Below are 144179 nucleotides of genomic sequence, written 5' to 3'. Positions count from 1 at the left end.
CCGAAAAGGACGGCTCCGTGGAAGGAGTCATCCTCTCCGCCACCCTGACTCCCGATCAGCGCCGAGATTGTCAAGGACTGCTGCATCGCTTCGCTGCTCTCTTCTCCCTCACTCCCGGCGTCACCCGATGGTGCGTCCATGACGTCGACACCGGGGACAGCCCCCCCGTGCGACACCGAGCCTACCGGGTCCCCGAGCGAGTGCGGGCCTGCATCCACGCCGAGGTCGCCAAGATGGTGGCCCTGGGGGTCATCGAACCCTCCGACAGTCCCTGGGCCAGCCCTGTGGTCCTGGTGCCGCAGGCTGCCGCCCCCGGCACCACCCCGGAGCTCCGGTTTTGCGTGGACTATCGGGGATTGAATGCCGTCAGCAAAACCGATGCCCATCCCATTCCTCGGGCAGATGAACTGATCGACCGCCTAGGAGCAGCCCGCTACCTTAGCACCTTCGACCTCACCGCCGGATACTGGCAGATCGGGCTCACCCCCGGCGCCCAAGAGCGTTCCGCTTTCTCCACCCCCGATGGCCATTACCACTTCTGCGTGATGCCCTTCGGCATGAAGAATGCCCCGGCGACCTTCCAGAGGCTGGTAAATAAGGTACTGGTCGGCCTAGAAGCGTTCAGCGCCGCCTACGTGGATGATATTGCGGTGTTCAGCAGCCACTGGGTCGAGCACCTGAGGCACCTCAGGGAGGTCCTGACCGCCCTCCAAAGGGCTGGACTTACCGTAAAAGCCAGCAAGTGTCAGATAGGCCAAGGATCAGTAACCTATCTGGGACATCAAGTGGGGAGCGGCCATGTGGCTCCCCTCCAGCCCAAGATCGACGCCATCGTGGCCTGGGAGCCCCCAACCACCCAAGCCGCTGTGAGGGCCTTCCTGGGACTCACGGGCTATTACAGGCGGTTCATTCAGAACTATGGAAGCATTGTGGGGCCCCTCACGGAGCTCACATCAAAGAAGCAGCCCAAGAAGGTGCACTGGACGCCCCGCTGCCAGGCGGCCTTCGAGGCCCTCAAGACAGCGATGTGTACCGCTCCCGTGCTACAAGCCCCCGACTACAGCAAGGAGTTCGTGGTGCAGACGGATGCCTCGGAGTACAGAATCGGGGCTGTCTTGTCCCAAGTGAACTCTGAGGGGGTTGACCACCCGGTGGCCTTCATCAGCCGGCGCCTGCGGCCCCGGGAGCTGAGATGGAGCACCATTGAACGGGAGGCCTTCGCCGTAGTGTGGGCCCTCAAGAAGCTCCGACCCTACCTCTTTGGCACCCACTTTCGGGTCCAAACCGACCACCGACCCTTGCGGTGGTTGATGCAGATGAGAGGCGAGAACCCGAAGTTGATGCGATGGTCCATCTCTCTGCAGGGGATGGACTTCACTGTAGATCATCGGCCCGGCAACGGCCACGCCAACGCCAATGGCCTGTCCCGCTTCTTCCGCCTCGGTAAAGGAGAACCCCCAAGACGATGGGTGACTCTCCCTGCCTTCAGCTGGGGGGGACGCCTGTTGGACCCGGCCTCATAGCGTGGTCCCGAACCCTCCTACCCGACCCGACGGGGGCAGCCCCCACCCTTCTGGGTCCCTCGGGATTGTACTTTGCTACCCGCACCAGCCTACGCGACACGACTCACCCCGGCCTTGGCCCCAGCGAAGCACCAAGATCCGGCCAGGGGGCCCCAAGTGGCCACTCCACCGATCCCGGAGGAGGGAAGTTTCGATGGGACCCCCAACACCTGGTTTCGATCGCCCTCTGGCCTTCCTGGGCGCTGGCGCCTCTCCCGCTGGGAGTTTGGCCTCTCCCATCCCGGCCCCTCCGCCCCCCAGGCGCAAGGTTCCGGACATCAAAGGGTTCCAGACCTATATCTGGGGAAGCCTCAAACCAGGACAGCAGTTGTATCCTGGATTCGAGAGCCCTGCTGATCGGATCGCGGCTGACCCTACGGAGAGAGACTCATTACTTGGAACTTGGAACTCTGAGCCCTGCTGACTGCGTCGCGGCTCCCCCCCTTTTGCTGAGAAGAAGACCCTCACGGAACATCGGAGCCCTGCTGACCTCGTCGCGGCTCGACCTCGCAGAAGTAAACCATCGGAGCCCTGCTGACCTCGTCGTGGCTCGACCTCACTGCAGCAATCCCCCGAGCGTGCCCCGGTCGCTCACAACCTCCCGGGGGAAACCTACTCTAGAGAAGATTCCCATCAAGGCCCGGCCCACCACGGGGGCCGTCACTGTTCGGAGAGGGATGGCCTCGGGGTATCGGGTGGCATGATCAACCAGGACGAGGATGAAGCGATGTCCTTGGGTGGTTCGGGGGTCCAGGGGCGCCACAATGTCGATCCCCACTCGCTCGAACGGGGTGTTTACTATTGGAAAGGGCTGGAGAGGGGCTTTGACTCTTCCCCCACTCTTCCCGCTGGCTTGGCAAGTCGGGCAGGTTCGGTAATGATTGTCCACGTCCTTCCGAATTCGAGGCCAGTAGAAGTGAGTCACCAGGCGGCTGTATGTTTTGTCTTGTCCCAGGTGCCCGGCGAGGGGCACATCATGCGCCAGATTGAGGAGGAAGTCCCGGAATCGGAGGGGGACCACCAGCACACGGCTGGCTCCCAATTCTGCGGTCTTCTGCTCGCTGTAGAGGAGGTCATTGTCCCAATAGACCCAGTGGGTCCCCGTCTGATCTCCGGCAGCGTGGGCGGCTGCTTGCTGTCGGGTCCCTTCGAGGGCGGGGCAGGTCTTCTGTTCTTGGCGGAACTGCTCCCTTGTGGGGGTCACCTTCTTGGTGCCATTGGGCAAGTTCGGGTAGGTCACCGAGCGCGGCGACCTCGTCCAGGGTGAGTTCTGGCGGCCCGGACTCGGCATTGGTTTCTTCTTTGACAGAGGGAGGTGGTGGCTCGGGCCATTCCGGTTCTTCTGGGGGAGCAGCTACGCTTCGTTGGATGGCCCGGGCGGTCGTGGACCGGGTGGTTGCTCAGGCCCACTCGGGCACTCCCAGCATCCCCAGATGCTCGCGGCGCTCGACGTGGGCCCAGGGGGAACTTTCCAGGTCGTTCCCAAGGAGGCAGTCTATGGGGGCGTCGTCGCGGACGGTCACCTTCAGCATGCCCGACACTCCCCCCCACTCGAAGGGGATCCGGGCCATCTGGCACAAGCTCTCGGTGTTGTCTGCCGACCGGACGGGGCACAGTACGTTAGGCATGATCTGTTCGGGGGTCACCAAGTGGCAGCGGACGGCTGTCACGCTGGCTCCGGTGTCGCGGAGGGCTTCAGCCCGGCGTCCATTAATGATGACCCACTGTTGGTTCTTCTTGGTGTTGCTCAGGATGGGTGCCCGGGGCACCATGTCCCGGCTGCCCAGGCATACCAAGGTCATGGCGGCGGGTTCCCACTCGGTTGGCCCGGCGTCGTAGTTCTCTTCCTCTTCTCCCCCTTCCCCCAGGGCAGCGGCCGCCAACTGGCGGGGGTGTGGCCCGGTGGTCCCAGCTCGTCGGTTCACGGGGCAGGTTGGGTCACTGGCATAGTGCCCTGGCTGTTGGCAGTTGTAGCACGTTACCGTCGGTCGAGGTCCTGGTCGGGCTAGGGGGGCCCCTCTTTGGGCGAGGGTCGGGGACGTGCGGTTCGGGGGCGGTCCCCGGGGAGGACTCCGGGGCGGCCCTGCTGGGATGTCTCTGTTCCTGTTCGATCCCCCTTCTCCGCCACGCTGGCGGGGGGGCCCCGTGGTGTTCCGTTGGTACCCCCCCATCGAGTTCCGAGGGACGCGGGTGTTCACCCATCGATCGGCCTCGGCGGCGAGCTTCCGCGGCTCGGTCAGCTTGCTGTCGAGGAGGTGCTGTCTCAGCTTGATGAAGCAGTTGTTGGAGAGGTGTTCCCATACAATGAGGTCGAACAGCTGTTCGTAGGAGGTGACCTTGCTGCCCTTGATCCAGCCTTCCAGGGCTCTGCTGAAAAAGTCTACGTATTCCACCCAGGGGGTACCGGGGAGCTTCTGGCAGTCCCGGAAGTGCTGGCGGTACATCTCTGAGGTGAGACCATAGCGGGTGAGCAGGGCCCCCTTCATATGGTCATAAGATGTCATCACGGCGTCTGGGAGCTGTAGCAGGGTGTCTCTGCCTTCGCTGAGGAACCGTCCCCATAGGCCGGCACCCCAATCTTTTCGGGGTACCCGATGGGCGTTGAACCATTGTTGGATGTCGTCGTTCTTGTAGTACTCTTTGACGACATCCTTGGGGATATGTACTTTCGCCTCGGCCGGCGGGTGGGTGTCCCTGTTTCCGGGGGTGCCGGTCTCCCCATTCTTGGATTTAATTTCAAGTTCTTTAAGGCCCCTCTCATGCTCGAGGGTTAGCCTCCTCTCTTCCAGTTCTCGGTGCTGCTTTTTCTCCTCTATTTCTTCTTGCAGCCGCAGTTGTTCTAGGGCCAATTTCTTTTCGGCTAGTAGGAGTTCGCCGTCCAGGTGCACGTTAGGCACCGGGTTTTCTTCGGTTTGGGGGGAGGCCGCATCGGACTCTACCCAGGCCTTTAGGGCTTTTTGCAGGTCCTCTTTTGTGTTTAATCCGGTGGTCGCGATGCCTTTGTCTTTACAAAACTGTTTTAGCTCCTTATGGATATATTCCTCCAACCGTTCTTGTTGGAACTCCGCGGTTGGGTTGGTCTCTTGGTTGCTCATGGTCACTCTGTGTCTGGGTCGGTAGTGGGTGAGTTACTCGCTGTACGATTTGCGTCGGGCTCGGATCCCACCGTTGCCACCAATGTTAGAAGGGCGCTCTCCGGGGAGTCAGAGGGTGTCGGACGGACCACCCCGAGAGCCACCGTTCCGTAGGAAAGTAGCCGAGCGCCGCTGAGAAGCCTCCTGGGCGAGGTCCTTCCCCTATGATCGTGCCAGCCAAGCACCCCCACAACCACAAAGGGACACAACAAGGGTATCAATTCTCACAAATCTTTATCGGTAGTAAAAGGCAGGTTTCTGTGGCAGTCTTTACAGGCGGATCGAGGGATCCCAAAGAGTCTCGGGGTCGTTCAGGGACAGGGTAGCGGGACTGTCTCAGTACCAGCCTGGTACGGGAACACACTGCGCTCAGCTCTCAATCCTCGAGCTGGGGGGGTTCCGGGAGCCGGTACGTCGTCCGCAGGCTCGGATGGTTACTTCTGCGACGTCGAGCCGCGACGAGGTCAGCAGGGCTCCGATGGTTACTTCTGCGAGGTCGAGCCGCGACGAGGTCAGCAGGGCTCCGATGGTTACTTCTGCGAGGTCGAGCCGCAACGAGGTCGGCAGGGCTCCGATGGTTACTTCTTCGAGGTCGAGCCGCGACGAGGTCAGCAGGGCTCCGATGGTTCCGTGAGGGTCTTCTTCTCGGCAAGGGGGAGCCGCGATGCAGTCAGCAGGGCTCGAGTTCCAAGTTCCAGGCAATGAGTCTCTCTCCGTAGGGTCGGCCGCGATCCGATCAGCAGGGCTCTCAATTCCAGGATACAACTGACGTCCTGGTTTTGGGCTGCCCCAGATATAGGTCTGGAGCCCTTTGATGTCCGGACCCTCGCGCCTGGGGAGGTCGGAGGGGCCGGGAAAAGAGCGCCCAGACACCCAGTGGGGGGTGAAGCCAGCGCCCAGGCAGGCCGGAGGGCGTTCGCAACCAGGTGTCGGGCGACGGGCGGAGGCCCCATCGAAACTCCCCTCTTCCGGAATCTGTGGAGTGGCCACTCGACCCCCTCTGGTCAGGTCTTGGCGCCTTGAGGTCAGGGCTTCGCGGGGACCGGGGGCGGGTCGCGTCGCGATGGCTGGAGGGTAGCGGGGTACAATCCAGGGGGACCCCGAAGGGTTCGGGTAACCCCCGGTTAGTCTGGTAGGAGGGTTCGGGACCACGCCACGAGGCCGGGTCCAACAGTACGATGCGCATAACTGCCAAAAACACGACCGACACGTAGGCTGTGAATCAAGCCCCATTCTCCGTCCGAGCCGTACCGCCTAAAGAGAAACTGAGTCGTCCGGAAGCAGTATCCATAGCAGTTTCCGGCATGGCAAGTACAATGCGTATGTCCTACGCGCCGGATGGGTCGTCACGTACGGCACGTCACAACATCCGGAAAACAAGCAAATTAGCTACGATTCGCTCCACAAATCAATACACGGCTATGAGACGGACCAACTTGCAGCGAGTACGAGATGGAGCAACAAGCAGCGTATACGACACAAACACATCTTGAATCCCATCGCGCAGGTCATACTAGTACTCTACACCTATGACCGGATCAGGGACCGACGCCGACGGCGCAGATGGTAAGTCAGACAACTACAACACAAACAAATGACACGTACACACAAAATGGCACACACACACAGGGGATCCACATCCTGGCCACTAACAACAGCCCACCATAGGGGTTGCATGGCCAGCACCACAAACACCCCCACCCGTAGGGGGCCTGTTGCCCATCACCACTGCCACCAACACCCATAGTGTTTATGTTGCCCATCACCCCTGCCACCCCCACTCACAGGGGACCTGTTGCCCATCACCCCTGCCACCCCCACTCACAGGGGACCTGTTGCCTATCACCCCTGCCACCCCCACTCACAGGGGACCTGTTGCCCATCACCCCTGCCACCCCAGCCATAGGGCTTATGTTGCCCAGCACTACTGCCAACCCCACTCACAGGGCTTATGTTGCCCATCACCCCTGCCACCCCCACTCACAGGGGACCTGTTGCACATCACCCCTGCCACCCCCACAAACAGGGCTTATGTTGCCCATCACCCCTGCCACCACCAGCCATAGGGCTTATGTTGCTCATCACCACCACCACACACACCCATAACGGACCTGTTGCCCATCACCCCTGCCACCCCCACTCACAGAGGACCTGTTGCCCATCACCCCTGCCAACCCAACTGATGGGGCTTATGTTGCCCATCACCCCTGCCACCCCCACTCACAGGGCTTATGTTGCCCATCACCCCTGCCACCCCCAGCCATAGGGCTTATGTTGCCCATCACCCCTGCCACCCACACCCATAGGGGACCTGTTGCCCATCGCTACTGCCACCCCCACCCCTAGTGCTTATGTTGCCCATCACCCCTCCCACCCCCACTCACAGGGGTCCTGTTGCCCATCACCCCTGCCACCCCTACTCACAGGGGACCTGTTGCCATCACCCCTGCCACCCCCATTCACAGGGGACCTGTTGCCCATCACTACTGCCACCCCCACCCATAGGGACTATGTTGCCCATCACCCCTGCCACCTACACCCATAGTGCTTATGTTGCCCATCACCCCTGCCACCCCCACTCACAGGGGACCTGCTGCCCATTACCCCTGCCACCCCCACTCACAGGGGACCTGTTGCCCATCACCCCTGCCACCCCCACTCACAGGGGTCCTTTTGCCCATCACCCCTGCCACCCCCAGCCATAGGGCTTATGTTGACCAGCACTACTGCCACCCACACCCATAGGGGACCTTTTGCCCATCACTACTGCCACCCCCACCCCTAGTGCTTATGTTGCCCATCACCCCTGCCACCCCACACTCACAGGGGACCTGTTGCCCATCACCCCTGCCACCCCCACTCACAGGGGACTTGTTGCCCATCACTACTGCCACCCCCACCCATATGGACTATGTTGCCCATCACCCCTGCCACCCACACCCATAGTGCTTATGTTGCCCATCACCCCTGCAATCCCCACTCACAGGGGACCTGTTACCGATCACCCTTGCCACCCCCACTCACAGGGCTTATGTTGCCCATCACCCCTACCACACCCACTCACAGGGCTTATGTTGCCCATCACCCCTGCCACCCACACCCCTAGTGCTTATGTTGCCCATCACCCCTGCCATCCCCACTCACAGGGGACCTGTTGCCCATCACCCCTGCCACCCCCACTCACAGGGGACCTGTTGCCCATCACCCCTGCCACCCCCACTCACAGGGGTCCTTTTGCCCATCACCCCTGCCACCCCCAGCCATAGGGCTTATGTTGACCAGCACTACTGCCACCCCCACTCACAGGGCTTATATTGCCCATCACCCCTGCCACCCCCACTCACAGGGGACCTGTTGCACATCACCCCTGCCACCCCCCCTCACAGGGCTTATTTTGCCCATCACCCCTGTCACCCCCAGCCAGAGGACTTATGTTGCCCAACACCCCTGCCACTCACACCCATAGGAGACCTGTTGCCCATCACCCCTGCCACCCCCACTCCCAGGGGACCTGTAGCCCATCACCTCTGCCACCCCCACTCACAGGGGACCTGTTGCCCATCACCCCTGCCACCCCCACTCACTGGGCTTATGTTGCCAATCACCCCTGCCACCCCCAGCCATGGGGCTTATGTTGCCCAGCACTACTGACACCCCCACTCACAGGGCTTATGTTGCCCTTCACCCCTGCCACCCCCACTCACAGGGGACCTGTTGCACATCACCCCTGCCACCCCCACTCATAGGGCTTATGTTGCTCATCACCCCTGCCATCCCCCAGCCATAGGGTTTATGTTGGCCATCACCCCTGCCACCCACACCCATAGGGGACCTGTTGCCCATCACCCCTGCCACCCCCACTCACAGGGGACCTTTTGCCCATCACCCCTGCCACCCCCACTCACAGGGGTCCTCTTGCCCATCACCCCTGCCACCCCCAGCCACAGGGCTTATGTTGACCAGCACTACTGCCACCCCCACTCACAGGACCTATATTGCCCATCACCCCTGCCACCCCCACTCACAGGGGACCTGTTGCACATCACCCCTGCCACCCCCCTCACAGGGATTTTTTTGCCCATCACCCCTGTCACCCCCAGCCAGAGGGCTTATGTTGCCCAACACCCCTGCCACTCACACCCATAGGAGACTTGTTGCCCATCACCCCTGCCACCCCCACTCACAGAGGACCTGTTGCCCATCACCCCTTCCACCCCCACTCCCAGGGGACCTGTAGCCCATCACCCCTGCCACCCCCACTCACAGGGGACCTGTTGCCCATCACCCCTGCCACCCCCACTCACTGGGCTTATGTTGCCAATCACCCCTGCCACCCCCAGCCATGGGGCTTATGTTGCCCAGCACTACTGCCACCCCCACTCACAGGGCTTATGTTGCCCATCACCCCTGCCACCCCCACTCACAGGGGACCTGCTTCACATCACCCCTGCCACCCCCACTCATAGGGCTTATGTTGCTCATCACCCCTGCCATTCCCCAGCCATAGGGTTTATGTTGGCCATCACCCCTGCCACCCACACCCATAGGGGACCTGTTGCCCATCACCCCTGCCACCCCCAGCCATAGGGCTCATGTTGCCCAGCACTACCGCCACCCCCACTCACAGGTCTTATGTTGCCCATCACCCCTGCCACCCCCACTCACAGGGGACCTGTTGCACATAACCCCGCCACCCCCACCCACAGGGCGTATGTTGCCCATCACCCCTGCCACCCCCAGCCATAGGGCTTATGTGACCCATCACCCCTGCCACCCACTCCCATAGAGGACCTGTTGCCCATCACCATTGCCACCACCACCCATACGGACTTTGTTGCCCATCACCCCTGCCACCCACACCCCTAGTGCTTATGTTGCCCAGTTGCAACAGTAGTGTCTGGTTGAATGATTGAGTACATGGGTAGTGTTTGAGGAAATGGATGAGTTCAGTGGTACTGCCTGGCTGATTACATGAGTGCAGATGTAGTGCCTGGGTGATCAGAAGAGTGCATGGGTAGTGCCTGAGTGCATGGGTAGTGTCAGAGGGAATGAATGAGTACAGAGATATTGCCTGGGTGGTTGGAGGAGTGCATGGGTAGGGCGTGAGTACATGTGTGAGTGCATAGGTAGTGTTTGAGGGAATTGATGAGTGCAACAGTAGAGCCTGAGTATTTAGAAGAGTGCATGGGTAGTACCTGGGTGATTGCATGAGTGCAGGGGTACTACTTGGGTGATTGGAGGGGTGCAAGGGTAGTGCCTGAGTGAATGGGCAGATGCAAGGATAATTCCTGAGTGAATGGATGACTGTATGGGAAGTGCATGGCTGATTTCATGACTGCAGGGGTACTGCCTGGGTGATTGGAGGAGTGTGTAAGTAGTACCAGAGTGCATGGATGAGTGCATGGATACTGTTTGGGGAAAGGATGAGTGCAACAGTAGTGTCTGAGTGAATGCTTGAGTGCATGAGTAGTGTTTGAGAGAATGGATAAGTGCATGGGCAGTGTTTGAGGGAATGTTTGAGTATAACAGTAATGCCAGAGTGATTGCATAAGTGCATGGATAGTGCCTGGCTGATTGCATGAGTGCAGGGGTACTGCCTGGGTGATTGGAGGAGAGCATGGGTAGTGCCAGAGTATATGGATAAGTGCATGGGTAGTGTTTGAGGGAATGGATGAGAGCAACAGTAGTTCCTGAGTGATTGCATCACTGCATGAGTAGTGCTAGCTGATTGAATGAGTGCAGGGGTACTGCCTGGGTGATTGGAGGAGTGCCTAGGTAGTGCCTGAGTGCATGGATGAGTGCATGGGTAGTGTTTGAGGGAATGTCTGAGTGCAACAGTACTGCCTGAGTGATTGTATAAGTGCATGGGTAGTGCCTGGCTCATTGCATGAGTGCAGGGGTACTGCCTGTGTGATTGGAGGAGAGCATGGGTAGTGCGAGAGTGCCTGGATGAGTGCATGGATAGCGTTTGAGGGAATGGATGAGAGCAACAGTAGTCCCTGAGTGATTGCATCACTGCATGAGTAGTGCCTAGTTGATTGAATGAGTGCAGGGGTACTGCCTGGGTGATTGGAGGAGTGCATGGTTAGTGCCTGAGTGCATGGATAAGTGCATGGGTAGTGTGTAAGGGAATGTTTGAGTGCAACAGTACTTCCTGATTGATTGCATGAGTGCATGGGTAGGGCCTGGCTGATTGCATGAGTGCAGGGGTACTTCCTGGATGATTGGAGGAGTGTGTGGGAAGTGCCTGAGTGCATGGATGAGTGCATGGGCAGTATTTGAGGGAATGGATGAGTGCAACAGTAGTGCCTGAGGGATTGCATGAATGCATGGGTAGTGCCTGCATGATAGTATGAATGCAAGAGTACTGCCTGGGGGATTGGAGGAGTGCATGGGTAGTACGAAAGTACATGCATGAGTGTATGGGTAGTGCTTGGGTGATTGCATGAGTGCAGGGGTACTGCTTGCATGATGGGGGGGTGCAAGGGTAGTGCCTGAGTGAATGGAAAAGTGCATGGGAAGTGCTTGGCAGATTGAATGACTGCATGTGTCCTGCCTGGGTGATTAGAGGAGTGCAAAAGTAGTACTAGAGTGCATGGATGAGTGCATCGGTACTGTTTGAGGGAATGGATGAGTGCAACAGTAGTGCCTGATTGAATGCTTGAGTACATGGGTAGTGTTTGAGGAAATGGATGAGTGCAGTGGTACTGCCTGGGTGATCAGAAGAGTGCATGGGTAGTGCCTAAGTGCATGGATGAGTGCATGGGTAGCGTCGGAGGGAATGAATGAGTGCAGAGGTATAGCCTGGGTGATTGGAGGAGTGCATGGGTAGTGCGTGAGTACATGGGTGAGTGCATAGGTAGTGTTTGAGGGAATTCATTAGTGCAACAGTAGAGCCTGAGCATTTAGAAGAGTTCATGGGTAGTACCTGGGTGATTGTATGAGTGCATGGCTACTGCCTGGGTGATTGGAGCAGTACATGGGTACTATCAGAATGCACAGATGAGTGTATAGGTACTGTTTGAGGGATTGAATGAGTACAACAGTAGTGTGTGAGTGATGTTATGAGTGCATGGATAGCGCTTGGCTGATTTTATGACTGCAGGGGTACTGCCTGGGTGATTGGAGGACTACGTGGGTAGTGCTTTGGTGATTGGATGACTGCAGGGAGAGTGTCTTGGTTATTGTATGAGTGCATGGGTTTTGACTCTGCAAAAGGAAAAATGCAAAGATAAGGTTTGAGTTATCCTATTAGTGCAAAGGTTAATCTACAGAGATTCCATTGCAGCATGGATATTGTTTGTGTGAAAGGATCACTAAATGGCTGAAAGCTGCTATACAGTATAGTATTAACATCATTTTTATTAGAAATAAATAGCATTAAAATGAACTTTAAACATTGTTCCACGTTATTATGCATATTATGTTATGTGTTCTTACTTTTTTAGTAATTTAGAGACGTAACTATATGGAACTATTTTAGAGTAGTATTGTGATGATCAGCAATAAAACTCTTTTCAAACTTCACCATTACTTACTGTACAAAATAAGAAGAAAAACTGTTATTTAATGTATTGTATTATTCAAAATATAATATTATATTTTTAAGAACACAACATAATTTCAGAATTTCATAACATTTTCAGATTTCCTTTTTTGCTGTTCTCAGATTCTACTGAACATCACCATGCTCAGTGAATTCAAGGTAGTATCATGAATGAACAGCGGGGAAAAAACAATCAACAAGATTGTAAAAAAAAAAAAAAATCAGCGCAGAGAATTATTGTCAATATGTGTAGCTATGTGTCTATCTATCTACAGTTTCTTAATTATGTCCTTCTTGTACATTAACTCGAAAATTGTTCTCAAGTACATTAACTGAAATGTACACTCTCATTTATATCTGGTACAATATAGACAATAAATATATAAACTATTTACTTTGAAACACAATTTTCCAAATGCAATATCAATTAGCACAAATATTAATCCAAAGTCTAACAATAAATAGTAATTATTTCAATGTTGGTCATTTTCTGTGCACATCTTCTCAATATGCCTAATAATGTATTCAAAACTTTCGCTTCAAAAATATCCAATATGAATTTGTTATTTTGTGGTCACGTCTTCCCAATACGCCAAATAATGTATTCAAAACATTGACTTAAAAAATATTAAATGTAAATTTGGTAATTCAAAAGGCAATCTAGGTTTGAATTCCAAGTGTGCATTATCACAGCAATGTGTCCATTCTTTATTACACTTTAAATACACAGTATAGTGTCCAGATGTGGTAGTAGGTCCAGCATGGAAAATAATAGCCACTGAAATAAAAGTTCTTCTTGAAATAGATATTTGACTTGCAACAAAAATTGTAATTTTTGTTTCCAATTTTCTTCCATTTGCTCTACAACGTTGTAGCATTAAAATTAGATATTTTCCATATCTTTCTACATGTAATGTAGACAACATCTCTGATCTACAATGTGAACATTTCATGCCCTGATTGGATGTTTTAATCAATTTGTTAAAAGGTACTGATTCACAGTCTGGTATTGTTAGGTATATGAATTGTTTTATTTGTAAATCAGTGATAGTAGTAAAAGAACACTCTTCACGTTTATGATCCCATCTGTAACGTAACCCAAATAAGTTTTCAATCAGAATTCCTTCATGTTCTAACACTGCAAGCATAACCTTTAAAAATGTGTGTGCATCATATTGTACATTAAGAGCAAATGTCAGTGAATCACTACATATATCTAAAGGATGACAAACTCCAAAAGCAGTATGGATTTTAGTTCTGTCAGTTACCAACTGTTTAATACATGATGTGATAAAGAACAAAATCTTTTTTCATGATTTCCCATGATTTCACAATGCAGCTCTTCCAGATAAAACACAACATTCAGAATCAAATTAGCACAGCAGTTGATACCTGAACTATTTTCTAACTGATATCCTACAATGTCATCAACAGTTTCCATTTTCTTTTTCTTTATGCCTTCAAGTTGCTCTTCATTTCTTTTCATTTTTTAAACCTCAATTCCATCTTTGACATATTTCCGTTTTGGACAGACTATATTTGTTTCTCATATATGGACTAGTCAGCTAAATCAAGAGCATAAAGTATTCTTAAACGATTATACTCTCTTACACAATTTGCATCAGCACTAATCTTTTTGTCATCAAAATCTATCAAATACGAACCAGACAATGTTTTTACTTAAGATAATGCAACATATGCCATTCCCTCTTTGAACACTGTACTTCCAATATTTACAAAAGCACTGTCTATGCTTAAACCTTGAGATTTATGAATAGTTACTGCATATGCTAAAGCCAGAGGAAAATGTTTCCTTCAAACGTACAAGTCTTCTACAAGCAAAAACGTACAACACAACACCCAATCTGTGTTACCTCTTTAATCTGATCAAATTTTATCTTCAAAAATGATGTTCCATCTCTGTTTACATCGTAAAATTACTCGACAGTTTATTCATACATGTACAGTGCTTCCTAAGCCTGCTTCTTTAAATAGACTTCTCCCAAGAATGCAATTTAGACTGTAATTTGTCTGTGAGACGGATAGTCACTCCCTGGTGTTCAATTTTATCAATGGCTTTCATTTTAACTTTAACTATTTCCTGTTTTTCCAGTTTCAAAAGTTCTTGATTAAATGTAGCACACTCTTGTGATTCTGTAGTTTTGAGCAGATAACTAGTCAAAACTTTAATTAAGAAGCTTTTTCCTATTCGAGCTTGCCACTGATGTACATTAAAATAGGTTTAAATGATGAACACTGGTATTCTTTTTTGAGGCAGCAGACCTTGTTGCATCTGTTGTGTCACTTGTTTATATATTTCTTTGTGTTCAATGTTTAGTTGTTCTTCTAAATTGTCTAAATGAATAAAATCGTGTTGAGCTTGTTGCATTGTAGTTTCTACTTCATTCATGGCAATTGCTGCTTCATTTTCGATAATTGGTTGTCCTAGTGGATCTTGGCTTAGTGTAGCCGTACTTTGACAATCTTGAGAACTGTCTCTGGCTATTTCACCTGCAATAGTAGTTTTTTGTTCAATCTCATCATTTAACATTCGTAGATAAGTTGGGAAAATTGTGCATTTAAGGCTATCTTTACAGGCATTGAAAGAATCTTTATAGCAGTCAAAATCTCCAAGTAATTCCGTTTTACTACGCCAAGGTTTGAATAGTTGCAGAAGTGCTAAATAGAAAAATTCCCTCTTATCTGGACTTTCACAACTGAGTTTTCTGTGGTTAATAAGATTTCCTTTGGCATGTTTTACCAAACACCCATTACAACCAATTACTGCATATTTTTCTTCATTTATATTTTCTGTAATATTTCACTTAAAGCTGTACTTTTGAAGTATTTCATAGAGACATAGGATTTCCAGATGTGGACTCCTTTTGGGATAGTATATATCCAACAATATCTGTACTTTCTGGTTCATTCAATGCTAAGTATTCAATTTCTTGTAGAGATTTCAATACTCTATTCTATGTGACAGCAAGACCTAGACTTACCCAAATGATTCCTCTTGACTTTGAATATAAACTGGCAGAGGTCAATCAATCTGAACATTCGTAGGATCCAATCTCTCGATGGGAAAGCATCTTCAAACTAAAGCTGTACAATTTATGACTAAGAGTCTTCTCTTGTGAAATTTCTTCCCGCATTTCTTTCAGCTCGGTCTTTTCAGATTCGGTTAGATAAGACATAAAATAGCGAGCAACACCAATTGAATTATATGTAACATACTGGATATCCATGTTTGCATTCCACATTGTCAAAATCACTGGAATGTAGTCATTAATATACTTTGAATCTTCGGTTCTTTTTAAGTTGTGTGTATTCTTCTGAGATTTTTGAGTTATTGTATGCCTTACTGCTGACATAAAAGTATTTACTCTTCCTATAGAAATTATTGGACATGGGAACCCAAAACAACATTTTGTTTAAAAATTTCACTTTGATTTGTATTGTTGTTGACAATATTTTCCACATTGATGACTTTGAAAACGTAAAACTTGTTTTCTCAAGCTTCATTCTCCTCCTTCTTTTGGAATGGCACAGGTAACATACTCTTCGATATGAAAGACAAAACACTTTCATCAGTATCAGTTCCAAATTTTAGTGCATTCTAAATCCATAATAGCATGTGCAAATGCAGAACACCTCTAGCTTGGTACTTCTTTAACCAAAATAAATTAGTAACTTCTCCAAGATGTGGATTAGTTTTATTGCAGATAAAAGGCATCATAGCTTTAAACCTATGATTAAAATATCTGCACACATTTACAGTATCCAAGGAACAGAGTTCTCCAGCTGTCTTCAATTCAATATTTTTTACATTTGAATTTACTTCTCATAGAAATTCAAGTAAACTGTCCCATACATATTCAGCACAGCTAATAGTTACAAACCACATAGGGGTACCTACGTTTCTTAACATACATTTAAGTTCTCCGTGACGACAATACCAATACTCATTGGTACCACGTTGACACACCATCAAATTAATTAACTGAGTTTCTAAATGATCATCTCTTTGTTGAAAATTTTCCATGAATTCCTTTGCAGAAACATGTGGAAGATGAGCTTCTGTTTTTAATACATGGTTCACTGCATATGAAAGTGTAGACAAGTCACTTTCAAACACAAGATGAAATATACATGGAATGCACAGTTGAAATCTTGGATCTTCTGAGTACAATCTTGTGAGTGGTATTCTGAAGCTGGAATCTGTACTGCTTGTTCATCATATTGTCCACCTTCTCCAGTGGGGAACAGCTGTGGAAAATGATCTTCTAAACGTTCTTCCCATACACTCATGGGAGTTCCCTTTGCTTTCTTCCTTTGAAATAATTCAATACTGTTTCCCATCACTTCTTTTGAATGTAGAGAATGTATACTGTAATGTTTGTAAATCTCTTCACTCCTGGAATTGTCCACTTTTTCTATTTGTCCCCTTCGAATTTCTGTTTCATCTTCTAAACATATTTCTTGTTCTTCCACATACCCAGTTTTATAATAAATACTGTTCTGTACAAGATATAAGGTAGCCTTATGAAGTTTGGTAACATCTACTAACTCTTGTCATATTTTTCACCATTGACTAGAATAACTACAGGCTCACATTCCTCTCTCTGTATACCAACAGTTTCAATATTTTTCTTAAAATCTAAAGGTAAGTACACAATTCTTCCTTTCAGACCTCTTTGTAAATCTGTTGGAGGAAGCCTACCTGTTTTAGGCTCCATACGAACCATAGCCTGAAACGGGTGCACAGATTGAATAAGAATTGACTCATATGCATTTAAATCTGTCAGTTCCGGAGGTATAGCTACCAAAGTTATATACAGCTCTAGCTGTCATTTTGTTCTCTTCTACCTTGTAACAATATTGTTAGAAATGAGGGGGCTCTGGTTGACGCAGGTGTGAACCCACAACAAGCAGGGACCCTTTACTTCTTGTCAGGGCGAAGGATGACTCCCCAGAATAACCCCTGCTCACCCTCTAGGTGCGTGGCGCGAGCAGTCTAGGCTAAGTCTCAGGCGTACACGGTTAAGCAAATGCAATTACACATACAGTAAACCCCCTGCATGCACCACAAATGGACACCAATCCGGTAGTATATAAAAATAAGCTTTTATGTAGTTTCAGCAGAGTTAAATACAAGGCCCAGTAACGTTGAACTGATGGGGCCACAATTCTTAGGAATACGGTAAAGTTCTCTTTGTACGAAAAGTTCCTTAGGCGGGCACAAGGTGACTGTAGGCCTCAGCACACTCCGGCTGAAGCGGCGACCGGGAAGCCCACGGCAGATGACAGGGAAATCAGAACGTTGCGGACCCTGGATCCGATGTGAGTTCGTGGTCGGAGTTGTAAGTACAGTACCTTGTCTCTTGACGCAAAGGTGGGTGCGGGATTTCAGCGGCTCTTCGGCAGAAGAGCGAGGCGGCGTCCGGGGCTCCCACACTTCACGATGGGGGTCTGATCTTCAGGCTCACGACCAGAGCGGGTGTTGCAGGTGGCGGGTGAACAAAGCGGGGCAGCCGGGCACGCAGATGCGTCCGGGCCGTCCGAGGCTTGGAGATGCTCACAAACGCCGATTCCGGCGGGAGGGTGAAGGTGCACAGCGAGCCTCCAGCGAGCGAGGTGACAGGGCAGCCCAACACAGCGTAGGGGGAGCGGCTCCGATCGAGCGAGGCTCTTCCCAAGGCGGGGGCGGCTAAGCAGTCCTGGTCACGGCTCAGGGAGGGACTGCGGCACGAGGGTCACAGCTCCGGCGAGGGAAAGGACACCACGGTCTAGCAGCAGGCGAGTGAAGATCAGGTAGAGCCCAATGGTCCTGGGGCTCCGTTCAGGGGGCAAGCTCAGTTTCCAAGCCCTTGGAGATCGTTTTGGAAAAGCACAAGTCTTGAAAGTAAAAATAAAGCAAAGTCTTCAGCAACAGTTTCTCTTCTCCCCTTCGGCAGCGAGGTCACCACTGCAGGCCAATCCCCCAGGATAGGGACAGTCTTCCTCCTACAGCTTTCCCGGTGCCTCCTCCTCAGGCAGAGATTCTTCTTGGTCAAAAGCGGATCTAGTTTCTTAGGAGCAGGGCTCCTCCATTTATACCACAAATCTTTTGTTCTCCCAGGCCAGGGGGGCCCTTGCCTAGTTCAGTCCGGTTTCTGAGCACTTTGTTTACGTGATGTAGGCTTCTTCTTTCAGAGTGCAGGGCAGAGTCATCAGACGCTCCACAGGGGGTGGAGCCAGCCTCGAGGTAGCGGAGCACTATCCTATTCAAAACCTAGGAGCACTCCTCCCACCCATCTACCTGTCGATCGTCCTATTCATACCAGGCTACCTAGCCCTGCCCATCTGGGTTCCCCCAGCCCTGTCACTCACACCAGCCAGACATCAGATACACATCACGCAGAGGCGGCTGAAATGGTTAGGCAAGCAAAGGCCAACTTTCTAAAAGTGACATTTGCAAACCCGGAATATTAAAATAAACCTTGCGAAAAGATGTACCTTAGCATTCCGAGTTCAGGCACACTAAACTCGATCTCCTACCATGTTCCCTGGGTCGGTTAGGATCATAGGGTGTAATAATCCAGGCCGCCCATACTGGCCTATGGGAACAGGGTAGCCTTACAGTAGTGAACAGCAAAATGGCGGCCGTTCACTACCAGGACAGGCCACGCATCTAGGCTTGTCCTACCTCAGGCTTACAATGCACCCTGCCCGTGGGCCTACCAGAGGGGTGACTAATATGCAGCTAAGGGAAGGTTTCGGGGACCGGCAAGTGTGGGCACTTGTCGGTCGGCGTGTCAGTACCAGACTGCACGCAGGTTCTGCGGTGGCAGACCTTAGACGTATTTTACCGGCCGCTTCTGTGGGTGGCACAACCCGTGCTGCAGGCCCACCAACGGCGTTTGCCTTTACATGCCCTGGCGCTCCTGGCGCACTTTTACTGGGGTCTGATAGTAAATCAAACAATCCAATCATGGAATCCAACCAACACATATAATTTACAAAGGGAGCACTCGCACCGTGACACTGGTTGGCAGTGGCACAGCGCGCTGAGCGGCCAACACCATAAACATCACATGAGGCACAGCGACAAAAAGAGGGAGGGAGACTCACGCCAAGGTGCCAGGTCTAACACGTGTCCCCTCCAGCTGAAAGGTGGGGAGAACTACCCTACCCCAGGGAGTTCCTCACCACTAAGGCGGAAAAATCTGGACAGACCGTCAGCATTGGCGTGATCTGTACCAGGGCGATGTTCCACCGTGAAATCCATCCCCTGTAGGGAAATGGACCACCTCAACAGCTTTGGATTCTCACCCCTCATATGCATCAACCATCTGAGGGGCCTGTGGTCCGTCTGAACCCGGAAGTGAGACCCAAACAAGTAGGGTCTTAGCTTCTTCAGCGCCCAGACCACAGCAAATGCCTCACGCTCAATAGCACTCCATCTCTGTTCCCGTGGGAGTAACCTCCTGCTAATAAAGGCTACGGGTTGATCTAGGCCCTCCTCATTAATCTGTGAAAGAACAGCCCCCACACCATGCTCTGAAGCGTCTGTCTGAACGATAAACTCTTTGGAGAAGTTGGGAGCCAAGAGCACGGGCGCCGTGCACATAGCAGTTTTCAAGGCCTCAAAAGCTCTCTGACAGGTGTCAGTCCAGATCACCTTCCGGGGCTGCTTCTTCGAAGTCAGCGCTGTCAAGGGGGCAACCATGTTGCCATACCCCTTGACAAACCTCCTGTAGTACCCGGTGAGACCTAGGAAGGCTCTCACCTCCGTCTGGGTTTTGGGCGCCTCCCAATTCAGGATGGTTTCTATCTTGGGCTGAAGGGGTGCCACATGGCCACTCCCAACTTGGTGTCCCAAGTACACCACAGAACCCTGCCCGATCTGGCACTTACTCGCCTTGATCGTGAGGCCTGCCTTCCGCAGCGCCATCAACACTTCCCAGAGGTGTCGCAAGTGTTCCTCCCACGTGGAGCTGAACACGGCGATGTCATCCAGGTAGGCTGCACTGAACGAATCCAGCCCAGCCAACACCTGGTTGACCAATCTCTGGAAGGTGGCAGGGGCATTCTTCATCCCAAATGGCATAACCCGGAACTGGTAGTGCCCATCTGGGGTGGAAAATGCTGACCTCTCTTTGGCCCCCTCGGTCAACGCGATCTGCCAATACCCAGACGTTAGATCAAACGTGCTGAGGTAGTTGGCAGCCCCTAGCCGATCGATGAGCTCATCAGCTCGGGGGATGGGGTGTGCGTCAGTCCTAGTGACTGAATTGAGTCCTCTGTAGTCCACACAGAACCGGAGTTCGGGTGTGGCTCCCGGCGCGGCAGCCTTTGGGACCAAGACCACGGGGCTGGCCCAAGGACTGCTGGAAGACTCAATGACCCCGAGTGCAAACATCTTGGAGACCTCCTCCTTGATGCATGTCCTCACCCTGTCAGTCACCCTGTAGGCCTTGTGCCGTACAGGAGGGCTATCCCCAGTGTCCACATCATGGACGCACCAATCAGTGATACCAGGGACCAGGGAAAACAGGTCAGAAAATTGTCCCAGCAACTGGCGACAATCATTCTGTTGCTCAGGGGTCAGGGTGGAAGAGAGGATGACACCATCCACTGACCCATCGTACTCCTTGGCTGACAGGAGGTCCGGAAGAGGTTCTGTCTCCTCTTCCATCCCCGCATCTGTGGCCAAGAGCATGCCCACTTGGGACCTCTCCAAGTGGGGCTTGAGGCGGTTGACATGTAGGACCCGTAAGGGGTTCCTGGGAGTCTTCAGGTCCACCACGTAGGTAACAGGACTCTTTCGCTCCACCACCTCAAAGGGACCGGTCCACTTATCCTGGAGCGCACACGGCTCCACGGGGGCCAAGACCCATACTTTCTGCCCAGGCTGAAGCTCTACCAGAGTGGCATTCTGGTCGTACCACCGCTTCATCTCCTCCTGGCTGGCTTCCAGATTTGCCTCAGCAAGTTGCCTGAAACGCCTAGTCTGATTCCTGAAGGCCAGCATGTAGCTATATACATTCTGGGGAGGTTTCCTGGGAGATTGCTCCCAGCCTTCCTTGACCAGACTTAGAGGTCCTCTGACGGGGTGACCATACAGAAGCTCAAAGGGACTGAACCCCAGAGACTTCTGTGGCACCTCACGGTAAGCGAAGAGAAGGCATGGTAAGAGGACGTCCCACTTGCGCCTCATGGGTCCTTCCAGGCCCATTATCATGCCTTTGAGGGTTCGGTTGAATCTCTCAACCAACCCGTTTCCTTGGGGGTGGTAAGGTGTGGTGAACTTGTAGGTTACACCACACTCTTGCCAAAGAGATTTCATGTACTTGGACATGAAATTGGTACCTCGGTCAGACACCACCTCTAGAGGGAATCCCACTCGGGAGAAAATTCCCATCAGTGCACGTCCCACCACGGGGGCCGTCACTGTCCTCAGAGGAATGGCTTCCGGGTACCGGGTGGCATGGTCCACCAGGACCAGGATGAACCTATTGCCCATCGCTGTCTTGGGGTCCAGTGGCCCTACAATGTCAATCCCCACTCGCTGGAATGGAGTACCGACCACAGGGAATGGCTGGAGTGGAGCCTTCTGCTTCCTCCCACTCTTTCCACTTGCCTGGCAAGTCTGGCATGTCCTGCAGTGAGTATCCGAACTCCTGCGCATTTGAGGCCAATAAAAGTGGGTGACAAGCCTTTCAAAGGTCTTGTCCTGCCCCAAATGCCCTGCCAATGGCACATCGTGAGCCAGCCCCAGTAGGAAGGCTCTGAAGTCCTGGGGTACCACCAGCGCACGGGCTGACCCAGGCTCAGCAACCTTAGGCTCTGTATATAGGAGGTCGTTCTCCCAGTAAATGAAATGTGATCCTGACTGATCACCTGCGGCCTGGGCTGCAGCCTGCTGCCGCATACCCACGAGAGAAGGGCACTCCTTCTGTGCCTTACAAAAGTCCTCCCTGGTGGGACCCCCTTCCTGCTGCCAATGGGTCAGCTCCGGTAGGTCTCCCAGTTCAGCTATCTGTTCCCCTGTAGGCTCCAGGGCATCCCCCTCAAGGTCTGCTTCCTCCTGGACCGTGGGAACTTCAGGGGCCGGCTTCCCGCGCCCCTTTCTCCTTCTCTCTGAGGCCGGTTCCTGGGCCTCCCTCTCAGGCTCCAGGACCTCTCGAGTACCTTTACTGGCTGCCATGGACCGTGTGGTGACACACGCCCAATCCGGCATACCCAACATCTCCAGGTGAGCACTCCGCTCCACCTGAGCCCAAGGTGAGCTCTCCAAATCGTTCCCTAACAAACAGTCTACAGGCATGGCGGGCCTCACAGCTACCTGAAGAGTACCAGAGACCCCCCCCCACTCGAAGGGAACCTGAGCCACCTTGCAGTGTCTCTCTGTGTTGTCAGCGGCAACAACGGGATAGAATGCATTGGGGACCACCTGCTCCTGAGACACCAGGTGACACCTGACAGCTGTCACACTGGCTCCTGTATCTCTAAGAGCTTCCACCCTATGGCCATTTATGGTCACCCACTGCCTGTACTTCTTAGTGTTCTCAGGCAGCTGGGTTGGAGGGACCACTTCACGGTCTCCTAGCGAGACCAGGGACATCTCTGCGGGACCCCACCCACCTTGGACATCCCTCTCCTCCCCCAAGGCTACACTAGTCACCTGCCGGGGTGGAGCACCAGTGGGTGCTGGTTTACCATACATCGGACACTTCACATCAGAGGCAAAGTGCCCCAAATTGTTACACCTGTAACATCTCACGGGCCCCTTCTGAACAGGAGGACCTGTCGGGGCCCCGGTCGGTTTCTGGGGTGGGGGAGGCTGAGAACCCTTCCCTTGGTTCCCTTGGGGATTATTTTGGGGCCCTTTCTGGAACTGCTTCTGTTTACCCCTGTCCCCCCCACTCTTCTGCTGGGGACCCTGCCCACCTTTGGCGGAATCTCCCACGGTACCCTTGTGGACCCTGGTACTGACCCAGCGGTCCGCCTCCTCAGCAAGCTTCCTCGGGTTAGTCAGCTTACTATCGATCAGGTGCTGGCGCAGCTCAGGAAAACAATTACTGGACAAGTGCTCCCATGCCATTAGATCAAGAAGCCCTTGATAATCATTCACCTTACTACCCTTCACCCAACCATCCAGCGCTCTGCAAAAGAAAGTCACATACTCCACATACGTACTATTGGGAATCTTAGTGCAACCCCTGAACCTCTGTCTATATAACTCAGGGGTCAACCCATACCTAGTCATCAATGCTTCCTTCATATGGGGATAGGAATTACGAACATCAACAGGTAAGTCTAACAGTGTGTCCCGCCCCTCACTCAGGAACCTTCCCCACAACCCCGCTCCCCAATCTTTCTCAGGGACCCGGTGGGAAGACATGGCTACCTCGTAGGCTCTGAACCACTGCCCGATGTCGTCATTCCTGAAGAACTCCTTCACTACATCCTTAGGAATATAAACTCTTGGTTCCGCCGATCCTGGCGGTGTGCTGCCACCAGAGGGATTAAGCTCCAAACTTTTGGCTTTCAGCTCCAGCTCCCTCAGCTTCATGTCATGCTCTAATTGTAGTTTCTTTTCTTCCATGGCTAATCTTTGTTTTTCCATATCCATCTGCCCATGAAGTTTCGCCATTTCCACCTCGTGTGCCCGGGTTGCTGCCCTGTCCGCCAACTCCTCTGGCGACAGGCATCTGCCGAACTCATGGACACTTTCTGGGGGAATCACTTCCACCTGATTCTCCGGTGCCTTTGACTCATACCAGGCCCTCAGCGCCTTTACGAATTGCTCCTTCCTTTTCAATCCAGTTTGGCCAATCCTGAACTTGGAGCAAAGACCTTTCAAGTCTTCATTGGTACGATCCGTAAGTGCGCCTTCTTCCCAATCTACGTCCTCAAATCCAGAGATTACGGAAGCCGCCCTTCCGGCGGAAAGTGAACCAGGCATGGCTCTAACAACGGAGATTCTTGGCAAAACAAAAACAATGCTAGCCTTGTGGCTGTGTTACTGGTCTGCTCTCACTACGTGGCGATCAGTGATTCACTATACGCAAACCACAAATGCAAATCCGTAAATCCTCACCGCTGCCACCAATGTTAGAAATGAGGGGGCTCTGGTTGACGCAGGTGTGAACCCACAACAAGCAGGGACCCTTTACTTCTTGTCAGGGCGAAGGATGACTCCCCAGAATAACCCCTGCTCACCCTCTAGGTGCGTGGCGCGAGCAGTCTAGGCTAAGTCTCAGGCGTACACGGTTAAGCAAATGCAATTACACATACAGTAAACCCCCTGCATGCACCACAAATGGACACCAATCCGGTAGTATATAAAAATAAGCTTTTATGTAGTTTCAGCAGAGTTAAATACAAGGCCCAGTAACGTTGAACTGATGGGGCCACAATTCTTAGGAATACGGTAAAGTTCTCTTTGTACGAAAAGTTCCTTAGGCGGGCACAAGGTGACTGTAGGCCTCAGCACACTCCGGCTGAAGCGGCGACCGGGAAGCCCACGGCAGATGACAGGGAAATCAGAACGTTGCGGACCCTGGATCCGATGTGAGTTCGTGGTCGGAGTTGTAAGTACAGTACCTTGTCTCTTGACGCAAAGGTGGGTGCGGGATTTCAGCGGCTCTTCGGCAGAAGAGCGAGGCGGCGTCCGGGGCTCCCACACTTCACGATGGGGGTCTGATCTTCAGGCTCACGACCAGAGCGGGTGTTGCAGGTGGCGGGAGAACAAAGCGGGGCAGCCGGGCACGCAGATGCGTCCGGGCCGTCCGAGGCTTGGAGATGCTCTCAAACGCCGATTCCGGCGGGAGGGTGAAGGTGCACAGCGAGCCTCCAGCGAGCGAGGTGACAGGGCAGCCCAACACAGCGTAGGGGGAGCGGCTCCGATCGAGCGAGGCTCTTCCCAAGGCGGGGGCGGCTAAGCAGTCCTGGTCACGGCTCAGGGAGGGACTGCGGCACGAGGGTCACAGCTCCGGCGAGGGAAAGGACACCACGGTCTAGCAGCAGGCGAGTGAAGATCAGGTAGAGCCCAATGGTCCTGGGGCTCCGTTCAGGGGGCAAGCTCAGTTTCCAAGCCCTTGGAGATCGTTTTGGAAAAGCACAAGTCTTGAAAGTAAAAATAAAGCAAAGTCTTCAGCAACAGTTTCTCTTCTCCCCTTCGGCAGCGAGGTCACCACTGCAGGCCAATCCCCCAGGATAGGGACAGTCTTCCTCCTACAGCTTTCCCGGTGCCTCCTCCTCAGGCAGAGATTCTTCTTGGTCAAAAGCGGATCTAGTTTCTTAGGAGCAGGGCTCCTCCATTTATACCACAAATCTTTTGTTCTCCCAGGCCAGGGGGGCCCTTGCCTAGTTCAGTCCGGTTTCTGAGCACTTTGTTTACGTGATGTAGGCTTCTTCTTTCAGAGTGCAGGGCAGAGTCATCAGACGCTCCACAGGGGGTGGAGCCAGCCTCGAGGTAGCGGAGCACTATCCTATTCAAAACCTAGGAGCACTCCTCCCACCCATCTACCTGTCGATCGTCCTATTCATACCAGGCTACCTAGCCCTGCCCATCTGGGTTCCCCCAGCCCTGTCACTCACACCAGCCAGACATCAGATACACATCACGCAGAGGCGGCTGAAATGGTTAGGCAAGCAAAGGCCAACTTTCTAAAAGTGACATTTGCAAACCCGGAATATTAAAATAAACCTTGCGAAAAGATGTACCTTAGCATTCCGAGTTCAGGCACACTAAACTCGATCTCCTACCATGTTCCCTGGGTCGGTTAGGATCATAGGGTGTAATAATCCAGGCCGCCCATACTGGCCTATGGGAACAGGGTAGCCTTACAGTAGTGAACAGCAAAATGGCGGCCGTTCACTACCAGGACAGGCCACGCATCTAGGCTTGTCCTACCTCAGGCTTACAATGCACCCTGCCCGTGGGCCTACCAGAGGGGTGACTAATATGCAGCTAAGGGAAGGTTTCGGGGACCGGCAAGTGTGGGCACTTGTCGGTCGGCGTGTCAGTACCAGACTGCACGCAGGTTCTGCGGTGGCAGACCTTAGACGTATTTTACCGGCCGCTTCTGTGGGTGGCACAACCCGTGCTGCAGGCCCACCAACGGCGTTTGCCTTTACATGCCCTGGCGCTCCTGGCGCACTTTTACTGGGGTCTGATAGTAAATCAAACAATCCAATCATGGAATCCAACCAACACATATAATTTACAAAGGGAGCACTCGCACCGTGACACTGGTTGGCAGTGGCACAGCGCGCTGAGCGGCCAACACCATAAACATCACATGAGGCACAGCGACAAAAAGAGGGAGGGAGACTCACGCCAAGGTGCCAGGTCTAACAAATATTTACAAATATGTTGATCAGTACCCAACTCAAAACGACCTTCCACCATCAAATAAGCACTTATCATTGTTTTCCTTTTCACCTTTTCACCTTTTAAATATACATCAACATTCCTAGTATGACTTCTATAGTGAGTACATCGACAACAAATACAAACAGAGGGGCCGATTACAATGACGGTGAAACCGCCATGGGCAGGCTGCCAGTGGTGGTTTCACTGCCAACCTGCCCGCCATATTATGATGGCGGGTGGTGTGCTGGTGGATGCAAACTCCACCCACCACGGGTCTGCCACAGGCAATCATTCCGATTGTCTGGCGGACCCGGTCAGAATATGTAAAATGGTGGCAGTGCCTAGCAGGCACTGTCCGCCAAATTATGATGCTGATAAAAGCCAGCCTTTCCATGGCAGTGAAACTGCCATGGAAAGGCTGGTGAGGATTTGGATTCAGGGGCCCTTGCGGACCCTCCTTTTGTTGGGGGAGGTGGTTGTACACTGGGGGTACCCATGGTATCCCCTACATTTCCCTGTACCAGGTGGCAGCATCACGTGGTGCCTGCCATGTAGTGCAGGGAAATGCACAACATGGTTGTTTAGCAGTGCTGAGGGTGCTGCAGCCAGCAGCACCCACCACAATGTTAAAGGGGCTGTATGTAAACCCCCATAGTGGCTGTTGCATTGTGATCCGGGGAGCAGGAACGGTGCCTTACAGGCGGGCGGTCCCAGTCCCCGCATCGATGGTGGGCGGACACAAGTCCACCCTCCATCGTAATCCGCCCCATACTTTGTAATTTCTTCTGCAAACGTGTCAGTACTAATATCTTCCACCTGTTCTTCAACATCTACACTTATCAAGCTGTCACTTTCTCTAAACTGCTCCTGTGAACCAAAGAAGTGAAATGCTATATCATCACAAATGGAATTTTACATTTGACACTGAACCATGCAAAAGAGCTTCATTCATTTCACTTAAAGATAATGCAGGACTTTTTACGTAGTACAATCTTCTTACTAGCTTCCGCATTTCTGAGTGGTATACTGCTAACATTCTTAAATGATGAAATGTACTTTTAGACACTTTTCTAGAAAGATAAGGCAGAGAATGACCCTGCAACTTAGTATATTATCTTACTTTACATGGATCTAGTCCGTGCAACATCTTAATCTTCTGTTAAACACTTTTTTTAGTATATTCTCGTAAGAAAACTCGTAATATATCAATAGATTCCTGGTGAATACTACAAATACTACTACAACCCCACTTATACACTGGGGCTTGTGCACGTCTCCCTTGAACTTCTTCAGCTATTAATTCTTCCACATTTCTAGGAACCATCTTTTCTTTTTCAATTGGACAACCATCTTTCATCTCATAACAACGACCACTGGTATCAAATGCATGAACTAATGTATTTTGTTGAAAATAGCTTTCTTTGTTAAAGAAAGGCTCAGTACTAGAAGTATGATTCCATTGACCAGAAAACGTTTTGTAAAAGTTACTTCTATTAACTATTTTCTTTTACTTTTCTCCTTCATAAAGTGCATTGCTTTATTCAATGTTTTCATTCTCTTCATTACCAATATAAATAATTTGTGTTTCAATTCAAAAGCTTTTCTACTACACTTTCTGTCTGTTGCTTTTTTTTATAAGCTACGGATCTTTTTTCAATATTTTTTACAATCATTCAATAAAGTTTGTAATACTCTACTTCTATACATTCTCTTCCTTATGTCTTTATATCCTTTCATCCTTCTTTCAACATGGATTGTTTTCCCATAACATGATTTTCTAAAAATATGTATTTTATTCATTTACTTCAGATTGGTTGTACAACTTTCAATTTCTTTTCCACATTTTCAAAATTCTTTACATTCTTTAAAAGTCCTTTAACAAACTCTTTAGTTCTCATACTAGAAGTATTTTTCTTCAATGTAACATTTTGAACTTCATCTAATTTCTGCTTTTCTCTTTCCTTTAAATGGTACTGTTTTCTTTCTTGTCTTTTTTTAAAAAAATCTTTTCTTGCCATACTCAATCTTTCTTACTAATAATGGTGAATATCTAGAAAAAAATTTATCATTTCTAAAAATAATTTTATATTATTAAAATAATTATACACAAATATTCTCATCTATAAATAAACAAATACTTACAATTGCATTGCAAATGTCTCTATAACACATAAATATTTACAATATTATACTTGACATATTATCAAAATTAAATTAAGAACCAAGGGGCTTATTTATGAGCCCTTGCGTCACTTTTGCGCTGCCGGTGCGTCACTTTTTGTGACACACCAGCAGGGTAAAAAATGCACCATGTTGCGTCATACTTACAAAGTGATGCATCTAGGTAGATGCATCACTTTATAAACCCCTGTGCCACATTATACCTTCGCCAGGTATATTGTATGCAGGGTGGGCGTTCTGACACAAGTAAGCCTCGTAGAAGTGATGCAATGAAATCTATGAGATTTCACTGTGTCACTTCTAGGATGCAAATGTGTCAATATCTTATGCCTGCCTCACAGCAGGCGTAAGACTGACGCAGGCACATTTGAAATGAGACTTGCCCATGTGAAATGACCCATTGATAGAGTTGCGTCACTTACGTGACGCACTCCAGCAATGTGCCATTTTTACTCCTACAGATACATCAGAAATACTGACGTATCTGTAACTCCTTGCGACATGATGCTTCATACTGTAAATATGACACATTCAGCATGTCGCAAGGAGGGCACAATGAAAAGTCACTCATCGCTGTTTTCATGCAGCCATGCATCACTTTTCATAAATGAGGTCCCAAATGATTAAACAGTAACATCTCTGAGCACATACATTTTAACTTTGAGTAAAAAAAGTGTATGTATTAATTTCTACTCATAAAATATGGCAGCTGAGTATTGAACAATCTATTATCAGACACTGCACAATTCCTTCATTTGGAAGACATTACAACCTCTGCAGCAGAATGATAGAGCATAACTAAAGGATTTTTCTACTACTACCCAAACAATCCAGGTTCAGATGTATAATACATCAGACAATAGATGTAGAAGTAGACACATACGTCTTTCACAACACCATAAAGTCCCTTAAACTTCACAGACTGGTGTTCCCATTTCAAAATAACACCTAGAGTGTTGAGCTTACCCAAATATGAAGCAGCAATCCTTCACATGGCTCTCTTGTAAGTCTCACCATATTCCTGAAAGCATGCATGCATGTGTCTGCACCTTTTGCTAGGGACACCATATATAAAAGAAACATACAAATAGTTATATACCTGTGTTTTTCCACAGAATCATACAAAGTAGCTTAATCACTAATCCCTCTGCCAACTTGTCTTCAATCTTAGTTCTGTGCTGCAGCTTCACCATTCTGCGACTACTCAGGGTGTTGGGCCTACCCAAATATAAAGCAGCAATCATTCTCATGAGTCAGTTGTACGTCTCACTATATTCCTGAAAGCATGCATGCATGTGTCTGTACCTTTTACTAGTGCCATCATATATAAAAGAAACATACAAATAGAGGCAAACCTCTATTTTATACATCTAGCATCTTTAGATGCAGAACACATATAAGAATATATGTGCAAGTAGAGACCTACCTAAGTCACAACACCTTGCAGACCTTAAAACTTGACAGACTGCACTTTACTTTTGAAACACACACCTACATTTATGCGGCATACTTCAAGTGTACCTTTCCCCAGACTCACACAAAGTAGCCTAATCACTAATCCCTCTGCCAACATATCCTAAACCTCACTTTTGTGCTGCAGTTTGACTATTCTGCGACTTCTCAGGATGTTGGGCCTTGCCAAATATAAAACAGCAACCCTTTCCATATCTTTGCTGTAAGTCTCACCATATTCCTGAAAGTATGCAAGCATGTGTCTCTTCCTTTTGCTAGGAGCATCATATATAAAAGAAATATACGAATAGATGTATACCTGTCTTTTATACGTCTACCAACTTCAGATGCATAACACATATGAGAATACATGTGCTAGTAGAGACATACCTAAGTCACAAGACTGTGCAGACCTTAAACTTTGACAGACTGCACTTCACAGTTCAAGCACACACTGAAGATTATGCAGTACCTTTGAAGTGTAATTTTCCACAGACTCGGACAAAGTAGCCTAATCACTATTCCCTCTGCCAACATGTCTTAAACCTCACTTTTTTTCTGCAGCTTCACCATTATATGACTATTTAGGGTGTTGGGCCTAACAAAATAAGAAGCAGCAACCCTTCGCATATCTCTGCTATAAGTCTCACCATATTGCTGAAAGTATGCATGCATGTGTCTGTTCCTTTTGCTAGTGGCATCATATATAAAAGAAATATACAAATAGATGTATGCCTGTCTTTTATACGTCTAATAGCTTCAGATGAATAACAACATATGTGAATACATGTGCAAGTAGAGACATACCCCAGTCACAAGACCATGCAGACCATAACTTTTTATGCGGCATACTTCAAGTGTACCTTTCCCCAGACTCATACAAAGTAGCCTAATCACTAATCCCTCTGCTAACATTTCTTAAACCTCACTTCTGTACTGCAGCTTCACCATTACACTATTACTCACAGTTCTGTGCCTACTCAAATATAAATCAGCAACCCTTTGCATATCTCTGTTGGAGGTCTCAGCATATTTGGGAAAGTATGCATGCATGTGTCTGTTCCTTTTGCCAGTGACATAATGTATTAAAGAAACATACAAACAGATCTATACCTGTGTTTTAAACATCTAGCATATACAGATACATAACACGTATCAGAATACATCTGCAATTAGACATACCTCAGTCACAAGACCATGCAGACCTTAAAATTTGACAGACTGCACTTCACATTTCAAGCACACACTGAAACTTACGCGGTATATTTAAAGTGTACCTTTCCAAAGACACATACAGAGTAGCCTAATCACTAATCCCTCTTCCAACATGTCTTAACCTCACTTTTGTTCTGCAGCTTCGCCATTCTATGACTATTTAGGGTGTTGGGCCTAAACAAATGTAAAATAGCAACCCTTCGCATATCTCTGCTATAAGTCTCACCATATTCTTGAAAGTATGCATGCATGTATCTGTTCTTTTTGCTAGTGGCATCATATATAAAAGAAATATACACATAGATGTATGCCAGTCTTTTATACCTCTAGCGTCTTCAGATGCATAACACATATCACAATAAATGTGCAAGTAGAGACATGCCTCAGTCACAATACCATGCACATCTTAAAACTTGACAGACTGCACTTCACATTTTAAGCAGACTCTGAAAATTATATGGTGTGTTTGAAGTGTACCTTTCCACAGACACATACAAAGCAGCCTAATGCCAGAATGTCTTAAAGCAGCAACCCTTTGCATATCTCTGCTGTAAGTCTCACCATATTCCTCAAAGCATATATGCATATGTCTGTACCTTTGCTAGTAGCATCATATATAAAAGAAACATACAAACATATGTATACCTGTGTTGTATAAGTCTACAATCTTCAGATGCATAACACAAATCACAATACATGTGCAAGTAGAGACAAACCTCAGTCACATCACCATGAAAACCTTAAAACTTGACAGACTGCACTTCACATTTCAATCATACACCTAGATTTAAGCAGCGTACTTCAAGTGAACCTTTCCACGATCAAAGTACAATAATCACTCATTCATAAGCCAACATATTTTAAACCTCACTTTTCTGCTGCTGCTTCACCATTCTACTACTACTCAGTTGAACAGAGTCACAAGAAAAAAGGTAAAAAAAAGAAAGAAAGGGGGCAGGGTAAAAACACCCTGACCGCCTAGGTCTGCTCAAGGGGTTCCACAGGGACCCCGAGGGCCCAAATTGGTGGGATTTGCATAGGGTCCACGAATCCTATTAAAAATTTGAAATGTTGGAGGGAGGAGCCAAGATGGCGACCGGAGCAGACTCTTGAGCGCCCGGCTCCGTCGGCCCTTGGCCTCAGACTATTATCCTGGTTTCTATCCTTGCCGATTTTCGAGGTGCACCGTGTGTGACGACGCGCTGACTGCACCGCCGCTCTCCCGGAGTCTTAGCTCGCCCGGACGCCGGAGTTCCTGGTGCCTTCGTTCCCGTGCGGGACCTCTGCTCCACTGTGGTCGCGGCCGGCCCCCTGGAAGCGTCGCAGTTGCCGGACCCGCTGGTACAATTCTGAGCCCCCGCGGTCCCGATCCAGCCTCACGCCACGGACTGTCGCCAGAAGAGCCTGGGGAGAGACGCCCGGACACCTCTTGCACCCTGTACCTGGAGCTGGAGGGTAGGCCCCGGCGTGGCGGGTCTCCTACCCCGCTCCGTTGACCACGCTGGGGAAGGCTGCAGACCCCCTTCTTCTATGGCCTAGTCGGCCGCAGCGAGAGCCCGAGGGAGGGGAATCGACTGTTGGCTTTCACCTGTTGCGGCGCGGACCCAGTGGGAACTGCCTCCTGGCCACGACCCCCCCCCTGATCACGGTACCGTTCAGCGGTACACCATGGCGCTGTTTGCTTGCTCGCTGCTGGGGGGTCACGCTTCGGTCTCGCCCGCTGCCCGCTTCGCCCTCCCTCTACCAGGCTCCAGCTCCCCAGAGCCGTCCCGGATTGCTGCCGCTGGGGGGGCGCAGCCTCCGCTGACATACGGCTCCGTTCTGGCTGCCCTGCGGGACTTTCGGCTGCAATTGTGTGCCGGCTTGCAAACGCTAAGTGAGCGGTTCGACACCATGCTGTCTGCTGCGGGTCGTGTGCGCCCCGTTTGTGATCAACGAGAGGTGAGTCTGCCGGTGCTTTGGTCCTCCTGCGGGGAAGCGACGACTGGGTATAACGGTGCTACATTGGTGTCTGCATTTGGCTTTCCCGGCACCCAGGATCACTCGCCCCCCTGTTCAGTGGCGGATACTTTGTTTCCCCGGTTGTTGCCGCCTGCTTTGTTGTTGCCTGCCTCACCGTGCCCGCAGGAGTCTCCAGCTGAGCTACACCTGACGTCCACGAAGAAACGTGCACGGTGGCCTACGGCTCCTTTTATATGGAACTCATGTACTTTACAAGCCAGGTCTGGATTTCATATGGTGTGCAAGGGGACTTCATTAGAGGATCGGCGGCCATTTTGTGACTTTACTTCTCCTTCTTCTTCCACGCGGCCATATTGTCTTTGTTTGTTTGGGATGCGGGGCCTCCACGAGGGGGCGGGTCTACTTGTAAGCCCGCGAACGGGCCAGGGCTAGACTACTTGATATCATCATGGTTTCACGGACGGGCTGGACTGGGACTGGAATTGTTTGCACATGTTGTACGCATTGGTTGTGATCTGTCTGCCTTCATTTCCTCATTATCACATGCCATCTTCATGCTACCGCCTTTGGGGGTAATGGGGTTTCAGTGTGTGTAGGCTTGGTTGGCCGGTGGTGTCGGGCGCTCCGAGATTATGTGGGCTCCTCCCCGTCTTCTTCCTCCTTTCTTCCCTTAGTTTCTTTACTCTATTCCTACTCTCTCTCTCGTCTATATTTCGGGTTCATTGGGCGACAGGCACTATGCTGGGGGGGGGGGCAGGCCGTAGCCTCCGCATTGGTGTAGGGTGGGGGGGTAATTTACGGTTTTTTCTTTAGTTCTATGGGCCTCTTTCTTCATCTCTCTGCGCTATACTTGTTTCGATTCGGGGTCCGGGTGTGGGGTGGATTGAGAGGGGGCGGCGTCTAGGGGGTGTGTATTCACTGATGTTATGATCCTGTTCTCTAACTACATCGCCTTACTGTATGTGATTTCTATGGCTGTTTTTCGATGCTGCTGCTTTCCAGTGTATGAAGATATCCCGTGGACTCGAATCTCCTTTTTTCTATCCTTTCCTGACTTTGTTCTCAAAATTTTTGAAAACCTTAAAATTAACCTGCACTTCTCCTGCCCCTGGTGTCAAGGATCCCTCCAGTGTAATCCTGATTTGTTGCTAACCTTGACCATTGATACAAAGGGGATGTACCGATTGTTTCCGTGCTCCACGTATTGTGGCCGGCCTGATGGTTGTAGGCCCGTATTTGTTCCTTTACTGTGCACAAATAAAGGTTTTTAAAAAAAAAAAAAAAAAAAATTTGAAATGTTAAGCCTCCGGGTGGGCCAGGTCCCCGGTGCAATGGTTAATTATTATATGGGGGCCCCCACAGCCCTGGAGACACCACCTCCCAGGGGTTTTGTTAATAATATGCGGGGCACGCGGCCCCCCGCAGCCCTGGGGACCGCCACCTCCACAGGGCTTTTAATTAAAAATGCATGGGGGCTCCTGTCCCCCATGCTGCCCTGGGGCTTGCCACCTCCCCAGGGCATTACCTTTATTATGTGTGGGGTGTGTCACAGCCTCCCCAAGCCCCAGGGACTTCAATAATTTAAATAAAGTGTGGGGGGCTCCTGCCCCTCCACACTGCCCCAGGGACCACCAGCTCCCCAGGGCATTAAGTAAATAAAATACGGGAGATCACAGTGGGCTCCCAGCCCTGGGGACCACCACCTCCCCGGGGCTTTAATGCTGTTGGGAGGGGAGGCCGCGCTGACCCCCTCCCTTGAAAGAAATTAAAAGCGGATTGCCCATGCCCCAGGGGATGGGGTCCCCCTCCAATTTTGTTTTTTTTAAAGGGCAGGCCCCGGGGGATGGGATCCTGGGGCCAAAAATGGCCCATGAAAGGGGGACCACACGGCCCTTCCTTCCTTAAAATAAATATATATTTTTTTTTTGAAAGGCCAGGCCCCAGGGGGTGGCATCCCCGGTCCCAGATCCAGCCACATTTTGAGACTTTGAAGTTTTACAACATCATCTGAGTGATCATAATCCATTAACTGCTTCATTTTATTGGGATAATAAAGCAGTGAGCTATACACCCGCTTATCAGGCATCCACCACACTGGCTGATCAGGGCTGAAGGATAAAGTGGCCCAGCATTGTCCCATCGGCCTTTATTCAGAACTTGATTGGCTCGTGTCATTATGATTTTCAAACCTGTCTGTCAAATGCAGAGCCATCACAGAGGATCCTGGTCTTATTTACTAATATTTGCAGGTTTATAAAATCGGCACTCCTTAAAATAGTTGTTTCACCGTCCACCTGTGTGGTTAGATGGTTTGACAGACAATGCTCCAGAGCCCATAAGGACCTCTGGAATCTCTTGTATTCTAAGCCCCGCTGTCAGAAAAAGGTTAGGAATGCCAGGGCGGCCTTTAAGAGAGCCTGTAAATATCGTACAGCCCAAATCAAGCCAGAGACCAAAGACAAGATGGTGATAGCTAGTCAGCAGCGTAATAGTGCAGCCTTCTGGGGTGTCATCAACTCGCCCCTTTTTCATGAAGACCATCTGACCAAGCAGGCATGTACCATCCCATCTTAGGCCTGGGTGGATTATTTTAGGGCCATTTATAGCCTTGAAGGAGAGCCGGAGCCTGTAGATGGCCCCCAGACAGAGTGTAACTTAACTTTTAGCCTCTCAGTGGTCAGAGGATCTATTAAATCGCCTCATGGATTGGGCTGAGGTGAGAGGCTTTTTGTCTGACCTCCAGTACGGGTTTCACCCTGGTCGGGGAACAATAGATCAGACCTTGTCTCTCTATCTTTTACCCTGCAAGTATACAAAGGCCAAGAATGGGGCCATCCATCTGGCCTTCATGGACCTCAGCTCGGCCTTTGATAGAGATAACCACTGTAAACCCTGGTCGATGATGGAACAGATGGATGTTGATATAGTTTTAATTAATTTTTTGCGTGATTTGCACAACAGCCGCTCTGCCGGCGTTAGATTTGGCCCAATGAGGAATGCACTGAGCACTTTAAACTTCAGCGAGGGGTACGACAGGGTTGCATTTTAGCTCCTTTTTCATTTAAATTTTATATCAACAGCTTAGAGCAGGTCCACACTGTCATGGGTGTTGATGTCTCCAGAGTAGGTGGTCGTCCCATTTCTGTCTTACTGTATGCGGAAAACACAGTACTAATGGCCTGTACTGCTAAAAGCCTGAACAAGCTTATTTCTCTTTTTATTAATTTTATGAATAACCTTGACCTATCCACTAATTTTTCTAAATCACATGTCATGAATTTTGGCCCATCGAAAATAAAAACAATAAAATATGTAACTGATGGCCAACACATTAGAAGGGTGATAAGTTCAAGTACCTGGTGATTCAACTGGATTCTGAGCTCAATTGGCACTCACTCATTAATCAAAATGTTCCCTCTTTTAGCAGGGCAAAATTTGATGTCAGGGATTTTTCCCGTGGATTGTGGGGCACTCATATCCAATCCGTTCTGGAGATTTACAGGGCTAAATGTATCACCTTAGTGTGTTATGGCAGCGGAATCTGGGGTTGACGGCCAGATTGCTCCATGCCAAGTCGCAGAAAATGCGTTTTTAAAGAGTCTCCTGGGCATTTGCCAAAGCACACCTTATGAAATCGTACACGAAGAACTAGGTATGGATTACTTAGCTGATCGGCTTTGCCTAATGCAATAAAACTTTGGAACTCGATCTGGACAAAGGAGGAGTTGAGTTTTAGTAGACTGATCTTGCTAGACAGCTTACAATTAGACAAGCCCCTACAGATTCCATGGCTGGCATATGTGGTACTTAGCTTGCTGTTTATAGGGAGGCCGGCTATGTTACACCACAAGCATAACTTGCACAAATTGAAAGTGGGTGGAATCTGCACTTATGGACAAGCTCAGGTCAGCTCGCGAAGATGCTGCTCTAACAAAATATTCTATGCGTGACGCGCTGTTGGTGAAAACAGTTAGTAATATTGAACCTTATCTGACCTGGGATGTATATCACCATCCATGTCGATTGTTGACCTAATATTTATTTCACCGTCTAGTCCCTTTTAACCGGGGTTGTTTTCAAAACTCAGATCTGCCCCTCTGAAACTGCGATAATATTTCGATTAACAACACATTACATGTGGTTATGTTCTGCCCTAAATATAGTTACCTGCATCACAATTTTATACGCCCAATTTTTTTACTGCTTAAATTTAACCAAGTTAGCTAGCCTTACTTTTCTTACAGCTGCTGAATTCACCTTTACCTGCTTTTCTCTTGTATGCTTTCAGGGGGGAGTTTTAAAATATGAATGACTATGATACTGATATTCTGTATGTTGTTTTTAAATGACCTGTCTTTAGTAATTTAATCTATAAAATTGAATAAAGATTATTATGAGATTATTATGATGATGGTGCTTATTCATTTTGTCCTCTTTTGTTTTCCAATGTGATATTGGTATCTGTGACCTGTTACATAACAAGCATTTGTATTTGCAATGCAATCGGTCTCGCCTTTGGGACCTTATATGTATTTAGCTCTGCAGCACATGAACCTGGGTGCTGAAACATCTACTGTTCTTTAACATGGAGAAAAGTAAGCACCAAACTACGTGACACACCAGGTATGGGAACACATGGAGCGAAATATTGCCTTTCAGCGGGAAATAGTATAGTCCAAAGCTCTGTTTTTAATATAAAATCAGGGCCTTATTACTGAAAGTACAAGATTTGAAAAAAAAAATTATTGTCTACGGGTGCTCATGGAAGACAATTTCTATGGACTGGAATCTAGAGGATGCTAAAGTGATTCTCGTATTTTACTGACCTCTCCTGGTCGTTTTCTATCAAGGAAGTTAAATAGAGGCAGTTGAGAAGAAACCAAAGTCTCTAAGCGGATGCAGACAATTCCTAGGACTGATCTTAAGAGCCCACAAAGTACATACACATATAAGTATATAATAAGTATATACTAAAGTATATACAAGAGGTCTCGAATGCTCGACCTATAAAACGATATAGCTATGTTATGTCTTCTCTTACGCTATGATGTGGCTTTCTAGAGGGTAGGGCGTCACTATAGGTTACAGAATGTTTAATGCTTCAGACTGCCAATCTTTGAGGTAGTTGCTGCCAGGATCCGTTGCTGACTACAACCGTTGTGCCCATGCTGTGGGGTGTTTTTAAAGGGCTTACATTTCAACTTTCTGCAGTCCTCATTTTGACAGTGTGCCACAAAGGCACATAATTCCAGGTTCCAAGAAGCTATATTCGTCACATAAATGTGGGATGACACTGTTCAACGACCAATGTGCGCCCTCAGGAACGCTAATACAGACATGGAGGGTACCACAGACAACACCAAAAATGGTCAACAATGAGGGGAATCTAACATCCTCCCTGAATTTGGTGCAGCTATTATGTTCGCACACTGCTCCCTAGAAAAACGGAGTGAAACTAAACATATTTTTCTGCTACAGTCTATGGAAACAGTGTTGCAACTCCGAGGTTAGTGGCCTACAGAATTTAGCTAGAAAGGCTGGAAGCGGAATTTGTTTTACCTAAATATTACGCAAGGGCTAGATCTGTGTTGCTATTTCCCCATATTTAGTAAATGTTTTCAATAAATAAATACAGAACATATACAGGATGACAAGGTCTTTCACCTATGTGCACCATTGCTCAATAAGAGAAATACATGTTGGGTCGAAACACAGGAACCTTTAGGCACTGATCACAATGAATACAATCCCAAGAAAAGCCTTTGATGTCAAATCAAACTGAAAAGACATCAGAGGCTTCATTGTAATTCCTTATTAGAAAATAATTGCTTTTTTTAACTATGTGTGGCCTGAGGGAAGAGGAACATCAGGCAGTGTCATGGCTGTGTTTTGCAACAGCCGAAAGGCACTGATGGTAAACATGTGAATATTAGACATTATCACATAGGCCTGTACAACGTGGTTGCAATTGTTTTACCATATTGCGCTTTAACACACAAAACGGCACGAAAGTCCTGAGTATATGCTCTTTCTGCATGCTCCTTCAGGAAGGAGCAATGACTGTTTCTCTGCCACCGGCCGTGCAGTTAGGGAAACAGATATTTGCTCCCACCTGGCAGGAGCATGTCTAAATCTCCCAAAGGATGAAAGCAGACATGGTTTCCCTGTACTCACTGCTAAACATTTTAAAATGCCCCCACACCCCCCGAGGCGCGAGCAAACAAATATTTGCCTGCAGATACTAGTGCGGGGAGGAAAACTACTCTGTCCCAAGGGTCAGTCACCCGGGACAAAATATTGAGCAGGCCCCGGGGGCCTTTTATGGCTCAGGGAGGGGATGCCTTAAAAATTGTTTTAGGACACTGTGGCTTGCAAAGGATCAGGGAGGCAGGCCGCATGACCCTTCCTGTTTTCACCCCGAGGCATGGGGTCACCGGGCCTTTAGAGGCTCAGGGAGGATGGCCGTGCAACCCCACTCTCTTTTATAAGAAATCATCTCCAGGGGATGTGGTCTGTGTCGACTACAAAGGCAGAGAGGAAGTTCAGTTTCCCCCTTGCTTACTTAATGTACTTCACCACAGGGGATGGGGTTCCTCAGGCCAAACGTGAGATAGGGGAGGGGCCCCTGCTGACGTCCCACTCCCAAAATATTTATTTTAACACAGCAGGCCGCCACATTACTTGCTGTGTTTTTTTTGCCACACTCCCACGTGAGTCTTGCTGGATTGCGCCGACGACTGTATTTTCTTTAGGCCCGGGGGCAACCACAGAGTCTCCCCCACAGGGCCAAGTGTGGCAGGGTATCCTTTTCTTGTCCCCTTATACTATTTTCTAAAACACATTGGATAACTGGGGACATTGGGGCATATCAACAACAACCGGCGATAATTATCTCTAAGCGCACTTAGCGCTAGGATAATTATCGCCGGCTAGCGTGAATTTTTATCGCTGAGATAGCGTGCTATTAGCAACGCTTATCTCAATAGCGATAAAAATCCTCACGCTAACAGGCTAACGTGAGATTATCGCTGGAAACCCAGCGATAATCTCATGTTACCTTGTTGATAGGGACAGGCAAACTTAGCCATGATATCCTCCTTCCATAGGATATCATGGCTAAGTCAGAAAAATACCAGACGTAAAAAAGCAGCGTTAACCGCGGTTAGCGCTGCTTTTTTTGTCTCTAACAGGGTTAGCGACAATCTTGATAATAGGAAAAATGTCGCTTAGCGACATTTGTCCTATTATTTTACTCTGGAACGCCCCCTTTGCATCTCATTAGAGATGCAAGGGGAAGCGTAGAGTAAAAGGGTGCTAACATGCAAATTTGCATGTTAGCACCCTGTTGTTGATAGGGCGCTAGTTTTATCTCTCCTTTTTTGGCTTTTAAAGCCAAAAAAGCAGAGATAAAGCCCTTGTTGATATGCCCCTAAGTGTCAGGGTTTACTCATGTCTCCGCCGGAATGCCAGACAATTGATGCAAGATCCTGTTATATTTCCATTTACACATTGCATTCACTTGTTATCATTTCTTCTTGGTTCTGGTTCCATTAGAACGCTCTTGGTAGAATGTTCCGCTCCAAGCAGTCAGTTGCACTGATGGCCCTGGAGTACTGATCTGGTTGTTGCTGTGCTGCAATGCTTTTACAATAAACTACTTATATTACTTCATATTTGTTGGCATCTTATAGATCAGCTACTACTCCTCTGATCACCAACCGGACCCAACCAAGTCTATGTACCGAATGGTAACCTTGGGAAGAAGGGAGAAAACAAGGAGGGAAGAGACAAGGTCCCATGCTGAACTCCACTCAAGGACGAAATTCGAAACAGCCAAGGAAGGTTTCTGTTAAGAATTAGGACAAATAATAAGTAAATATGCTAAGTATTGCTATCTCAAATGTGACTTCATCTATGCGGGATTTATGTGTGATGTATATATCTACCTGAATTGTTCCCTTCTTCCAGAACATCTGGTAAGTGGTGTTAGGGGAATAGATGATGTGTGTCTATAGAGAAAAAAGGTTGGCGCAATAAAGTTAATAGTCTTTTGAAGAAATAAAGAAAATAATGTGTGTACAACAAATTAGAACTGAAAGATCACCAAAAAAAGAATGTTGTGATTGCCTTTATTACTGATGCTATTCAGGTAGTTCTTGATTCAATCTGAAGCATTTAGATAAATACTCCACTTTAACTTCAGGGGAGTTTAACAACATTCCTTATCTTTTCAGGAGTAAAAGAAAAAGCAGATCTTCACAAATCACGAAGTCCATGTCAGATACGTAACTTAAAAATAAGTGTAATAATTAATATATTCAGCACCCAGGGGCTGTTACCCAAAATTGAATTATGTGGCGTTGTATTTTTTCCTTCTGTTCGGGTACAGTGCCGAAAGAGAGGGAAGATGGTGCTATGATGAGACGTTGCTTTCAGAGGAAGAACGTCGGCACATAGTACAACAGGAGACTGTGAGGCGAAGCGTAGCGCGCTGAAGGAGAGCGGAGGCTGGAAACGAAGAGCTGCTCCAACGATAGGAACGCCGATGTGGGGACACAGAAGGTCAGGTAAAAACAGGAAGTGCTATACTCCTTCCTGAAGCAGGAACTCATAGTGTCTCTGCTCGGGATTCAGGAGGATTTGTGCTCTGTGGCTGGCTCCCTCACATGCGTGTTTGCGGGAGTCAGTCATTGTAGATCGCCGGTCACGTACGACACTAAGTCCCTGAGTCCTGTAATGACTGCCAGCTAACCTTTTCTCATGTTGCTGGCAGCCAATCAGGGTGCTCTGTCTTGCAGGAGTCTTACACCTATCTAAGCGAATTAGCCCAAGGGAAACCCCCCCATGGGGCAATCGAATGGCTTTATGTTTTATGGAACAAATCTTTTAATTCATTGTATGAACAACCTGTCACTATTACACATCTGTGTGCCTACAACCACCTTGGCTGGCAGCATGGGATAGATGCGTGAATCAAATATACACAGCTTCAGTGCCTACAACCCAGAGGCTGGCAGCGTTGACTAGATTGCATGAGTATATATAGAAAAACTGGTATCGGTACAAGGAAGAAGAAATTGACAACAAGCCCCCTCCCCACAAAAGGGAAAAAAAAAGAATAATAAAAGAAGGGATTCTACACCTGACCGTACTAGATCGATAAGGCTCGACTCGCCCTCATCTGTTTACTCAACCTTAGGCCCTGCGCCATTACTTAGGTGATGCACTCGATTCCTGCGCCCCCGGGATCTAGTGCAGAATTTGAAGGTATTTGGGGCATGTGATTTCCCTAAATTCTTTTGATAGTAAATGTATAAGGATAGTCCATAGTTCTGCATAGGTTTCACCCTTGTGGTCTTGCACTAGAGAGAGGCGTTCCATTGCGAGCGTCAACCAGAGTCTGTGCAGCCAGGCCAAGTGGTCCGGCACTGTTGAAGAGCTCCAGTTTGCTAGAATCGTTTGTCGCACTGCCAGTAATGCCAACGCCATTTGCCTACCCCGTAAGGAGTGCAGGGGGGAATGTCAGCGCGTTTGAAAGCCCCAGTAGTGTGTAAGCCGGCAAGCATGGGATCTCAGGGGCTCATTAGGATGGCAGGCGGAGAAACAACCGCGTTGCAGGCGGTAGTGGAAAATGACCTCTTACTATTGGCAAACATAGCCCATTGACCGTCCGCTGTGGAGTCACATGAACTGCCAGATTTTTTAGCCTGCCACCACGGCAAAGGGAGACAATCAAGACACACCGCCATGCGGAATGATGTCCGTCTGCCGTACAAATAACGATGCCGCAAACAGCCCATCACACCGCAGCGGAGAATCCACCCACCCGAAGACGGCGGAAGCATGACAGCGGAGTGCGAAACCAGACTCCCGGTCCCCTCCACCCAGTCCTTACCGCAATGAATCCAGCTCTTCAAGCCTTTCCGCTGCTGTACCTCATCCACTACCAGCAAATAATGCACCGTCGCAGGCAAAGCCACAGGTACGCTAATACACAACTCAGCACACAACACACAACTCCTGTGCTGACATACGGAACATATCCCCCCGTGTACCCATACGTGTCATACCTGTCAGAAACTCACCCCTCCACATCCAGGTCACCCATCAACCACAAAATCACTGCAATGACCCGATCACGTCACCGCAGCGGTGAAGACGTGGGAAAACCTGCGCACAATGTAGTAGGCAGGGCCTGCGCCAGGCATGGGCAGTCCGCCAAGATTCACAGGGCTCCGCCTTCACCATTCCCACACCATGCGTCCTACACCCATTTGAGAACATGCTGTCTGCTCCTCCTATGCCCCCCCTGCACAATAAATCTGCCAGGTCTAGCCAGACCTTGCACCTCACACATCAAATGACAAGGGAGATTGACTGGGAAGGGGGGTGAAGAGTAATACACTTCACAGAAGCTCAGGGTCTGGACAACCCTCCTCCTCACACCAACCTTCCACTCATGTGAAGCAAACTGAGTATGAATACCAAATGAAGACTCACACTGCATATTAACATCCACTGAACTGTTCACAATGCCTGTCAAGTCACTCACAAACACCCAACACTGACACACAGCCACATACGCATACCATAGCTCAGCAGCAAAGGAGGACAATGAATGGGTCAGCCAAAAGTGAAGTGGACAGTGCTGGAAAACCATGGAGCAAGCTACATAGCATCTGCACATCACATGCAAGAGAAGGAACACATCACACCACCCTTAGGCCATCAAATCAGACATGGATGGCACAGTGAGTGAAATTAAACCTAAGTGAACTCTGTGCAATAACTCAGGGATACATCAAGGCAAGCCATGCATAGGCACAGGAATGATAGGAAGTGTCTGAAGTCACACAGTGACCAGCCACACATCTGTGTCAACTTACTTGACTTGTGTATGTCATCAGTAAAACACACATGGCCCATTGTCACACTCCTTGACTGTCAAACACAAGTAGGACCTTCACACAAACCCCCTCCTCTACCCACCTCACATCTGCAACACTCAACACCTGCGAGAAACCCACATAATGGTAAGTTCAATGACAACCTATCACACTCCCTGTGGTGCATCCACAAACATCACACTCACACTCAGGGATGCCTGAACCAATGCTGACACAGAAACAATAGCCAAACACAAAGCTCACAAACAACATACACAGAAGTCCAACAAGCCCACACATGTGCAGCCAAACAGTGGAAAGGCAATGTGACCATAGACAGAACAGGAGTACGCAACATTGTCACTAAGGGCCAATGCACAGACACCATACCTCAACACAAACAAGAAGTGCATCCTCAAAAATCAATCATGAACAATAACTGGTATCAATGGGACAATCATCTAACACAGACAGACACACCACACCACTCATAAAGTGAACAAGGTGCCATAGTGTCCCACAAGCATGCACATGCACAATCCTGACAAGTGACAGGTCAAAAATAGGAGGACAAACCACCAATGTTCACTGAAAACAAGCCCAGTAACAAGAATCCACCTTGCTGCATGTGACAGACACACTAGTAATGCACACTACACCTGCAACACAATCTGAATGTATTACACTGCATCAACACTCACACACAATGTCATGCAACTAGAACATCACACACACATAGCATCTGTCAGTAGAAAGAGCCAACACAGGCCAAACACTGCATACATCCACAACAAAAACACAACAGATGCACATACCATTCCATCACATTGCAAACTCAGCTGGACATCAGGGGGATGCACACCAAGCAAGTACAAGGCAACATACACTGACAACACTGCATGCACACCAGGCAGTGTGTGCGCACCAACCAAATCAGTAGCACACACATCTGAGTGACACACCATGAACTCTCACAACACAAATCATCACAGCACACAGAGAACATCACATTCAGGAAGGGTAGCAGTACCTCAGCAAACACACATACAGCTTACCCATCACCCACAGATGCACAACTAAGGGAAACCCAGGGCAAACAGCCAGACTAGAGGACTGTGCTGCCCAAACATATGCACTGCACATAAGCAACCATGACAGCAAATCAGTAGAAGAAAATAACACATAACTAATTGGGAAACTGTCCTGAGTGGCACATTGGTCCTGTACACAGTTCAGCATCACAAAGCATAGTGTCACACTATGAAGTGGTGGGGAGGCTCACACACTGGCAAGCCATGGGGTGGAAGACATGAGATTGAAGTGGTGTGTACATCAGTAGTGGACAGGTGATGAGTGTACAGTACACAAACACATAGAGGAGTCAGTCACAATGTGTAGGCATCAGAAGCATCTATAGGGGATGGCATGACTCCACATACCACATACCATACTGGAGCCAAAAATGGGTACAATGACAGCAATGCATGAGAAAACTCACAAATAATGTTAGTGTGGCTGAGCAGGTCTGCACAGTGAGCACAAACAGAAACAAGACACATGGCTGAGCAACAAAACACAACACAGACTTGGCAGTCACACACTCTGCATACTCACAACTGGCAGCAGCAACAAGTAGGTGTCCACCAGGGGTGCAAGGACACACCAACACACTGCACCTACCAACTCCTATATGTGCCCACAATCTGAAGCACATGGCAGACAATTGAAACAAACAGGCACACATTGCATGGTTCACACGTGTGCAGTTGGCATTGCAGGGGCACACACACATCAACACTACTCACAATGACAGCCCATTCACATGGTATGACCACTCAAATTCACATATCCTAATGTACCCATGTTTTAGTGGCATAGAGAGTAACAGACTTGCTATTACACACGAAGTCTGGTTCGCCTATGGACCCCTGCCCCCCGTACATTTTGCATCTGGCCGCGGGGGAAATTAGTGCCCAATTAACTCCCCTTCTAAATGAGGTCATTAGCTCAGGGGTCTTTCCACAGTATTGGAAAAAGGCCTGCATCAGGCCTACCCTAAAGAAAGCCACTCTGGACACTACGGATGTGAAACACTAGCGCCCAATATCATGTCTTCCTCTTCCAACGACAATTTTGGAAAAAGCCATGAATATGGAACTTACTGAGTACCTAGTTTGTAACAATATTCTAGATCCCACCCAACATGGCTTTAGATCTCGACATCCCACCAAGTCAGCCTTGATTATGGCCTCAGAAGAGATCCGGAAGGTGATGGATTGGGGGGGGGGGGGGGGGGTAGAGCCGTCCTCATCCTGCTTGACCTGTCAGCAGCATTTGATACTGTGAACCATGCGGTATTGTTGTAGCGGCTGAGGGCAGCAGGTATTATAGAGACGGCTCTAACCCTATTACATTGTTTCTGTCATCCAGGGAACAGTTAATACATTGGGAGGGTCTTAAGTCAGGAAACTTATGCCACAGGGGTCAGCTTTGTCACCAACGCTGTTTAACATATATGTCACCCCGCTGGCAAGAATAATAAAAGATCATGGTTTCACCCTAGTCTCTTATTCGGCGTTACCCAGATAGTGGTATCAGTTACGCAAGGATGTACGCCACTGCTGCCAGGTTCCGAAACTGTCTAAATGCAGTTATGGGTTGGATGAAAACAAACTTTCTAAAACTCAATACCGGAAAGACAGAAGTCATCGAGTTTGGGCATAACCCTTCTGTATGGAGCCAACTAAGGTGGCCCTCAGAAGCCGGGAACTGTCCGGTCCCTGTGACCAAGGCTAGGAACCTCGGATTCATCTTCGACAACAAACTTGAGCTGGCAAAACAAATTAGTCAGGTATCTTCCACCTTTTTCTGTACCCTGACAGTGTTGTGCAAAGTCCTGCCGTTTATCCCATTAAACCTCAGGAAAACGGTTGTTGGAGCTCTTGTCCTTTCAAGAAATGATTATGCAACACCTTATATCTGGGAACAGATAAAGGCCAGATCGCCAAACTGTAGTCCTTACAGAATGCGGCAGCTCGTGTGCTGCTAGATCTCCCTAAACATCACCCCATGTCTGCCAGTATCAAACAGCTCCATTGGCTTCCAGTCCGGCAGCGAGTGGACTTTAAAGCCCTCTGTCTAATACATAAGACTTTATTTACATGGGGGGGGAGCCACGGACACTCAACACTTGATTTCCTGGTACACACTGCAACGTAGTCTCATGTCAGCCAACACAGGACTGATACTGGTCCCTAAGATAATAAAAAGCCAGATGGGGTGGCAAGAGCTTCTGCCACCGAGCAGCCAAACTCTGGAATTCCCTCACGATTTCGACTAGGCTACAACCAAATAGATCTCTTTTTAGGAAACCGATAAAGACCTGACTTTTTCCCCTAAACGATTAAGTTGGCGAGCCTGGGCATCTGTATCTACTCACTTCAGCCCCAAGACGCCTCGGCAATCGCACGCTTTACAAGTTTATCAGTCAATCAGTCAGTCATGTGACTAGTAATACAGGCCTACACAAGATGACCACACACTGCTGTATACACATCAAGAAATATCACACAGATTTGATGGACCCTGGCCACCACGCAAGTAATCCTGTGGATAGAAGTCACCTCTGTTGTGTCATTCCATCATAACATGACATGTGTACAATTTAGCAAACATGACCATGGGATGAGTAGGATAACAGTAGATCATCACAAACAACCATCATTGCACCCTCAAGCCTCAGAGTCAAGAAGAGCTAAAGTGCTTGTCAACTCTGGCAAACTCTGAAAAAGTAAAAAAATTGGCAATGTTAAAGTGGCATACAGAGCATTTTTCACATGCAACCATACCCATACAGAAAACATTTTATTTAGCAAGGACACTGACAAAGCAGACAACAGGAGTAACTGTCTTTATTACATATTACCCAGATAGGCATCAAAAGTAGAAAACACCAAGGCCATTAGCCAGTCCATAATTCAGAGTATGTACATGTGCGCATGATAACCTGTACAGGGGACGGGCATCCAAAGTGACAAACAGAAAGGCCATTGGCAAGTCCATATTTCAAAGTATGTACATTTGTGCATGAGAACCTGCACAGGGAATGGGCATCCAAAGGGACAAACAGCAAGGTCATTGGCCAGTCCATAGTTTAAAGTATGTACATGTGTTCATGAGAACCTGCACAGGGAATGGGCATCCAAAGTGACAAACAACAATGCCATTGGCCAGTACATAGTTCAAAGTATGTACATGTGTGCATGAGAACCTGCACAGGGAATGGGCATCCAAAGTGACAAACAGCAGGGCCATTGGCCAATCCATAGTTCAAATTATGTACATGTGTGCATGAGAACCTGCACAGGGAATGGGCATCCAAAGTGACAAACAGCAAAGCCATTGGCCAGTCCATAGTTCAAAGTATGTACCTGTGTGCATGAGAACCTGGGCAGGGAATGGGCATCCAAAGTGACAAACAGCAAGGCCATTAGCCAGTCCATAGTTCAAGGTACTTATGTGTGCATGAGAACCTCCAGAGGGAATGGGCATCCAAAGTGACAAACAGCAAGGCCATTGGCCAGTCCATAGTTCAAAGTTTGTACATGTGTGCATGAGAACCTGCACAGGGAATGGGTAATACCATACACTGCCATGGGAATTGCCACAGCTCTGGGGATACAAATGTGCAGTCCAGGCACCGCTGTGGGAGAGATGGGTTTGGGGGGGACTTTGCCTCAGACTTGGCTGTCAGTTGAACTGGTAGGTGGCTAATTGTCGGGGCCAGTTGGAGGACTGGACCTGGGAGAGAGAGATCCAGCTGAGGTAGAGTCAACAGTGGCTTTGTGAGCCGGAGGGCTGCTTGGACCGGGTGGCATGGTGGCATGGGGAGGTGCAGACATGCTGCCGTGAGACACAGTGTGTGAGGTGGATGTGGAGGGCTGCCTCTCCACTTCTTGGGGATTCGATAGCCAAGAATTGTCTTGGTAGGAGTGGGAAGTGGGGCAGGCACAACAGCCTTACTCTCCACCAAAGGTGCATCGGGTGTAGGTGGTGGACCTCCCTGTAGGGATTTGCTGGATCTGGTGGTATGCTTGGCCTGGCCTTGCCTTTTCCCCTCCATCCCCTCTTGACCAGGTGAACCCCCCACATTGCTCTCCTGTCCCAGCTTCACAGGGGTGTGGGTGGGAGTTAAGGTTGTGGGTGAATCTGCCTTAGAGAACTGTTTCTGTGGACTCTTTGCGGGCACCAGCTTCAAAGCAGGCAGGGCAACTGTTTGTTTGTCTTTGGGAGCAGGTTTGGGGATGGGTGTGTCCTTGGATGGGGCTGATTTGAATGCATGTGAGCCTGAGGCCTGCTTCTTGGCCTGATGCCCCTGAGTGTCACCTAAAGGGCTTTTGCCTTTTCGCTCCTGTGTGCCTGTTTTTGGTTTTGGGGATGGTGTCTGCACTCTGGGCCGCTTGGAGTGCTGCTGTTGTGTGCTGCTTGTTGAGTACTTGGAGCCTGAGGGCTGTGGTGTGTGGTCACTCTCGTCAGAGGTTGCCACTGGCAGGGGGGTTGCTGAAGGGACTGGAGCTTGACTCTCAGCCTGTGACAGCTGAATGGCTGCCGTCACTGTGGAGGAGAAAGACTGGACAGTTCTGTGTATCCCACCGACATCAGAATGAATCCCCTCCGTGAAGGCAACTACCTGTGCCAACTTCTTGTCATGATCATGGAAGGCATTCAGGAGAGCAGTCTGACCCACACACAGCTGGCGCAAAAGGGTTGACAGGCACAGGGGCAGTGGTGCCTGGGGAAAGGACACTACCCTTCTTACTGCTGCAGGCACGGGCAGCACTAGTGGTAGTAGCCGGGAGGGTGGGCACTAGACGATGTGTGGTGGAAGAAGAGTAGATTTCCCACGCCCTGTGCCCACCAACATCAAGAAGTTACCGCTGGAGTCAGATGACGTTGAGGTTGGTGTTTCTGGGCGTGATTCTTCAAGGGCACTCCTGTCCCCCTCCGAGGCGCTGGTCACATTAGTGTCAGTGAGCTCATGTGTAGCGTCCCCTGTCTTTCTGTGCCCTCGGTAGATGTTGCAATAGACAGAGACATAGGTTCAGTATAGTGCCATACTCACAAACATCATATGCAAGCAAAGCACAAAACTAGATTATGATTAGGGCTCCTGGTTTTATGGTATTTTTTTTGTTGCTATTTCCGTCTGTATTTATCCATATTTATTTTTTGCCCATTTTATCTGTATTTATCCACATTTATTTTTCCCACAAGTAAAAGACGACGCTGCAGCTAGTATTTTTCCACATTTATTTATATTGACAATGTACACATGCACTTGTTTGTTATTGGTCAACACAATACATTCATCTGAAAACCTTGCCATTCGCAGAATATGCCAAATATGACTAAAAGTGCTATCAAAAGCCATTTGTCTCAGAGCCTTGCAGTTTCTGTCACCGGCACAGAGTGCCACATCCTCTCCCACACTGAACACCATACTGCCCCACTGAGAGAACCTCACACTGCCTTTAGCTACAACCCAATTGTGCCCCACTATAAACACCTAGAAGCAAATCATTTCAAATTATGCACTAGGTAAGAGTAATATGCTATTGACCACAAGAAGCTGCTCCTAGTGTGATGTGACCTTACTACAGTTGTGAGTTGAGTGTGGACATCTCACAAAAAGTGACGGACTGGCCTCACACACCACCTGATGTCAGGTGGTGTGTGAGGCCAGTCGCTCCTAGCACCCCGTGCCTCCTGTTCCCCCTCTCCACACTTTGTGGAGTTCTTCTAGTGATTGCTAAGAGTAATATGCTGCCTGAAAAAGCATGTCTGTCTGTGCCCAACACTGCTTTCTAAACTTCATGTTATCATTTTTGAATTGGGAAAAATATCGGGATTTTCCATACCCTAACTGACACATATTGCACAGTGAGAGTGGCTTACACTTTACTGTTTCCTTATAATACCAGGGTTATTAATATTTTAGTTTTTGCCATTGTCAGCTTGAGATCCTGACCGCAATTATGGCCGGACACACAGGGGCAAGGGATGCACTAAGAGAAAAAAGAAACCCCATTTTAACAGTACAGGGTTTGACGGAACTCTGTTCACAGTTCAGTATAAATCGGCACCAGGGGTGGGCTTCTAAGCAAAAATTTTAAGCCCTCCATTTATTTTACAAAAGATTTTAGACCCCTTTAAGACAAGTGTTTGTGGATTGTCCTAATTATTGAAGGGTTAACGCATGATCCAGAAATAATAATTTTCTTGGAGTGTGTTTTTCATTTAATAATTTAACATATATGATACAAAGCTGGAACCCAGTAAAAATTACTTAAGTGCAGGCACTTTCTTGAAGCGAGTTAAGGTACGGTGCCACTAGCAGGAGGCAGCATAGGAAACAATGTCACAGCTGGGGACTATAAATATTACCCTTTTGTCAGGAGTGCGGAATGATACGTATTTGCCTGGGACTTTATAAATCCTTACACCGTTTCATTTAATGTGCAAACACTGCCTGCACAGTTCAATACTTTTTCACATTTACTGTTTGTCTTCTGGTTTGCTAAGGTATGTAGGGCCCAGTTTAAAAAGATAGCAGTACATCTAAGCTTGGAGATTTACAGCTATGTCCGAGAGGAGATTTAGGTGCAAGTTTCTTTGTGTATTTCTGGGAAGGTAGTGTGACATTCGCATAGGGTCCTATTCCTATTTTGTAAACGTAAATTGAAACTTGTATAGCGCACTACTCACCGGCAAGGGTCTCAAGGTGCTTGTACGAATACCGCTGTGGAACCCATCCTGGCTTTACCTGTTTGGTGTCCACTCCTGGGCACCCCCAAGGTGGAGGCCAGGTATCCTTAGCGTTGTGGGGGCTGTTGTGGAGATAGAGCAAGTTATTGCCCAGAGTTGCAGAGTGGGACTCCATGATTGGAATAGGCACCGAGGTGGGAATTGTCAGGTCCGTGGAATTTTGAGCCCAAGACCCGCCGAGGCGGGGACTTGAACCCTGGTCCCGGGCCAGACCTCTGCATCAGGGTCTGCCGCTCTAACCATTGAGCCACACTTCTCCACATTTTGCAGAGTTCTTCATAGTGGAGAACTTTGCACATGGGAAATAGTACCCTGCTCAAGCGCAATCTTTTTTTTCCTCTAGAGAGAAAATATTTTTCCACATGGATAACCTCCTTTCTCTAAACGATCATAAAAAAAATGAGGGCGATCAATTCCGTTGTTCGTTCTGAAAATGGATTTGCTCAAGTCCTTCTGAAGGGAAATGCGATCTTTTCCAGGCGGGAAAGGGGAAGGGAGTAGTTTGTGAATGCTGTCAAACACCGGTATCCATTGGCGTTGGGTTTCATATACTTCAAGGCTAATCACACTTTAAAAGACTCATATTTCCACCCTGTGCCCAGCTCTACACTGTTGGTAGAGTTTTCGCACATAGAAATAAATGGGAAAACACCTGCTAGGAACAACTTTCTGAATTTCTAGCTGGCTTAAGTATGGTAAATTACATCGTAAACATAGCTTTAGGAGTGATTTATGCCTGAATTTGCCTTTGTGAATAGGCAAACGTAGGTGTGTTAAACAAATAAATCCACTTTACAACGTGTAGCACGTTATTCAATCAACCTGTTTGACAACTTTAGTTAACATTTAAACTTAGCAATCGTGTGTGTCAGCCGGTGCTGAGACAGCTTCCCGGGGGGGGGGGGCACACAGTTTTTGAGCTGCCAGCCGCACCCGAGTACTTCACAGGTCTTTAAAAGACCATTCACTTGCTAACGAGGCTTTGTTGTAAATACTGATAACACCAGAGGTGATACTTACTCTGTGAGCAATCACCACACCATCCTGTTTTGCAACTCTCTGCTGGAGCACAGCAGCGCCACAAAATGTGCTAGTATTTTACCGTTTTTACATATAAATACAGACAAAGGAAAACTTGTTTTCCGTCTGTATTTATATGTATAAATCCGTTTAAACGGAAAACCGGGAGCCCTAATTATGATACCCCCATGTTTCACACCACCCTGTGCATTCTGCATGTGAAACCTTAATGCAGAACTCAAAAGATGCATGGAAACATGCATACTTGGCATTAATGACCCATTTGACGTTCACACAGCCAAATAGTTTGCCCGTGCCTCCATGTAACCTGACATACAGAGTTCTGTAAGCATACGTACGTGCCTGTAGGTGAGATAGATGTACATCTCAACATGTTGTCACAGTCACATACGGAGTCACTTTAAGGGGACAACACAGATACTGACTCCAGAATGTCCTTATACTATTGCCATGAGCTACTGATGTCCACCATGTTGTGCTTTGAAGCACGACGACCCCTGCACATTGGTGTCAGATGTGTAGATCTCATAATTTCGAGGCCAGGCACTGCACACATCGACGAAAGCACACTATGATGAGGCACACTGCTGTTCACTGCCCAGTGATGTCCATGACACCCATAATGCAGCCGATGCCATAAGGCCACATCTCATCTTGCAATGTCAAGGGCCATTATATTAAACACATAAGAAAGTACATGTAGCGTAAATGCATGACAGCTGCACTCAACACAGAGGCCACTTACAAGCCATTGCATCACACTAGAAACATCCCAGAGCTATGCACTGGCTCATGGTTGGAATACATGCAGTCACTCACACCCAAAGTCACCCTTCGCAGAATACTCACCCCAACTTGCTGCTGATGGGCCCTCAAACGTCCATCCAGCTCTGGCTGTGTCACTGCCAAGATGAGGGCCATTAGTGGTGTCATGCTCCTGCGTGCCAATCTGCCAGTCCAAGGGAGCAGCGCCAGCGTCATCTCTTCCACGTTTTTGCTCAGCCGGCAGATGTCATTCCACCTCTTGTGACAGCGTGACAGTGTATGTGCCGTCGGTTGGAGACACTCAGAGCCCTCACCACACACACTGAGGGCTCTGGGTGTCTCTAATCATCGGCACACACACTGTCACAAGAGGTGGGATGACATCTGCTGGCCGAGCAAAAACATGGCAGAGATGACGCTTGGGATTTTGCCTCGGACTCCATAAGGCCTTACGCTGGCAGACTTTAGGCTGCAGGCATGGGAGACAAGAAGAGGACGTTTCAGTGACACTGGGTTATGTACCACTGGGTCTCAGTACAGGAGCATGCACAAACAGCACAGCTATACAGATATGTTTAGCAGAGGCCAAACAACATGACACATAGTACATTAGCATCAGATAATTGTATAGAAATGCATGCAGGTATGAGGATGGACACATTCCCTGGCCATCTCATACACATGCAGAATGCCAGCACAGAAAGCAATGTGAAGAAGGCCCTCATCTGCGATGCAGTATGTGAGGCAGCAAGACATACATCACATTTGAAATGATGTGTCGGGGCAGACTCACTGTGACCAACACTAAACACCCCTCAATGTCCTTGGCCTGTGAATGGCTCACTGTGTCATGGAGGTCATATTCAGGGACATGATCTTACATTCTCACACCCTTCTCACAAGGTCTGCCTTGTGCTATCCACAGGCCTAAGGTAGCTTATTAATGAATAGGGTGGCAGACAACACGTATGTCTCACTCTGTTCATTCATATATGGGGCACTGTCAAATTGGGCAGTAACTGTGCAGGCCAGGGGGGCTCACACTAAGGTTAAACGTGGGCCATCTGAACAGTCACATGTATGTATAATATGAGAGGGCTAACAGTGCCTACACATGTGTGTCAGTACACGTAATGAAAAAAATGGAAGTTGGATGTATCAGAAGTACAACTATCTGCTGTGCCATTGGTGAATTTCCACCAAGAGTGTCACCTTCAGGCATTTCAATCTTGTGTATAATGCTTACATATCCATGGTGGCAATATGAAAGTTAAACACACTTCCTTCAGTACCCTCTGGCCGAAAAACTTTTTTAATGTCACAAATGAGCATGTGAAAACCTCATGGACTCTGACATCCATTGGCACAGGCAATGGTTGATCTGACTTCCACTTTCCAAACCAGCAGTATCACAGTATGGCTGCAAAAACATTGCATGTCCCTCCCATCCTGAAATGCAGCCATAGATCTGTGGAAATTAGGCTACAAACGACAGTTACCTGAAGTCAGCATGCTAGGCAGTGTATCACACAAACTTGCACTCACAGGCACATGCTACAGCAAAACAAATTCCTATGTGCACTCTTTGCAATCTCCTACTTTCACTCTGAAACACTTCCCATGACATCAGGAGCACCATATAGCCTCCCATACTGTGAGAGCACATTATCCACAGGACCTCCATCTCCTCTGTGGCTAAGGGACGGGCCCTGATGTTCTCAGTTCTCGCCATCACTGGGTCCAGGAGACAGGAACAGCAGCATTTGGTGGTGAAGAGTGTCAGTCAGCAGTGTCTGGATGCAGTGGAAATGTATGTCTGTCTCCCAGACATATATAGCCCCTTGGGGTTGTTTCAGTGGTACTCAGCTGCTGCGATTGGTGTTCCCAGGTCAGCTTTTTTTTAATGTGACCAATGACCGGGCCCGCGGTAGCGGAGCACGCCTACCGCGATTTTCAAAAGTGCATTTCACTACCGCAATTGCGGTTCCTATTGACTGTAGGTGCATGGGCATTGGCAGTGCCTCACCGCAGGGGCCAGGTGGTCGCTACCGCAATTTGGCATCTTTACATTGTTGCCAATGGCAGGCCCTGCGGTAGCGGAGCACGCATACCGCAATTTTAAAAAGGGCATTTCACTACCGCGATTACGGTTCCCATTGGCTGTAGGGGCATGGGCATTGGCGGTGCCACACCGCAGGGGCCAGGAGGTCGCTATCACGATTTGGCACCTTTACATTGGTGCAAATGGCCAGCCCCGCGGTAGCGGAGCCCGCCTACCGCGATTTTCAAAAGTGCATTTCACTACTGCGATTGGGGTTCCCATTGGCTGTAGGGGCATGGTCATTGGCGGTGCCACACCGCAGGGGCTAGGCGGCCGATACCACAATTTGCCATCTTTCAATTGGTGCCAATGGCTCTGATTGCAGTGGTGGTGCACCCTTACTAGGCCTGGGCTAAATTTCCGTTCCGCTCGCGGAACTTGCGATAATTTGACATTTTCGCATTCCGCAGCTTAGCGATAATTTGTTTCTTGCTCGCGCTGTAAAATAATACATTCTTGCCCGCGCGCGATTGCCTTACCTGAATCCCCGCGTTCGCCGACAAGTTTTCCCGATCCGGTCGCGTTCTCCACGAGATGTTGGATTGTTGGTAGCCATTTGCGCTGTCTCGCGACAGTTTGCGCCCGCAGTAATGTCCTGATGAACTTATAATGGTCCCACGAATGAGATACATTTTATCCTAAAGAGACATCCGTAGAAGTAACAAATTAGTTATGGACTCTATTCTATTCATTATTCGAGACTATCAATACGTGAGAAAATCTATTGTTGTATCCCAATGTACCATGACAACATATTTTCCGCCATTCAACTGTTTTGTAAGATATGATTGCAACATTTGGAATGTAAATTTGGTATAAATATTAGTAGACTAGAGAGGTCTAGGGCCACTTCTTCCCGAACCAATGATCAGAGGTCCCGATGCTGACGGAGAGGACGGTGACTCTACATGACGGCTAGAAACTTTAACTATTTTGCTGAGGACCGGTTCTGACTTAGAAAACGACTTTTAGCCAGAATAGGTAAATATGAGAGAAATGAACTTGCATTTAATTGGCTTTTCTTACAATTTTAGATAAACAATATTCTGTTTGAATTATTGTGTCGGGTGGTTATTTTATTGTCATGTTTATTGAATATATAGAGTGTTATGATGTTTCACCAAATCTATAGCAACTAGTTGATGCCATTGACCTCAAGGTATATGCAGATTGGTTAGGTACGGAAAAGTGTTTCCCCTTATACAGGGCACGGATAGAGTGGTAGGATGAATGTTGGTGTTATGGGCCCCACCAGCGTGTGATGTGTGTGTGCGTGTGTGACTGTGAAATCACTCCGTCCGTGGAAGTAGAGGGGATTCGGAAGCTCCGATCTGCACCAGTTTCTTGGTAGCAGAATGATGGTTAACTATTGTCTTGATCTGGTGAATTTGCGTGTATATAAGCTTATTGATTATTGATTGATATCGATATTTGTACTAACACTGTATGTTGAAGTCGTATTGAGTTTTATGTGGTGTGTACGGCTTCTGGGACGTAGGAAGTCGGTGACAGTTCCGTAGTAGGGCAGAGGGAGTGCTGCTCTCGGAAAAGGCGGGATTGTTAGCCCTGTATGTAGACAGGGGAAAACGTGTGACAATTGAAGTTGCGCGTTGCATTGTCTGGGTTTGATGAGGTAGCATCGCCGTGTGTTGCCATTAGAAACGTATTTTCTGTGTGAGAGAAGTGTATATGATAGCGAAGGTTATCTGTGAAGTTCTGGTCTTAGGTATCAGGGATCCTTATGGCATTCCGATAACGATTATCACTAGAAAGGTAATAGGTATTCTCTGAGCTCGTTAGAAGGACAGAGCAGAGGTAAGCGCTGCTTTGTTAACGTGTGATATAATTCTGTAGTAGGACAGACTGTTCGCTGTTCTCGGGAAAGACAGAATTCTGTGTGAGTGTACTACATTTTCTGGTGTGAAAGTGCGTGAATGAGAAGGCATTCTGGTAAATTGTGAAGCTCTTAGGAGCATTCCGGAGAAAACAGTTAATTGGTGCTTGTTAGAAGGGTAGAGTAGAGGGATGTGCTACTTTATCAACGGAAGTAATGATTCCGTAGTAGGGCAGAGGTAAGCGCTGCTCTCGGGAAAGGCGGAATTCTCATGGGAAAGGTCTTTTGCTGTTCTGTGGTTAGCGAAGCAGACAATGGAGATGTTTGTATGTTGTAACTAACAGACTCGTAGAAATTGAAACAAAGTCTACTGAGTAGTTTTGTAAAGGAGGGGTAGACGAGAGAGACAGGAGACAGGAGCAGAAGCTGCTGCAGCGACTGCTGACGTCAGGAAGACCGCGCTGTGATTGGACAGTGGGCTAGAACGGTGGAAGCACGGTGATTGGTGTGCTAGTGTACGCCGCGCAAGGATTGGGAGACGTACAGGATGACGTAGATGCTCCAGGATTGGTGCGTTGGTGTGAGTCGCGCTGGGATTTGTGGACTGAGTCAGTGACGTAGACGCTCCAGGATTGGTGCGTTAGTGTGAGTCGCGCTGCAATTGGACAGAAGATCGTACAGTTGTAGAAAAGACAAAAGGGTTGCGGAAAATAAGAAAATGTATTACCACGCTGAGGAAAAAAAAAAGAAATCCTTGTTTAGTAAGGTTAAGAACTGGTTTGACAAGGATAAGGATATTGTGACTAGGGAAGGACAGTTACTTCCTCCGATAAGAACCCCCGCATCCTTCATGGTTGCGAAGTATGGGTATCATACCTGTATTTGGTTAGACAACTGGGTGAAGTATACTAAAGAGGATGGAGTTTTAGCTTTCCCGGAACATGGCTCATTTAATCTGGCCATACTAAGGAACTTACGGGAGCGGATGATGAGTCTAGAGCCTCGGCCTAGGCCAACGCAGTTTGAGGCATTGACTGAATGGGAAGATGAAATGCATGAGCGAGAAAAGCAGAGGAGTGGAGGAAATTACAGGTATATGTTCGGGCGAAAGTATGATCGCGAAACTCATCATGACCGGATGTGAAGATGGCGAGATGCCAGTATGACTGAGGGATTATATCCTGTAAGAACGGCAGAAGAGACAGAAGGGAAAAAGTGAACAGAGAAAGAACATAATGTAGAAACAAGGAGGTATGGCGCAAATGAGTCTGATGATGATGTCTTAGATGACATGTTCTACAAAAGACCACCCCCGTATAGACGAGAACCAGAGGTAAGAACATCAGTTACCCCAATGAGAGACACCCTGCGGATTATAAAGACAGAAGTCATGACTCCTGAGTTGAAAAGCAGTAATTCTCTTGCAGAGAGAAAGAGAGAGAGAGAAAGGGAGAATGAAATTGAGGATGAAAAGACCAGAGAACTAGCAAGAACCACATTTGAATTGACAGAGAAAATCAGAGAACTGACCAAAAAACTTGAAGCAGTTACAGTGCCTGTAACAATAGGTCCGGTTATGCCTGTGTTCGAAAAGCAGAGGGTTGGTGAAAATGGTTTGACAGTTCCATATGTAGGCAACAGATTGATTGTTCCTCCAGAGCAGACAGAAATGAGAACGGGAGAAAATCAGTGGAGATCAGGAGAAAATCAGTGGAGACATACCATATGTGGAGGAGAGTTGAATGTGCAGACTAACTCAGGTTTGAACTCTGGTTATGTGGAAGGGAACAGAGGATCGATCTTAGAACCACAAAGAGTGACAGAACCAGGGGGTGCAGAAAAATCCATGGGGATAACTGCTGAAGATTTGAATGATTGGCTGAAGGCTTTGCAGAGGAAAGAAAAAGAGTCCCAGGGAATTGATGTAGCTAGACTACGTATGGAAATGGAGGAGCTGATTGTAGGAACAATCCCTACAGAAACGCTGAAAAATTATCAGGAGGGGGAAATTCTGTTCCTGTGTAAAAGTATCACATGGAGAGCAAAGAACATACATGATAGGTTGAAAGGAATAGCCAGTGAAATGGGAATCGACATGGAGAAGGTAAAAGCTTTACAGAAGCCTTACCGAGTGGATTTTACAGATAAGGACATTGAGAATCTGAATAATGCAGGCCGGACAGGGCAGATTAAGGAGATGATTGCTTTGCTGAGAAAATGGGGAGATGTGGAGAGATGGAAAGATAGATGGTATAGAAAACGAGAGGATGCAGCAGACAGAACTTACTCAACATTCCCTATGAAAGAAAAGGAGAAAGCAGTGACAGCTTATCCCATGAGGGAGATTCCAGGAGGAGGGTACGTACATGTCCCATGGACCAGACAAGATATTTTGTCATTTACAAATGATTTCCCTCGACTAAGAGAGAAGCCCGTCGAGTGGTATAGACAGGTTGACAGATTTGTGAAGTTGTCAAAAGTGCTGTGGATCGACCTGAATAGTCTGTTTGATATAATTGTACCAGCAGACTTGTGGGCAGAATGTAAGATAGTCATCGACTGGCCCACTAAAGAATACCCAAGAGATCCAAAGACAGGAGCTCCAGACCCGGAGGTCATGAAAAAGTATGAGCAGGTTATGGCTTTCCTGAAAAATAAGGTACCCCCGAAGGAAACAGACTGGGTTAAAATAGATCGAACACATCAAGAAGTGAAGGAATCAGTCCATGCTTACTATGAAAGACTAATACTGGCTTTCAAACAGTTCAGTGGAGATGAACATCTGGGTGACAAGGATCTGAGCCATTTTGTATATAGATTTGTGTATGGCTTGCGACCTGAAATCAGTGAAATGATAAGGCAGCATACCGTAGATTGGCAGAGCAAAAAGATTGATGAGATCTTGAGATATGCAAAATATTTCAGTGATGAGAGTGAGGCAAAGCAAAGGAAACTTAAAGAAAAGGCAATGTGGGCACAGGTGAAAGTTGCAGAAAGACAGGAAGCTCAGTTGGTTGAACAAGCAAATAACCCAGGAAATAAACCCAGGTTTGGCCCAGGAAAAGGGAAAGGCAATATTGAGGAAGCAAAGAAGAAGTTTGCCTGCCACAACTGTGGAAAATTAGGGCACTGGAAATCCGAGTGTAAGAATCCACCGTCTACTAATGATGACAATCCATCATTGAATTCACAGGTGCAGAGTGAGGGGTGTGGTCAGCATCAACAACAGCAGAAGGCTGTTAAGCAGCAGAATCAGGTGCCAAAACCACCCTTGCCACAAAGAAGAGCATCCCAGAAGTACAGCCAGGATTCGGGGTTCTACGATGAAGAACAGGTAAACAAGCCAAAACGCGCAAGCGCTGTGTCACAATATTGGCTAAGGAATGAGGGAAGTGATTCTGAAGGAGACTTCTGACGGTGCCGAAGAGAGGAGGAAGAGTGCGTACTTGGCGCAACTCTAGAAATAGACCAGGCAGGACCTTTTGTAGATGGAAAAATAAATGGTGAAAGTGTTACTTTTCTAGTTGACACAGGAGCTACGAGATCAACTGTCAGGTCAGCTGATATAAAGAATCTTCCTCTCTCGGATGAAGCAATCCAAGTAGTTGGTGTGTCTAACACACAGATCAAAACTCATCTTACTGAACCAGTAAGGGTTAGAATAGGGAAATTCTCAGACATGCACCGATTCGTGGTGTGTGACACTAGTCCTGTGAACTTGCTAGGCAGGGATCTGCTGTGCAAGATGAATTGCACTATTTTCTGTACTCCAGATGGAAAAACCTTTGAAACACCAGATGAGGATGTCCTATACAGAATGACCCTAGATAATAGGGAAAGTGAGGCTATGGGGACATATGCTGTGTTTAATCCGGATGCATTACCCCCAGAATTGAAACAGACAGTAAAAGCAGCAGTTTGGGATTTTACTGGAGAAGATGTGGGCCTGATGAAAAATGTAGATCCAGTAAAAATTACTGTAAAAGAAGGAGTGGTTTACCCAAACATCCCACAATGCAGACTGACACCTGAAATAATTGAAGGAATAACACCCATAACTGAGAAAATGATGCAGCAGGGGGTGTTAAGAGAAATATTGAGCAGCCCATGTAATTCACCAATAATGGGACTGAAGATACCCAATGGGAAGTTCAGAATAGTACAGGATTTGAGAAAAATTAACAAGATTGTTGTGTCATGCTGTCCCATTGTGCCAAATCCATCAGTGATTTTGTATCAGATTCCCCATGATGCAGAATGGTACACAGTAATTGATTTGTGCCATGCTTTCTTTTCAATCCCGTTGCATCACGACAGCCAGCCAATTTTTGCATTTAGATTTGGAGAGCGAATTTGGGCATGGTGCCGAATTCCACAGGGGTATACAGAGAGCTCTTCGATATTTAATCAATTGCTGAAGAAATCTCTGGAGAGTTTAACAATGCCTGAAAATTCGGTTTTGGTCCAATACATTGATGACCTGCTTGTGGCATCAAAAACACGTGAAGCCTGTGAAGTAGACACCATTGCTTTACTGAATCACTTGGCAGATGGAGGATTAAAAGTATCTCCAGCCAAAATGCAATTCTGCAAAAAAGAAGTCCATTATCTGGGACATAATATTGAGAAAGGCCTGAGAAAAGTGACCATTGACAGGATTAAAATCATCAGAGGGTTGAGAGCCCCAATGACACAAAGAGAAGTAAGAATGTTCCTGGGAATGGTTGGTTATTGTCGTCAGTGGATAAGTAACTTTTCCTTGATTGCCAAGCCACTGATTAAATTGACAAAAAGTGAGGTGAAAGACCCATTGGAATTAAACCCAGAAGAAATGGCAGCATTTAAAGAGTTAAAGAACAGGCTAGGTGAAGCTCCTGCTCTAGGAATGCCAGATTACGAAAAAGAATTTGAGCTGTACTGTAGTGAGAGAAATGGATGTGCACTTTCAGTGTTAATCCAGAAACATGGACGTCTGAGGAGGCCAATTGCATACTTCTCATCAACACTTGACCCAGTAGCTGTGGGTTTACCAGGTTGCCTGAAAGCAGTAGCTGCTACATGCAGAAGTCTGGAACAAAGTGAGGGAATTATAATGGGATACCCTGTACGGGTATTCGTACCTCATGATGTGGCAATCCTTTTAACAAGGAGCCGGACACAGTTCATGTCTCATAGTCGGCTGACTAAATATGAGAAAGTCATTCTTGGTGCAACAAATGTGAGCCTTGAGAGATGTGTGAATGTGAATCCAGCAACACTGTTGCCTGATGCTGAAAGTGTGGGAGTGAGAGATGAAGTTGATCATGATTGCCTGGATGTGCTTGATTACTGTACAAAACCAAGACCAGACATAACAGATCTGCCACTGCCTGAGAGTGATCATGTGTTGTTTGTGGATGGATCTTGTCTGAGAACGGATGAAGGAACACTGAGTGCCGTATATGCTGTGTGGACAGTTTCAGGAGTTGTGGAAGCATCACCTTTGAAAGGAGTTAAATCCGCTCAGGTGGCAGAATTGGTGGCACTAATGAAAGCTTGCAAGTTTGGAAGAAATGTGAGAGTGACTGTAATGACTGACAGCCAGTATGGCTTCGGAGTTGTCCATGATTTTGGCCAGTTATGGCTACAAAGAGGTTTCCTGACCTCAAGTGGAAGTCCCATAAAGAATGCTAAAGTGGTTGGAAAATTGCTAGAGGCGATACAGCTGCCTAAAGAACTAGCAGTTGTAAAATGTGCTGCTCATGGTCAAGGTGATGATTTCGTCACAATTTGCCAATGACATAGCACAATATTGTGCAAGGAATAATAATTCCATTAACCGGAGTAAAGAAAGAGAAATGTCTTCTTGTTCCTTAATGTTTACTAATGTGGTGGGAACATGGGAGGAAGTGAAGCAGTTGCAGGATGAGGCAGGAGATGAGGAAATGAAAGATTGGGTGAAAGCAGGTTGTGCACCAAGGGAAAAAGACCACGTGTGGGTCTATAGGGATGGAAGACCAGTCATGCCCAATAGCATGTTGTCAACAATGGCAAGGATGTATCATGGCCAAGGACACCTGTGAAGGGATGCTATTATAAGGGCCTTTAAGCAGACCTGGTATAATGCAAAATTCAGGCTGATAGCAGAAAGTCTCTGTCAGAGATGCCTGATATGTCAGCAATTCAATCCTGGGAAGAGAACAGTGGTGAGCCTAGGTACAATAGGCAGGGAGGGAGGACCCTTCACAAGAATGCAGATAGATTTCATCGAAATGCCCCAAGTCAACAGATTGAGGTATGTCCTGGTGGTGGTCTGTTTGTTCTCCAGGTGGGTGGAGGCATTTCCAACCAGAAGAAATGATGGGATAACAGTGGCCAAGCTACTGTTAAGAGAATTCATCCCAAGGTATGGGTTCCCAGTGACCATTGAATCAGACAGAGGAGGACACTTTTATAATGAAATCATGGGTTTGATCTGTGAAGCATTAAGTGTACAGCAGAAGCTACATTGTGCTTACCGACCAGAGGCTTCAGGTGTGGTTGAACAATTGAATGGTACCATCAAAACCAGAATTGGCAAAATGTGCCTGGCCACAGGAATGAAATGGCCTGATGTCTTGCCTCTAGTCCTGATGACGATTAGGTCTACTCCAGACAGAACAACAGGTTTGAGTCCACATGAAATTATCATGGGACGTGCTATGAGACATGCGTTTGTGCCAGTCAACAAGCTGATGACTATAACTGATGACATGATTTTGGATTACTGTAAAGGCCTGGCTGACGCAGTTCATTCTGTGTTTCACCAGGTTGGAGAAGACGCCACCACCCTTGAAAAGAAACCAGCCCATGATCTGAGCCCAGGGGACTGGGTAAGGATAAAAGTCCACAGAAGAAGGAATTGCCTGGTTCCAAGGTGGGGAAGGCCAAGACAAGTCATTCTGACCACAACGACTGCTGTGAAGTGTGCTGGAGTGAAAAATTGGATACATGCAAGTCACACTCTGAGAGTTCCAAATCCAAGTGACGGCACTGGAAAAGAATACTTTGAGGAATCAGATTCCAGTGATGATGCAGACAGTGAGGGAGTAAAAAGGAAAAAGAATCCTGAAAGGGGGGAAAGTGAGTCAAGAGAAACTTTCGTCCCACCAGAAGAAATTCTGAAAAGAACATTGCAAACTTCAGAGACAAGTCCAGATTCTGAAGAAGTGCCTGAAATTCCAACTAACAGTGACGAACACAAAAAGAGAGAAAGAAAAGAAAAGAACATTCTAACAGAGGTGACACCTGAATCAAATGAGATAATTGGACAAGTTCCACCTGAGATAATTCTTGAAGAAAAAGGGACAGAAAAAGAAAGAGAGGGACAGATTGCGGAAAAACCCCGAGGAGGTGTAGGGAACATCGACAATAAGCTAGGTGAAGGGACAAGTAGACAGCAAGAAGATTGCGTGTCGGAGACCCGAGGAGGGACAGAAGAAGGGAAATCTCAATTGGTGGAAAAAGAGACTGTTGGAGAAAAAGGAAGTTGTTGAAGAAGGAAAGATTGTTGATGAACAAGAGGCAACTGAGACAGAATCTGATGAAAGTGAAAATGAGATACATGGAGGACGAGTTCTGAGAAAGAGAACTTGGATTGGAGAGAGAAACAATAAAGAGGGAAAACAAAAGAGAAAAGCTAAAGGAGATCTTTGGCCCAACAAGATAAAGAGACTGAGATATCGACTGACACGAGTTAACTCTTCGAAAGCTGAACAGGTGAACGAAGTGTCAAGTCAAAACCAAACGAAAGAAGAGGAAACAGAGATATCTGAAGGAACTAAAAGAATCAGAAAACCAAACCAGAAGTATAAGTCACCAAAATGGACGTATGTGGCACTGCCTGAACAAGGTGAAGAGGCAGACAGTCAAGGAAGTCCAGAGGAGGCTTTACTGAAAGTGGTTGAAGAAGAAGAAGCAGTGGGAATCCTGAGAGTTATCTTGTCCGACATTGGAGAAGAGACGGATGTTCAGGACCTAATACAGTTTGATGATGATGAGGAAACAGTGAAAAGTGATGAAAATCCAAATTGAATAAATCCAAAGAAATCATTTGGAGAAGAAAGAAAAAGAAGTAAAATTAAAACTAATAGATTGTAATAATCTGTTGGGTACTTGCTGCCCTAAAGTTCGGTAGTGGAGTAGAAGAGGCTAAGTCAAAAGACACGGTCAAATTAACAAGATGGCTAACACTGAGAGTAATCAAAGTAGATGTACCTTCATGAAAAGATGGTGCAAGATGTGCTGCTGCTGTACAGGATTATTAATGCTGCTTTGGAGCGTGCTTGCTCTACTGATCTCTTTTAGAGTAACTATAGACACTTTAGAAGGACATACTGAGAACAGGACTAATATAGGGAAGAGTTCACAGAAGATAGTTCCAACTAGATTTAGCAATGTATATATACATAAGGATAGGTCTATTAATGATTTTTCTAGCAATGTGTTTTCAAAATTATTGTATGAATATGTAAAGATGGTGGATGTAAGGGATTGCTACGTCTGTATGCAATTACCTGCCTCTGTTTCGGAAGGTTTGACTTATCATCATCTTCCGGCTACGTATGGAATTTCATGTAGTGTGTTGATTAGTATATTTTATCAATTAGGGAAATTAGATTATAATATGTCTAATGTAGATAATATTCTTGGGCATCTGCCTATGAATAAAGAACTGAATCCTGCTAAAGAAGCTAACACTTTAGGTGAGATTGTTTTAGAAACCAGAGAATTAACCTTAGAATATGTTTTTAGAAATAATTTAACCTGCAGTTTAAAGGAAGAAGAGAAAACTTTCCTAGACATGGTTGAGAGAAGAAGGTTGAACATGCACAAGAAAGCAGAAGGACATAAAATGAGTGAAACAATGTGGGATATTGAGAAAGAAAAAGAGTTGAAAAATGGAGCCAGTCCAACTATGGCTATAGATGCACCACAGAAAGGCAAGCTATGCATTACCAGGAAGAGATCCCAGTATGATTATTATTTCATAGGGACTAGTGAGTGCCATGATACATACTTTATTGCAACCGGATGGGTATTTAGAGGAGGAGAAGATCCAGTTTTTCCGGGAGTGTATTATATTTGTGGGAACAAGGCTTATTACTGTTTGCCTGACCATTGGTTTGGCACATGTTATGTTGGCCTGGTCTTTCCAAAGATTTTTCAAATGGATAGAGTAGAAAATGCTGAACATACTAATCCATTAACACGCTATAGAAGAGAAACATGGACAGAAATTGTAGGAGATATTTTTGGAGCTTCAATACCAGCAGTGGGAATTTCATTGAATGCATATGGCATTCGGAAGCTGTCAACAGTGGTGGATCGCTTGTCAACAAGCACCGCTGGAGGCTTTCTTTTGGTAAATACTGAAATGGTTGCTTTACGCGCTATGGCGATGCAAAATCGACTTGCCCTTGATATTCTTTTGGCAAAAGAGGGCGGAGTCTGTGGAATGCTGAAAGTTCAACATTGTTGCACTTACATTCCTGACGAAAGCAAAGATCTAAAGGTCTATATCAAAAATATTACTGATTTGCATGAAGAATTAGTACCACTGGAAGCTGAAAGTATCTGGACTAAAATGGCTAATAAAATGATTGCTATTAAGAATTTTGTAGCTAAAATAGGTAGTACCATTTTTGGTAAAATATTATTTCCATTAACGTGTGTAATTGTTGCATTATTAATTCTTAGATTAGGGTGTATGTGTTGTAGATACAGAAGAAATAAAAAGAAAATAACACGAGAAAATGTTAAAAAGAGACAAAAGAAACCAGAAAGAGATCCACAAGAAATAGAATTAGAAGAATTGAGGGAAAGCATGTATATAGAAACTAAAAGAGAAGATGATATGGAAGCAAGGGTTTGAAAAAATGAACAAGAAGATATTTTGAATTTCTTCAAAAGGGGAAATTAAATTGATTTTTGGGTTTTGATTTTTGTGGTGACAAGATATCACCAAAGGGGGGATTGATGGAGCAGGGATTTTACTTTTAAACCAATTACCTGTTTCATTTTCGTATGTCATTATTTAAAGTACTACTGATTAATTAGTAATTACTAAAGAGTTGTCGAGTCTTGTCTAACCAACCTTATTAACAGAAGAATTACACGAGGGAATGCTATTGCATGGCTACAATAATAAGTGAACTAAGTTGGTGAGCAAATTGACAGAATAAATGTTGCTTATGTGATGTTATTGTGTTTTGCCCTTATAATTAATATGCATTAATGGCTTTTGATGTCGCAAATGGCTAGATAAATACATACACATAAGGGTATTAGCAGGGGAATAACACTGTATAATCATTTCCATGCAGTAATTATGTTTTGTGTTTCCTTTACTTAAGTTGACCATTGTGGCCTGCTATTAAATGGCTACCACCCGCAGCCTGCATTCGAGTAGATGGAAAATTTGAAAGGAGGCTTTGCGCTGACTGCGACCTTGTCCTCTCATTGAACTGAAAAGCCATGATCATGACGACAAATCTGGGAGAGATGCCAGATGCCCCTGAACGTGAAGACTGTTGCCAATCCGAATACCGACCTGATGAACTTATAATGATCCCACGAATGAGATACATTTTATCCTAAAGAGACATCCGTAGAAGTAACGAATTAGTTATGGACTCCTAATTTCTATTCATTATTCGAGACTATCAATACGTGAGAAAATCTATTGTTGTATCCCAATGTACCAAGACGACATAATTTCCGCCATTCGACTGTTTTGTAAGATATGATTGCAACATTTGGAATGTAAATTTGGTATAAATATTAGTAGACTAGAGAGGTCTAGGGCCACTTCTTCCCGAACCAATGATCAGAGGTCCCGATGCTGACGGAGAGGATGGTGACTCTACATGACGGCTAGAAACTTTAACTATTTTGCTGAGGACCCGTTCTGACTTAGAAAACGACTTTTAGCCAGAATAGGTAAATATGAAAGAAATAAACTTGCATTCAATTGGCTTTTCTTACAATTTTAGATAAACAATATTCTGCTTGAATTACTGTGTCGGGTGGTTATTTTATTGTCATGTTTATTGAATATATAGAGTGTTATGATGTTTCACCAAATCTATAGCAACTAGTTGATGCCATTGACCTCAAGGTATATGCAGATTGGTTAGGTACGGAAAAGTGTTTCCCCTTATACAGGGCACGGATAGAGTGGTAGGATGAATGTTGGTGTTATGGGCCCCACCAGCGTGTGATGTGTGTGTGCGTGTGTGACTGTGAAATCACTCCGTCCGTGGAAGTAGAGGGGATTCGGAAGCTCCGATCTGCACCACGATCACGTCTTTCTTCTCGCGATCATGCACCGCGGAAGAGTGAAAACAAGATGGCCGCGCCCGTGAGCAACCGCATGGGTAAGTTGGCGAGCTGCGACCACGCAGAAAATACCGCGAATGGGCGGGAAAAAAACTTCTGCATCTTCGCGATATTTCCGCGTGTTTGCGGAGATTTTTAACATTTTCGCGATAATTTGCGAAAGTCACTTTTGCAAATTCCGCCCACCCCTAACCCTTACAGAACATATGGACACATCATTCTATGGCTATGGCAATGGCCAGTTCTCAGCATTGAACAGTAGACACTTACTATAAATCATGCCACCAGATAGTGTAATCAATTTCTAGTGTGACATTTAACTCACTGATGCCTACACGTGCCATGTCAGTACACAGGATTACATGCATTGGCATGTACTCCCTCACATGTGACTTATGATGTTGTGCATGTACACAGATCTGTTGTGTGAGTGACTCTCAAATATGTCCACATGTCAATGTGTGAGATGGCTAAGCAACCCACAGTAATGATGGACTGTTAGACCTGGTATCATTGGCATGATTACCTTCTCTGTTTTTGATCTGTTTGCGGGTTTTAGATGCTTTGGGCATTTTGCCACTGCTATTCAGTGCCCCGTGCAAGTGCTCCCTAAAATTGATGTATTGATTAGTGACTCCATGATTGGGTTATTTGATTTACTTGTCAGACCCTAGAATAGTGTGCCATGTGTGCCCAGGACTTGTAAATCAAATGCTGCTGTTGGGCTTGCAGCACTGGTTGTGCCACCCACAGAAGCAGCCTGTAAAGTGTGTCTCAGGCTTGCCATTGCAGAGCCTGTGTGCAGTCTAGTACTGCCATGCTGACTGGGTAAGTGCACCCACTTGCCAGTCCCTAAACCTTCTCTTTTCTTCATGTCAGACACCCCTAAGGTAGGCCCAAAGGCAGGGTGCATTGTAAGTATAAGGTAGGACATGCCCTGGTGTGTGTGCGTCATGACCTAATAGTGAATTGCAGCCATTTTCGTGTTTCACTATTGCAAGGCTACCAGTCCCCATAGGCCAGAATGGGCAGTTTGATTATAACACCTTATAATCCTAACTGATCCAGGGAACATGGTGGAAATTCGAGTTTAGTATGCCTGAAATAATGATAAAATACATCTTTTAGTGAAGCTGGTTTTAACATTCTGTGTTTGAAAATACCACTTTTAGAAAGTAGGCATTTTCTCACCTAACCATCCAGCCTGCCTCAGCTGGCTTGTGTATTGTGTGTCTGGTTTTGTGAGAGACAGGGGCTGGGGGATTCCAGGAGACAGGGTGAGTCAGCACAAGGCTGAATAGAACTATCTGCATGTAGAGTGGTGGGAGACAGCAGGCACCTGGGTCTGAATAGGGCTGTGCCTGACTTTCACAATGCTGGCTTTACCTCTTATGGTGCGTCTGATGTCCCTGGCACACACAGTCAAAGGAAAGAAGGAGTCCTGTCAACAAAGTGCTCCAGGACTGTATATTAAGTGGTTTGGGCTAGGTACAGGCCCCCCTGCCTCCCGGGGACAAAGCATTTAGTAGTATAAATATGGGGACCCAGATCCCAAGATTTTAGATCACTTCTGGAACAACAAGACAAATCTCTGCCAAGGAGAAGAACCAAGGAAGCTGTAGGAGTTAGACTGCCCCCTGCCAGTGTGCTGTGTTGCTGGGTTGGCCTGCAGTTGTGTTGCCATGGAGAGGAGAAGGAATTTTTAAAAAACTTTCTTCTTCTTGCAGAATATTACTCCAAGGGCTTGATTTAAGCGTGCCTCCTGAAAGAAGTCTCAGGGACACCAGACTTCACTCTTTCTGTTTGCCTGCATCTGGAACTTGCTGTTCTAGGGCTACAGAAGGAATCTGCAACACCTTCGCCGGTGAACAACGCCGTAATCTGCAACAAAGCCTTGAGCGCTGCTCCGACTTGCAACGTAGACATGACGTTGGCCACCGTGCCACATCGACGCCAGCGAACAACATCGTAAGCTTGCCATAGCCGGCAGCGCTGCTCCGACTTGCGACACCGGTCTGATGCCTGCTGCTGTGCTGCATCGACTCGCGGAGCCGATCGTCGAAGTGGGTGGTCGAGAATCCATCGACATCGTGACATCGTATGGAACTGTGGTTTCGGCGCCATCGTGACATCACCTCCTCTCCGGTCAGGAACCGACGCCTCCCCTGCCTGCAGAAGCATCCAGGTCCCGACGCATCATCTCCCCCAAAGCAAGGAACCGACGTGGCAACTCTCCAATGACGCCACATCTCCCCGATGCGGTGAGCTGTTTTTGTTTTTGCTTTTCCAAGGTACTGTTCTTTCTTTGTGGGTCTGTTTTGACTCCGGGCCCGACGCCGCACACCTCGCGGTCGGCGCCGTACTTTGGGATTTCTTTCACCTCGACATTGTGATAATTCCAGTTGGGATTATTTGTTGCTAAAGACTGTTTTTAAGTGGATAACCTATTTTTTAACTGTCTCTACAATCTTGAAGAATTATTATTGAGTACAGTATTGTGGATTTTTGTCGTTTATGGTCTTGTGATAAGTTTATATAAAGAATACTTATTTTTATAAAACCTGTGTGGTGTCCATCTGTAATGTTGTCACTGTATTGCTGTATATGTTCACAAATGCTTAACACACTGCCTCTGAGATAAGCCTGTCTGCTCGTGCCAAGCTACCAAGGGGGTGAGCAGGGGTTATCCAGTAGTGTAATCCCCTTTCCCTGGCTTAGAAGCAAGGGTCCCAACTAGATTCCCACAGTTATAACATCGACTTACTCCATAATGTGTCTATTTCACTGTGCAGGTTGCTGGACTCATGTCATTTCTTGATATTTATGCACGCACTGTGCTCATTGTGTTGGTATTGGGTGCCCTGTCTGAATCACACAAGAAGGTGTCGCAGGTACAGCAGCTACGTAGCAGCTGTGTTGCTGTTTCACACATGTACTGTGTCAATTACTCTCAGGGCTGGTGACACAGGATTTTGGAATGTACCATTTGGCATTCACAAAGTCTGATTCTGTTTTGCGGGTACTCACTATGTGCTTACTGGACATGGGTACAAATACTTCGGATCAAGGTGTCTCTACATGTGACTGGTGATGTAAGTTGTTGTTTCTGGCCAGTCATTGTTGGCGCTGTGTCAGTCAAAACGTAAGATGGTTAACACATGTCATAGGAGGATTGAATTGACATGTGTCCCCTTTCATTACCTAGGAGATGACTAAATGTGCATCGTCCATTCCCATTGCTTGCGTACATGGAGGATGAGGACATCATATGTAAATTCGATATGGACCAACTTACCCTTCAAGACCTAGGTGCTCAGTTGGAGCCCCATCTGAGGCCTCGCAGAACATATCCGACTGCTTTGACACCAACATGTAAGGTGATGACAGACCTGCATTTCTTTGCAACTGGTTCATTCCAGTACACGGTGTCCAGCGCAGGTGGGATGTCTCAACCAATGTTCAGCATGATGCTACGTGATGTCCTGTACGCTATGATGACCTAAAAGGACACCTACATCCATTTTCCCAGGAGATATGAATTGACAACTGTGAGGGTGAATTTTATGACCTTGCCTACATCCCCAATATTGTTGGTGCCATTGACTGCACACATGTTGCCCTGGTTCCACCAAAGGCACGAGAGCACATCTACAGGAACAGGAAGCATTTCCATTCCATCAATGAGCAAGTGGTATGCCAAGCGGATATGATAATCTCCCAGGTCTGTGCCAAATTTCCAGGATCAGCACATGACTCCTACATACTGCGTAACAGCATTGTGCCATAGCTGATTTCAAATCTGCATCCAGAGCGAGCGTGGATTGTGGGTGAGTACGCAGAGTCAAGTAGCATGCTGTATGTGTGACATGCTGTCCTCTGCCACAGCTATATTACAAAATTGGTTTGTGTATTTCACACCCAGGTGACTCTGCATATCCCAACCACCCTTGGTTGCTGAGCCCACTGAGGAATCCCAGGACCCCGGGTGAAGTCCTCTACAATGAGACCCATGGGAGGACATGTCGTGTGGTGGAGCATACCTTTGGTCTTCTGAAGTCTAGATTCCGGTGTATGGACAAGAGCAGAGGTGCACTACTCTCCCCGGAAGGTGTGTCAGATCGTAGTTGCATGTTCCAAAACCTAGCCTTGCACAAAGAGATCCCCCTGCTCCTGGACGATGATGAGCAGCAGATGCCCCTGCCTGCAAACCTACACATGTCCAGTGACGAGGATAGTGGAGAGGGGGAAGGTGTCGACCTGCGTCAATAGCTTATCAACTGCTACTTCCCTTGAGTGTGAGTGACATTGTACAACAGTGACATTGTCTGCTATCTTTGATTGTTGTGCAGAGGCCTAGGGGAGCTTTCTGACTGCTGCCTGTTGTTGGCTCTCTGCTGATGGCTGATGCTTGTGGCACAGTGTAGTCATGACCAGCCACATGATGTATATGTTGATATTGTTTCCTATTGTAATGTGTGCTGGGTTGTGTGCCCTGATGGCTAGTGTTGTGTACAAAGAAGAACTATTGATGGACAGAATGCAGCCAGGATAGCTTGATTCCAGTGGCATGGAGAGCAAGGGACTCACCTCTGAGCATACCCGTCCCACTCGGGGTGACAAATGCAAAAAGAACTATTGATGGACAGAATGCAGAACAATGTCATACATTCACCCCAGTACAGATATCTGGGCCTAAATCCATCGTTTTTTTGCTCACCATGCCATTCCAGTTTGGACCCAGCCATATGCAAATCATTCTGGACCCTGTGCCCTATGGGAACATTCCAGCCCGAACTGCCAGGCCAGGTCCTCCCTGGACTGGAAACAAGCATCCTAGGACCGGTTTCGGAGTTTCACCCCTCTTCAGCCAGGATAGCTTGATTCCAGTGGCATGGAGAGCACGGGACTCACGTCTGAGCATACCCATCCCACTCGGGGTGACAAATGCAAAAAGAACTATTGATGGACAGAATGCAGAACAATGTCATACATTCACCCTAGTACAGAGATTTGGGCCTAAATCCATCGTTTTTTTGCTCACCATGCCATTCCAGTTTGGACCCAGCCATATGCAAATCAGTCTTGACCCTGTGCCCTATGGGAACTGTCCAGCCTGAACTGCCAGGCCAGGTCCTCCCTGGACTGGAAACAAGCATCCTAGGACCGGTTTCGGGGTTTCACCCCTCTTCGGCCAGGATAGCTTGATTCCAGTGGCATGGAGAGCATGGGACTCACGTCTGAGCATACCCGTCCCACTCGGGGTGACAAATGCAAAAAGAACTATTAATGGACAGAATGCAGAACAATGTCATACATTCACCCCATTGCAGAGATCTGGGCCTAAATCCATTGTTTTTTTGCTCACCATGCCATTCCAGTTTGGACCCAGCCATATGCAAATCAGTCTTGACCCTCTGCCCTATGGGAACAGTCCAGCCCGAACGGCCAGGCCAGGTCCTCCCTTGACTGGAATCAAGCATCCTAGGACAAGTTTCGGGGTTTCACCGCTCTTCAGCCAGGATAGCTTAATTCCAGTGGCATGGAGAGCATGGGACTCACGTCTGAGCATACCCGTCGCACTCGGGGTGACAAATGCAAAAAGAACTATTGATGGACAGAATGCAGAACAATTTCATACATTCACCCCAGTACAGAGATCTGGGCCTAAATCCATCGTTTTTTTGCTCACCAGGATGCTTGTTTCCGGTCCATGGAGGACCTGGCTTGGGAGTTCGGGCTGGAGTGTTCCCATGAGGCACAGGGTCATGACTGATTTGCATATAGCCAGGTCTAAACTGGGGTGGCATGGTGAGCAAAAGAATGATGGATTTAACCCAGATCTCTTGACTGGGGGTGAATGTTTTGATTCGTTCTGCATTCCGTCCATCCATTGTGTGTCTTTTGCTTTCTCGCCCTAAGTGCGCCAGGTATGCTCAGTCGTGAGTCCTGGGCTCACTGTGCCACTGGAATCAAGCTATCCTGGCTGAAGAGGGGTGAAACCCCGAAACCGGTCCTAGGATGCTTGTTTCCGGTCCATGGAGGACCTGGCTTGGCAGTTCGGGCTGGATGGTTCCCATGAGGCACAGGGTCGTGACTGATTTGCATATAGCCAGGTCTAAACTGGGGTGGCATGGTGAGCAAAATAATGATGGATTTAACCCAGATCTCTTGACTAGGGGTGAATGTTTTGATTTGTTCTGCATTCTGTCCATCAATTGTGTGTCTTTTGCTTTCTCGCCCCTAGTGTTGTGTACTGGCTGTGATGCCATCACCTGACAAGTAAATGTTGTTCTCTCATGTCTTTCTAGGTCCCTTCAGCCTCTAAAAGCCTCGTCACAATATTAGCTTCAGGTACAATGGGATCTGAATCAACATTGTACATCCTGTGATAAACATGGAGCTGACACAAAGACATAGGTGTGCAAAGAGTGTTTATTTACAAAGATCGTTTGTGACAGACAAGTGGGGTTTAAGAAAATGGTCCAAAGTGAATCAATGAACTGTCAGTTATGGTAGAGAATCAATCAATCAAGCATTTGTTAAGCGTGACTACTCACCCATAAGGGTCTCAAGGCACTATGGGTTGGGGGTGCAGGTTCCGGTCCATCAAGGAGGGGGTCTGTCGAAGAGCCAGGTCTTGAGGTCTCTTACGAAGATGGGAAGTGATGTTGTCTGTCTGAGGTGGAGTGGAAGGGCGTTCCAGGCCTTGGCCACAAGGAGGGAGATGGAGTGGCCTCCCGATCTGGTTTTTCTGGTGCGTGGGACCACGGCGTAGGAGAGCTGGGCTGATCGTAGGGTCCTTTGCGGTACGTGGAATTTGAGTCGGCTGTTAAGGTATGCTGGTCAGGTATTGTGGAGGGCCTTGTGTGTGTTAATGAGCATCTTGAAGGTGACTCTTGCCTCGATAGGGAGCCAGTGGAGTGTGCGCAAATGCTGGGAGATGTGGCAGTGTTTTGGCAGGTTGAGGACCAGTCTTGCGGCAGCCTGTTTGCTGTTCTGTAGCTTGCGGGTGATGTTTTTGTTTATTCCGATGTAGGGTGCGTTGCCGTAGTCAAGTCTGCTTGTGACGAGGGTGTGATTGACGGTCTTTCTGTGCTCGAGGGGGATCCATTTGAAGGTCTTACGTAGGAGGCGGAGGGTGTGGAAGCATGAGGACAAAACTGAGTTGATCTGGCAGTCCATTTTGAGCTCAGAGTCCAGGATGATTCTCAGGTTGCGTGCGTGGTCCGTGGGGCTGGCGGGTTTCCGAGGGCAGGGGGCCACCACGTGTCGTTCCAGGTCTCGGGGTTTCGGCCCATGATGAGTACTTCCGTTTTGTTGGTGTTAAGTTCTAGGCAGCTGTTTTTCATCCATTTGACGACGGCTTTCATGCCTTCTCAAAAGTTGTGTCTGGCGGTGTTGGGTTTGTTGGATAGGGAGAGGATGAGTTGGGTGTCGTCTGCTTATGACACAATGTTGAGTCAATGTTGAGTCCATAGGTTTTGATGATGGAGGCGAGTGGAGCCATGTAGATGTTGAAGAGCGTGGTTGGCGTAGGGTCCAAGAGGAAAGGGGGGAGTCTGACCCGCTGTGTTCTGCCAGAGAGGAAGGAGATGATACAGTCAAGGGCCTTGTCCTGGATACCTGCGTCATAAAGTCTGCATAATAGGGTACGGTGGGAGACTGTGTCGAATGCCGCTGAGAGGTCGAGGAGGATAAGGGCCACTGTTTCTCCTTTGTTCAGTAGGGTGCGTATGTCGTCTGTTGCGGTGAGGAGGGCGGTTTCCGTGCTGTGGTTTTTCCTGAAGCCGGATTGGGAGGAGTTGGGGATGTTGTGCTCTTCGATGAATGCGGCGAGTTGGCTGTTGATGGCTTTCTCGATAACTTTCAAAGGGAATGGGAGCAGGGAGACAATAGAGTAGTCACCACATTGATGTGGTGACTCAGTCCAACAGACACCTGCCATCAACATGGCAGTGTGGCTATGGATAGTCAAAAAAGTCAATGTCAAGGCGGAGAGAGGTGCCATCATGGCTGGCTCTTTCACTTGCATGTGGCTGGTGCTTTGCCACGTGATCCTCCAATAGGGTTTCTCGGATGGCCCCTTTTGCTTTTTCAACAGGGGCCTCTGCTGCGGGCTCAGTGGTGTCTGAGGAGTCATCCTGTTCCAGCTCACCCCTCTCTGTGGCTGCAGCTGAGGTGGTGGGAGTAACGTCCTGCGGGCCACTGGAGGGAGGTTGAGCTGTCCTTTGGGCCGCATTACTGTCCCTAAGAACAACCACAAGCTGACCCATGAGGTCCACGATTTGGCCATACGTGTGTCCATGGACCTCAGCAGCATGCGGAGCTCACATCCTTCTTCCAGAACTTGGCCCACATGTCCCTTGGTTTGTTCATATGACCCAAGGACTCGTGCGATATTGGCCAGGGCTTCGGCACCAGTGTCCTGTCGATTTTGTCCCCCAGTTGCCCTCCCACTTTCCCTGCTGTCCTGGAACTGTAGCGTTGCCACTCGACGCACCCGCAGACGCTCCCTGCCCTCCTCCGATTGGTGGGTGGTATTGTTTTCCTCTGAGGCAGGGAGAGTGTTGCAGGCACCACTGGTGGTGGTGATTGAGGCCGCACAGGTCATTTCAGCAGGGGCCAGCGTGGTTGTTGTTGCTGAGGTGGTGATGGTGGAGGGGACAGTGGGGGCCTGGGACGTGGTTCACCCTGGCAGTCTGGATGGGCCAGGTTCGTTCTCCACATCCAAGAAACTGAGGGAGTCTGCATCCGAGGATCCATGTTCCAGGGGGGAGACTGGCTCTGCAGGTTGGTGTTTTCTGCTGCAGTAAATTGTTGATCTCCTGTTGGACAAAGGTGAAATGGTCATTGAAGTGCACCCCACAAGCTTGGTGTTAGATGTTTGGATGTTACATATGATACACCACACAGTTTACATTGATGTCACTTTTTTTGTCTGCACGGTAGTGAGCATTATGACATTATGTGGAGGTACATACATTACTTGTCCATGGTGTGACAGGTCAATAGATATCATGTTCCGCTTTCAGATTGTGTGATTACAAGGACATGTCGTCATCTAACGACTAGCTGCACTACATCATTTTGTAAAGCGTCTTTTTTATTTACTCTGCATGGTAGACGTTACATCTGAGCAAGGACTTGCCATTGTAATCTTATGCATACCTTTGTCATATCACGTACTTTACTTTCTTCTACCTACTGACCATGCTTGTTTTGTGTTCATATTAGCCTTGATGCTCTGCCCCCATGGCACTTACACAATGCATTCAGTGATGTGCATGATTGTACTTGGAATTTCTTCAACATGTACCTTTGTGGTTCAAACTTTAATTTCTGTGACAGTTGCATGCACTGTCTGCCCACTGTTGTTATAGTTAGCTGGACATTTCACTTGTAAAAAACCATTGAAATTCCACCGTTATAGTTTGTTCAGATAACTATAACTCGCGTGCCCGCAATCCACTGCTGATGACGTCACATATTACATCACTTATGACATGGTCAGTGGCATCACTCATGACATCACTGATGACATCATCCTTGTGATAGAGTGGCGGTCGCGCGAGTTATAGTTATCTGAACTAACTATAACAGGGGAATTTCAATGGTTTTTTACGAGTGAAATGTCCAGCTAACTATAACATGTGTGAAACCTATGGTTTTTTGAGGGAATTTGCAAGGTTTTTTAAATGCTAATTCCTAACTATAACGTGTGTGAAACCTATGGTTTTTTAAGTGAATTTGTAAGGTTTTTTAAATGCTAAGTTATGTATGTTTTATTATATTTTTTATATATTTATTTTACAATAAGCTACCTATGTATAACAAAGGCTAGGGGGTCAGGAACTCTCTACCCTGCCCCTTTTTCACGTTCTCCACCTTTCTTTTTCACTGTCACACACAAAACACACAAAATGGCGGCCGACACTTCCTGATTTTGACCGATTCGAATGTTGACTGGCATGTAACCACCAATCAGAATTACGCTCGCGCACGGTGCGCGCTTATAGATATTTATGTGCTTTTAAATGCAATTTTCTCAGGAACTACTGAACAGATTGACACCATATATGCAAAAGGCACATGCCTGACCTGAGGGCTACCTCTTTGCCAAATTTCAAGTAATTCTGTTAAGCCAGGGGGCGCTAGAGGGCGCGCAAGCAGTATGGCCGCACTCGCGTGAGGCTCCTGCAGCCTGGAATCATGATCCTACATCTATCCTTCTGTACTAACTGCCCTCCTGACGAAAAGCACGTATGGATGTTGCTGTTACCATCCTGCAGCTTCGGTGAAAGTTTGAGGGCTGTATGTCCAGCCATAACGGAGCTAGAGGCAACACGAGATTGACCGAGCCTTGGGCTGATGAGGAGCGGGGCGAGCAGACGGACCTCAGATCTACGCTAAGCCGGGGCGCACCACGAGGCGGGTGGGCCTTCTGTGGAGGATCGCCCGTACGGAGCCCCCTGAGTGTCGGAAACTGACCGATGGTGGAGAGCTGGTGGCAACGATCTTCCGAGGGACACTGCCTGAGCCGGGTATTCCCCCAGTGGGGCGGGAATGTTGCTATCGGCTTTGCTCGCAGCCGCGGACTGTGGCGGCCTGGAACTGGCGAAGGGCGACGCTGCCGGAGAGGGGGTATTGCCCCCCCCGCCACGCTGTACCTATGGCCTGGAGGGCGTAGTGGAGGGGGACCGATAGTGTGGTGCCGACTCCCCCGCCGGATTGAACATATGAGACGAGCGGCCGGTGATCGCCCGACACACTGCTGCGGAGTTGGGCGTTGCTGCAAATACCCGTTGGGCGCGTGGTCGGCGGTGTGCTGTGGTCGGCCAGGACCTCCCGCTTCTTGAGCTTGCAGGCTGTGTGTGCTTATGGTCTTCGCGCTGGGGACACTGGTCCATGGTGCAGACGACAGGCGGCGGCGACACTGCATCGAGGAACTCGGCTCGGAAGTGCTGTTGGCCGGGCACGCATCGCGGTGGTAATGCAGAGGCACTGGAGCGAAGGTACGAGCACTGTCGGCGGCTGAGGGAAGGGCCCTGGAGGTGACCGCTGGCGCGATTCGCAGCTCCTGCTGGTGCCTTCACTTTACCTACACTTATATCCTTGTTGCTTGCTCCAGCGGCGCTAGCCCTATTTCCTTCAATGCTGCGGAGAGACTGTTTATACCGGTCCGTTGGCCTAGAGCGCGGCCGGCTATTGGCGATCCCAGAGAGTGTTGCACGACTTGCCGACTGGCCACCTGTTCATTTCCCTGAGGCAATCCTGGCATACCGCGGTGCAGTGGCAGCAGGCGAGCAGTGACTACGGGGCCATACTTTCCCGCTGAGGGTGATGCGGATGCCACTAGACTGAGTCGGCCGGCACTACTCTGGTGACGGTGGGGATAGATGACACCCTCCCTGCCAGTCATTCATTAAGCATACCTGCTCGGACCTTTTTGTATGCTGGCGGCAGCTGTGTGCAGTCGCGCTGGGTTGTACCTGGGAACTCTGGCTCCTGCCCTGCCCGAGTGGACCACGGGCTTCGCACCCCTCGCACGTGGCCGCAGCTCCCTGCAGAGGGCCCAAGATGGACAAACAGGACAGTAGGCAGCCTCACATAGCCCCTCGGCGGCTGATGCGAGTTCTGGCTCTCCATCGTCGGACTTGCAACAGCTGATGCAAGAAATGAGGCAAGGCTTTGATACCATAGTAGATAAGGTGGATCGCCTATCATCGAGAATGGATGCCTTCGCACAGGAAATAGATGTGCATGAAGAACGTATAGCGGAAACTGAGAGGCGGATCTCTGATAATGATGACACCACAGCCTCGCACACTACGCAACTTTCGAGAATGGACAATGTCCTAAGAGTTATCGCTGCTAAGAATGAGGAGCTGGAAGCTCGCAGCCGGCGAAATAATATTCGCGTGGTGGGTGTGCCGGAGTCCACCAATACTGGGCGCATGGAAGAATATGTAGAGAGGATACTCCTGGCCTCCATTGGATCGGAGGCGTTCTCTAAACAATTTATCGTCGAGAGAGTGCACCGCTCACTCGGGCCACGGCCCAAACCCGGAGCTCCACCTAGGCCCATCATTGCACGGCTCTTAAACTACCGTGACCGAGATACTGCGCTGCGGGCCGCGCGCATGAACCAAAAGCTCACATGTGGTGGCGTCAGCTTCACCGTTTATCCAGATTTCACGCCTATCGTCCAGGAACAGCGGCGTAAATTCCTTGATGTCAAGAAAAAACTCTGTGCCCTCCAAATTGACTACGCGTTGCTGTACCCGGCGAAGCTGAGAGTCCCCCACCAAGCAAAGCAACACTTCTTTACGAATCCACAACAGGTGAACGATTTTTTGAAGGCTCTCAGGACTGCACGGGCTGAGCAACGCGACGAGGCGGAGCTGACCATGAGGATGAACAATAACTACAGGACCGTTGTTTTCTGTGACTGGGCCTCTGAACATGGGGACGATTCAGCTGACAGTAACCTAGAGGCCCACCACGCGAGCCCAGTTGAGAGGCGACACCGAGGCTGAACGAGATTGCCGTGGTCGGGTATCGGACAGTGGTTGGTAATGTATTCCAGGCACCTCCCCCCCCTTCCCTTGACTGTGATGGGGAGCGGGGCGCTGAGGGTGGATATGCGTGACCCCTGGATGACCCCCATAGGGTGTACCCCAATGAACACACTGACTACGTTGCTCCTGTTGAGCTGTTTGATGGTGATTTTGGGAGGGGGGTGGGAAGAGGATTCTGGCAAGTTGGGGATGCTTCAGTGGGATGGGGGTAGGGTGGGGGTTTTCGTGACAAATGTGGTATATTCCATTTCCTTTAATGGCTCTGATGTCTCACTGCTCACAAGAAACAATGGGATTTGCCTGGGTTATATGAGGTTGGCATTGTTTACTGGTACATGTCGGGGGTTGGGGAGGTCTACATTGCCTGCTGCTAGGGCCTGGGCCGCAGAACAGATCGGGACGGCCTTATTGCTCTTAGGTGCCCGCTGGGAGAAAGATAGCGTAGCTGCTTCAGGACTTGCTGTAGGGACCTATGTCACCATGGACGAGTCTTACGGCTACGGCGGGGGAAGGTATGGCCTGTGTGGTGATGGTAATCTGACCCCTTGTATCTCAGCAATGATAAGTGGGCGCGATAGGCAGCTGGACCCAACCAAGGCTCCGACTCTGGGCACTGGTGAGAGGAGGATATACTTGAGAACTAGTTGTTGTTGGGCGGGAAGGGCCCCTCTTTCCACATTATATGGGATTGATGATAACACATCATCAGATAGAATTGAAATTGACAATGTTACAAGATGCATGTTGGGGATATTCGCGGGGAAGGGTGGGGGGATAGAGTTATTTGTAAATGTTGTTACAATGTTGGGCGCAGCTAATATCAAAGGGATGCTATTCACAGATTTCGAAAGGTTTTATGCTGAAGGTTTGCGTTGCGCCCCCCTCATGGGGCATGTAGTACACACAATCATTAGCGTAAGTTACGGCTTGACCCTGGGCACTGATACGGGACACGAACTGCGTTGCTTCCGTGCGGTAAGGGTAATGGCAGATGTCGCGTATGACCGTTACAGGGAACGAGTTTGGAAGCCCTTCACCAGCGCACTACATTTCGTCTCACTCTCAACCCGCTTATGGGAGACACTGACTTAAACATACTTACATGGAATGTCGGAGGCCTGGGGGACCCAAGGAAAAGGAGACAAATCCTCTTTTATTTGGACCGCCATGCAATACACATAGCCTTTATCCAGGAGACCCACTTTAAAGTGCAGGCTACTCAAACCTTTGCCGGTAGATGGGCGAAATACATGGCTTTTTCCTCCTACTCATCATACTCTCGAGGAGTTGCAATACTGGTAAAGAAAGGAACCCCCTTCACTATGGCGGGCACTAAGAGTGATACCCAGGGCAGGTACTGTCTGATGTGGGGTAGACTGGGGCATATGGCGGTCACCCTGGTTTGCTGTTATGGCCCCAATATAGACGATCCGCATTTCTTCACAGACCTTGGAGCTCTCATAATAGGCGTAGGCCCGCAGTATCTCATCTGGGGGGGGGGGTTTCAACACCACGCTCGATCCAGCAATGGACAGGTCCCACCCGGCCCCGCATCATTATACCAAATCCCGCGGGGCGCTGTTAGAGACACTGGAGGATCATAGATTGATTGACACATGGAGACACCTTCACGCGGACGCACGGGAAGGTACACACTTCACGGCACAAGCAAGATCCTGGGCGCGGCTTGACTATGTCTTTCTAGCCCCACGTTTTCATGCGGCGCTTGTTCGCGCCCACCATCTCCCAAGAACCTTCTCTGATCATTCGCCAGTTCGCGTTACCCTAAGGGCTGCGGACCTTGGCCCCCCGCTAACGGCCTGGCGCCTGCAGCCCATGATGCTGTTGGATGCTTCCTTTCAGGAGGAGCTGCGGGAAGACTGTTTAGAATTTTTTCAGCGTAACAAGGACTCTGTGAGGGATGTTAAAACTATTTGGGATGCATTGAAAGTGACTTTGAGGGGCGTGTGCATTGCTAAGGGGCCGGGTGTACTGAAGTCTATACTAGCGCGGCTACGTACCCTGGAAAATGATCTTAAGGCGCTTGAAGCGTCTGTGGCGGATAACCCTGACCACGCCACGCTAGCACGCATTTGTGACAAAGTCACAGAATATACGGACGAAGCCGCTAGGGAGACGAAATTTAGGGGTAAGCACTGGATCGCCCGCCGTTATGGCGAAGGCGAGAGGCCGGGGAAAGCTCTGGCAGCAACGATGAGGCTGATGCGTCCCACTAACACTATCACGGAACTTGAAGGGAGGGACGGTACAATATACAGAGACACTACGCAAATTCTTAACGCGTTTGTGGCGCACTATCGTGAATTGTATACATCGACTAGAGCTGGGGAGCTACATCTGCATGAATACCTAGAGGATGTGTCCCTGGGCTGGCTTAGCGACGCGCAAAGAGAGTTTCTGAGCTCCCCTTTTGAACTGGACGAGGTGCGGGAGGCTATCATGCACATGCGGTCGGGTAAGGCCGCGGGGCTAGATGGGATACAAATCGAATTCTACAAGACATACATTGACTTTATGGCACCGATCTTGAGGGAGGTGCATGAGGATGCGCTTGAGGTGGGGCATCTACCCCCTTCGATGCGCATGGCCCTCATCACGTCACTCCTCAAACCCGGGAAAGCGGCGAATAAATGTGACTCCTACCGACCCCTCTCATTGCTCAATTGCGATGTGAAAATCCTTGCTAAGCTAATTGCTACCTGTATTAGTCTACTACTCCCCAACTTGATCCTACCCGACCAGGCTGGGTTCGTGCCCGGAAGGGCAACGTCCCATAATCTGCGAACGTTCTTCTCGATCTTAAACTCGGTGCATGAAGACCAGCCAATGGCCGCCGTCTTCCTTGACGCCACGAAGGCTTTTGACTCCCTAGAGTGGGATTATGTATTTCAAGTGCTGAAGCACATGGGGTTTCCGAGCATATTTATCTCAGGGATTAAGCTATTATACACCTCTCCTAGAGCTAAAGTACTGGTGAACGGCCAGCTTTCCTCTGCATTTCCCATTACCAGAGGCACGAGACAAGGTTGCCCCTTGTCACCGTTGCTGTTTGCTATAGCCATGGAGCCTCTGGCTGCAAAATTGAGGCAACACCATAAAGAAAAAGCGCTGAGGTGTTTCCAGAGGCAAATACTAATATCTATGTACGCAGATTATATCACTCTATATATACGTGACCCTAGGGATAATCTCAATCCGATTCTCAGGGAATGTATCCAATTTGGCAGGATTTCCGGGGTCCAGATCAACTGGAGCAAGTCTTGTTTGTTCCCCCTAACGACCTCCACTAGGCGGTTTGGGTTGGATTACCCCCTCGCCTGGTGCGAGGGGGACTTTAAATATTTAGGAATACACATAGAAAAAAACAGGGATGAGCTCTTGAGGGCCAATTATGGTACGGCAATGACCCGTATTACGGACTGCATTGCTCGATGGATCACACTGCCCCTCTCCATGGCTGGGCGATCATCGTTGATTAAAATGGTGATATTGCCGCAGTTGCTGTATCTCTTTCTGAACATTCCCTTTTTTTTTTCGGCAACTACGCTCCGAGCTCATCAGACTAGTCTGGGGTGGGAAGTCGCCCCGACTCAAGTGGGAGATCCTTACCAGGCCGTACAGTCAGGGAGGATTTGGCGTCCCCGATTTTGAGCTGTATTACCAAGCAGCCCAGGCACATTATGCTTATTTCTGGATGCGGCAACCTAGATACATGCCCCAACTAGCGGCCGAACACTGGCTAGCACACCCGATCCCTATAGAAGGTGCACTGTATATCCCGGTGCAGGGAAGAGATAAAACACCCACGACGGTGATTAATATGGTAACCGCATGGAACCAACTGACCGCCAAGGTAGGGATAGATATATTGTACGTACCGCTCTTGCCCCTTGCTTACCATCCTAGTATGCCCCTGCTGCAGGAAGCGGGATTTCGGAAACTACTTCATGCTATCCACGTTTCGACGTGGGGGGACTTGTACCACAATGGCACATTCTGATCTATGGAACACCTATATGAAGGCAGGCAACCTTCTCCCCTTGACAAGTTTCTGTACCTCCGGCTCCGACAGAGGATTAGGGCGCTCACACCCAGCTTTCCGCAGGAACCCCCGACTATGGCACCGTTGCAACGCATCCTTCAAGACGAAGTCCCGGCCCAGTTAGTTTCTAAAATATACAGATCGGTGCACTCGTTAACAACCGCGCCGCATCTGGCGGCTAGGGAAAAGTGGGACTTGGAGCTACAGGTCCCACTGACGGATAAACAGTGGGAGTTCTGCTAACAACAGACGGAACGCATCTCCTCCAGTAGTAGATTTAGAATCATACATTATAAATACGTCCACATATTTTACTACACCCCTGCTAGGCTGCACAGATATCAGCTTCGTGAAAACGACAGGTGTGATAGGTGTCATGCCCCTGGGGCGGATTTTCTTCACCTAGCGTGGGCGTGCGAAGCGGTACACCGCTATTGGTGCCAGGTATTTGAGGCACTATCTAAAATGATTAACGCAGCGGTGGAGCCCTCCCCTCTCCTCGCCCTCCTGGGATATGTAGAGCCCATACAAGCTACACACCGCAAATTCATTGCGCTGGCCTTTCTGCTTGCTAAAAGAAGAGTTGCATGTAGATGGGGTAGGGGCAGGGCCCCGAAGTTCAAGGACTGGGTGCGGGATCTCACCTACTGTCAGGAACAAATTAGTACATATTCCGAACTTTTGCCGATAACGTCACGTCCTGCGGATGTCTGGGCTCCATTGCGTTGCTACCTCTTAGCAGGGGAGCCTGCCGCGGACGTCAGGGCGCCCACATAGCTGCCTGCTGCGGAGGCCCTCTCGAAATATTGAGTAGTGGATGACTGAGAACATTGCCCTCCGGGTATTGTTGTGTAGACACTGCATGCTTAGGGTCTACACCCGGATGTAATCTATATTGTTGACACATGGTGTTGGTGCATGGGGGACTTAGCGATGGGCTCCCCTGGGTATACAATATCCACAGTAGTCTCTATATGAAACCAACTGATTGATGTATGGTACTGCTTTGCTGAAAATGTTCGTACTGTCAATGCCTGATTGGTCTTGCCTTTTCTCCCTACTTCCACTGTATTGACTATGTATGGAATGTGTACTCATTGTCGCACCTTTGATTGATGCTGTATGTTCGCTCAAAAATTCAAAAATAAAATAAAAAATAAAAAAAATTCTGTTAAGCCGTTCGGGCTGTACCTTCGACTAAAGGTCCTATGGGAAAATGCATTGGGAAAACGTGTTTTGGGACCCCCCTTTTTTCTCAGCCCCCACTTGACGAATCATTCCGAGACTTTCAGGGTAGGAGCTGAGCGGAGCGCCCCATTAATTTTGAAAATTTCGCGAGGATTCGTCAACCGGCGCCAAAGTTATTCAAAATAATTTTCAGATTTCCTATGGAAACACGGTCCTAACTATAACTATCTACTGGCGACCGCCAGTAGATAATATATATGTATATATATATATATATATATATATATATATATATATATATATATATATATATATATATATATATATATATATATTCCAATCGTAATTGCCATGCAAATGAAGACACCCACACAACGCTCAATTTTTCCTTTGTTTATTCGGGAGGCAGCAGCGGATTCAGGGAGAATCCCACAGCATGGTAAAGCGCCTTCTGCCTACGCGTTTCGAGAATTATCCCTTCATCATGGCACGGCGTTTGGTAGGGAGGATGAAAGCATGCATAGTTTTCCCAGGTGATATAGTTTGTTTAGTCCCGCCTTAGTGGGCGTGTTCTTGCAAAGCACCCTGGTTCGTGTAGTCCAGGGCAATTTCGAGAGTCCATGATTGGTGCTGTTTTCCCTTAGTCCCTCTGAAGTTTTTACCCAGTGGGTCGCTGGTGATCCCCTTCTGTTTCCGTTGCTTTAGTGGTGCCCCATCGAACAGGCACGTTGTTCCGCATAAGGTGCCCCAGGCTGAGACACACGGACCTGCAAGGAGCAGTGGGGTTGTCTTCGTGACCCTGGCTGGCCACCACATATTCCAATCGTAATTGCCATGCAAATGAAGACACCCACACAACGCTCGATTTTTCCTTTGTTTATTCGGGAGGCAGCAGCGGACTCAGGGAGAATCCCACAGCATGGTAAAGCGCCTTCTGCCTACGCGTTTCGAGAATTATCCCTTCATCATGGCACGGCGTTTGGTAGGGAGGATGAAAGCATGCATAGTTTTCCCAGGTGATATAGTTTGTTTAGTCCCGCCTTAGTGGGCGTGTTCTTGCAAAGCACCCTGGTTCGTGTAGTCCAGGGCAATTTCGAGAGTCCATGATTGGTGCTGTTTTCCCTTAGTCCCTCTGAAGTTTTTACCCAGTGGGTCGCTGGTGATCCCCTTCTGTTTCCGTTGCTTTAGTGGTGCCCCATCGAACAGGCACGTTGTTCCGCATAAGGTGCCCCAGGCTGAGACACACGGACCTGCAAGGAGCAGTGGGGTTGTCTTCGTGACCCTGGCTGGCCACCACATATTCCAATCGTAATTGCCATGCAAATGAAGACACCCACACAACGCTCGATTTTTCCTTTGTTTATTCGGGAGGCAGCAGCGGACTCAGGGAGAATCCCACAGCATGGTAAAGCGCCTTCTGCCTACGCGTTTCGAGAATTATCCCTTCATCATGGCACGGCGTTTGGTAGGGAGGATGAAAGCATGCATAGTTTTCCCAGGTGATATAGTTTGTTTAGTCCCGCCTTAGTGGGCGTGTTCTTGCAAAGCACCCTGGTTCGTGTAGTCCAGGGCAATTTCGAGAGTCCATGATTGGTGCGGTTTTCCCTTAGTCCCTCTGAAGTTTTTACCCAGTGGGTCGTTGGTGATCCCCTTCTGTTTCCGTTGCTTTAGTGGTGCCCCATCGAACAGGCACGTTGTTCCGCATAAGGTGCCCCAGGCTGAGACACACGGACCTGCAAGGAGCAGTGGGGTTGTCTTCGTGACCCTGGCTGGCCACCACATATTCCAATCGTAATTGCCATGCAAATGAAGACACCCACACAACGCTCGATTTTTCCTTTGTTTATTCGGGAGGCAGCAGCGGTCTCAGGGAGAATCCCACAGCATGGTAAAGCGCCTTCTGCCTACGCGTTTCGAGAATTATCCCTTCATCATGGCACGGCGTTTGGTAGGGAGGATGAAAGCATGCATAGTTTTCCCAGGTGATATAGTTTGTTTAGTCCCGCCTTAGTGGGCGTGTTCGTGCAAAGCACCCTGGTTCGTGTAGTCCAGGGCAATTTCGAGAGTCCATGATTGGTGCTGTTTTCCCTTAGTCCCTCTGAAGTTTTTACCCAGTGGGTCGCTGGTGATCCCCTTCTGTTTCCGTTGCTTTAGTGGTGCCCCATCGAACAGGCACGTTGTTCCGCATAAGGTGCCCCAAGCTGAGACACACAGACCTGCAAGGAGCAGTGGGGTTGTCGACCGGCGCCAAAGTTATTCAAAATAGAATGTTGAGGATTTCCTATGGAAACGTGGTCCTAACTATAACTACCTACTGGCGACCGCCAGTAGGTAATATATATATATATATATAGTTGCAAAGAAGCAAGCGGGCCGTGCCCCTGTGCAAATGATGTCAACGAACAGTCCTCTATTGCAGGGCCATCGACCCATGCAGGGCGGCTTCATCAAACTGGGAGTGGAGCACCCGCGTACAACAATTTAAACGAAAGGAAGCGATGAAGCCATCTCGGAATTCTACAGCTTTTTACTTGCAAAAATCAAAGCAGCAGCATGCATATCTTGCCAAGTCCATACGCTTTTCAGCTCCCTCACGAGCCTTGGTCACAGGTGAAGCAAGATACCAATGTTCACTGACCACATGGACTTTAAATGCAGGCTGTGGAATGCAGAGTAGTCTAAAATTCTTCTTTAACCAGCATGTATCTGAATGGATATTACATAGTGTCGAATGCTGGCTAAAATAAATAATAAAGTGACTACGTGCATTTAAAATAATGTCCAAATAATGTTCACTAAAAGCAGTGTCCCAAGAGAAAAGAAACAGCTGAATGCTGGTGCTTTTCCCTTACTTGCGTCTCATATGCCAAAATCCTGCTTGTGGCACAGAGGCAATTGAGCCGTGGCCCTGTGTAAATTTTATGAACAAATAGTCCTCCATTGCAGGGCCATAGACCCTTGCAGGGTGGCTTCATCAAACCGGGAGTGGAGCATCCGTACAACAATTTCAACAAAAGGAAGTGATGAAGCCATCTCGGAATTCCAAAACTTTCTATTTGCAAAAATCAAAGTTTCAGCTCCCTCTCAGGCCTTGGCCCCTAGGCCACAAAACGGTCTAGGGAAGGGGGCCCACACAACCACCTTCCTAAAAAATAGCAAATTCAATTAAAGCCAGCAACTCGAAGCATCCCCCAAGCAGCAGTGTGCATTTGCAGAGCGGAGGAGCAAGGGGGGGGGGGGCTTCTGATGACCTCTCAGCAATCCTACTGTGTGGGTCTTACTGGAGGTAAAAAGAGGGATAGTTGGCCCCCAGGGACCATCAAGACCTAAGCGACTTCATCCCCGAACTAGTAGTACATCAGGAGGTGGGTTTGCAGAGTGGTGGAGTAAGGGGGCATGGCCTCTGATGACCTCTCAGTAATCCAGCTGTGTGGGTGTTACTGGAGGTAAAAAGAGGGCTAGTTGGACGCCAACGACCCTCAAGATCGAAGGGGACTTAAGCCCCCAACTAGTAGTATGCCAGGAAGTGAGTTTGCAGAGTGGTGGAGAAAGGGGGGTGGCCTCTGACAACTTCTCAGCTATCCCACTGTGTGGGGCTTACTGAAGGTATCAGGAGGGGTAGCTGGCCCCCAATGACCCTTAAAAGCCAAGGAAACTTAATTCCCTTACTAGTAGTGCACCAGGAGGTGCGTTTGCACAGTGGTAAAGAATGGGGGCATGGCCTCCTACCAGATCTCCGCAATCCTGCTGTGCGAGCCTTACTGGAGGTAACAGGAGGGGTAGTTGGCTCCCAAGGACGTCTTTGGGGACCAACTACCCCTCCTGTTATCTCCTACAATTCCCACACAGCGGGATTGCTAAGAGGTCTTCAGAGGCCACGTCCACTTTCTCGACACCACTGCAAACATGGTTTGTGGTGCGCTACTGGTTGGTTGATGAAGTTCACTTCACTTCTGAGGGACCTTGGGGCCAAGAAGCCCTCCTGGTACCTCCTGTAATTTCTACACACTGTTACACTTCAGACTTAGAACCTAGTCCTTGGGCGCACTACATTACCCAGAATACAACAGCACAGAGATGAAGGGTTGTGTGCGCTCTCAGTAATCACATGTCTATGGGAGGGGTTTATAAGCCTCCCTCAAGCAAGCACGAGTGCTTGACAACCTTCCTCTTGGATGGACCACGCCTTCCCGAGTACTCCTGTGATTTCCGGTATTTGGGATAACCTTTCGGAATTCGAACACTACATTTGAACCTTGTTTCTCGTTTCCCCTGTCTCTAGAGAAATCCTTGACTTTTTCTTCCCTGAATTATCGCTCCGCTATCTCACAACTTCTTGGAATTAACCCGAGTTTCACGAAGCAAGGAGTTTTACATTTGCAGAACTCTGGTGGTGTTTATTTTTTGGATCTCCTTTAACCCCTTCGATGCTCATGACGGAACGGTTCCGTCATGAGCATCGGTTGGGCTGTGCTCATGACGGAACCGTTCCGTCATGAGGACAGCCCCCGGGGGAAGCGCTGGCGCTCCCCCCCTTGTGCAGCGATCTTGCCCCCCTTTACGGGGGTGGCAGCGGAAGAGCTTCCGCTGCCACCCCCGAGCCCCCCCGAGCCCCCCCACGCTTTCTGATGACGTCAGCGCGCACAGCGCGCGCCGGCGTCATCAGGAAGCGTTGGACGCGCTGGAATCCATTTCTTCCAGCGCGTCCAAGGGAGCAGAGGTAGGTTTTCTTGTCCGGTGGGGGCCGCGGTGGTGAAATTTGTAGTATTGAGGCATCGGGGGAGAGGAAAGAGTATTTCCTCTCCCCCGATGTCTCAATACAGGGCATTCCTGCTCCACGATCGCGCACAGCGTCGCAATCGTGGAGTAGGGATGCCCCACTAGACACCAGGGATTTGTTTTTTCGAATTTGGGAAGCGACCCCTTAGGCAAGGGTCGCTTCCTTGGGGGGAAAAATTTGTCGAAGTCTTTTCTGCCCCCCCTGGGGGCAGATCGGTCCGCTTTCTGCGCGTTTCTGCCCCCAGGGGGGGCAGAAAAGCCCACTAGACACCAGGGATGTCGTTTATACTATGTAGGAAGCGACCCCTTAGGCAAGGGTCGCTTCCTTGGGGGCAAAATTTTTGGAAGTCTTTTCTGCCCCCCCTGGGGGCAGATCGGTCCGCTTTCTGCGCGTTTCTGCCCCCAGGGGGGGCAGAAAAGCCCACTAGACACCAGGGATGTCGTTTATGCTATATAGGAAGCGACCCCTTAGGCAAGGGTCGCTTCCTTGGGGGGCCCAATAATTTGAAGACTTTTCTGCCCCCCCTGGGGGCAGATCGGTCTTCTTTCTGCCCGTTTCTGCCCCCAGGGGGGCAGAAAAGCCCACTAGACACCAGGGATGTCTATTTCGTTATGTAGGAAGCGACCCCTTGGGCAAGGGTCACTTCCTAGGGTGGTAAAGTAATTAGAAGACTTTTCTGCCCCCCCTGGGGGCAGATCGGTCGTCTTTCTGCCCGTTTCTGCCCCCAGGGGGGGCAGAAAAGCCCACTAGACACCAGGGATGTCTTTTTCTTTATGTAGGAAGCGACCCCTTGGGCAAGGGTCGCTTCCTTTGCGGCCTAATTATTTAGAATACTTTTCTGCCCCCCCTGGGGGCAGATTGGTCGTCTTTCTGTCCGTTTCTGCTCCTAGGGGGGGGGGCAGAAAAGCCCACTAGACACCAGGGATATAAATATTATTGTAGGAAGCGACCCCTTGGGCAAGGGTCGCTTCCTTGGGCCCCTAAATTTTTTGAAGACTTTTCTGCCCCCTCTGGGGGCAGATCGGTTTTATTTTTTTGCCGTTTCTGCTCCCATTGGGGGCAGAAAAGCCCACTAGACACCAGGGAATTAGTTCAATTAGAAATAGAAGTGACCCCTCGCTTCCAGGGTGCAATTTGTTATATGTATTTGGCTCACCCGCCCCGGGACTGAATAGCCTTTTTTTTCCTGCTGTTTTCTGCCTGACCTGGCACACAAACCGATTGACCATTTGGGTAGTGACATGGCATGTTATAATGTTTATTGTTATATTTTTTGTGATTTCCAATTGTAATGTTTTTTTTGTTTACTTTTTTGTTCTAGGTGAAGGCTTTTCTTCTGTTCACGTTGACGTTTTGGTTCTGGTGGTTTTGCTGTTTGTGTAGTTTGGTAAGAGACTGTTTTTTTGTACAATGCAAATGTGTTTGATTTCTCTGCCTGTTTTTTTTGCAAATGGTGTAATAATAGCAGTATGTTTGATTTTTGAGTGTCAAAAACTTTTTGCATTGGTGCTCGATGTGTATTTTGTTGTCTTGTGAGTAATTTGTTTTTTTTTCTTCTTTCTAGTTTGATATCGTTGGTCTTTGCTGTGTCACTGCAGAGTTTGTTTCTGGTGAGTGCAGCTGTCTCTTGTAATTGGATTGTATAGTTTTTGAGTACATTGATCTTTGTGATAAAAGGTACACATTTCTTTACTTACTTGGTTTGCACATTGTTGGTTGTTGTTGACTTGTTTGTGCAGTCTTCTATCTTAGTAAGTATAATGGCTAGCCGCAGGATGACTGCTCAGCAGGTTGTTGGTTTGCTGTTTGAGTCTTCCTCTGATATTGGGTCAGAGACTGACTCTGCTTCTGAGGGAGAGGAGGCAGGGGACGATTCTGGCAGTGAGTTTTCTCTCCGTATGGGGTCATCGGATGATGAAGATACTCTTAGTGCGGATGAAGTGCCTGTGTTAGAGGAGGAGACTGATGTGCCGATAGTGCGGCAAGAGGCATCTGGGCTGCAGCCCGCGGCTGCAAGGCTTCCCGTTGGTGTAGTGCGGCAAGAGACATCTGGGCTGCAGGCTGGGACTGCAAGGCTTCCCGTTGGTGTAGTGCGGCAAGAGGCATCTGGGCTGCAGGCTGGGGCTGCAAGCCTTTCCGTTGGTGTAGTGCGGCAAGAGACATCTGGGCTGCAGGCTGGGGCTGCAAGTCTTCCCGTTGAAAGTGATGACCTCTGGGTTGCCCCTGGCATGGTGCAGCCGGAATTTCCAGAGTTTACTGGTGTTCCAGGGTCTAGAGTGAATACTGAGAACTTTTTGCCTGTAAATTTTTTTCAGTTGTTTATGGACGATGTGTTTTTGGCAGAGATTGTTGAGCAGACTAATTTGTATGCCGAACAGTTTTTGAGGGACAACAGTGCCAGTCTTAAGCCACACTCTAGAGCTACCCGGTGGACTCCCACAAATGTTGAAGAGATGAAGAAGTTCTTGGGTTTAACTTTTTTGATGGGCTTGCTAAGGAAGCCATCATTGGCTTCATATTGGTCTAGCAGTCCCTTGATGGCAACGTCTATTTTTCCGGCAGTCATGAGTCGTGACAGGTATTTGCTTCTGCTTCGGATGATGCACTTTGTTGATAATGGTTTAGCGTTGCCACGAGATCACCCTGATTGTGACTGTCTTTTTAAGATTAGGCCTGTCCTTGATCACTTTGTTGATAGATTTTCTGAGATTTATGCCCCTGGTAGAGAAATTGCAGTGGATGAGTCTTTGGTGTTGTTCAAGGGCCGCTTGGTTTTTAGGCAATACATTCCTAGTAAGAGGGCACGCTATGGAATAAAGCTGTATATGCTGTGTGACAGTAGGACTGGATATGTCTCTAATTTCAGGGTGTACACCGGTAAGGAATCTAGGTTTAACCTCCCTGGTTGTCCGTCCACTTTTGGAGTGACTGAGAAAATTGTTTGGGAACTTGGTAGAGGATTTTTTAACAAAGGCCACCATTTATATGTAGATAACTTCTACACTGGTGTGCGGTTGTTCAGGGAATTGGCCAAAGTGGACACTTTTGCTTGTGGCACAATCCGCTGTAACCGTAAAGGTTTCCCGAAAGAACTTGTGTGTCAAAAGCTTGTGCGGGGACAGTGCAGTGCGTTGCGTTGCCAGGAGCTTCTTGCTGTGAAGTTTACAGACAGGAGAGATGTCTACATGCTGACTTCCATCCATGATGAAAGCACTGCACCTGTGACTGTTTGGGGTCAGGTCGCTGAAGTGCGCAAACCTGTGTACGTTTTAGACTATAATAGGCACATGGGTGGTGTTGACAGAGTAGATCAGAGGTTGGAACCTTACGCTGCTCTTCGTAAGGCTTACCTTTGGTACAAGAAGTTGGCTATCCATCTTTTCCACTTGGCAATGTTTAACCCCTTCCGTGCTCATGACGGAATGGTTCCGTCATGACCCACGGTTGAGCTGTGCTCATGACGGAACCATTCCGTCATGACCCCGCCCGCGCAAGATTCCGCCAGCACAGCGGCGGAATCTGCGCAGCATCGAAGGGGTTAATGCTTTTGTTGTGTTCCAGGATTCTTGCCCTGAGTCAAAGATGACTTTTGCTAAGTTTCAGGAGTCTGTAATAGGCAGCCTTGTTGTAGTGGAACAGGCAAGTGTTCCTAGAGTTGGACTGGTGGAGGATGTTGCTAGATTGAAAGAACGCCACTTTCCAGATCACATTCCTCCCACACCCGCAAAAGATTTTCCCAGTAGGAGATGTAGAGTCTGTTGGCGAAGAGGTTTGCGGAAGGAGAGTCGTATGTACTGCCCCGATTGTCCCTCTCATCCTGCACTGTGTCTCTCTGCTTGTTTCAGAGCGTACCACAAGCGTAAAAATTTCTGGGAACATTCATGAGTGGTAAAGTGAACTGCCTGGTCTGTATTTTTTGGAAAATATGATTCTGTTTCAAGGTTGGTGTTAGTGCAATGTTTTTAGTTGCTGATTTTCTGTTAGAAGATTTGTATCTATTTGCAATTTGTTTGTGTTTTTATTTTTTTCTAAAAAAATCCAAAATGTGATGGCGGTGTGTGTAGGCTTGCGCTTGGCTGTTGGTGTGTGTGGACTGGCACTTGGTTGGTGGTGTGCGTGGAATGGTGCTTGGCTGACGGTGTGCGTGGACTGGCGGTGTGCATGGACTGGCGGTGTGCGTGGACTGGTGCGTGGCTGGTGGTGTGCGTGGAATGGTGCTTGGCTGGCGGTGTGCGTGGAATGGTGCTTGGCTGGCGGTGTGCGTGGAATGGTGCTTGGCTGGCGGTGTGCGTGGACTGGTACTTGGCTGGCGGTGTGTGTGGACTGGTGGTGTGTGCGGACTGGTGTTTGGCTGGTGGTGTCCGTGGACTGGAGCTTGGCTGGTGGTGTCCGTGGACTGGAGCTTGTCTGGTGGTGTGTGTGGACTGGAGCTTGGCTGGCGGTGTGCGTGGAATGGTGCTTGGCTGGCGGTGTGCGTGGACTGGTACTTGGCTGGCGGTGTGCGTGGACTGGTGGTGTGTGCGGACTGGTGCTTGTCTGTTGGTGTCCGTGGACTGGAGCTTGGCTGGCGGTGTAGGTGGATTGGCGATTGGCTGCCGGTGTGCCTGGACTGGCGATTGGATGGCGGTGTGCCTGGACTGGCGCTTGGCTAGCGGTGTGCGTGGACTGGCGTTTGGCTAGCGGTGTGTGTCGACTGGTGCTTGGCTGGCTGTGTGTGAGTAGTGACTTTCTGCTGGTCACTACACACACTGCTAGCTGAGTGCCACTCCACGCAATCCTTCAGCCTGTGTAGTTGCTGTGTCTGGATTGTGGGCGTGTGAAAGTGATGGGCCCTTGAATGGCGCTGTGTGCTGGTGTGAGTTTTGTTATGTGATGGGCCCGCGGCTGGTGGTGTGAATGGTTTTGTATGTCTCACACGTATGAAAGGTGTATGAATGGCCTGTAAAGAGGTTGGTGCCTTGTCGTGGCTTTACAGCTCACGAGCTGTGAGTCAATGGTTCAGTTTCTTGCCCTTTCAATTATTACCAGTGCATTTCATGTTTTGTGAAATCACTTGGTAATACAATTTTATCTACTGAACCATCACTCACCCTCGTGCCAAATCCAACCAGTATGTGTGTGTGCTTGCGGGTTAGATGGCTGTGCAGTAATATTTGTCTTTCTGAAGCAGGGTGTACCTTGTCCCTTTTTGGTGATTTTTGTACTGTGTTGCTTTTGTACCTGGTGGTGCGAATGGTCTTGTTTGTATCACGTATGAAAGGTGTGTGAATGGCCTGTAAAGTGGTTGGTGCCTTGACCTGGCTTTACAGCTCACGAGCTGCAAGTCATTGGTTTGGTTTTTTGTGAATTTAATTATTGACAGTGCATTTCATTTTTGTGAAATCTCTTGTTAATAAAAATTTAATACACTGAACCATGACTCGCCCTCGTGCCAAATCCAACCAGTATGTGTGTGTGTTTGAGGAATAGATGGTTGTGCAGGAATCTTTGTCTTTAGTTTCTCTGCCAAGGTACACTTTCCATGTAAGAATAACCCACCAACTGTAGATATTGTCGAAAACCCTTGGGAGTTCATGGTGATGTCTCTCTAGTGATTTGAAAAATATTTTTTATCCCCATTGTCCTGTAAACCTCAAACTGTCTGCCACATTTTCTTTGCAGTATTATTCCTAAATTCTCACGCTGTAGTAACAATAGTTAATCTGGTTTTGCAAGGGGGGTTACTTTGGTTTTTTGCCCAGGGCTCGGCGGCCATCTAGGGAAACCTTTCAAACCCACGCATTTCTGAAAACTAGACACCCGGCGGCTTCCAGGGAGGTATGGCTTGCGTGGATCCCCCAACGTTTCCTTACCCAGAATCCCCTGCAAACCTCATTTTTTGCTCAAAAAATCACTTTTTTCACACATTTTGGGGTGGGAAAGTAGTGGCATCACCGGGCTCACACAAATTTACCACCACCCAGCGTTCCCCCAGGTCTCCCGGTAAAAATGGTGCCTCACTTGTGTGGGAGGCCCAAGTACCCGCGGCAGGCAAGGGCCCCAAACGTAGTGAGGCGACATCAAAATGGCCTTTCGCCAAACCACCTGGTTTTGCATGGGGGGTCACTTTGGTTTTTGGCCCGGTGTGCGGCGGCCATCTAGGGAAACCTACCAAACCCAGGCATTTTTGAAAACTAGACACCCGGCGGCTTCCAGGGAGGTATGGCTTGCGTGGATCCCCCAACGTTTCCTTACCCAGAATCCCCTGCAAACCTCATTTTTTGCTCAAAAAATCACTTTTTTTACACATTTTGGGGTGGGAAAGTAGTGGCATCACCAGGCTCACACAAATTTACCTCCACCCAGCGTTCCCCCAGGTCTCCCGGTAAAAATGGTGCCTCACTTGTGTGGGAGGCCCAAGTACCCGCGGCAGGCAAGGGCCCCAAACGTAGTGAGGCGACATCAAAATGGCCTTTCGCCAAACCACCTGGTTTTGCAAGGGGGGTCACTTTGGTTTTTGGCCCGGTGTGCGGCGGCCATCTAGGGAAACCTACCAAACCCAGGCATTTTTAAAAACTAGACACCCGGCGGCTTCCAGGGAGGTATGGCTTGCGTGGATCCCCCAACGTTTCCTTACCCAGAATCCCCTGCAAACCTCATTTTTTGCTCAAAAAATCACTTTTTTCACACATTTTGGGGTGGGAAAGTAGTGGCATCACCGGGCTCACACAAATTTACCACCACCCAGCGTTCCCCCAGGTCTCCCGGTAAAAATGGTGCCTCACTTGTGTGGGAGGCCCAAGTACCCGCGGCAGGCAAGGGCCCCAAACGTAGTGAGGCGACATCAAAATGGCCTATCGCCAAACCACCTGGTTTTGCAAGGGGGGTCACTTTGGTTTTTGGCCCGGTGCGCGGCGGCCATCTAGGGAAACCTACCAAACCCAGGCATTTCTGAAAACTAGACACCCGGCGGCTTCCAGGGAGGTGTGGCTTGCGTGGATCCCCCAACGTTTCCTTACCCAGAATCCCCTGCAAACCTCATTTTTTGCTCAAAAAATCAGTTTTTTCACACATTTTGGGGTGGGAAAGTAGTGGCATCACCGGGCTCACACAAATTTACCACCACCCAGCGTTCCCCCAGGTCTCCCGGTAAAAATGGTGCCTCACTTGTGTGGGAGGCCCAAGTACCCGCGGCAGGCAAGGGCCCCAAACGTAGTGAGGCGACATCAAAATGGCCTATCGCCAAACCACCTGGTTTTGCAAGGGGGGTCACTTTGGTTTTTGGCCCGGTGCGCGGCGGCCATCTAGGGAAACCTACCAAACCCATGCATTTCTGAAAACTAGACACCCGGCGGCTTCCAGGGAGGTATGGCTTGCGTGGATCCCCCAACGTTTCCTTACCCAGAATCCCCTGAAAACCTCATTTTTTGCTCAAAAAATCACTTTTTTCACACATTTTGGGGTGGGAAAGTAGTGGCATCACCGGGCTCACACAAATTTACCACCACCCAGCGTTCCCCCAGGTCTCCCGGTAAAAATGGTGCCTCACTTGTGTGGGAGGCCCAAGTACCCGCGGCAGGAAAGGGCCCCAAACGTAGTGAGGCGACATCAAAATGGCCTATCGCCAAACCACCTGGTTTTGCAAGGGGGGTCACTTTGGTTTTTGGCCCGGTGCGCGGCCGCCATCTAGGGAAACCTACCAAACCCAGGCATTTCTGAAAACTAGACACCCGGCGGCTTCCAGGGAGGTATGGCTTGCGTGGATCCCCCAACGTTTCCTTACCCAGAATCCCCTGCAAACCTCATTTTTTGCTCAAAAAATCACTTTTTTCACACATTTTGGGGTGGGAAAGTAGTGGCATCACCGGGCTCACACAAATTTACCACCACCCAGCGTTCCCCCAGGTCTCCCGGTAAAAATCGTGCCTCACTTGTGTGGGAGGCCCAAGTACCCGCGGCAGGCAAGGGCCCCAAACGTAGTGAGGCGACATCAAAATGGCCTATCGCCAAACCACCTGGTTTTGCAAGGGGGGTCACTTTGGTTTTTGGCCCGGTGCGCGGCGGCCATCTAGGGAAACCTACCAAACCCAGGCATTTCTGAAAACTAGACACCCGGCGGCTTCCAGGGAGGTATGGCTTGCGTGGATCCCCCAACGTTTCCTTACCCAGAATCCCCTGCAAACCTCATTTTTTGCTCAAAAAATCACTTTTTTCACACATTTTGGGGTGGGAAAGTAGTGGCATCACCGGGCTCACACAAATTTACCACCACCCAGCGTTCCCCCAGGTCTCCCGGTAAAAATGGTGCCTCACTTGTGTGGGAGGCCCAAGTACCCGCGGCAGGCAAGGGCCCCAAACATAGTGAGGCGACATCAAAATGGCCTATCGCCAAACCACCTGGTTTTGCAAGGGGGGTCACTTTGGTTTTTGGCCCGGTGCGCGGCGGCCATCTAGGGAAACCTACCAAACCCAGGCATTTCTGAAAACTAGACACCCGGCGGCTTCCAGGGAGGTATGGCTTGCGTGGATCCCCCAACGTTTCCTTACCCAGAATCCCCTGCAAACCTCATTTTTTGCTCAAAAAATCACTTTTTTAACACATTTTGGGGTGGGAAAGTAGTGGCATCACCGGGCTCACACAAATTTACCACCACCCAGCGTTCCCCCAGGTCTCCCGGTAAAAATGGTGCCTCACTTGTGTGGGAGGCCCAAGTACCCGCGGCAGGCAAGGGCCCCAAACGTAGTGAGGCGACATCAAAATGGCCTTTCGCCAAACCACCTGGTTTTGCAAGGGGGGTCACTTTGGTTTTTGGCCCGGTGCGCGGCGGCCATCTAGGGAAACCTACCAAACCCAGGCATTTTTGGAAACTAGACACCCGGCGGCTTCCAGGGAGGTATGGCTTGCGTGGATCCCCCAACGTTTCCTTACCCAGAATCCCCTGCAAACCTCATTTTTTGCTCAAAAAATCACTTTTTTTACACATTTTGGGGTGGGAAAGTAGTGGCATCACCGGGCTCACACAAATTTACCACCACCCAGCGTTCCCCCAGGACTCCCGGTAAAAATGGTGCCTCACTTGTGTGGGAGGCCCAAGTACCCGCGGCAGGCAAGGACAACAAATGTAGTGAGGCGACATCAAAATGGCCTATCGCCAAACCACCTGGTTTTTCAAGGGGGGTCTCTTTGGTTTTTGGCCCGGTGCGCGGCCGCCATCTAGGGAAACCTACCAAACCCAGGCATTTCTGAAAACTAGACACCCGGCGGCTTCCAGGGAGGTATGGCTTGCGTGGATCCCCCAACGTTTCCTTACCCAGAATCCCCTGCAAACCTCATTTTTTGCTCAAAAAATCACTTTTTTCACACATTTTGGGGTGGGAAAGTAGTGGCATCACCGGGCTCACACAAATTTACCACCACCCAGCGTTCCCCCAGGTCTCCCGGTAAAAATCGTGCCTCACTTGTGTGGGAGGCCCAAGTACCCGCGGCAGGCAAGGGCCCCAAACGTAGTGAGGCGACATCAAAATGGCCTATCGCCAAACCACCTGGTTTTGCAAGGGGGGTCACTTTGGTTTTTGGCCCGGTGCGCGGCGGCCATCTAGGGAAACCTACCAAACCCAGGCATTTCTGAAAACTAGACACCCGGCGGCTTCCAGGGAGGTATGGCTTGCGTGGATCCCCCAACGTTTCCTTACCCAGAATCCCCTGCAAACCTCATTTTTTGCTCAAAAAATCACTTTTTTCACACATTTTGGGGTGGGAAAGTAGTGGCATCACCGGGCTCACACAAATTTACCACCACCCAGCGTTCCCCTAGGTCTCCCAGTAAAAATGGTGCCTCACTTGTGTGGGAGGCCCAAGTACCCGCGGCAGGCAAGGGCCCCAAACATAGTGAGGCGACATCAAAATGGCCTATCGCCAAACCACCTGGTTTTGCAAGGGGGGTCACTTTGGTTTTTGGCCCGGTGCGCGGCGGCCATCTAGGGAAACCTACCAAACCCAGGCATTTCTGAAAACTAGACACCCGGCGGCTTCCACGGAGGTATGGCTTGCGTGGATCCCCCAACGTTTCCTTACCCAGAATCCCCTGCAAACCTCATTTTTTGCTCAAAAAATCACTTTTTTAACACATTTTGGGGTGGGAAAGTAGTGGCATCACCGGGCTCACACAAATTTACCACCACCCAGCGTTCCCCCAGGTCTCCCGGTAAAAATGGTGCCTCACTTGTGTGGGAGGCCCAAGTACCCGCGGCAGGCAAGGGCCCCAAACGTAGTGAGGCGACATCAAAATGGCCTTTCGCCAAACCACCTGGTTTTGCAAGGGGGGTCACTTTGGTTTTTGGCCCGGTGCGCGGCGGCCATCTAGGGAAACCTACCAAACCCAGGCATTTTTGGAAACTAGACACCCGGCGGCTTCCAGGGAGGTATGGCTTGCGTGGATCCCCCAACGTTTCCTTACCCAGAATCCCCTGCAAACCTCATTTTTTGCTCAAAAAATCACTTTTTTTACACATTTTGGGGTGGGAAAGTAGTGGCATCACCGGGCTCACACAAATTTACCACCACCCAGCGTTCCCCCAGGACTCCCGGTAAAAATGGTGCCTCACTTGTGTGGGAGGCCGAAGTACCCGCGGCAGGCAAGGACAACAAACGTAGTGAGGCGACATCAACATTGCCTATCCCAAATGTCGCCTTACTACGTTTGTTGTCCTTGCCTGCCGCGGGTACTTGGGCCTCCCACACAAGTGAGGCACCATTTTTACCGGGAGACCTGGGGGAACGCTGGGTGGTGGTAAATTTGTGTGAGCCCGGTGATGCCACTACTTTCCCACCCCAAAATGTGTGAAAAAAGTGATTTTTTGAGCAAAAAATGAGGTTTGCAGGGGATTCTGGGTAAGGAAACGTTGGGGGATCCACGCAAGCCATACCTCCCTGGAAGCCGCCGGGTGTCTAGTTTTCAGAAATGCCTGGGTTTGGTAGGTTTCCCTAGATGGCCGCCGCGCACCGGGCCAAAAACCAAAGTGACCCCCCTTGCAAAACTGTCATGCCCCGCGGTTTGGATCGGCAGACGGTCCAGTATATAAGGACTCTACGCATGCTTGAACGCGCTTAGCGTTCTAGTCGGGAATCCTGTTCCGTCCGTAGATCGTGTGGCCTGTCTTCCGGGGGTTTGGTTTCCTGTTTCCGGAGTTGCTTTGTTGATGTTCGTGTGTTTCGCGGCTGATACCCGTGTCCCTGGCGTTCTCGTGGAGACGCTACTTGCTCTTGGTAGAATTCCGGTAGTTTCTGGGCGGTTTTCGTACAGCTTTGATCTCATCTTTACAGAGACTGATTCGCAGCGTGAAGTGTGAGTGTGTTTAATTTCCCCTTTCTTTTTGTAACCCCTCTCCGTGTTACATTCACTCCTTGGAGGCGGCATATGGTGTGTGTGGTAGTTGTGCCCCGTTGTGCTCTGGCTTCGTTCTTCCTGCCCCACTTCCAGAGACTTCCCAGCCCCCAGCATTTGGCCCCCACTATCCGCACCCTCAACACAGCGGATGTACCTAGTCCAGTATTTAGCGAGTTGAGAGGCACTGTCAAGAGTTAGTTGTATGAAGAAACCAAAGGTTAGAGTGCGGTGGGATAGTTCCTGAATTCAGTGCTTTTTGTTACATAGGATACTGGCCTGTATTTCCCAAAGTTCATACCCCTTCCAAGGTTCATACCCCTCTGATTGGAATCAACATCCTCCACAGAAAAGAGCATAACCGAGAGGTAGGACTTCAGAATCAGCAAGGTTGATAATAGTGGAGAACCTAATGAGCATTGTCAAATAATTAACACTTTCTTTACAGCAGAAAAGAGCCTCATCTTTGGTGCCGCCACAACCTTGACGTCACTCCCTCCTTCCCTTGTTTTGTTACCCTGTTTTCCCCTAGCGCGTCATCCGGCACTCTAGTGTTTGATAGAGACGGAAGGCCGTAGGGGAAGACCGAGACTTCTCTTCACGTTCCTGACGCTCCTGCAGACTAACCTACGGACCTTTACAGAACGCTAAGCCCTATAGTGTGTTCTGCCCGAGCGTCATGGACGTAGGACCGGTCACGTTGGCAGATGTAGCCAACATGATAGGCAATTTACAGGCCGAGACTCAGGCCTTGGCAGCCCGAGTAGACGCCCTGCAGGGCCAACACGGAGCAGCGTCCTCGGGAGAGAGGAGCGTAGTCCAACAACCTGTTATACAGGTTACTACACCCCAGTCCATTCCCTTGGCTCCACCGGAGCGTTTTTCGGGAGACGCTGCTAGATGTGCGGCGTTTCTCAGTCAATGTCAGCTGCACTTTTCATGTAAAGCGAACTGTTTCCCCTCTGATCAATCCCGGGTGGCATTCACTATCTCCTATTTAAGCGGGTCCGCAGCAGATTGGGCCATACCCTTGGTGGATAGGGATGACCCTTTATTATACAATTATGCAGCCTTTAAAGGGGAATTCCGCAAACTATTTGACAGACACACATATACTCATGCAGCAGATACTGAGTTATTGGCTTTGAAGCAAGGTAGTCATGATTTAGTACAGTATATTACCTCCTTTCGACGATTAGTGGTAGAAGCAAACTGGCCGGAGGAAAAACGCAGCACCCTCTTTTACAGGGGGTTAAGGGACGAGTTGAAAGACGCATTATCACAAATAGTAGACTTGCCCAGTTGCTGTTCAGATCTCATAGATTTGGTAGTTCAGATAGACCACAGGTTACGTGAGCGGAAACATGAAAGGGGGAAAGGTGAACCCCGGTATGTGTATTTCAAGGAAAGAAAGAGTGACTTACCTAAGACTCTGGATGAGACTGAGCCCATGCAGATAGGAGTGGTCCGGGGTCCTTTGACGCCTGAAGAACGACAACGGAGAAGAACAGAGAATCTCTGCATGTATTGCGGTAAAACCGGCCATTACCTGAGAGCATGTCCGGTTAAACCAAAATCAGGAAATCGACAGGGAAACTAGAGAGTCCGGGGTCTTCCGAGACCAGGCTCCCGGGCAGTTCAGGATGTACGGTCTCCTCTGTTGAGCATGACTTATCTCCCACTTCACATTTGTATGTTACTGCATATCTCTCATTGGCACACTACGGTCTTCATGTACAGATTATGATAGATTCCGGGGCTTCGGGGAATTTCATGGATGTCGAATGGGCTAAAGCTAATTTAATTCCATGTCAAGAGAAGACGTACTCCAATAAAGTCACCACTATCGATGGCAGTCCCCTCATCTCGGGGCCCGTAACCCATCAAACAGTGAGGCTACACTTGCGTATAGAGCCCCAGCATCAAGAAGACCTATCTTTTGATTTGATTAGATCACCGCATATTCCAGTGTTATTGGGTATTCCGTGGTTAAAGCTCCACAACCCCATAATTGATTGGGAAAAGTCCACGCTGGAGTTTCGATCTGCTAACAGGCCAGAGATCGTGATTGCTAGCTCTCAGGGGAACAGTGTTTCAGAAACCAGGGAAAACATACCTGAATTGCCCACTTGTTACAACGATTTGAAGGCAGTATTCGACCCCCAAGAAGCAGATGTCCTACCACCACATAGAGCATATGACTGCCGTATAGATCTTGAGGCGGGAGCCAGAATACCTTGTAGTCGTGTTTACTCCCTTACGGAAAAAGAGAATACGTATCTAAGAGAATACCTGGATGATATGTTGGAGAAAGGGTTCATCCGACCCTCGCGTTCTCCTGCCTCCTCTTCCCTGTTTTTTATACCCAAGCGGGAAGGGGGACTAAGATGCTGCATAGACTACAGAAGACTGAATCTAGTTACCATTAAGAACAGGTATCCATTGCCACTCATCTCTTCTCTCCTTGACAAGGTTCGGGGCGCACAATACTTCACGAAATTAGATCTACGGGGAGCCTACCATCTGGTGCGAGTCAAGGAGGGAGATGAGTGGAAAACAGCCTTCTGTACCAAATACGGGTTATACGAGTATCTCGTAATGCCCTTCGGGCTTTGCAATGCTCCTGCGGCATTTCAGTTCTTTATTAATGAGGTGCTGAGAGACATGCTTGAAGAGTATGTGATAGCCTATATTGATGATCTGCTGATTTATTCTGTTTCCCTGTCTGATCACATGCTTCATGTGCGGAGGGTGTTAGAACGCCTCCATGAGAATAAATTGTACTGTAAGTTGGAAAAGTGTACCTTTCATACCCAAGAGGTGCCCTTTTTGGGCTTTGTTGTGTCGCCATGGGGTCTGGCGATGGACCCCGGTAAGGTAAAGGCTGTCCTTTCTTGGCCGGCGCCCAACACTGTCAAAGAATTGCAGAGTTTTTTGGGCTTTGCCAATTTTTATAGGCGGTTCATAAAAAACTTTTCTGACTTAGCAACACCGCTTACGGCCCTCTTAAAGAAAGGTGTCCTGTATTCATGGTCCAGAGAAGCAGAGAACGCATTTCAACAGTTGCGCCTTGCCTTCACTCGAGCCCCTGTTTTACACCACCCAGATCCCTCCTTACCTTTTGTTGTAGAGGTAGATGCATCACAAGTGGCTGTGGGGGGGGTTCTTAGTCAAATAGATCCTGTCAGTGGCTTAAATCATCCTGTGGCCTATTTTTCACACAAGTTTTCCCCGGCTGAATACAATTACGCGGTAGGGGAGAAGGAGCTCCTTGCGATCAAAAAGGCCTTTGAGGAATGGCGGCAGTACTTATTAGGTGCCCGACATCAGACAACCGTAATTACTGATCACCGCAACCTCCAATATCTGAAGTCAGCCAAGGCTTTGTCCATGAGACAAATACGCTGGTCACAATTTTTTTGTGAGTACGATTTCACTATCCAATACCGACCAGGTAGGAAGAATGGGAAGGCCGATACCTTGTCCCGCCTCGGTTTTGCCCATCCCGAGATGCCCATGGAATCCCCGACTATTGTCCCCAAAGAAGCTTTCATAGGTGGGGTGTTCACGGAGGAAAGGTTTCTCGCTCAGGTCAGACAGAGCCAGTCGTCATCTATAATGGGGAAAATAGTGGGCTCCCATTCGACTACAGTCCAGGATGGGTATGTGTGTGTTTCAGGGGGTGTGGTATTACCCACCAAAGAACTGCAGAATCAAGTAGTGGAGTGGTACCATTCCCACGCCTTGGCGGGCCATCCCGGAATAAAAAAGACTACACGTGTAATAAGAGAACGGTTCTGGTGGCCAAACATGATTAAGGATATTGAAGCTTACGTCAAAACCTGTCACGTCTGTGCTCAAACCAAAGTCTCTCGCCAAAATCCCGTAGGGCTACTCTTGCCTCTCCCTGCTCCACCTGGTCCTTGGCATACTGTGTCCCTTGATTTTATTGTTGATTTACCTGTGACCCCACGCAAAAACAACACCTTGCTAGTAGTGGTGGATCTGTTTACTAAAGTCGCTCACTTTGTCCCCTTAGGCGGCTTACCTACTGCAGTTGAGCTAGCGTCAGTGTTTTTAAGGGAGATAGTCCGTCTCCATGGATTTCCTTCTGTTTTGGTGTCAGATAGAGGGGCCCAATTTGTTTCCCGGTTTTGGAAGGGATTATGCTCCTTGCTTGGGATAGACGTCAGGTTATCCTCAAGTCATCATCCACAGACAGACGGGCAGACCGAGAGGGTCAATCAATGTTTCGAACAATACATCAGAACCCAGGTCTTGCATACACCCTCAGAGTGGGATGAGTGGGTGTGGGTAGCAGAGATTGCGTATAACAACAGCCCACATTCCTCCACAGGCCACTCACCTTTCTATTGTTCTAGTGGGTTTCATCCCAAGCTGTTGCCTACAGGCATCACCCCGGGAGGCCCTACCCCAGCAGCCAATGACTTCATACAGCAACTGCAGGATATCCATAAGACGACCCTAGTACACCTGGAAGCTGCTAAGGTGAAATACAAGGAGGGGGCGGATCTACACCGCCGATTAGAACCCATCTATGAACCGGGGGATAGGGTGTGGCTTTCCACCAAACATCTGGCACTTCGTGGTCCACGCAAGTTCAACCCTACATACATAGGCCCCTATAAGGTACTGAGGGTGATAAACCCGGTAGCCCTGAAACTGGAACTACCCGCCTCTTTTAAAATACACCCAGTGTTCCACACCTCATTGGTGAAACCTGTAGAACCTGGTACCCGCATCCCTAGAAGACCAGCTCCGATCCCTCTTCGGGAGGCCGAAGAGTATGAAGTAGAATCGATTGTAGACTCTCGCATGGTACGTAACCATCTCCAGTACCTGTTGCACTGGAAGGGGTATGGAGTGGAGGAACGTACATGGGAGCCGGCTACCAATGTGCATGCCCCACGTCTCATTCGACTGTTTCACCTAAAGCATCCTGAGAAGCCCAAACGGGTGGGGGACCATTGTGGGGGGAGTGTGCTGTCATGCCCCGCGGTTTGGATCGGCAGACGGTCCAGTATATAAGGACTCTACGCATGCTTGAACGCGCTTAGCGTTCTAGTCGGGAATCCTGTTCCGTCCGTAGATCGTGTGGCCTGTCTTCCGGGGGTTTGGTTTCCTGTTTCCGGAGTTGCTTTGTTGATGTTCGTGTGTTTCGCGGCTGATACCCGTGTCCCTGGCGTTCTCGTGGAGACGCTACTTGCTCTTGGTAGAATTCCGGTAGTTTCTGGGCGGTTTTCGTACAGCTTTGATCTCATCTTTACAGAGACTGATTCGCAGCGTGAAGTGTGAGTGTGTTTAATTTCCCCTTTCTTTTTGTAACCCCTCTCCGTGTTACATTCACTCCTTGGAGGCGGCATATGGTGTGTGTGGTAGTTGTGCCCCGTTGTGCTCTGGCTTCGTTCTTCCTGCCCCACTTCCAGAGACTTCCCAGCCCCCAGCATTTGGCCCCCACTATCCGCACCCTCAACACAGCGGATGTACCTAGTCCAGTATTTAGCGAGTTGAGAGGCACTGTCAATTCCCTTGTGCCTCCCAGCCTTTTGTTACGAGTGGACGATTTTGGTTTCATCGGCGTTTTTCTCACTAATTGGGCCACATCCCTCACATATCCTCACTGTCTCGTCATTATGTGAGGGTCATCCAAGGCCGAAGAACGGCGTAACTCCTGAGGGAGAGCACTCGCGTGGACCACGGTATCGGTGGCCGGAGGGCAACTGAAGTACGGTAACAGCGCTGTGCGCTACTCTTTTTTTTTGTACTTAAATCATATTATTGATCAAGTGGAAGAGGTAACATTTGGTGTTCTGTTCTAGCCTTCTAGCCCTTTGTCTACACCTGCATGAAGTACATGTTACATGGACCATCATTGAAGACTCGGGGTTACTGGGTTTTTATGAAAGGGTGAGTTAGTTGTATGAAGAAACCAAAGGTTAGAGTGCGGTGGGATAGTTCCTGAATTCAGTGCTTTTTGTTACATAGGATACTGGCCTGTATTTCCCAAAGTTCATACCCCTTCCAAGGTTCATACCCCTCTGATTGGAATCAACATCCTCCACAGAAAAGAGCATAACCGAGAGGTAGGACTTCAGAATCAGCAAGGTTGATAATAGTGGAGAACCTAATGAGCATTGTCAAATAATTAACACTTTCTTTACAGCAGAAAAGAGCCTCATCTTTGGTGCCGCCACAACCTTGACGTCACTCCCTCCTTCCCTTGTTTTGTTACCCTGTTTTCCCCTAGCGCGTCATCCGGCACTCTAGTGTTTGATAGAGACGGAAGGCCGTAGGGGAAGACCGAGACTTCTCTTCACGTTCCTGACGCTCCTGCAGACTAACCTACGGACCTTTACAAAAACCAGGTGGTTTGGCGATAGGCCATTTTGATGTTGCCTCACTACGTTTGGGGCCCTTGCCTGCCGCGGGTACTTGGGCCTCCCACACAAGTGAGGCACCATTTTTACCGGGAGACCTGGGGGAACGCTGGGTGGTGGTAAATTTGTGTGAGCCCGGTGATGCCACTACTTTCCCACCCCAAAATGTGTGAAAAAAGTGATTTTTTGAGCAAAAAATGAGGTTTGCAGGGGATTCTGGGTAAGGAAACGTTGGGGGATCCACGCAAGCCATACCTCCGTGGAAGCCGCCGGGTGTCTAGTTTTCAGAAATGCCTGGGTTTGGTAGGTTTCCCTAGATGGCCGCCGCGCACCGGGCCAAAAAACAAAGTGACCCCCCTTGCAAAACCAGGTGGTTTGGCGATAGGCCATTTTGATGTCGCCTCACTACGTTTGGGGCCCTTGCCTGCCGCGGGTACTTGGGCCTCCCACACAAGTGAGGCACCATTTTTACCGGGAGACCTGGGGAAACGCTGGGTGGTGGTAAATTTGTGTGAGCCCAGTGATGCCACTACTTTCCCACCCCAAAATGTGTGAAAAAAGTGATTTTTTGAGCAAAAAATGAGGTTTGCAGGGGATTCTGGGTAAGGAAACGTTGGGGGATCCACGCAAGCCATACCTCCCTGGAAGCCGCCGGGTGTCTAGTTTTCAGAAATGCCTGGGTTTGGTAGGTTTCCCTAGATGGCCGCCGCGCACCGGGCCAAAAACCAAAGTGACCCCCCTTGCAAAACCAGGTGGTTTGGCGATAGGCCATTTTGATGTCGCCTCACTACGTTTGGGGCCCTTGCCTGCCGCGGGTACTTGGGCCTCCCACACAAGTGAGGCACCATTTTTACCGGGAGACCTGGGGGAACGCTGGGTGGTGGTAAATTTGTGTGAGCCCGGTGATGCCTCTACTTTCCCACCCCAAAATGTGTGGAAAAAGTGATTTTTTGAGCAAAAAATGAGGTTTGCAGGGGATTCTGGGTAAGGAAACTTTGGGGGATCCACGCAAGCCATACCTCCCTGGAAGCCGCCGGGTGTCTAGTTTTCAGAAATGCCTGGGTTTGGTAGGTTTCCCTAGATGGCCGCCGCGCACCGGGCCAAAAACCAAAGTGACCCCCCTTGCAAAACCAGGTGGTTTGGCGATAGGCCATTTTGATGTCGCCTCACTACGTTTGGGGCCCTTGCCTGCCGCGGGTACTTGGGCCTCCCACACAAGTGAGGCACCATTTTTACCGGGAGACCTGGGGGAACGCTGGGTGGTTGTAAATTTGTGTGAGCCCGGTGATGCCACTACTTTCCCACCCCAAAATGTGTGAAAAAAGTGATTTTTTGAGCAAAAAATGAGGTTTGCAGGGGATTCTGGGTAAGGAAACGTTGGGGGATCCACGCAAGCCATACCTCCGTGGAAGCCGCCGGGTGTCTAGTTTTCAGAAATGCCTGGGTTTGGTAAGTTTCCCTAGATGGCCGCCGCGACCGGGCCAAAAACCAAAGTGACCCCCCTTGCAAAACCAGGTGGTTTGGCGATAGGCCATTTTGATGTCGCCTCACTACGTTTGGGGCCCTTGCCTGCCGCGGGTACTTGGGCCTCCCACACAAGTGAGGCACCATTTTTACCGGGAGACCTGGGGGAACGCTGGGTGGTGGTAAATTTGTGTGAGCCCGGTGATGCCACTACTTTCCCACCCCAAAATGTGTGAAAAAAGTGATTTTTTGAGCAAAAAATGAGGTTTGCAGGGGATTCTGGGTAAGGAAACGTTGGGGGATCCACGCAAGCCATACCTCCCTGGAAGCCGCCGGGTGTCTAGTTTTCAGAAATGCCTGGGTTTGGTAGGTTTCCCTAGATGGCCGCCGCGCACCGGGCCAAAAACCAAAGTGACCCCCCTTGCAAAACCAGGTGGTTTGGCGATAGGCCATTTTGATGTCGCCTCACTACGTTTGGGGCCCTTGCCTGCCGCGGGTACTTGGGCCTCCCACACAAGTGAGGCACCATTTTTACCGGGAGACCTGGGGGAACGCTGGGTGGTGGTAAATTTGTGTGAGCCCGGTGATGCCACTACTTTCCCACCCCAAAATGTGTGGAAAAAGTGATTTTTTGAGCAAAAAATGAGGTTTGCAGGGGATTCTGGGTAAGGAAACGTTGGGGGATCCACGCAAGCCATACCTCCCTGGAAGCCGCCGGGTGTCTAGTTTTCAGAAATGCCTGGGTTTGGTAGGTTTCCCTAGATGGCCGCCGCGCACCGGGCCAAAAACCGAAGTGACCCCCCTTGCAAAACCAGGTGGTTTGGCGATAGGCCATTTTGATGTCGCCTCACTACGTTTGGGGCCCTTGCCTGCCGCGGGTACTTGGGCCTCCCACACAAGTGAGGAACCATTTTTACCGGGAGACCTGGGGGAACGCTGGGTGGTGGTAAATTCGTGTGAACCCGGTGATGCCACTACTTTCCCACCCCAAAATGTGTGAAAAAAGTGATTTTTTGAGCAAACATTGAGGTTTGCAGGGGATTCTGGGTAAGGAAACGTTGGGGGATCCACGCAAGCCATACCTCCCTGGAAGCCGCCGGGTGTCTAGTTTTCAGAAATGCGTGGGTTTGCTAGGTTTCCCTAGGTGCCGGCAGGGCTAGGGTTCAAAATCTACAGCTAGTCACTTTGCCAAAAAAAGGGTCATTTTTCGCTTCAAAACCACGTTGCGTTTTGCGCCGTTTCCTGTCGCGGGCACTAGGCCGACCCGCACAAGTGAGGTACCATTTTTCTCGTAGGACTTTGGGGAACGCGGGGTGGGTGGAAATTTGTGGATCCACGCAGATTCCAGAACTTTCCATCACAGAAATGTGGGGAAAATGTGTTTTTTTTGTCAATTTTTTACGTTTGCAAGGGATTCTGGGTAACAGACCATGGTGGGAGGCAGTCAAGTCACCCCATCCTGGATTCCCCTGGGTGTCTAGTTTTCAAAAATGTATAGGTTTGCTAGGTTTCCCTAGGTGCCGGCAGGGCTAGGGTACAAAATCTACAGCTAGTCACTTTGCCAAAAAAAGGGTCATTTTGCACTGCAAAACCACGTTGCGTTTTGCGCCGTTTCCTGTCGCGGGCACTAGGCCGACCCGCACAAGTGAGGTACCATTTTTCTCGTAGTACTTTGGGGAACGCGGGGTGGGTGGAAATTTGTGGATCCACGCAGATTCCAGAACTTTCCATCACAGAAATGTGGGGAAAATGTGTTTTTTTTGTCAATTTTTTACGTTTGCAAGGGATTCTGGGTAACAGACCATGGTGGGAGGCAGTCAAGCCACCCCATCCTGGATTCCCCTGGGTGTCTAGTTTTGAAAAATGTATAGGTTTGCTAGGTTTCCCTAGGTGCCGGCAGGGCTAGGGTACAAAATCTACAGCTAGTCACTTTGCCAAAAAAAGGGTCATTTTGCACTGCAAAACCACGTTGCGTTTTGCCCCGTTTCCTGTCGCGGGCACTAGGCCGACCCGCACAAGTGAGGTACCATTTTTCTCGTAGGACTTTGGGGAACGCGGGGTGGGTGGAAATTTGTGGATCCACGCAGATTCCAGAACTTTCCATCACAGAAATGTGGGGAAAATGTGTTTTTTTTGTCAATTTTTTACTTTTACGTTTGCAAGGGATTCTGGGTAACAGACCATGGTGGGAGGCAGGCAAGCCACCCCATCCTGGATTCCCCTGGGTGTCTAGTTTTCAAAAATGTATAGGTTTGCTAGGTTTCCCTAGGTGCCGGCAGGGCTAGGGTACAAAATCTACAGCTAGTCACTTTGCCAAAAAAGGGTCATTTTGCACTGCAAAACCACGTTGCGTTTTGCGCCGTTTCCTGTCGCGGGCACTAGGCCGACCCGCACAAGTGAGGTACCATTTTTCTCGTAGGACTTTGGGGAACGCGGGGTGGGTGGAAATCTGTGGATCCACGCAGATTCCAGAACTTTCCATCACAGAAATGTGGGGAAAATGTGTTTTTTTTGTCAATTTTTTACGTTTGCAAGGGATTCTGGATAACAGACCATGGTGGGAGGCAGTCAAGTCACCCCATCCTGGATTTCCCTGGGTGTCTAGTTTTGAAAAATGTATAGGTTTGCTAGGTTTCCCTAGGTGCCGGCAGGGCTAGGGTACAAAATCTACAGCTAGTCACTTTGCCAAAAAAAGGGTCATTTTGCACTGCAAAACCACGTTGCGTTTTGCGCCGTTTCCTGTCGCGGGCACTAGGCCGACCCGCACAAGTGAGGTACCATTTTTCTCGTAGGACTTTGGGGAACGCGGGGTGGGTGGAAATTTGTGGATCCACGCAGTTTCCAGAACTTTCCATCACAGAAATGTGGGGAAAATGTGTTTTTTTTGTCAATTTTTTACGTTTGCAAGGGATTCTGGGTAACAGACCATGGTGGGAGGCAGTCAAGCCACCCCATCCTGGATTCCCCTGGGTGTCTAGTTTTCAAAAATGTATAGGTTTGCTCGGTTTCCCTAGGTGCCGGCAGGGCTAGGGTTCAAAATCTACAGCTAGTCACTTTGCCAAAAAAAGGGTCATTTTGCACTGCAAAACCACGTTGCGTTTTGCACCGTTTCCTGTCGCGGGCACTATGCCGACCCGCACAAGTGAGGTACCATTTTTCTCGTAGGACTTTGGGGAACGCGGGGTGGGTGGAAATTTGTGGATCCACGCAGATTCCAGAACTTTCCATCACAGAAATGTGGGGAAAATGTGGTTTTTTTGTCAATTTTTTACGTTTGCAAGGGATTCTGGGTAACAGACCATGGTGGGAGGCAGTCAAGTCACCCCATCCTGGATTCCCCTGGGTGTCTAGTTTTCAAAAATGTATAGGTTTGCTAGGTTTCCCTAGGTGCCGGCAGGGCTAGGGTACAAAATCTACAGCTAGTCACTTTGCCAAAAAAAGGGTCATTTTGCACTGCAAAACCACGTTGCGTTTTGCCCCGTTTCCTGTCGCGGGCACTAGGCCGACCCGCACAAGTGAGGTACCATTTTTCTCGTAGGACTTTGGGGAACGCGGGGTGGGTGGAAATTTGTGGATCCACGCAGATTCCAGAACTTTCCATCACAGAAATGTGGGGAAAATGTGTTTTTTTTGTCAATTTTTTACGTTTGCAAGGGATTCTGGGTAACAGACCATGGTGGGAGGCAGTCAAGTCACCCCATCCTGGATTCCCCTGGGTGTCTAGTTTTCAAAAATGTATAGGTTTGCTAGGTTTCCCTAGGTGCCGGCAGGGCTAGGGTACAAAATCTACAGCTAGTCACTTTGCCAAAAAAAGGGTCATTTTGCACTGCAAAACCACGTTGCGTTTTGCGCCGTTTCCTGTCGCGGGCACTAGGCCGACCCGCACAAGTGAGGTACCATTTTTCTTGTAGGACTTTGGGGAACGCGGGGTGGGTGGAAATTTGTGGATACACGCAGATTCCAGAACTTTCCATCACAGAAATGTGGGGAAAATGTGTTTTTTTTGTCAATTTTTTACGTTTGCAAGGGATTCTGGGTAACAGACCATGGTGGGAGGCAGTCAAGCCACCCCATCCTGGATTCCCCTGGGTGTCTAGTTTTCAAAAATGTATAGGTTTGCTAGGTTTCCCTAGGTGCCGGCAGGGCTAGGGTACAAAATCTACAGCTAGTCACTTTGCCAAAAAAAGGGTCATTTTGCATTGCAAAACCACGTTGCGTTTTGCACCGTTTCCTGTCGCGGGCACTATGCCGACCCGCACAAGTGAGGTACCATTTTTCTCGTAGGACTTTGGGGAACGCGGGGTGGGTGGAAATTTGTGGATCCACGCAGATTCCAGAACTTTCCATCACAGAAATGTGGGGAAAATGTGTTTTTTTTGTCAATTTTTTACGTTTGCAAGGGATTCTGGGTAACAGACCATGGTGGGAGGCAGTCAAGTCACCCCATCCTGGATTCCCCTGGGTGTCTAGTTTTCAAAAATGTATAGGTTTGCTAGGTTTCCCTAGGTGCCGGCAGGGCTAGGGTACAAAATCTACAGCTAGTCACTTTGCCAAAAAAAGGGTCATTTTGCACTGCAAAACCACGTTGCGTTTTGCCCCGTTTCCTGTCGCGGGCACTAGGCCGACCCACACAAGTGAGGTACCATTTTTCTCTTAGGACTTTGGGGAACGCGGGGTGGGTGGAAATTTGTGGATCCACGCAGATTCCAGAACTTTCCATCACAGAAATGTGGGGAAAATGTGTTTTTTTTGTCAATTTTTTACGTTTGCAAGGGATTCTGGGTAACAGACCATGGTGGGAGGCAGTCAAGTCACCCCATCCTGGATTCCCCTGGGTGTCTAGTTTTGAAAAATGTATAGGTTTGCTAGGTTTCCCTAGGTGCCGGCAGGGCTAGGGTACAAAATCTACAGCTAGTCACTTTGCCAAAAAAAGGGTCATTTTTCACTGCAAAACCACGTTGCGTTTTGCGCCGTTTCCTGTCGCGGGCACTAGGCCGACCCGCACAAGTGAGGTACCATTTTTCTCGTAGGACTTTGGGGAACGCGGGGTGGGTGGAAATTTGTGGATCCACGCAGATTCCAGAACTTTCCATCACAGAAATGTGGGGAAAATGTGTTTTTTTTGTCAATTTTTTACGTTTGCAAGGGATTCTGGGTAACAGACCATGGTGGGAGGCAGTCAAGCCACCCCATCCTGGATTCCCCTGGGTGTCTAGTTTTCAAAAATGTATAGGTTTGCTAGGTTTCCCTAGGTGCCGGCAGGGCTAGGGTACAAAATCTACAGCTAGTCACTTTGCCAAAAAAAGGGTCATTTTGCACTGCAAAACCACGTTGCGTTTTGCACCGTTTCCTGTCGCGGGCACTATGCCGACCCGCACAAGTGAGGTACCATTTTTCTCGTAGGACTTTGGGGAACGCGGGGTGGGTGGAAATTTGTGGATCCACGCAGATTCCAGAACTTTCCATCACAGAAATGTGGGGAAAATGTGTTTTTTTTGTCAATTTTTTACGTTTGCAAGGGATTCTGGGTAACAGACCATGGTGGGAGGCAGTCAAGTCACCCCATCCTGGATTCCCCTGGGTGTCTAGTTTTGAAAAATGTATAGGTTTGCTAGGTTTCCCTAGGTGCCGGCAGGGCTAGGGTACAAAATCTACAGCTAGTCACTTTGCCAAAAAAAGGGTCATTTTTCACTGCAAAACCACGTTGCGTTTTGCGCCGTTTCCTGTCGCGGGCACTAGGGCGACCCGCACAAGTGAGGTACCATTTTTCTCGTAGGACTTTGGGGAACGCGGGGTGGGTGGAAATTTGTGGATCCACGCAGATTCCAGAACTTTCCATCACAGAAATGTGGGGAAAATGTGTTTTTTTTGTCAATTTTTTACGTTTGCAAGGGATTCTGGGTAACAGACCATGGAGGGAGGCAGTCAAGTCACCCCATCCTGGATTCCCCTGGGTGTCTAGTTTTGAAAAATGTATAGGTTTGCTAGGTTTCCCTAGGTGCCGGCAGGGCTAGGGTACAAAATCTACAGCTAGTCACTTTGCCAAAAAAAGGGTCATTTTTCACTGCAAAACCACGTTGCGTTTTGCGCCGTTTCCTGTCGCGGGCACTAGGCCGACCCGCACAAGTGAGGTACCATTTTTCTCGTAGGGCTTTGGGGAACGCGGGGTGGGTGGAAATTTGTGGATCCACGCAGATTCCAGAACTTTCCATCACAGAAATGTGGGGAAAATGTGTTTTTTTTGTCAATTTTTTACGTTTGCAAGGGATTCTGGGTAACAGACCATGGTGGGAGGCAGTCAAGCCACCCCATCCTGGATTCCCCTGGGTGTCTAGTTTTCAAAAATGTATAGGTTTGCTAGGTTTCCCTAGGTGCCGGCAGGGCTAGGGTTCAAAATCTACAGCTAGTCACTTTGCCAAAAAAAGGGTCATTTTGCACTGCAAAACCACGTTGCGTTTTGCCTCGTTTCCTGTCGCGGGCACTATGCCGACCCGCACAAGTGAGGTACCATTTTTCTCGTAGGACTTTGGGGAACGCGGGGTGGGTGGAAATTTGTGGATCCACGCAGATTCCAGAACTTTCCATCACAGAAATGTGGGGAAAATGTGTTTTTTTTGTCAATTTTTTACGTTTGCAAGGGATTCTGGGTAACAGACCATGGTGGGAGGCAGTCAAGTCACCCCATCCTGGATTCCCCTGGGTGTCTAGTTTTCAAAAATGTATAGGTTTGCTAGTTTTCCCTAGGTGCTTGCAGGGCTAGGGTTCAAAATCTACAGCTAGTCACTTTGCCAAAAAAAGGGTCATTTTTCACTGCAAAACCACGTTGCGTTTTGCGCCGTTTCCTGTCGCAGGCACTAGGCCGACCCGCACAAGTGAGGTACCATTTTTCTCGTAGGACTTTGGGAAACGCGGGGTGGGGGGAAATTTGTGGATCCACGCAGATTCCAGAACTTTCCATCACAGAAATGTGGGGAAAATGTGTTTTTTTTGTCAATTTTTTACGTTTGAAAGGGATTCTGGGTAACAGACCATGGTGGGAGGCAGTCAAGTCACCCCATCCTGGATTCCCCTGGGTGTCTAGTTTTTAAAAATGTATAGGTTTGCTAGGTTTCCCTAGGTGCCGGCAGGGCTAGGGTTCAAAAACTACAGCTAGACTCTTTGCAAAAAAAGTGTAAATTTTCAGTGTGAAAATGTGGTGTGTTCACCTTAGGTTTTGAGCCACTTCCTGTGGTGGGCACTATGCCTACCCACACAAGTGAGGTACCATTTTTATCGGGAGACTTAGGGTAGTTCAAATTTGTAAAGCAACTGTTATTACCTATTGATTTTTGATGCATTTCTCCCTTCCAAATGAAAGACATTGTGTAAAAAAAAAGTCATTTTGAAAAATGACCAATAATTGTCATGCAAATATGAGTATTCCCAATTTCGAAAATGTGCAAATATGCACTGTTTCTGAACTCTGTAATTTGTTCCCATTTTAGAAATACATAGGTGACTTTCATACCGATTTTTCCATGTATACATTTTCCCACAATAATTGCTATATACCCGGACCAAAAAAAAAAAACATTACAAAATGCTGCTCATTTTTCTACTCTGGGTTCGTTGGGCTCTTGGTGAACCTACAAGTCCTATATGTCCCCACAACCAGGAAGGTCTACCGGATGTAACGGTACATTGCTTTCAAAGAGATGTCATAATTCGAAGAAGTTACAGGTAAAAACGTTGACTCAAAAGGCTGCTTTTTTCAACAAATTTTTAATTTTTCCTACATTTGCCTGTAAATTTCTATAAAGAAACCTTGATGGATCTACACAAATGACCCCTTGCTGAATTCAGAATTTTGTCTACTTTTCAAAAATGTATAGCTTTCCAGGATCCATTATTGTTTTTGTACCCATTTCTACCGTTAACTGGAAGGAGGTTGAAAGCACAAAAAATAGCAAAAATAGGGTATGTCCCAGAAAAATGCCAAAACTGTGTAAAAAATGTTGGTTTTCTAACAAAATTCTGTCATTCCCTAAAAGCTGGAGAAATTGTGATTTCAGCCCCACAAACCCTTTTTTGATACCATTTGCAGAGAAAAACCCAGAAGCTTTCATTTGCAGCCCGTTTTTCACATTTTTCACAAAAAAAAAACAAATTGCTGTATTTTGACTAATTTCTGGGAACCCTCTAGAAGAATCCACAAACCCTGGGTACCTTTAGAATCCCCAAGATGTTGGAAGAAAAGGACGCAAATTTGGCGTGGATACCTAATGTGGTCAAAAAGTTACAGGGGCCTAAGCGCGCACTACCTCAAATAGCCCAAAAAAGGCTTAGCACAGGAGGGGAAAAGGCCTAGCAGCGAAGGGGTTAAAAGCATTGCTTGTTACACGGAGAGCTGCAGATTCCTTTCCCTTTCATTCCAGCAGGTGGCGCTCCCGCATTTCTTTGTCCAGTTGCTATTCACGAACATTGGAAGCTTGTGTGCTTTGTTGGTGGATTCCTGGACATTTCCTAACACTTTTGGGATACTATCACCTTGGGTTGCTTTGGCTGTGCATTTCTAGTGGCCCTCACGATTATACAACCTGCCTCCCCCTTGAGACTACGTGGCGCTACATTTTCAGGACAAGCTATTGAACTGTGCCTTGAACATTTCGTCTGCCTGTCATTCCAACGCAGGAACCATACTAGTGGCAATAAGCTTCAGTGGTGCAACGCTCAACTGTATTCAGCCACTCGTTCTCTGATATTATTGCAGACCTGGACTGGCAGAAAAAGACGGTGAGTCTGGGAGAGCACACAATTCTGCGGGGGCAGTAAATGCAGGGAGAACACAGTGGGGGTTTGGTTAACGGACAGTATAAGTGGGAATTACACTACAATTTAGGGAATAATCTGGTTTCTTTGTTGTCCCTCTTCTTTGCATTAGGAACCACATACCCCCTCTCCATTCCTGTGCAGTCTCGTGCCTAATCTTCGCCTGGTGGTCCTCCGCACTCTCGCCCCTCCCATCAGGGTAGTCAACAGATTTTCGAGTTTCATTCGAGTTCAGTGGTACCCTGTGGGGAGAGTAGAGATAGGTCTTCGCTCCCGAGGATTTGGATTCCTCCCGTGTTGGAGGTCGGACCCTGACAGATTGTCAAGCCCACGTGTCCACCTTTTCCCCTGAGCGAAGATGGATAAGACTGAGCCACTAGACCCCCTTATGAGTGGGGCAATGGCTGACCCAGTTGTAGGTGTCACTATACATGAACTAGCAGCCGTAGTCACCAGTCTACAACAGGAGCTTCAGGCAGTAAAGAACGATAATTTGCGACTCACATTAGAAGTGAATACTCTGAGAGAACTCAGTCAACCAGCCAGTAGCATTCAGGATAGGTCTGTTAAACAAAAGAAACCGTATATCCAGCCTGCACGATTCCACATGCCCTCTTTGGCCTCTGACCCCTCTGCAAGTGTAGCCCCCGCACCTGTGAATGTCACGGTGGTTACCCCTCCAATAACCCCTTTGGCCATGCCCGAAAGGTTCAATGGGGAAAGCCAGAAGTATGCAGTCTTCATGAATCAATGCCACTTACAGTTCTTATGTAGAGCCGCTTCCTTTCCGGATGATGCTGCAAAGGTAGCTTTCATTATATCTTATTTGACAGGTAATGCGGCCTTATGGGCAGTTCCTTTGGTAGAAAGCGACGATCCTATTCTGTACGACTTGTCGCGATTTAAGGACCGCATGAAGAATCTATTTGCAAGACACGCCTATATGCAGGCAAGCGATAACGAGCTGTTAGGGCTGAAGCAAGGAAACAAGGATTTAGTAACCTACATTACTACATTTAGTCGGCTTGTAGCAGAAACACAATGGCCTGAAGAGAAGCGGACTTCCTTGTTCTATAGGGGGTTACGGGATGAGTTGAAAGACGTTATTTCTCAGCTGGTAGACCCCCCAGAAGACTCCCCTTCTTTCATAGACCTCGTGGTCAAGATAGATCACCGCCTCAGTGAACGGAAGGAAGAACGCATAAAAGGGGTTTTTCCTCGTCTTCTGGTGAATAGTAGTGACAGGAAAGAGGTAAAAGAAGGGGTAGAGCCTATGCAGATTGGGGGAATCAGGGGTCCGCTAAGTAAAGAAGAAGAGGACAAGCGTAGGAGACTGGATCTGTGCCTGTATTGTGGCAAAGGGGGGCATTACGCCAAAGATTGTACTGCCAAACTAAAAGGGGGTCCTAAACCGGTTGGAACCAAGATAAGTGCGGCGCTGCAAGCAGAAAACTAACAGACTTGAAGAAAAAAGAGACCAGTTCTTCAAGTCTTAAATTGTCTCAGGTCTCCGTGTTCCTGGCCAACACGTCAGGTGAGACGCCCCGACACTTGACTATGCACGTGACGTTGATCCTGTCACCCCATGACAAAACCTCGCTGTCCCTGATGTTGGATTCAGGAGCCACTGGGAACTTTTTGGATATTACTCTTGCTAAAAGGTTGGGAATAGAATTTGTTCCTAAATCACATCCAGAGACCGTAAAGGCTGTGGATGGTACCGACTTATCATCAGGTAGAATAACCTATCAAACCCCTGCACTTACCATGGTTTGTGCCAACGGACATACTGAAGATGTAAGGTTCGACTTGATAGCAGCCCCCAATTTCGGTGCTATTGTAGGTATACCTTGGCTTCAGAAACACAACCCCAACATCGATTGGGTTACGAGAAGAGTGACTCTGAGATCGTCCTATTGTATGCAGCACTGTTATGTCGAACTCTTGCCCACAACACCTTCTGTGAGTTGTGCCCTGACAGAATCCGGTCCTACCACTTTACCCCCGGAATATCAGGAATTCATGGCAGTATTTGATGAAGTCAAGGCAGTAGCCCTCCCTCCACATAGACCTTTTGATTGCCGCATAGACCTCATCCCTGGCGCCACTCTACCAGTAAGTAGAGTCTATGCGTTGACAGAACCAGAAAGTCGGTATCTACAAGACTATTTACATGACATGTTGCAGAAGGGTTTCATACGACATTCGACTTCTCCTGTCTCCTCCCCACTGTTCTTCATACCAAAACGTGAAGGGGGTTTGAGAGCCTGTTTGGACTAAAGAGCCCTCAATAAGGTAACTATCAAAAATAAGTATCCTCTCCCCCTCATTTCATGTCTCTTGGATCAAGTCCACAAGTCGCGGATCTTTACCAAACTTGATCTAAGGGGAGCCTACCATCTCATTAGGGTAAAAGAAGGAGACGAATGGAAGACGGCATTTCGCACAAAATACGGACTCTACGAGTATTGCGTAATGCCGTTTGGGCTCTGCAACGCCCCTGCGGCGTTCCAATTCTTTATTAATGAAGTGTTGAGAGAATACCTTGACGTATTCGTGATTGTGTATATCGACGATATTTTGGTATATTCACAAAACGAACATGATCACGTTATCCATGTGAAACAGGTACTCCAGAAGCTCCAGGACCATCATCTCTTTCCTAAATTAGAGAAATGTTTCTTTCATGTGGAAAAAGTAGATTTTTTAGGGTTCGTGATTTCCCCTCAAGGTATACATATGGACCCTGCTAAAACCTCCGCTATCACACACTGGGCCAGTACTACTTCTGTGAAAGAGGTGCAATCGTTCCTGGGATTCGCCAATTTCTACAGGCGTTTTATTGACCATTTTTCAGATATCATTACACCCATTACAAGACTGTTAAAAAAGGGTGTAGCTTTTGAATGGGATGACACAGCAGAAAAAGCCTTTCAGACATTGAAAGACAGATTCATTTCCGCTCCCATCTTAAAACACGCAGACGAGACACAACCCTATTATGTGGAAGCAGATGCTTCTCAATATGCTGTGGGAGGGGTTCTGTTGCAAAGAGACCTAGTATCGGGAACGCTCCATCCGGTAGCCTACTTCTCAAAAACCCTTGCTCCTGCGGAACAAAACTATACAATAGGGGAGAGAGAACTTTTGGCTATCAAATTGACCTTTCAGGAATGGAGACACTATTTGTTGGGATCCCCTCATGTCATCACTATCTATTTGGATCATAGAAATCTTCAGTTTTTCAAATCTGCGAAGGCTCTCACACCACGCCAGATGAGATGGGTATCCTTCTTTTGCGAATACGACTTTGTCATTAACTTTAGACCCGGGGCAAAACATGGCAGAGCAGACGCATTATCAAGAATAGGAAAAGAAAGTAAACATACAATGGAAACCCCCTTGCCAGTAATCCCTGAAAACAAGATAGTGGCGGTGGGGATAGGGAATACAGAAACGAACCCCCCTTTCCTTACCAAATTACTTGATACATACTCCTTGCTCAGTACCCAAGAATGGTTGGAGGACCCTATGAGCAAAATAGAAAACAACCTTTTTTTCCATGGGGAGGCATTGTACATTCCGACTGCGGAATTACAGAAGGACATAATCAATTGGTGTCATGCATTACCCCTTTCGGGACACCCAGGGGGAGACAAAACAGTATAGCTATGCAAGAGGTGGTTTTGGTGGCCGTCTATGTCTCCAGACATATATGAATATGTAAAGGCCTGTCCTGTGTGCGCTAGACAGAAATCCACACATAGTGCCCCCGCGGGGTTATTACACCCCTTACCCATTCCTCAGGTCCCTTGGTCTTCCATCAGTATGGATTTCATCACGGACCTGCCACCATCTCAGGGTTTCTCTGTTATCCTGGTCGTAGTAGACATGCTGACGAAAATGGCACATTTCATACCCCTCAAAAAATTGCCTTCAGCTAAAGATATGGTAAACACTTTTATATCCCAGGTGTTGCGCTTGCATGGATTGCCCTCTATTGTAGTGTCGGACAGAGGTTCACAATTCATATCCAAGTTCTGGAAGGGACTCTGCACTACCCTTCACATAGATCATCGCCTTTCCTCTACATACCATCCTCAAACTGACGGGCAAACAGAACGCACAAACCAGACTTTAGAACAATTCCTTAGATGCCTCCTCAGCACTATCACAGGAGACTGGCTACAAGCCCTCCCTTTGGCAGAATTCGCCTACAATAATACCAATCATTCCGCTTCAAAAATCTCGCCTTTCTTTTTTTCTTATGGTTACCATCCCCGATGTTTGCCCATGTACCTACCTCCTTCTGTCTCTCAATTCCCCGCAGTAGAGTAACATCACACCCGGCTTACACAGATAGGGAAACAAGCAATACATGAGCTCACCAAAGCTAAAGAACGTATGAAAAAACATGCGGATGCACATAGAAAACCAGCACCAGAGTACAAAAAGAACCACCAAGTATGGTTGTCTACTATGAACCTGAGGTTGCCTGGACCTCGTAAACTCCAACCCAAATATGTGGGACCGTATACTATTCAGAAAGTGATCAACCCTGTAGCCATGAAGTTGAGCCTTCCATCGGAAATGAGAGTACACCCGGTGTTCCACACATCTTTGCATTGAACCCTATGTCACCCCTTCCTGTTCTGACACCCCTCCACCTCCTCTACTCATAGACGGAGAGGAAGAATACGAAGTAAGACGTATTCTTGACTCTAGGCGATATAGAGGGGTACTACAATATCTAGTGGATTGGGTGGGATATGGTCCGGAAGACAGAACTTGGGAACCCGCTGCACACGTTCATGCCCCTGTTCTTGTAAGAAGATTCCATTCTTTACATCCAACAAACCCAGGCCTGTGGGACGGTTGTTAGGGGGGAGAACTGTTACACTTCAGACTTAGAACCTAGTCCTTGGGCGCACTACATTACCCAGAATACAACAGCACAGAGAAGAAGGGTTGTGTGCGCTCTCAGGAATCACATGTCTATGGGAGGGGTTTATAAGCCTCCCTCAAGCAAGCACGAGTGCTTGACAACCTTCCTCTTGGATGGACCACGTCTTCCCGAGTACTCCTGTGATTTCCGGTATTTGGGATAACCTTTCGGAATTCGAAAACTCCATTTGAACCTTGTTTCTCGTTTCCCCTGTCTCTAGAGAAATCCTTGACTTTTTCTTCCCTGAATTATCGCTCCGCTATCTCACAGCTTCTTGGAATTAACCCGAGTTTCACGAAGCAAGGAGTTTTACATTTGCAGAACTCTGGTGGTGTTTATTTTTCGGATCTCCTTTAAAAGCATTGCTTGTTACACGGAGAGCTGCAGATTCCTTTCCCTTTCATTCCAGCAGGTGGCGCTCCCGCATTTCTTTGTCCAGTTGCTAGTCACGAACATTGGAAGCTCGTGTGCTTTGTTGGTGGATTCCTGGACATTTCCTAACACTTTTGGGATACTATCACCTTGGGTTGCTTTGGCTGTGCATTTCTACTGACCCTCACGATTATACAACCTGCCTCCCCCTTGAGACTACGTGGCACTACATTTTCAGGACAAGATATTGAACTGTGCCTTGAACATTTCGTCTGCCTGTCATTCCGACGCAGGAACCATACTAGTGGCAATAAGCTTCAGTGGTGCAACGCTCAACTGTATTCAGCCACTCGTTCTCTGATATTATTGCAGACCTGGACTGGCAGAAAAAGACGGTGAGTCTGGGAGAGCACACAATTCTGCAGGGGCAGTAAATGCAGGGAGAACACAGTGGGGGTTTGGTTAACAGACAGTATAAGTGGGAATTACACTACAATTTAGGGAATAATCTGGTTTCTTTGTTGTCCCTCTTCTTTGCATTAGGAACCACGCACCTCCTCTCCATTCCTGTTCAGTCTAGTGCCTAATCTTCGCCTGGTGGTCCTCCGCACTCTCGCCCCTCCCATCAGGGTAGTCAACAGATTTTCGAGTTTCATTCGAGTTCGGTGGTACCCTGGGGGGAGAGTAGAGATAGGTCTTCGCTCCCGAGGATTTGGATTCCTCCCGTGTTGGAGGTCGGACCCTGACACACAGCGTGATTCCTGAGAGCCGCTCAGAGGTCCAGCCCCCTTTCTCCATCACTCTGCAAATGCGACTACTGGCTAAACAAGCATTTGCAATGCAATAGGTCTAGCATTTGCGAGAGTTAGGCCAAGTGCTACTGTAAATGTGATTGTTTTTTCTTTATGTGTTTTGGAGTGGAGTGGATGTATGGGGTGTGTAATGGAATTATGTGGTATGTTGTGTAGCTGCATTATGTGGATAGAAATGTTTATGGTATTTAGTGTATAGAAATTACGTGGAGTGGGAGTGTGTGTTATGGAAAGTAATTATGTGGTGTGGTATGTTGTGGAGTGTTATGTATTGGAGTTTTATTATGTGGTGTGCTGTTGTAATTTTGTGGTGCGATGTTGAATTATGTGGTTTGGATTGTATGTCTGTGGTGTTTTATGTAACTGATTCAATGCATGATTTGTAATTGATACAGACCCCCAAAGCAAAAGCATGTGCTTTAGATAATAAAGTACAGCAAGACTTAGAGCTATGGGTGATGTAAATGTGTTTTATCTATATTGTATGGAGTGGGTTGGATGTATGTTGTGTGTAGTGGAATAATGTGTGTTGGTTTGGAATGGTTAGGTGTGGCAATGTTTGGCATGGCTTTGTGTGGTGTGGAGTGGATTTGTGTAGTGGAAGTGTGTTGCATGTAGGCCTGGGCGGTAAATTCCGTTCCGCTCGCGGAATTTGGGTAATTTCGCGTTCCGCGGAGAACGCGAAATTGCCCCAAAATCTGCTTTCCGCGACTTCGCGAAATTTTTTGCTTTTTCGCGTTCTCAATATGCGTGTTCGCGAGATATTTCACCCCGAGCACGCAAACAGCGATCGCGAACAGGAAAAAAGTATCGCGAACAAGCAATTCCGCGTGTTCGCGGAATTTCTGCGTGTTCGCGGAGATTTTTTACCGTTTCGCGGAGATTTGCGTAACGCGATTACGCAAATTCCGCCCACCCCTAGTTGCATGGTGTTCTGTGAAAATATCTGGATAGCAGTTATGTGGTATTGTTTGTATTGTAATTATTTGGACTGTTATTGTGCATCATGAAGTGTAAATATGTGAAATGGTATTTTGTGTTGTGGAGTGTTATGTAGTGGAGCTAAATTATGTGGTGTGCTGTTGAATTTTGTTGTATGATGTTGAACTGTGTGGTATGGATAGAATTTATGTGGCGTTTTATGTAATTGTGTTGAGTATAATTATATGGTTTGTTGTTGAATTATGTCTGCACATAAAACACAGGGTTTGTTTGGGGATGTTATCACTGCTTTCTCAAAAACTGACTTTGAGTAATGAATGGAACCTGTAGATAAGGAATCTGGTAGGAGTTATGTAGATGCATACCTACGACAACTAGCTGCAAAGAGGGCAAAAGTGGCTTGTCGTTCGCACCACACTGGTGATGGATTGTGAAAGATCTGCTAATTTGCCCCACACCGAAACCTGTTTCTTTGGTTGTGTGCAGCGTGTGGTGCCTAAAATGTATGCTTGACCCAAATGCAGAATGTATCCGAACACACACAAAGAGTGAATATACCATGTCTAAATTGCAGAATTTGTGTGCATTTGGAAGGAGCACTCGTATAAAGTACTAATGTGTCTCACACCGATGCCTGTTCCTTCTGTTGTGTGTAGAATGCTGTGGACCGGACAAGGGTGTCGATTGCAACCAGAAACAGAAGCAGCGGTACAAACATGTAAATGATTTCTATTTAGAGTGGTGATGAAGCAAACTTTGACAAAGCCAATAGCTCTTGAATTTGTGCTTAGCCTTTTGGCTTTGTCAATGCTAGTTGTGTTTTATCATGGTTTTTGTAACATGTATTGATGGGGTAATTACCATAACCTCAAAATATTTATTTGACCTGAAAATGCACGCATTGCCATAGCAGTCCCTTGAACTGGAGGGAAGTACTTTGTGTGTGGACGTGCTCTTTGTGAATGAACAGATTGCCCAGTGCTGGATGCTGTAGTAGGCAGAAACAAAATGCAAATAATACAACAACAGACAAGTGACTGCTGAGAGCTGCATGGAAACCCCTGCAAATGAGTAGATTATGCATATTATTTTAGTTAAATGAAAATCGGCTAACACTAGACCTAAAAGAGTTCTCTGCATTTTTTAAGCCAATGATATTGGGCCCGATTCACAGAACTAACTTAAGACAAAATCCTAAACTTACTACCATTTTGGTATTCACAGAAGGCACTTACTCATTTCGGTATTCACAGAAGCTAGGAGTCCTATCTTTAGGACTCCTAAATGCCTTCTGTGAATACCGAAAGTCTTAAAGTTAGGAATTTTCTCAGTTTAGGAGTAGTAAAGTCAGGACTCCTAACTTTACTACTCCTAAACTGAGAAAAATCCTAACTTTAGGACTTTCGGTGTTCACAGAAGGCATTTAGGCATCCTAAAGTTAGGAGTCCAAACTTTACTTCTCCTAAACTGAGAAAAATCCTAACTTTAAGACTTTCAGTATTCACAGGAGGCATTTAGGAGTCCTAAAGTTAGGAGTCCTAACTTTACTACTCCTAAACTGGGGAAAATCCTAACTTTAAGACTTTTGGTATTCACAGAAGGCATTTAGGTGTCCTAAAGTTAAGACTCCTAACTTCTGTGAATACCGAAATAAGTACGTGTTCAAATGTGCTGTTCCTGAGCAAAAGGTATCTTGCTGTTTTTTTAGCATGCAAAGCTGGTAAACAGCTTGTGAAACCATACATGGATGTAAATATTGCAACTGTTTTGTAATACATTAAAATACTGCGAGATGTGATTGGATGAGAAACCAAGTCTCATGCTGTGCAAACCATCAGAACAGCTGATTTGAGTGTTCCAGCTTTGATGAGGTATCATTTAAGTGCTATCCAGAGGCATATGCCACAACACATTCGCTATTACTTTCCACATTTCCTAAATGAATGTTCCAAACTCTGCATAAATATAGAAATCAAATACAAAAGAGCTACTTCAGCATTCAATCCCAGAAGCACAGATCTGTTTGATAGGCAGACCTCATGGAAGCAGCTGAAAACATAGCCTCATACCCGGCTGCCCTGTATAATGAAGTCTCTAGAAAGATGCTGACACTCAGATAAGTGGCATGACGGATGACAGCCTTTCATTTTGGCTTAGGCCTGGCATTGTGATCTCTACCTCTCTAATGGAACTGGTAGAGAAAAGTGGGGTTTAAAACATGTTGCCAGATGCATTAACCTCTATTTGAGTCCATATAAGGCTCTGCAACAATACACTGAAAGAAGGCCGTAGATAGTGAGGTGTGTGCTTTAAACTGGAAGCGTACTCTGTCAAGTTTGAATGTCTGACTGCTACCATGTCTCAGGTATATCTCTACTTGTATGTGTAGTCTGACACGTGTGCTGCAGCTGATGACTCCAACTTAAAAACTATACAGTCTATCATTCCCCTGGACAAATATTGTCAGAGCTACTTCAGCATCCAGTCCCAGAAGCACAGATCAGTTTGCTAGGCAGACCTCATGGAAGCACTTGAACACACAGCTTCATACCCTGCTGATCTTGTATAGCAGGAAGTGACCCATGCAGTTTTTTCCACACACATTTACAGAGCATGTGGTGTGAAACAGAGGCAGTCTAGTACCTATAGTCTTCTGTACATGAGTCATCTTGCCCCTAAAAAGGCACAGACACACTCATTGAGGTTTCTGGAAAGATGCTGACACTCAGAAGAGTGGCATGATGAGAGTCAGCCCTTCATTTCGTCTTAGGCATGGCATTGAGAGCTCGGCCTCTCTAATGAAACTGGTAGACAAACATGAGGTTTAAAACAAGTTTCAAGATGTATGAACCTCTATCAGAATCCATATAAGTCTCTGTAAAGGTAAACTTCAAGAAGGCTGTAGATAGTGAGGTGTGTGCTTTAAACTGAATGCGTACTCTGTAATGTTTGAATGTCTAACTGCTACCATGTATCAGGTATGTCTCTACTTGTAAGTGTAGTCTGACACAAGTGCTGCAGGTGATGACACTAACCTAAAAACTATACAGTTTATCATACCCCTGCACAAATCTTGTCAGAGCTACTTCAGCATTCAGTCCCAGAAGCACAGAAGTTTTACCTAGGCTCAGCCTCATCGATGTGCTTGAACATACAGCTTCATACCTGGCTGCCTTGTATAATGAGCAAAAATATAGGCTTCACTACATGTGTCAGCTTGCCCCTAAAAATGCACTAACACACTCATTGAGATCTCCTGGAAGATGCTGACACTGAGAAGAGTGGCATGACAGGAGTCAGCCTCGCATTTTGGCTGAGGCTGGGCATTGTGAGCTCTGCCTCTCTAATGAAACTGGTAGAGAATCGTGAGGTTTAAAATATGTTGCCAGCTGTATTAACCTCTATCCGAGGACATATAAGTCTCTGCAAAGGTAAACTGCTAGAAGGCCGGAGATTGTTAGGTGTGTGCTTTCAACTAAAAGCGTACTCTGTCAAGTTTGAATTTCTGAGTGCTACCATGTCTCAGGTTTTAAAACAAACAGTATTCCATTGAAATGAAACAATATATATCGTGCATACAATTTTTCCCAAGCAATATGCGTGCTAACACAGAAAAAGATTGTAAGTGTACGTTTTTTCTTTCTTTTTTTCTGGGTTAGCACGCACATATATAGTTTAATTTCAATGGGACACTATTTGTTTTAATATGGAATAAAAATAGGACACAGAGGTCATTGCTTACAAGTTTGTAGTAACATGAGTTTTGTGTACTGAGTTTAAGGATTATATGGTTTTGTAGTGCATACACATTTGCATATTGTTGAATGTTATGAAGTTTACTGATGGTTGGTTCTCATACTGTAACTAACCCTGACGAGTGTCGGATTTCCCAAAATGCATTGGGTCACATGGGATGAAGTGTGGATTCTAACATGCCGTAGGATAAGGACTGGATGGGCATTTCTTCTGCATTTAAGTTGAGAATCACCCTGCCTCCATTGTGAACGTAGAGATTAATGTGGAATAAACATAAATACTATGAATTAATATGGTTTACTGGAATTGATGTTGAATGATGCTACAGTTCATGTCTGTGTGGCTGTGCGGCTTGAAACTGGGCGCAACGGTGCAGCAGTTTTAGTTTGGATACTTCACGTCCGTGCTTTTGGGACAAAGTACGAGTCAAGCCTGATGCGGCTGATTGTCCAGCCTGAGCACTTCCAGCATCTTGTTCTGCTTCCTGCTCTTTCACATGCCGTAGTTCTGCTATAGCCAGTTGGGCACTGTTCATGGTCTTGAGATGCTTATATATGGAGGAAAGTACCACAAGAGTACTTCTTCTTAGATCTATGAAACAGTACTTTGCTGCAGATATTGCAAGTTACCTTGCAAGCGTTTACCTTTTTCTCCCCTTCAGGAATTATAAGAAATTCCTACACTACACTTTCTTTGCTTTTCTTTGGTGATTCCTCTTTTTCTACCTCCATGTTGTCTTTTTTCTCCTGCTGCAAATCAGAAGAGGCTGCTGTCTTCTCTCAAACACAAGAAAAAAACACCAAAGAACCTTCAAAATTATTTTTCTTTACAAATGATACTGTTCAGTACTACACCAAAATGAAAAAAAAATGGCTGGGATTTCTCTCTCTATATGATAGAAAGCTCTTTAACCAATGAAATCCTTTAAATGTTATGTCACATGAGATGCTTGACCACTACGTGACCCTCTTGTGCCTCCAAAGCAAATCCATAAAAATTATTATATTTTAATTTGTATGTTTTTTCTTTAAACTTATACCATTTTAAATTTTAGTAAATATATCTCCTTGTTTAATGTAAAGTAAAAACATAAATAAATATACATTTAAATACTTTTGAAAAATCACTAGAGTGGCACACCCAAAGCGTCACCAGAAATTCATGACACAATGGTGCACGATGGTATTGCGGTTACACTAAGGTGCCGATTCCGATCGGGTAAAAAACGTACCCGTTCGACTCATATCCGTATATTTTTACGTACAAATCGTACAAGTCCCGTACAACCGGTGAAGTACGATTCATGCGTGAAAAATACATACAAATCGCTTCTGGAAGATGTGCACGAGAGGGAGCCGGACAGTTTTACGTACAAATCGTAAAACTGAAGTCCGAGCGCGCAAGTACGATCCGTACCGGCCTTCCGAATACACAAGCGCATGGAAAACGCCCCGTAAGGAGCGAACGCCGTACCACTCGTATCCGGGTAAACTTGTGCCCGGGATACGAGTCGCAAAGCCCCCCTCTCCCCCGCAAAAGTCAGCACCGTACCCCCGTATGTCAGCACCGTACCCCCCCATGTCCGCACTGTATCCCAGCCCCGTACGTGTACGCGCCGTACCCCACCACTGTAGCCCAGCCCCGCACTTGTACACACCGTACCCCAGACCCGTACTTGGACGCACCGTACCCCAGCACTGTACGCCAACACCGTACCCCAGCCCCGTACTTGTACGCACCGTACCCCAACACCGTACCCCAGCCCCGTACTTGTACGCACCGTACCCCAGCACCGTACCCCAGCCCCATACTTGGACGCACCATACCCCAGCACCATACCCCAACACCGTACCCCAGCCCCATACTTGTACGCACCATACCCCAACACCGTACCCCAGCCATGGAGCACAATACTCACCCGTGTTGGCCTCAAGTTGCTGAGGGGGGGCTTGCAATACTGTGCGGACAGACCAATTTGGAAGAGTATCATTAAGGTGTGGAGGTCATGGCTCATGAGGATGTTCCCGGGGAGGGAGTACCAGGTATGTTTGTCCAGGTGTGAGAACCATGTACTGCATGCTGGAGTTCGGTGGATGTGAAGAATGGTGGCCAGGGCAAGGTTGGATGCACAGAGTTGGCCCCGTACATGTAGGCACCGTACCCCAGCATGTACCCCAACACCATACCCCAGCCCCGTACTTGTACGCACCATACCCCAACACCATACCCCAGCCCCGTACTTGTACGCACTGTACCCCAGCACCGTACCCCATCCCCGTACTTGGACGCACCGTACCCCACTACCGTAGCCCAGCCCCGCACTTGTACACACCGTACCCCAGACCCGTACTTGGACGCACCGTACCCCAGCACCGTACGCCAACACTGTACCCCAGCCCCCGTACTTGTATGCACCGTACCCCAACACCATACCCCAGCCCCGTACTTGTACGCACTGTACCCCAGCACCGTACCCCAGCCCCATACTTGGACACACTGTACCCCAGCACCATACCCCAACACCATACCCCAGCCCCATACTTGTACGCACCATACCCCAACACCGTACAACAGCCATGGAGCACAATACTCACCCGTGTTGGCCTCAAGCTGCTGAGGGGGGGCTTGCAATACTGTGCGGACAGACCAATTTGGAAGAGTATCATTAAGGTGTGGAGGTCATGGCTCATGAGGATGTTCCCGGGGAGGGAGTACCAGGTATGTTTGTCCAGGTGTGAGAATCATGTCCTGCATGCTGGAGTTCGGTGGATGTGAAGAATGGTGGCCAGGGCAAGGTTGGATGCACAGAGTTGGCCCCGTACATGTACGCACCGTACCCCAGCACGTACCCCAACACCATACCCCAGCCCCGTACTTGTACGCACTATACCCCAACACCATACCCCAGCCCCGTACTTGTACGCACTGTACCCCAGCACCGTACCCCAGCCCCGTACTTGGACGCACCGTACCCCAGCACCGTACCCCAACACCGTACCCCAGCCCCGTACTTGTACACACCGTACCCCAACACCGTACCCCAGCCCCGTACTTGTACGCACTGTATCCCAGCACCCTACCCCAGCCCCTTACTGTGATGCGCCGTACCTCAGCCCCGTACTTGTATGCACCGTACCCCAACACCGTACCCCAGCCCCGTACATGTACGCACCGTACCCCAGCCCCTTACTTTGATGCACAGTACCCCACCACCGTCCCCCAGCATCGCGTATGTACGAACCTTACAACAACATTGCATATGTGAGCACTGTACAACAACATCGCGTATGTACGCACTTTACATACACGAAAATGACTCGGACAGAACCAGGACACTGTAAAACACCACAAGGAGGGTCAATTCGACTCGCACAACACCACAAAACACGTCTATAGTACAAAATACATCTAAATGACTGACCTGGCACATCCAAACAGGCAAACAGAGGCCCAAACTTACAACCACCTCTTATAACACACCCACCAAAAGTTCAAACCCAGCCACACCCACAAATGGACCAATAAAAAGGGCCCACACACACAAACCGTGAGCCTCTGCAACAGACCCACTGCTGACAGACACCACACACAAACAACTGCACCCTTACACCTTAACTTACACACCTTCACACAACCTCCTTCACACAGACCCCCTCTTCACATTCAGACCCACACCGTCACATTCACACCCACACACCCACAACCACAACCATCCACACCCACACCCCACACCATGCCCACAGACAAGAATCCAAAGTTCACAAGGGAGGAGCTGGACATCCTTGTCAACGAAGTCATCAGAGTCGAGCCACAGCTCTTTGGAACATTGGTCAGACAGACCAGCATAGCAGAAAAAACACGCATGTGGCAGAGGATCGTCGATAGGGTGAATGCTGTTGCGCCCATCAGAAGGACCAGGAATGAATGCCAAGCCAGGTGGTACGATCTGCGGAGGGCAGTCAAGCGCAAAATGAACGAGGACTATGCCCAGAGCAACATCACTGGAGGTGGGCTGCCCCGCAGACCGGTACATTACCATCCCTGGGAGGAGAAGGTGATGGCCCTGCTTCCGCCGGTGGGAGTACACGGAGTCGAAGGAGTTGCAGAGCCTGGTGAGTACACAAACAACTTATGTAACATGGGGGTAATGGCATCCACACCCCAAATACACAAAATGCATGCAACTACCCCCAAGCCCTCACCGGACACAACCACACTCAAAAACAATGCTCATGCCACTAACATATCTATGCCCCATTCACAAAGCAAGGCCATGCCATGTCCCAGGCTAAAAGAACCACAAACCCAAGACTGGACGTCCGTCATGCTGGGAGGGTGGGGCTCACAAAACACATTGTTCAACTCAGAAGCAGACACCATTGCCCTCAGCCCATATGGCCCAGGTACATACCCATGCACCATGTTCAATGCACAGGGACTGGCTAAGTACTGACAAGGTAGCTGACACTTGGCCCTGCTGTAGGCAGCACAAGGCCCTCCTGTGACTACTGTAAACTCAAACACCAACACCACAAGCTCAGATATCTAGGAAAGGAACTCGCACTCACTGTCATGCCAGCATGCTCCATGAGGGGACAGACACATCACCTGGGAGACCCAATACCAAATCACACTACACACAACAGCAGGCCCTGTCACACACACCCCTTACACAAGCACACACCCCCGGGGCAGCCAATGGATTTACCCACTCTCACAATGGACATGTGACACAACAAGATCAATCCATAGCCAAAGAAGCAACCAAGCCAAAAATCTACATGTCAAACAGTCAGGAGAACATATCAATCTGTCCCCCGCAACATACCCATCCACAAGTGAACATTGAGAGGAATGCTAGGCACATCCAACTACCTTGAGGAACTGTGCCAACTTGAATATGTATTTAAACATGGATGTCGCATGAAACAGCATTAACATCGTCTCTCTCTCACACGCAGGGCAACGTCTTGGATCTCCCCCCAACAATGGGGGGGAAGAATCACAGTCCCAGGCTCGGCAGGAAGCTGATCCCACCGGCAGCGACGACTCTCAACACTCCGTGTTCGACCCCAACCCACCTGGACCCGCTGGTGCCCAAGCCCCTGCAGCACCTGCTTCAGGTACATCTGTGCCAACCACCACCCCCATTCCTGCCACATCCCCGGAGACACCCAGGAGACCTGCCCGCACTGAACAACTGACCCAGTCTGACCTGGAGGGACAAGGTTCTCTGGGCACCCAGGAGGAGGCAGACAACTCCGCAAATGCCATCCCTCAGGGGTCCCGTAGACCCGATGTGCCCACAACGGCAGTCCAGGCTCGTGTGGGCAGGGGTGGTGGGAGTGGAGGCAGGCGGAGACGAGAACCTGACCAGCCAGCTGAAGGGACCGGTATGTCACACATACGCCACATCCTGGACACATGCCGGCGTGACACCAGGGCCATCAGCCAGGTACTGGAGACCCTCACAGAGATTAAGAACCAGCAGGCCGAGCAACACGCCAGTCAACAACAACACCAAGGACGGATGGAGGCAAGACTGGCTGAGCTCCTGGCGGTGCAAACGGACATAAGCCATCGGATCGCCGACAACATGGGCAACCCTCCCTGTGCCCCCAGGCGAAGACCACCACCAGCCACAGGGAGGGAGGAGGAGGAGGATTCGTCCGACGGAGCGTCACAAACATCGTCAAGGTCTGCCGAGGAAGGTGGGTCGTCCACGGAAAAGACCGTGAGACGCAGCGGACCATCCACATCTCCCAGGTTACCTGGCCTGGCACCTGGCCCTCATGCGCAACAGCAGCACCTCATTCAATGACATTCTCTGCCACATGGACTTGCTGGTCACAGTCTGACCAATGATGACAAACACTGTGGTCTGGACTCTGATGACTTCAAATGACAAGGATCCTATCTCCCCCTGTGAACTTTGGATTCTATGCACACTGTATAGCAACTATTTTTCCACACTAAACACGCCCCCCACCGAGAATAAAACTAAATTTCTTTAATTAGATGTTGCAGTCATTTTGCATGAGTACACAACCTACGTGTGGGGAAATGTCAAACTATGCCTGAGTGTTGAACTAACTCCAGCCATCCATACCCTGGGATCTGATTCTGGTACAGGACACACATGGTTCACAATGTATCATACAATACAGACATGGAGCACAATACTCACCCGTGATGGCCTCAAGCTGCTGAGGGGGGGCTTGCAATACTGTGTGGACAGACCAATTTGGAAGAGTATCATTAAGGTGTGGAGGTCATGGCTCATGTGGATGTTCCCGGGGAGGGAGTACCAGGTATGTTTGTCCAGGTGGGAGAACCATGTCCTGCATGCTGGAGTTCGGTGGATGTGAAGAATGGTGGCCAGGGCAAGGTTGGATGCACGGAGTTGGCCCAACGGGGTCTCGGATGACAGACGTCAAAGGTTGGTTTGGGGTCTGGGGTCGTGGACTGCCTCCTGAGTGTGGGTGAGGAGTCTGAAGGTCATCCTGCAGCAGACAGTGATCCATTGCAGCTATCTCAGGTAGACGGTGATGTGTCTGGGGCGCGGGATGTTGAAGCTGAGGTGTGCAGATGCACCCTGGATGTGGACCAGTTTCCCAGGAGTTTCGATGTACTTGCTCCGTAGAGGGCGGAGCTGTAGTTGACACGGCTGTTGTCGTGGACCTGGGGGATGGTCTGTCTTTCCTTGGAGTGGAACTATCTGTGGATCATGTGCATCATGCAGAGGGTGTTGCAGCATGAGGTACAGATGCTGGTGATTTGCATGGCAAATGTGAGCGACAAATCCATGATGCACACCATCTTGTGTGCGTGGCCACTGGGTGCTTGTGCAGTGCCCTGGCGGGTGGGACACAAGGAGTTGAGCCAATTGTAAGGGGATAATCCTCAGATGATTACCTCAGTCCTGTACAAGTCCAGCCTCAGGTGGATGATGTTCAGCCATTCATCAACGGACCTCATGACTTCTTGAATGTTGGAACTGGCAATGGCTGCGTCTTTGGTGAGGGTGAGGAGCACCTGGCTGTCAATGGCATACGAGCTGATGATGAGGTTGTGTGCGCATGTGATGGTGGAGAGGGGGTCCTGGACAAATTGAAGATTGACACGCTGAGAGATGATCCCTGGGCCATGTGCCAGATGACGCCACTATACTACATGCTGAAGGCTTGAGTCCCACTCCCATGGCCTTGCTGGTGTACGGAGCCGGTGTGGAGTAGGAGGGACATGACCTGGTTGGTGTGACAGGGCCTGGAAGGCGGGGCAGCACTGTGTAGGCAGTTGGAGTTGCACACTCAGCATGCAAAGGTGTCGTGTGTGCGCTTAGGGTATGCCTGAGAGCAGGCAGTTGATTTTCAGATGGACATTGCTTGGAGGGTGGCTGCAACATCAGACTGTAGTGTGATGTGGGTCATGCAAGGACATGAGGGTCGTGCAATGTGCACGTTGCATGCGCTGATGGTCCTGCCTTTTACACCGCGTGGCCGCAACAGTGGCACAGACAAGCTGATGACAGCCAAATGAATGGGTGGAGGGAGAAAGGGAGGAGCATTTTTGAGGCGTGTGTGTTGTCGAATCCGGCAACTTTGTGTGCCCTTGCTGCAGGGGCCACAGCAGCAGGCGGCATGTCCTGTAAACTATGCCAAAAGTAGCACACAAAGACAAGGATGTCAGAAAGGACAACTGCAACAGGCGTATGTAAAGGAAGGAGTGTCCGGTTACCCATGGCACACCCAGAGAAAATGGATGTACAACCACCAAAGATGACTGACACAGGATCAGGAAACAGAAGGCCGAGCTGCGCACAGGAGACACTCCCTCAGCAAGCATTGACGGCCTGTTGGGGGAACCAACATGCCCAAATACATACACAACCATGGACTTCATGCACAATAGAGATTATAATCCATGAAGAACTGCATGCATGTTGCAAAACTACACATAGACTCATATGCTCAATCTTTGACAACTATGCCAGAGATGCCGCATGCAAAGTGGCAAGAGACCTGCCTTGACAGAGATGAGGCACCTTGGAGGGTGAGGAACACCTTTATTACTAAGGCTCACACTAAGGGAAATGCATCAATATGAACAGACTCACAGGTCATTTGGCTGAACATGTGGGACCTACACTGGACACCCCCTTCACAACACAGATGTTGTAAATCCAAATGAACTGGCACACAAGTTAAGGGGGTGAGCCAAACACCCCCTGCTGCACACGGAGAGGCTGCAATTCCCCATTGAGCCTGTTATGGGGATGTCTCACAGTATGTCCACCCGTAGCATCCCGTATGTTTCTGAGGGAAGTTTTACACACATTGATGCCTTCATCAGAATCCACAAACAATTACAGATGACTGTCATGAAGGGTGACTATCAATTCATGGTGAGTCGACATGTATGCATGGTAACACAACATGCACAGGAGCAGTCCCCACACATTCCAAACACGTACCCCCCAAAATGCCTTGCTGCAATCCTTACCCAAAATTACTTTTCCACATGTCCATGCATGGAATGCTGATTCAGCACACGTTGCAATACTCATGAGGACTAGCAGGAGGCCAACGATGACACGAGCAGACAACATGCGCAAGAACCTTGGGATGACAGACACACAAGGAGTCAGCTAAAAGATTGTTATCCGCATACATGGTCATTTACTCTACAGGAATAATGTTGTCACCATGCTAATTTAAAATTTTGTGTCTCAGCTAAAATGTGTGGAATGACATCATCACTCGAGTGACACATCAGAACACACATCTAAGTCACTTAGCATACAGTCAGCTGGACACACACATTGCAACACATGCCACACAAGGCTCCAAGCGTGCACACTAAGACCCAGTGACTCACCATTATGAGAAGAAGTTGTGTATGAGCTGACTCCGGATATCCTCCTTCTCTTCACTTGCCTCGTGACCAAGCCCTTGATCCTCCATGGGTGGATGTTCCTGCTCATCCTGCTCCAGGATGAGTGGCACTGCCTTCTCCACTGCCATGTTGTGCAGCATGCAGCACACGAGGAAGATTTTGCAGACCTTCGCCGGTGCATATGGGAGGGACCCGCCTGTCTTGTGAAGGCACCTGAATCGGCTCTTCAGGAGGCCAAACGTCCTCTCAATCACTCTCCTGGTCTGGCCGTGTGCATTGTTGTAGCGGTGATCTGCAGCTGATCTTGGGTTGCGGAGAGGCGTCATCAGCCATGGCATGTTGGGATAGCCAGAGTCCCCTACATGGAAACATCATGTAAAGAAGTGGGTCAGGAGATGCCGTAAGATACAAAGATACCACAAAACACAGGACAAACAGAGTATACCCACCAACAAGACATGCTCGTTCATTGTGCAGCCGCAGCATCATTTGTGGCACCCTGCTACGCCTCATGATGTAGGCATCGTGAGCTGACCCTGGAAAACGTGCACAGCCAAGGTAAATCAGCATGTTAGCAAGACACACCACAAGGGCATTTATAGAGTGGTAATGTTTACGGTTGCGATAGGCTACCTCCTGTGCCTGTGGTGGTACCAAAGCCACATGTGTCCTATCAATGGACTCAATTACATGGGGCATCCCTCCCAGGGCATAGAAATCACCCTTGACACCTGTCAACTCCTCAGGAGTCGGAAAATGGATGAATTCATCAAGGTGCTCCAACGTGGCTGCTAAAACATCATGCAGGACACGGTGGAAATTTGTCTGTGACATGCCACCAACATCAGCTATGGTGAATTGAAACGTACCTGTGGCAAAAAAGTGTAGGGCTGCCATCACCTTCATCTTGGAGGTCAGCGCAGTAGGATACCTGTGTCGCGGTTGGAGGTGTGGTGCCAGCTTGGTGGTCAAGTCCTCAATCAACTGTTGAGTGAATCTGTAACGTCGTATGCAGTCACGTTCCCTCATGGCACCCAAGTCTGGCATTGGTCGGAGGACAGGCGGTGTCCTGCAGAAAAATGGAATAAATAACAAAGAGTGAGAACATAACAACATCAATGTCAATGAACTGAGCACATGCTCAACTGCTAATACACATCTGCTAAATACAGAGTCTGGTCTGTGCAATACATCCAGGACACGTATGCCAGCCAGGTGATACTCCTACGAAAAGCCAGATACACCCGTTGATTGGCAAGTCTACATGACATGCCCTGAAATGAGCTGGGGGCCAGTGTAAGTGAACAGCCAGAGACATCACAGGAGTGACATGCATCCACATATCTGCATTTGAAGGATGTCATCTCATACAGACAGCTGACGGCAAGCTGGATGCACAGGTCACATGGAATGTCAAATGTACAGATCACACACATTGCGATGAAGGGGTACACGTGAAAACAGAAAACACAGACATTGAGACGACGCAGATATGTCCTCATGTCAAAATATCATGTTCAATGCATACAGACACACGTTACGTGGGAATCCACATGTGGCATGGTGTGCGTAGATGTGTGCCATGCCCATCTCCACACAGACACATGTTGGATGCAGCAACAGCAGATGCAGTTGACCGAACACCAACAGCAAGCTCATGGGAACACATGACACACACATGACATAGTCACATCGGGGCATGCTGGTCGTTAAATGTCAGTTGTTAGTGTCCCTGTCCCTGGCATCAGGGGACAGTTGCAGGTGGTGGTGACTGTGCCATACCAGTGATGCTGTGCTTGACACGTTTGTACAACATGCACACATGTGCAAAGTGTGAAGGGGAAGTATGCCACATAGTGCCCCATCACACATGACATGTGTACACAGGTCATCACACATCAATTGTGCAAATACATGAGGAGACGTGCAATATCACTGCCTGACACACCTAGGCCCTGCACATGAAGGACTACAATGACAATGACTTGATGTACATCCTTGTGCGAGTCTGAGACCTCCATTCCTTTTGTGTGCGCATCCTATTACCGTACACACACGCGTACTCCTACGCCACCACTACTATAGTGATGCGGACCGTACACACGCCCTCCGAGCGTGTGTACGGTCCGTATCACTGTAATAGTGGTGCCATAGGAGCACGCGTGGTACGGACCATACACTCGTACGTGTGCTACCTTAGTACACGTACGTGTACAAGTCCGTGTACGCACTGGTAGTACATGTATGTGTACTAAGGTAGTACATGTACGTGTACTACCAATGCGTACATGTACTTCCACACGTATGTGTACTAAGGTAGCACACATACGTGTACTACCAGTGCGTACACGTATGCACGTGTACTAAGGTAGCACACGTATGTGTACTACCAGTGCGTACACGTACTTGTACACGTACGTGTACTGAGGTAGTACACGTACGCGTACAACTAGTGCGTACACGTACTTGTACACGTATGTGTACTGAAGTAGTACATGTACGTGTACTACTAAGGTAGTACACGTACTTGTACAACTAGTGCGTACATGTACTTGTACATGTACTACACATACATGTACTGAGGTAGTACACATACCTGTACAACTAGTGCGTACACGTACTTGTACACATACGTGTACTGAGGTAGTACACGTACGTGTACTACTAAGGTAGTACATGTACTTTTACACGTATGTGTACTAAGGTAGTACATGTACGTGTACAACTAGTGCGTACACGCACGTGTACAACTAGTGCATACACGGACGTGCACTACCAGTACGTACACGTACGTGTACAACTAGTGCATACACGTACTTGTACACGTACGTGTACTACGGTAGTACACGTACGTGTACAAGTACGTGTATGCACTAGTTGTACACGTACGTGTACGCACTAGTTGTACACATGCGTGTACGCTCTAGTTGTACATGTACATGTACGCACTAGTTGTACACGTACGTGTACTACCTTAGTACATGTACGTGTACTACCAGTGCGTACATGTACATGTCAAACGCACTGTGCAACTGGTGCCGTAGGGCTACGTGTCAAACACACCGTACCCATGTGTGGATTTGAAAATTACATAGGGAACACATAAGGGACAAGTATTAGGCTCTAAATGCATGCTGGTTGTCATGGATACCGAGTTTTCAGTTCAAATTTTTCCATCAGGTGTCCTGGAAAGGTCAGTTGGCCACAAAATACAATGTTGCAAAGTGGTTGCTAACTTGACATGAGCTCAAAATTTGAACGATGCAAATGCTGTCACTGGTGTATGTTTAAAGGGATTGGAGTAAACGTAAGATGCGAATGAATCTGACCAATCACTATGTACTCCTCCAAATGAATGCCCCTCAGCAAGAGAGATATAAGTCAGCCAGAACCCATGAGAGGGCACTTACCTGCACAACTTTCCTGTCGACAACACTTCTGCTGTCTGTGCTTCCTCTGGCACCATGTCAAGGTCTGTGGAGAGGGCCCAGCCATTCACCCAGGAGGAGAATGAGGCATTGCTGGATGTCATCCTCTCACAGTACCCCAGCCTGTATGCGAGACCAGGGGAGCAGGTGAATGCTGACTCCACTACCTTTGACTGTGCACCTTTTTAGGTCTCGTCTGAGCCAGCGCTTTAGCGCTGCTCTGGCGAGAGCTATAGAAAACGGGGATTTGGAAGTGGAAACGAGTGCTTCACAGGCCCTCAACTTCAGTGCATGTGCACCGGGCGCGCGCACCATTTGTCAGCCAGCTGATCGCGGCCGCTTTGATGTTCTCAGTGAGCCGCGCGGCCACTGAGAACATCAAAGCGGCCGCGATAGTGCTCACCATATGCCAGCCTTCCCTGTGTTGCTTTAGCACTAACCGCCCCTTTCCCCCCCCCCCCCCCATGTTACCCATGTGGCTCATTCTCTTTCATGGCCGCGCGGCGTTAATTTCACGGCCGCGCGGCCAATGCTTGTTGCACTTTCTTGTTATATCTTCCAGGTTTATTTAAAATCAGATCAGGGAAGTTCGCAGAAATCTATATATATTTATACATTATACCGACATCTGTAAACTTTGAAGAGAAACTAATGGTTCATTGTAGACTTGGTTTATTATTTGAAAGAGAGTCCATTTGTTCCTCCTGGGGGTCCGCGTGCGCATTTAAGAAGTTACAGATGGGGTTTGTTAAGAATGAATGGCCTTCTTCATTGGAAAGAGTAATATACCTTTCCCCAGTGGGAAAATACACAATACCGCCGTTAAACCACCCCCGAACTGATATATTCAATAGCTGATTGGCCTTATTTAATGCAAAAAGCCGATAGTACTAAAATCGGTTTCTGAACTCGGGATGCTGCGCGTCTTCACTCTGCATATAATTCCTATTAGGGAGCGAGCATGCATGTGTCAATCACACTCATGCACAGACAGATCTGTGGGGTAATTAAAATGAGATGTGGGGAGATAGGGAGCACTTCCCTTGATTACTTCTGTTCGTGTAAACACCTCCTGAGCGATTTCCCCCCCCCCCCCCCCATTAAAAAGGCGCGTGTAATCTGGAGCCCGCACGCGCAGGGTTCGAGGGCATTTGGTCG

Source organism: Triturus cristatus, chromosome 11 (genome assembly GCF_964204655.1).
Source record: "Triturus cristatus chromosome 11, aTriCri1.1, whole genome shotgun sequence".
Lineage (NCBI taxonomy): Eukaryota > Metazoa > Chordata > Amphibia > Caudata > Salamandridae > Triturus > Triturus cristatus.
Note: the sequence above shows the minus strand (reverse complement) of the source record.